This window comes from Magallana gigas, chromosome 1 (assembly GCF_963853765.1).
Source record: "Magallana gigas chromosome 1, xbMagGiga1.1, whole genome shotgun sequence".
Classification (NCBI taxonomy): Eukaryota; Metazoa; Mollusca; class Bivalvia; order Ostreida; family Ostreidae; genus Magallana; species Magallana gigas.
Genome location: NC_088853.1, coordinates 41,103,162 through 41,233,832, shown reverse-complemented (window position 1 = coordinate 41,233,832; position 130,671 = coordinate 41,103,162). Strand labels below are relative to the sequence as shown.

The 130,671-nt window shown below is 32.5% G+C and overlaps 4 protein-coding genes across 5 annotated transcripts; 2 read left to right on the top strand and 2 right to left on the bottom strand.

Moving 5' to 3' along the window:
* Positions 1-35,638: 35,638 nt before the first annotated feature.
* LOC109620674 (uncharacterized) lies at positions 35,639-42,607 on the top strand. The gene is made up of 10 exons (XM_034463153.2): positions 35,639-35,770; positions 36,010-36,150; positions 39,248-39,385; positions 39,952-40,049; positions 40,536-40,639; positions 41,190-41,242; positions 41,452-41,687; positions 41,981-42,068; positions 42,330-42,397; positions 42,525-42,607. Exons 2-10 carry the CDS (start codon positions 36,075-36,077, stop codon positions 42,543-42,545), a joined length of 882 nt encoding a protein of 293 aa, XP_034319044.2. The 5' UTR covers positions 35,639-35,770; positions 36,010-36,074; the 3' UTR covers positions 42,546-42,607.
* A 1,561-nt stretch (positions 42,608-44,168) lies between these two features.
* LOC105344097 (uncharacterized) lies at positions 44,169-60,178 on the bottom strand. 2 transcript variants are annotated; one of them, XM_066067232.1, is made up of 15 exons: positions 59,907-60,178; positions 53,401-53,502; positions 52,553-52,861; positions 51,892-52,033; positions 51,480-51,586; positions 50,415-50,723; positions 49,898-50,209; positions 49,490-49,555; positions 49,042-49,239; positions 48,481-48,681; positions 46,863-47,021; positions 46,085-46,455; positions 45,728-45,818; positions 45,211-45,290; positions 44,169-44,648 (listed from the first exon to the last, which is right to left on the bottom strand). In XM_066067232.1, exons 2-15 carry the CDS (start codon positions 53,483-53,485, stop codon positions 44,595-44,597), a joined length of 2,484 nt encoding a protein of 827 aa, XP_065923304.1. In that variant the 5' UTR covers positions 53,486-53,502; positions 59,907-60,178; the 3' UTR covers positions 44,169-44,594. The 2 variants fall into 2 exon arrangements, with proteins under 2 accessions (XP_065923304.1, XP_065923306.1); XM_066067234.1 differs by lacking the exon at positions 59,907-60,178 and adding an exon at positions 56,107-56,254.
* Positions 60,179-64,152: 3,974 nt separating this feature from the next.
* Positions 64,153-71,675, top strand: LOC105344120 (neurotrypsin). The gene is made up of 7 exons (XM_066086346.1): positions 64,153-65,417; positions 66,288-68,326; positions 69,718-70,020; positions 70,377-70,508; positions 70,658-70,825; positions 71,340-71,527; positions 71,643-71,675. Exons 2-7 carry the CDS (start codon positions 68,257-68,259, stop codon positions 71,673-71,675), a joined length of 894 nt encoding a protein of 297 aa, XP_065942418.1. The 5' UTR covers positions 64,153-65,417; positions 66,288-68,256.
* Positions 71,676-72,098: 423 nt separating this feature from the next.
* Positions 72,099-126,508, bottom strand: LOC109620684 (uncharacterized). Its single transcript, XM_066086340.1, has 12 exons — positions 126,190-126,508; positions 125,300-125,349; positions 123,463-123,568; positions 122,957-123,083; positions 122,100-122,215; positions 118,393-118,501; positions 110,614-110,729; positions 108,100-108,149; positions 76,734-76,839; positions 75,826-75,967; positions 72,944-73,056; positions 72,099-72,186 (listed from the first exon to the last, which is right to left on the bottom strand). Exons 1-12 carry the CDS (start codon positions 126,369-126,371, stop codon positions 72,120-72,122), a joined length of 1,284 nt encoding a protein of 427 aa, XP_065942412.1. The 5' UTR covers positions 126,372-126,508; the 3' UTR covers positions 72,099-72,119.
* Between the last annotated feature and the right edge of the window lie 4,163 nt (positions 126,509-130,671).

Below are 130,671 nucleotides of genomic sequence, written 5' to 3'. Positions count from 1 at the left end.
AAATTAAATTTTCAGACTATTATAGTTTCCTGAATTTCATTATTGGTACAGATGATTTTTTCTTGATTATTGACCATTTACTTACAGAATATTAATTTTGATACGTATCAATATATATATATATCATGTATTAAATAATGTTTAATAGATTTTTTCTCAATTTGGGGCTTTTTTTCCTATCAAATTTCACTTTTTAAGTGAAAATTATGATAGTAAATGGTTATTTTGGGTTTTTTTCCTGATATGATTGATATGGAATACAAATGTTAGTCGTATTGATCACACACTGTCAGCATTCGGAACGGTTTTTTTTTTCTTTTCCTTTTTTTGGTGGTGATTTTATTTCTTTGTTTCTTCCTCTTTGAAAACTTTTAAGTAATGAGAATCCAACTAGCTTAGACATATTTTCAGATTTGGAACTGGAATTAAGCATTTTGTATTTAACTTTTGTATTTATATTTATTTCGATAGAATTTTCCAGATTAAATATTTAACACATCATTGTAATGGTTAATAAATGAATAATGTATTTTTTCGTTGAAACATTTCAAATACCTGAATGAGATGTTTCTTTGCTGATAATGTATGCGCAAGACATCAATAACGGAAAGTGATTGACTGCCCAGACTTTGTTTTAAACTTTGCTATTAAACAGTCCTTAACATGTGGATGAATCTACAATTTGTCCAACATTTAAATTTGTCACTGGAAGAAAAACAAAATTTTATTTGTAAACTTTCTGATTTAAAAAAAAAATATTTTAGATTCTACGTTGATATATTTCTAATATCTCATTTAGATATCTCTTTTTTTCTTTTTTTTTTAGTAATCGCCATGTTTTAATTGAATTGTCAGCGAGGACAAAAAATCTTTAATACTTCATATTGCTTTTTGGTTGTCTATATAAAACGGAGTATCATGGGTTTTTTTTTTAATAATGGTCTTCCGCTTTGCAATTGCAATTTATTGTCTAGTGACAGTTTTCGTTATATATATTTCAGAGTTTTATAATTATTTTAAATTGTAAAATATCATTTCAAAATCGACGAACGATCTAGCATCTAGTTATTTCCTTTTTGACATCTATATTTTCACACACGGATATATGGTATAATATTACCGGTTTAATAATAGTAGTTGATAATTTGTGGACACTACATCGAGTAATGTGTTTTAAAGAAAACGGTTTTGAATGCTAATTAATTTTAGGCAGTAGCGTCCTCAATACCTAATTTATACATTATGCAAACAAAACATATTTTGTCCTCTTCGTTGGCCATTGGCTACTTAGCCGTTTGAGTCAGTCTAGTTTAAGATTGATAAATATAAATGTACAAGATACGTTATCTAACTTCCTGGTTTCTTTCAAACTATTTGTTTATGCAGCAATACACTGCTGGTATTTTACGTTTTTAACTTAACGTGAATGATCATTATGAAAATAAATATCTCTCAAGGTAGCGTATTATTTGCTTCTCTTAACTTTTTTATAAATTTTTGAAAATCATTTCAATACATGTAATTATCATAAACTTTTTTTTTATATTCAAAATTTAGTTCTAATGATTCATTGTTACAATAAGTATGCTGTTAAAGTTAAGACAGGTAAAAAAAAGAGAAAAAAAAACTTTGCATTTCAAAAAGCTATGGGGGTATTCGAGTAATATTGTATTCACTGTGCAAACTCTAGAAAAAAAGTGTTTTCTACATTTAAATATCTCTGCATTCAGACTTTTCGTTAGAAAGCAGGAACATGTTGAACTTTTTTATATCTTTAATTGCAGATACTAGTAATTGATCACTGTATATTTCTTCATGTTAATGATTTATTCGTTTTTGTTCGCTCGACCATGGATAACTTTCGCTTACGGTATGTCTTTTAAAGCCTTTTTGGTATTATACCTGAATATTTTGGGCTTTTTATTTTCCTTTTCTTTTTAATTACAGATAACTAAACACAGAACATTTCCTTATACACCATGTTAAAGCGTGTGTTATTGTTAGCACTCCCATGGCTAGCATTTGCTTACGGTATGTTCTTTAATAAACGGTTTTTTTAATGCCGTGTAACGATACATTATTATCAAATTTATTGATAAGAATATCCACTGAACTTGAACTCTAGATAATTTTTTTTAAACGAAGAATATATTTCGCAGTAAATAAACCATAAACTGTCCCCAAGTTATGTTTTTTCGTGTAACGTAGGTGTAAATTCATTTAAGGATGGTGTTTACTCAGGGTTTAAGTTATCGAATTCGGATTGCTATAAAACTCAATATCATGAGAGTAATTTGTTCTAAATCCTAGCAGTGTTAAAATAGGCGTCGGAACTGGGAGGCTAGGAGGGGGCTTACCCCCCCCCCCTCACACTTTTTTTGCAAAATTAGACCTAACCATTAAGCACATAGCATTAGAGAGGGTTCAGCCCCCACACCTTTTGTCGCAGCAAACAGAATTGTTTTTACATTTACCTTGAAAACATTGAAATATTGAGAAGTTGGAATCATAGGTATACTAGCCCCCCCCCCCCCCCCCCCCCCACGGAAAAGGAATTTCATGATTTGGAAAGAAAATGTTTTGGTGGGTAAGAATTTGTTTTGAACTATAGGCAACTCCCCCCCCCCCCACCCCGCCCCCCACCCCACGGATTAGGATTTTCATGATTTTGGGAATTGGGTTTTGTTTTTGCTTGTTAAGACTTGTGAGGATTAGTCTAATAAGTCTAGCCCCCCCCCCCCCCCCGACTTTCAAATTGCTTCCGACGCCAGTGGTTAAAGAAATAAAATTATATTTAAACTAACATTCAGAATTTAAACTGTATCATGAAATCAGGCTTAATCAAATTAAACTTTTAGAAAAACAGAGAAATATTGGTTTAAATTTATAGGATATCATTTTTCACTTAAAAACTTTTGGCAGTGCAAAAATAAAAGTTAAGATTTTGTAATCAGTGATTCAGTTTTCATAAGTATTGTTTTGCGTTTTTTCTGCTGGTTTTATCTCACTTAGTGATCGATGAACGTAATTCAAACAAGTTAAAAACTTAAAAAAAAACATAAACGACATCATATCACAAAAATGTAATCACTGACCTTATACACATTGTATGCGAGCAGAATAAAGTCTTTAGACGAAATTTAATAATATAAATGTCGAAGTATTTTCATCTTTCATGTTTTTTTTTGGTTATATTGAAACAAAATTTGGTAGTTATTTTATAACTGATAGAGGAAATTCAAACTGAAATATATATATATATATATATATATATATATATATATATATATATATATATATATATATATATATATATATATATATATATATATATTAAATTTTTACTGAAAACTTATTGATATGTATCTTTTTAGCTACACAGCCAACAATTAGTGTATTTTATTTTTAAAGAGTTAAATAATTAGTAATATTTTCAAAATTGAGATAAAACCAATCATAGTATAAACTCTTGAGGGATTTTTTCTATATTTTTCAACAAAATATTCAATGACCCTTTATTCAAACAGTAGAACATCAAAATAAAATTAATACAACAATCAAAGGTCTTTAACAATATTGATATGGTTTTGCATTATCATCAGTGAAATCCTATTTTATTGTTTTGGGTAAAACGTCTAACTTAGTTCCTTTAAATTTAAGCGGGTTGCATTAGTAACCGGGAGATACAACAGTTTTAAATACTGATGATGGACATTTAAACATTTTTAAACTTGATTCCTTTACGCTTGTTGAAATCTTATACTTTTATAAAAGACTTTTCAAAAAACATTCAATGCATAAATGAACTTTGCTACTTTTGACGCGATTAACTAGATACAATGAGTTTTTTGCAATGTTCTTCGCACTTGCTAATGTGTTTGTCATTTGCTTTCATTTCATGTGATTTCCATTAAAATAGCAGGAAATGGTGCCTTGATATGTAAAGCTTGTTATTTATATTCGGGGTATTTCTAATGTAAAAAATGGAATGTGTGTAGAATATAGTTTGTTATTTTAAACCTTCGAATATGTTTCCTATTTAATACACGTGATTTAGTTCAACATTCGTAATGCATTTATCCATTTATCCAATAGAAAAATTAATGTTATTTTGCTACTAGTTTATACATCGTTGTGGGCGTTGTCCCTCTGTATTGTATACAACTCTGGAGTACAGAGTTAGCAACCCCGTGTATGATACCACACAGTACATAATTATATACATCCGTGGGGTCTGAAAAAAGATGGAGAAATAAAGCCCTTTGCTTAAGTAGTGTACTTGTAGGACACCCTTGTATACATTAAGTTTATCATGAACAACCGACCGGGAATTAGTTAATGTTGAAATAACGGTAAATCATTATTTATAGCTGCTCATTTGCCTATCGTGAAATAAAAAGCTCGTTAAAATGATAACAAAATGATAAAATGATGCTTAAAACCGGTTACATGTTAATATAAAGTCTTAATTAAGCAACCGGTGTTTTTTTTCCTTTATAATTTCTTATAGTACTACTGCTACTGCTATAACATATTCAGTATTACTTTAAGGTGGCTCACTACACCGTAAAACATTTTCTAAAATCAGCTGAAAATTACTTGATTATGATAGATATCATAATAGATAAGAAGTATTTAAGCTTAAGTGGCAAAAAATGTGCAATTTTGGATGAAAAATTACATTTTTAGAAATTAAATTAAGTAAACATGAACACCGAACATCTTGGCGGATTGGAACTCATGATCTGCGGTTCAGAAGCCCAATACTTTAATCACTGAGTTTCGTTGATATACAACCCAATTGAACAAAACAAACAGTTTAACAAAACATTTAAAAAGCCATCGTCTGACATAGTGTCTTAAAAAGTAAAAGGGTAGGTGTAGTGAGGTACCTTAACCGTATTACGCACTTTTTTTTTCTTTTTAAATTCTATGATTTGTTATTAATTTTAATGCACATTAAAAAAAATTCAAAGTGCGATATATTTTAGAAGTGCATTTTAAAAAAATACATAAACGTCGGTCTCGTATAGAAGCAAGTTCTGTTAACTTTCGTTGTAATCGTTCTGGACGTCCTACATATTAAAGCTGAACACCGCTTGTAAATAGACACCATCAACTCACACACTGGTATATAAACCCTTCGATTTCGTTACATCCGAATGCACACCTGTAACATGTGGCTGAGGTGTAGTATTCTTTTCGTGGTCTTTGGAGTTTGTGCATTTATTTTTTATTCTACGTGCGTATTTTGTTTGTAAAAAATGCATTGACCAATTGATTTGATGTTAGTATTCTCCTGGCTTGAACAAAAAAGTGTAAAATTTGATAATTTCATCGCGACCGAGTAACAAGGCGAGGCAAGATGTACCTCCACACAGGTGAAACCTCTAGAGCAATGTACTTTGAACTGTTTAGAGGCCTTAGCCTTATATACAATATAGGAGTTGTATGGACAGCAGTAATGGAAGAGAAATATGGCGGACAGTGCCTATTTAGGAGCGGTGTTCAGCTTAAAGGAACAATGAAGACTTTGTTCATAACGCATTTGTAACTGCGTCATATGATGAAGAACATTGCTATTTCGTTTTAAAGGTCATAACAGTTTCTGTGATTTTATTCGGTTTTAGAAAACATTGCTTTGCACAAGAATGCCTGGCAATTACATCCTTACGACAGTCCACACTTTATAATTAGAGACTCTGTGAACGCGTCCAAGGCTGTTGATGGACGGAAAACAAATCTGTCATTTTCCGGATACCAATGCACTGAATCTGCAAATAATAAATATGAGGCTCTGTGGTGGGTTGACCTTGGAACCGTTCTGGGAATACATCACATCACTATTTATTATAGAACAGACAACGTATATTGGGGTTAGTAGTAATCTCTCTCTCTCTCTCTCTCTCTCTCTCTCTCTCTCTCTCTCTCTCTCTCTCTCTCTCTCTCTCTCTGTCTCTCTCTCTCTCTCTCGTTTTAAAGTTATAATAATTTTCGTCGGTTCTGGTTTTTTATTCTATAGTATCATTGAATCAGTTCATGGTTTAAACTCTACAATCATGTTATTAATTTTAGCGTTGGTGAAGAAATTTCTGCTTGTGAAAAGTATTTCTTTGGAAATAGTTTTTAAATTTAATTGTGCATGCAGGTTTATAACTCGTAATGTCTTTGGGTTTTTTCCAACATGAAAACAAACACACACAAATGCTTTTCATTAGCTTATACATGTATCACAACCCATTCTTTTTAGTTACAAAATGAAGAAAGAATCTAAAACAAATTGCTGATGATAAAAATAATTTCTATGTGATTTTCTAAGCTCCGTTATAATTACTCAAATATGCATATGCTAATAGATTATTTTTAAATTTTAAGGTCCAAACCATGGATATATTGGTAGATTCCTAGGGTTCGCTGTGTACATATCAAATACAACGGACAAAGAGGACGGGGTTCTCTGTTTTAAGGACGACAAGTTTACTAGGTATACAATACCAGCTGTGATAACATTGAACTGTACTCACCACGGTAGATACGTCATCTACTACAACAACAGGACACCAAACAGTAAACCTAAACCACCTGACTACTCAGAATATGCTTACAATGAACTGTGTGAATTTGAAGTATATGGTGAGTTTTGCCTATCAATCCTAGAATTAACCTATTCAATGTATCAATTAAACAACCGAGATAGAAACTTAAAAGCGTATTGCTTTCAAAAATCTGTATTACACTTGTGTAAGCAGCACGATGATTTTTTTTCGTGTAAATTTTTATGTTGATAATTTAGATACTTTTTGTAGCTTTTAAGTTTAAAAATACATTTTAAAATACATGTTTCAAAATTAAAATACTTGTTTCAAAATATATAATATACATCTATAGGTTGTCCTTCTGACCACTTCGGCGTTGACTGTTCCGAAACGTGCCCAGCTCGTTGTAAAAACAGTCGCTGTCACATAGATACTGGTTATTGTTTCGAATGTGAAGATGGATATCAGGGCCTGACATGTGAACAACGTACGTAATTTTTTGATCAATCATGAACACTTAATTTGTAGGATTAAGTTCTTTAAATTAGCAAAATATGTAAAAAAAAAAAAAAAAAAATTTACATATAGAGAGAAAGTTTTAGGTATATGATAAAAAGTTGATTGAATTTGGAGGATGTTCAAGTTAAAAAAAAAAGATCAATAGTAAGCCAAACAAAAAGAGATGTTAAGTTTATTCTTTTTTGTCAAATTTGTTCTTAATATCAATATGTATTTTGAAACAATACCATGCTGTTTTCCACATAGTTTTTGTTTGCTTTGTTTTGTGCACTAGTTTGTCAAAACAAGACGTATGGTGCCGATTGTTCAGAAGAATGTGGACATTGCTTAGGTGGACAGCAGTGTAACCATGTAATCGGGACTTGTCACATTGGATGTGATGCTGGCTATTACAATTATCTCTGTAAAGGAGGTATATTGACGTGGAAAAAAAAATTACCTTATGCACATCAGAGTATTTTAAAAAAAGATCTAATGTATACAGGGAAATGATACACCCCCCCCCCCTCTGTTTTATTTTCACCTATTTCGTCCTGGTTGTCAGCACAAATTTAAGACTGGGCAATTTCTAATGTCACATTTGAACTCTCTTTAAAATCAACTGTATTTTGGCAAATTCTAGACTAGGCAAAACTGTTTGCAAGTGTAGAAAGACAAAAAGTACACGAGGAAAAATTAACCCTGTTTACAGTAATCTAGCGCTCGCATTTTGCAATCATTATTATAGAATTATAATGCAAATAACCTAGTTGAAAAAAGAACACTTTTTAGAGAAAAAGTTTGATTTAAGTAATGAAATGTAGCAAAACTTTAATTTTGAATTAATTTAGAATGTCCTGATGGCCTGTATGGAAGAAACTGTTTTCAGACCTGCAACAAAAATTGTTTTTTCAAGACATGTGACAAAAAATACGGTGCCTGTCAAGCAGGTTGTGTTGCAGGATGGAAACCGCCTTTGTGTAATGAAGGTACATGTACTTTGTTATAATATACACATTAACTACATGTATTCGTAACTATGATATGCAACATTCATTAAAGTATATATGTTTTCACCTAATTGTATACTTTAGTTTTTGCAATGCTTGTTTCACTGTTCTACTCTGATTTTTCTGATTCATTATTCATAGAAAATGTTTGTACTTTTTGATAGCGTACGTAATTGATAACAAAAACTAAAGTAAATTGCCAGTTAACGATTTTGAATGAAAACTAAGTGTTACTAATTGATCAGTCGTTGATTCATTATTCATAGAAAATGTTTGTACTTTTTGATAGCGTACGTAATTGATAACAAAAACTAAAGTAAATTGCCAGTTAACGATTTTGAATGAAAACTAAGTGTTACCAATTGATCAGTCGTTGGGCGAAAAACATTGTAAAGTAATGCATTAAATTACCATTGCTTCATGAATTTGGGCATTACATTACCATTACTTAATTTTCTTAAAGCAATGCATCACATTAATATTACATGAGTAAAGTTATGCATTACCATTACCACTAAAAAAGTAATTTTAAACCTGAATTTTTTTCTCCAAATGTTTCATTTATAAAACACACGTAGGCTTATATATATTAACAGGTTCATGTTCACTATCAGGTTCAAATTTAATGACTTGGAAACTAAATGATCATCAACATTTCAAAGGTTTCATCTGCATCCTGTCGGGTTTGAAAATCAAATCTAAGATATGTGTTCAGGCAATAATAGAAAAAATACATGAATCTTGAATTTTCTATCAGTCCAAAATCTTGTACTAAGATGTAATATACAACACAGATATTGAGAGAGGGAGATAGCGTGAGAGAGAAGGAGAGAGAGAATATTTAAAAATATGAATGGGTTATAATACTGGAAGTAATTTTGAGTGCCCAGAGATCATGGTTGGACAGTGCATTTTTAGTGCATTCTTTTTTGCATTTAAGGATGTATGTCTGTTCTCTATTCTAATGAAACATGGTTAAGAGAAGGTGGGGGTCGGGGTGTTAAGCATCCTTAAAACATATATTGTTTTGATACTTAAATTATTCTGGGGGAGGGGTGTTGTTGACACACTATTCACTGTAAAGAATTCATTGAATGCACAACTAATTGGAGTAAATTGTTAAACATTCTTAATAACAACACTCTTAAAATACTTTGAAATCGTATTGTTATAGCTAGTTATACACAATGACCTTTTAAAAATGGATTTTTATAATTTCTAATCATTCAACTTTAATATATTCATCTTAAGAATTATTTTTCTTCTTCTTTATTCTTTAAAAAACAATTTTAAATCAAATACTGTACATACAATTTCAGTTATTCAATTCATCACAATTTAAAAAATGATATTAAATAGAAAAGCATAGTAATGCAAAGTACTGCCGTGTAATGCCAGCGTTACACTACATTTGGGAAAGTAATTCATTACATTACCATTACTTGTGTTGCTAAATTTCCGGCATTGCACATTACTAGCATTACTTTAAAAACATGTAATGCATTGCATTACCATTACATTTTGCATTACCCCAAGCCTGCAACTGAAGGACTTTTGTTTTAATAAAATTAAGCTCCATATTGAACGAAATTGTAATAAAAAATAATGAAGATAAACTTTATTACGTTATGGAAAGGAAACAAAACAATAAGAATATTCCAATAACCTTATTGAATCAAAAGAGAGTATGATATTATTTTTATAGAATGTGGGAACGGAACATTTGGAACAAACTGCAGTGGTACTTGTGGTCAATGCTATAAAGGCCAGTCATGTGACAAGAAGACGGGGGCGTGTTGTACGGGATGTGACTCAGGATACGAGGGGACCTACTGCAATAAATGTAAAATATCTTTTAGCTTCGATTCAGCTTTTGCTTCTCATAGGTATAAATGAAACATTTAATATGATAATATATTTGCACGACATATAAGCAATTATGTATGCAAAATTAAAAGTAATTTCATTCCGTAAAAACCACCTTTGGATCAAAAGTTAAATAGAAATTTTGAACCAATGTTAGATAAAAATGTTTGTAAAGCTTTCATTTCTCTATTTTAATTCTATATGTAGCATGTGCTCAAAGATACCATGGGCCGAATTGCAACTTGACATGTAGTACGTTCTGTTTTAATCAAACTTGTGATTCTAGAAGTGGAGTGTGTCTTACGGTACATATGTTTTATTCTAACAATAATATTTTAACCTTAATGCCAAATGCACAGTCAAATAGACAAATCTTGCCATTTCATATATCCTTTAACCAATTAAAACGATAGACGGACATTTCAATGAGTTCTTGCTGATTCATTATATTATAAATGAAATCTAAAAATGGTACAATTCAAATTGGGTTTTGAGTAATATCTTTTTAGGTCAATAGTAAGGTACATGTGACAAGTAGAACTACTAGAAAAAATATTTTTTCAGCTATTTTTGCCGGACTGGTCTTCGATGATCGAATGTAAATAAACGACAGGTAACACATAAGTCGTGTACAAAAGAACAGATAAAAAATAAGAGGATTATTTGGGGGGTTTTAAGTTTGTACTTATACATGTATGTACTAAGAAAACTGATCAACGGTTCTTTGATTAAGATAATGATAATATACGTTTATCCTAAAATGCCTAAATGATTTAACAGGCAAGCGAACAAAACGAAAATACGGAAGAAACATCCATAGGGCGTGCTGTTGGAGGATTTATAGGAGTTGTATTTATCATAGTGACAGTTGTCATTATTATTATATGTAGAAGGTTAGTTTATTTATTGATTTTCTTGAAATTAAAGCGCAAACAATACATCAAATTCATCACAATACATAATATTTGTCAGTACATTTTTTAATAGACTTAATAGATTGTTTAAAAATCAGGACAGCCGATTCAATTTGCCGTATATGTGAAAGAAGTCAAGAATATATGTGAACTACATGTTACAAAATAAATGTTTACTTATGTAAAAATAAACATGTAACAATTTTGTTTGAGACGTCCTCTGAAATTTTTCAGCTATTAATCAATTTATTTCTAAAATTTTAAAAACTTTGCAAAAACTAGTTATTTTTTTCTGCTCAAAATTGACGGGGAGCCCACGGCTTTGTCATGAAAATAATATTTTATAATCAATGGCTTTACTGAATATCGATGTACAGAATTATAGGATTTCACCATTTAATGTTAAATTCATTTATCTAAGTGAACAGACAACATTTTTCCTATCCTATGCAAATTGTGAACCTCTCTGAACTTTAATGACTGCGATATTTAGTAAGAACATTATAAATTGCTGACGTCAATATAGTAGGCATCTGCATCATCAGTCAAAGCAGAAGAAGGGTTTGCATACCTTCTTTTAAAATACATCCTGTAAGTTATTTCGTCTTATTTTATTTATTGGGTATCCTGGCAGTCCCTTATTTTAACTTTCATCTTTGATTATCTTTTTTTATATTTATTTTTACTCCAAAACGCATTTATGTTACCATACCGATATTGATTATATCGCATTTATGTTATCATTTATTCATCATCCTTCGTAGTGCTTTGTTTTTGATCAATTGAGCTTTGGTGATTTTTTTTAAATTTTAATCACAGTTTTTTTATAGTGAAAAAGAATATGATGCTTTTTTTAACACAGGAACAATATCAATGCCTGTCAATGCAAGATACCAAAGAACCTCGCTTTTAAAAGTGAGTTCAAACTCTTAGACTTTTTCAAAGATTTAAGAACATTGTTTATACATTTACGATTGTTTGTATTTCTGTTGCAGGTGTTCACTTGTCTTGATTACGTTACTTCTCTATATTTTACTTCAATGAAAAATAAATTGCATAAGTAATTCTAATTATTACATTTCAGGTTTTAACAGTTCGTCGGACAGCACTTCACATCTGCCTAAAACATACGCGGACCTGATTGAATCTCAGTTTAATGAAGTTGATGAAAATGCATACAACACAATTGAAAACGAACTTCCATCCAAAGATATAGACACTTACGAGCAATTGTTAACTGACATTTCTTTAAATGAACTTGGATATGTTATTATTGAAAAGGGAAAAGAAAATGACCATTGGTTTAAAAAAGAGCTAACAGTACGTGATTTTGTAATGTTATTGAATTAATTAATATATGTATTATTCTTATTATCATTTTAGCTAAAAAGATGAACATTGAAGTTTACATAGATAAAAAAAAAAGTCCACAAACTTGAATCAGCAACCAAAATATATATCTTAAAGACCGATAGTTTCAACGTTTTTGTTCACTTCCATATAACTATGTCAATGATCAGTTTTCCAGCTAGTTGTATCTTTTATCAGAAATATTCTTGAAAGTACACTATGACCAATATTTTCTTATTGTGAAAATACCACAAGTACATGAAAGCATCGAAAAGGAAATGCATTTACACACGGATTGCATTACTTACTTTACAAAATTACTGCATGTAAGGCCTGTATCAGTAAACTTTCATGTTTTTCTTAGATTGGGTTACTTGATTGTTCTATTTATTTCTGTTTTCGGATTCTTCCGATTACATGTAACCAAATCATCTGAACTGATATGTACGTTTTAACAAACACATAATTTTAAAAGTAAAACAGAAGGATATTTTTAAATTCACTTTTGTGATCGAATTTACATACTTACATTATTTGTTTCTTCATTTTTACGATCAGTTTCATCGTGTCAATAAAAATAAATCAAACATGAACACAAAAGTCCATAACCTAGTTTTTATGATTATACATCACATGAAAAACATGTATGTGTCTTTGAAAGGTGAACATTATCTTTTCTTCTTCTGTTTTAAGTCCCTACCACGTGGTGAACAATTTCAATGCGACACAGGAAAGCTGTCTGTGAATAGTGAAAAGAATAGAGTTTATTCTACTCTTCCATGTAGGTTATACGTATTTTTTATCTTTTATATCACGGATATGTCAGATTTGAATCTTGGTTAAATTACAAATGTAAACCATTTGTGATATGTTTCCCTTCATTTGTACATATTTACTTAAAAATAATATCCCACCTGAGCAAAAGTTAGCAAGTTTTCAGTTTAAAAGAATTACACACTAGCAGTTATATCAATACTTTATTTTCAAAGACGATCACTCAAGAGTAATTCTCAGAAGGAACATAGGAACAAGTGATGATTACATCAACGCTAACTATATCATTGTAAGTGAAACTAGCATTTTAGTTAAAATAAATACATTTTACAATTATGTTATTTGATATAAGTTGCACTAATGCTATGGTATAGTTATATTTATACATTAAATACATTTTGTTTCTTTTAATCTAAGGGCGCAGAGAGGAAAAATGAATAATTTAATTCTGGTTGTAACACGCTTTCTGATTGGTTGAAAAATTTATTTTATATCGTATAAAGAATGTTGCCTACGTCATAGTAAGACAAACGTCAAAAACGTATCAATACGCCTGACGTTACGTTTGAATTTTGTACAATTTGATGTCATTTTATAGATCAAATGACCGTTTTTATCAACAATTGATAGCAAATAAATTAAATTATAAGGAATGAATTCAATATTTTTTAGTTTTATACGATATAAAATGGTTTGGAACAGTTTACGCTTTTTTATAAACCGCTTCGCGGTTTATAAAGCGTAAACTGCCCCAAACCATTTTATATCGTATAAAACTAAAAAATATTGAATTCATTCCTTAAGTATATTGCCACACAAGGTAATATTAAACATCCGTGGCGTGTTGTAAAATGTAACATGACTGATTTGTTATCCAATTAAGAACTTATTCTTATGCCCTTAAGAAACTTGAATGTTTCTCATCTGTCCCTTTCTCTCATCTCTCTCTCTCTCTCTCTCTTTCTCTCATTTTCTCTCAGCTTTGTTAAGACTTATGCAATTAATTTAATAAGATTAATTTTAATCAAATTTAAAAGTTTCTTTCACAGGGCCCTTGAATACAACAATTATGGAGTTTTGGGAGATGGTGTGTCAGGATCAAATACAACAGATAATTATGTTGACAAATCTCACGGAACAAGGGCAGGTATCACATTTCGAAATAAAAAAAAAATAATGTCTAAAATCTATGAAATCAAATTTTATAATATAAAAAAACAAGCAGAGGTAATCATGTATATCTAATTTTTTTAGAATTCAATGAAAAATATCAATTGATCATCCCCATCAAGACTGACTTGTCACTTTTAAAAATGCATGTAAATGATTTTTTTATTGAATAATAATCGTGTAGCTTTGTTAGGTCTTATACTGGATAAGTAAAACCAATTTAGTATTTGAAGTTTGTAACCATAAAACACGTTAGAAAAATATAGATAGAAAAATATAAAATCCTCATTTTTAGACTATAGATTTCAATAAGTTTTTTTCGCGGTATGTAGATGTTCGTTTAATATGTTAATAGCTATGTTTAACGTTATTTGAATGTGAAATCTGTTAGTCACGTGACCACATCCTGTGACGCTTTTGATTGGTTATGTGATCTAATCCCAAAAGGTTGAAGATATTTGTCAAACGATTTAGTCATGTGCCAATTAAATTCATATACCAGTGAACTCTTTAATGCTGTTTATTAATGTTATTCATGTTTGAGAATTTCATTATGTTCTCAATTATGAACATAACCCTTTAAAAGCCAAAACATGAATCATGTGATGATTATTTTGACCTATTGAGTCGTACTAATAAATGTTTACACAGAAATGAACGTCCTAGGTCTTCTGTATATTCATATAAGGAAAGATATTTACAACTGATATCATAATTTATAAATGTGCTTAAAATGATAACGCTGAATATATATTTGCTCCAAAAAAATGGTTGATTGTCCAGTTGCTTTTTTAAAATAAGGTGAAATGTTACCAGTATTGGCCAAAGGATGGCACGACCGAGTTTTACGGAACAGTGTGTGTCAAATCTATTGAAGAAAAATCGTATGCTTTCTTTACAAAGAGAAAATTAGAAGTATCTCAGAGAGGGGTAAATTTTTAATCACACATTTCTTATTCAAAATTAAATACGTTTCGTTTGTGAAAATAATATTTAAGTTGATTTGAGTCTTAAAAAAGATAATTTTATGTTACAGATAAAAACATTCATGGTGATACAATTTCACTATACCACATGGCCTGAACACGGAACCCCAGATCCTCTTTGTTTTGTCATATTCCATCACCACGTCATCCACGAAAACACTTATAATGGAATATCACCTATTTTAGTTCATTGCAGGTAGAGAAATCATAGTCAAGTAAAGATCACATGTAAAAGTACATCACCACAAATACAGCACATCGCCACTTGTAAAGTTCACAACTACATGTCAATGTCATATTATTTTCTGTGATAAATGGCATTATAAGATTAAATACCTACTGTAAACGTTAAAGAATCATTACTTTTGTTTATTTTAAGATTCTTCATTATTTTTATGACTTTCAAAGAATGACGTTGATTATATTAAGACTGAAAAAGTACAGTCATATCTGTCTAACTTATTTTCTTCAATCTTATGAAAGCATGGCCATCCATCTACTGTTCTTATCATTATCAACTTAATTTATATTTGTTTATAGGATTCCCAACGAATAGTTTAATAATCTATTGAGCGTCAAATTTATAGACGCCCTAAAAGTGATAAATAGCTCTTGAATGAGAATTGCAATTTGTTACATAATTGGAAAGTTTTACGATTTTATTAACGATTACTTTTGATATCTCTAGTCAATACGCTTTTATATTCATAAAATATTGGAATATTTTCCATAGAAATGATTTTATATTTTTAAAATCACAGCACAGGAACTGGTCGCTCTGGCATATTCATCGCTCTGGACTATCTCTACAAAACCGGGAAATTATCTGGAAGAGTTAATGTTGCAAAGTATGTAATGTCGATGAGGAAAAACAGAATGAACATGGTTGAACACTATGTGAGTAAAAAAAACTACTACTGGTATAAATGACAAGTTTTAAGAAAAAAAAACTTGCAACAGATGTTCATGTAATATTTTATCCAACCGTGCTATATTATCTAAATGATTTATGTACTGCATTAATTGCTTCGACATAAATCTGTGAATTTGATATTCTTGTTCGTTTGTCAGTTATTACAATATTTGTTTTAAATCGTACAGTACCCTTAATCTTAATAATCGTATTCTGTTTTGTTTTTTTTTTTTTGTTTGTTTTTTTTTTTTTTTTTTTTTTGTTTTTTTTTTTTTGTTTTGTTTTTTTTTTTTTTTTTTGTTTTTTTTTTTTTTTTTATTTGTAAAAAAAGTTTAAAAAGCAATATATACTACTAGAACGAATAATAAACGTGAAAGTTTGAAAATGAAAAACATTGCGTGTAAAATACATAGACCGACGGCATCTAGTTAATTTATATCTTCAAACAAAGATGATATTGTTTTTTGACATTAAATGGCATCAAAATGTGTTTACTGTTTTTTTTTTCTTTATATTCATTTTAGGAACAATATAAGGCAATTTTTCTTGCTTTACGCGAAGCATTTAAAGCTGAACCTGTATTCTTAACCAGTAGAGAGTTCTTAGATATGGTTTCACCAATGCTGAAGAAGGCGTCTGCAATATCTTCTTACATTAAAAGAGAATTCGAGGTTTGAAATTGTTTACCTCATGTACCTAAGCTGAAAGCTTAAGTGAATGTTTCATAAATGATATTTGATATTTGTTCACACCCTGACCTCATAACCCTTTGCTAACTCCCTGAGGGGTTTTAACATAGTTCAAAGTTCGTTTTTTTAATTAATATATTCTTAATTGAGCCGAGAAACTATAGCAGGCAATCTTGACACATGGAAATGCCCAACAGGAGATCAATAAATCAATCAATCATTAAACAAATGATGAATTAATCATTGTAAAGATATGCAGTTTACAATAGAGGTGTACGTGTATACATTTAAATTATAATGATATATTCCTGACTTGAGAGGTGCAATAACACTACATTTTCAATACTTTTTTAGAGATTAAACGTCCGCCTTTTTTTCTTTAAGCTTTTAAGGCAAATATGCTACGCCTACGCTGATGAAGACTCTAAAAAATGTAAGTCAACGTTAATTAATGATGCAGTTTAACCCCTTACGTTTATATATCTGTCTGTGATAGTCGTTCAAAATGTTTTAAACTTTCGAAATGGAATTCCTAGTTTCAAGAAATTGTAAGTTATAACTATATTTTGCAACGATTACAGTGCTGCTGTCCAAAAAGTTGACAAGGATAGGATAGGAAGCAGGATGCACGATACATGATAGAAATATAAAAGTCAAGTTCTATCCTATCCTATCCTATCCTATCCTATCCTATCCTATCCTATCCTATCCTGCATCCTGTAGCCAATCAGATGCGAGTATAAATTTCAGAGTTATTTTGCGAAACGAAAATTTGCATTACAATATGTATTTTCAATGTCAATTTAATACGTTTTACAAGTTAAACCATTTAGGAATAATTATTATATTAAGAACGCGATGCATGACATTGATGCGCGCTAAAATGTCGGCGCTACATCTTTGTCAATTCGTACGCAAGTACGGAGTTACTGCGATAATTCGATGCAACATTTGACAACGTCAGAAATAGATTTCTGTATTTACTTCATTTAAAGTCTGCAAAGTAATAAAAGCTTGAATTTACAAACGACCAATTCGGCATTTTAAAAGATAAACATGTATACAAGAAACAGACATTGCTTCACGTTTCATATAATTTTCATCATAATATTTCTTCGATGCCCAATAACAGGACGCATATTTCTGTCCGATATTAACCTGAACATATCGAATTAATAAATGTTAGCTAGCTATAAATGCTTAAGAATTTATACATTAAAAATAATTCAGAGTGATTTAAACATCCTATTATTCATTTCCAGATCGTGTTTACATTTATCGCGGAACGAATCGCTCGAATAATGATAGTATGTGATAAGAAAATAATTTGATAAAAACATGTGACTAAACAGTTCCTCAATAAGTGCATCGAAGTTATTTATCTGTTTTTTATGCATAAATATAATAAAATCAAAAATGGAATCGCTTACCTGTTTGTTTCCGTTATTGTGTCCATCCCGCGTACGATTTACTTTTACCGTAGCACAGGTAAGTACGTTATCCCGCTCGAAGAATATTCGGTTTTAAGATTTATTTATTCATTTTGAGTACTACATTAATTGATAAAATTATTTAATTCTTAAATTTCGTTTCGGATAGGATGCAGGATACAGGATATAGGATAGGATAGGATAGTTTTGTCAACTTTCACGATAGCAGCACTGTAAGTGGTAAAAAAAATCATATCAGTTTTATAAATATTATAAATTTACATTTTGTGGAGGTCAATACATGGTTTTATAGACCTGACGAAAAGATGTCGACCGAAGACGAAGTCCGAGGTTACTATACTTCATCAGGTCTATAAACCATGTATTGTCCGATATCAGAAGGCTTTAACTATTTTAATATAATAAATCTAAAATTAATTATCTTTATTCTCTTCAAGCATATAATAGTAAAATATTTTTTCGCTATTATGACGTCACAATGTCGCACGTGCTAAAACTAGTATTTAATCATAAAAAAGATTATTTTTAGCATACTGAGGTATATAAATTTTCTCTTTTTAGGTCACCTGAGTTTACTTACTATTGCTATCCGTTTTCGTCCGTCGTGCGTCATGTGTGGTCCGTCGTGCGTTAACAATTTTACATTTTTAACTTCTTAAAAACTACATGGCCAATTGTTACTATTTTTATTGTGAGGCGTCTCTATGGTAAGAAGAATATAGATTGTAAAATTCATGGCCCTACCACCACCGGGGCATTACAGGAGGGGCCAAATATGCCAAAAAAAGCTAAATTTTCAAACATTCTCTTCTCTACTCCCATACATGTAAGGAAAAAAACTGGTTGAATGGTTATGATGTCCATGAAGCCATCTACCAAAATTGTGAAATTCATGGCCCCTGGGTCAGAGGTTCAGACTCTAGTGTTGGGCCAATATGGCCATACAGTTAAAATGTACTAAATCTTTAAAAATCTTCTTTACTCCCACACATGTGGGCAAAAAAACTGAATAATGGTTATGAAATCCCCTAACTCCTTTACCTAAACTGTGAAAATCATGGCCCCTGGATCAGGGGTTAAGGACATGGGGTGGGGGGGGGGCAATATAGATTATACATTGTATATATTATATGCCTATAGTTTTTAAAATTTTCTTCTCTATTCTCACACTTCTGTATGAAAAACTGACTTCATAATTAGGTTTACCAGGAAGTCCTATACTAAAATTTTTAATTTCATGTCCCCTGGAGTATGGGTTTTGACTCTAGGGCAGGGCCAAAATGGATGTATAGGTGTTAATGCTTATAATGTTTAAAAACTATCTTCTTTACTCCCACACACCTGAAAGGAAAAAGTTTTTCGCCAAAATTATAGGTTTCATAGTTTTTCTTAAAAGATTTTAGACAGGGAGGTGGTCGTCATTACAAATTTATAATTGTTCTACTCCACAATGAAACCTAATTAAATGCATATATGAGACTCCTCGACAAATTTGTGTATGCGTTATATGCTACCCAGGTGACCGTTAATGCCTCTTGTTAGTATAGTGAGGTCTGTAACAAAATTTATAGCATAGACATGTATCAGCAATCGACCAATCATGTTCTTGGGTAAAATACGATATTGTGTAGTAAAATAGTATTTATACTAAACATTGATGCATAAAATAAAAGAACATCATGATAAAATGTACTATTTAAATCGAAATGTAACAATTTTTTTTTATTTACGCCCCTGGGTCATCCTTATCTTAATTCGTATCTAATCTTTTCGACTTGCTTCATTCAATATGTTATATCATGTTTTATATTTTGTTGTTCAAAGTGGACAAATATGAAAACAACCAACCATCAATCGTTACTAGAAGAGGGGGTTTTGTCAAAGCTTTAGTTGCGTCAGTACGTATAATCGCTTACAAGATGGGTTAAAATCATTGAATTATCTTTTTATAAATTATTTTTCTGTTCATTTGTAGAGACGCAAAAAGTGCAAAATACTGAATGAATTAAACTAGGTCTAGTCAGAAATGTGATTCTAGATTTTATTTGCTTTTAAAGTAACATTTCTTTCATTTCATTAAGACACACACAAAGGTGAGTGGTTTTATAATAACACTGTATCCGCCACCTGATGAAGCTGTTGATTTTCTTCGACTTTTAATGGACCATGAATGTAGTAGAGTGATTTGCTTTCATTCATTACCCAAAACGAAATCGGTGGGTGTCATATGATATTTCTCTCAAAAAATATTCAAAGCTTTTTAATCTTTTTTAAATTAAAGCTTTTTGATTGCTTTCAAACGTTTATATGCAATTTAAAAACAATTTTTAAATTTTTGTTAAGAATCAAATAATTTGCGAGTGTCAATAAAACTTACTCTAATTTTTAAATAGACTAAATCTTGGATCCCATCTCCTTCATCTGAAAAGATATTGCCTCCATACAGAGTGGTCTGCAATTCCTGCGAAGAAACCGACCTAAAGCTATCTACAATATCTATCCAGAAAGACAAGGTAAGCACAATTTTCCGAGAACTTCATTATTTCTCAAGTTCATATGGTTAAGTGTTAATTTTGTTGAAAAATATTATACACTTACGCAGTTATGCAAGTTTTACACAAAATAGTTACAATAATATAAAAAAAAAACATCATTTACTTTTTCTTTCTACCCAATGTGTATTCATGAAAATAATGTCATTTTATCGGAGGACATGTTAATCGGGGTTTCATTAAATTTCTACAATGGATTCCTTTCTTTAATAATAGAATGAAATTTAATGTATTAATTAATTATTAATTAATTATTTTTCCCCAATTCTAAGGTGTGTTGGTTTTACAAAATATGCTAAAGATTAAGACAATCTTGAATTTATTTTCTAAAATTTCTAAAATTTACTGATATAGCTAACTTTCCCCTTGATTTGAATAATGTTCACTTTCTCTCAAACATTAAGATTTACAAGCATTGTTGTAGTATATAATGAATAGGCTTAATTTTGAAAATAAATACTCTATTATTAAGAACCCCATTGTAACAGTCAACCTTTTTCAGGGAAAACCGTTCAATGTGGTTGTTGCTGAACCCAAGTCAGACCTGGGTTCGAAAACCCAAACCGATACATCAACTCTCCTTAGCTTGGTCTCATTTGCTCTTAGTCGCCCGAGTAACAACCCGATAGCTGTTTTCAACATGTAAGAAGTCTTTGATTTCTGTATGACTTTTCATCATATGAATTTATTTTGGTGTTATTTTCTCCTTGTCGTAGATGCAATTATTTATTGATTATGTTTATAATGTAAATATATCAACATAAAAAAAGATGCACAACCAATATTGAAGAAATCCTGATGTAGTGATGTAACTTTATATCAAACAGCTTTTAAAATGACTTATGTTTCATATTTTTTTTCAAGAAACTAAGCATTTGTGATAGTATTGCTACCAAAACTTTTCATTAAAAAATGAAATTGTCCGAGGATTTGATGTTTTCCCATATATCAAACTTTATCGTTTTTCAATCCATACAAAAACATAAATAAGATGTGTTTTAATCATAAATTATGTTAGTTTATTTGTCTAATATACATTATTATTATGATATTGCATGTAATTGCTGTCTCATACTTTCCTTGTAACAGAGATGTTGATTCGCTATTCGGTGTGTTCTGTGCTGTGTTTAACTCCATACAACAAATCACTATTGATGACAACATTGACGTGTTTACAACAGTTCGCCTACTAATGAACAGGAGACCGGAACTGTGTTCAACAGAGGTGGGTTATCATATTTATTTATGTTTAAAATACAAATTTTAAACTGTATAACACAAAATGTTATAAATTTGTGCCTATAAGAACTTACCAAAATAAAAACAAGAAAACTTCCATCATTGGTTTTTATTAAAAAGTTCAATGCAGGATTAAATTTTTTGTTTTGTGTTTTGTCATGTTTAAAACGTCTACCTAATAATTTGTTGTAAAGCTATTGAACAAAAGCATTTATTTGAGAAGCATTTGTTAGGAACATCCTCTTAAATAGCTTAAAATAGACCAATGAATTACTCCCCTTTTGCTTAAATTGTAATTTATTTATTTTATTTTTTTGAACAATATGAAAAAACATAATCACATTGCATTTCTGTATTTTTTTTCTTGTAAACAAATGTGATTACACATTACTTATAGGATGAGTATAGGATGATTTATCAGATCATATACGATTACCTACAGCAACCATTAGAGAATGTGTACTATAACCAATGAAGATCAGGATATGATTCAAATATTGAAGTTGAAGATGACGACGGTGATAAGATTTAAACCATTTCAGAATCAATTTCTTTACTTTGAGTTTATTATACGTACTATTTAAACAATGATATAGACTATTCGGTGTACAATAATAGAGCTTATATTCCAACACCTTTTTTCGTGCATATATATATATGTATAAAATCATAATTATTATATTATTTTTTTCTTGCGGGAACACTCATTTTGCATGAATTTATCAAAATTTAAAAGGATAATAGTTTATCCTTAGAATGTTTGTTTTGTATAAATATGACAAGACATATGTGTGGTTTCTTATGCTTATGAAATTTGAAATTAATTTATCTTTGCAATAATAAGAATCTAAGCAGTGCATTCATAAAAGATTATAATTCAAATGTATTCACATCGTTTAGCCATTTTTCTTGTTGTTAGAAGTATCTTTTCACGTGAAGGGATGAATAGAATGCGTAGTCTGTTAAATGCAGTTATCTATTATCAATATATAGTATGTAGAAAAACGTTCTGTCTTTCATTTTTTTTAAAAGTTGAGAAATTTAGCTTGATTATATGTATGTATTTTGCATTATACGTTATAAATTAACACCAACATGTAATTCACGTGACTACAGTAACTGTAATTTCTTTGCATTTTTGCCATTATTGTAACTATAACAAAATGCAAGTATTTTTTCGCATCAGTTTTAAACAAATACAATTATCATGAAAATGATTTGCAAATAAATTTCAAATTAAAAATTAAAGAGATTTTAATAGAAGAACAGATGGTGTTATGTCTTGTTTCAAAGATCCTAAATACCATTATATCACAAGTTACTGAAAGTCAATTAAAGCTCTGTTGTATTTAAGAAGGTTATGTCAGGTTTTTATTATCATTTGTTCGTCCTTAAGTTTAATGTTTGCCACATTTCTGGTGGCGCTTGCCGCCAAATCAGCTTTGTAATAAGTACAAAGTAATACATGTAGCACATTATTTTCCTATTCCTTATTTGTGAAAAAAAAATGTTGTTTGATTGCCCAACTTGATAGAAATAATTTACCGTATACCTTGATGGTTTTGGGACTTTTTAATGTGGCTCACAACATGTTTTTAGCTCACCTGAACCGAAGGTTCAAGTGAGCTTTTCTGATCACCCGTTGTCCGTCGTCCGTCCGTCCGTCCGTCCGTCTGTCTGTCCGTCCGTCTGTAAACTTTTCACATTTTCAACTTCTTCTCAAAAACCACTGGGCCAAATTTAACCAAATTTGGTACAAAGCATCCTTATGGAAAGGGGATTATAAATTGTTAAAATAAAGGGCACAGCCCTTTTCAAAAGGGAGATAATTGCAAAACAGTGAGTATAGGGTGCATGTCTTTAAAAATCTTCTTCTCAAGAACCACTGCACCAGAAATGCCAATATTTACACAAAAGCTTGTATATATAGTGAAGATTCTAAATTGTAAAAATCGTGACCCTCGGACCAAAACTGGGGCCCCAGGCGGGGTTCAAAGTTTAAAATAGAAATACATAGGAAAATGTTTAAAAAATCTTCTTCTCAAGAACCACTGCACCAGAAATGCCAATATTTACACAAAAGCTTGTATATATAGTGAAGATTCTAAATTGTAAAAATCGTGACCCTCGGACCAAAACTGGGGCCCCAGGCGGGGTTCAAAGTTTAACATATATAGAAATACATAGAAAAATGTTTAAAAAATCTTCTTCTCAAGAAACACTGCACCAAAAATGCCAATATTTACACAAAAGCTTGTATGTATAGTGAAGATTCTAAATTGTAAAAATCGTGACCCTCGGACCAAAACTAGGGCCCCAGGCGGGGTTCAAAGTTTAACATAGAAATACATAGGAAAATGTTTTAAAAATCTTCTTCTCAAGAAACACTGCACCAAAAATGCCAATATTTACACAAAAGCTTGTATACAAAGTGAAGATTCTAAATTGTAAAAATCATGACCCTAGGACCAAAACTGGGGCCCCAGGCGGGGTTCAAAGTTTAACATAGAAATACATAGGAAAATGTTTAAAAAATCTTCTTCTCAAGAACCACTGCACCAGAAATGCCAATATTTACACAAAAGCTTGTATATATAGTGAAGATTCTAAATTGTAAAAATCGTGACTCTCGGACCAAAACTGGGGCCCCAGGCGGGGTTCAAAGTTTAACATAGAAATACATAGGAAAATGTTTAAAAAATCTTCTTCTAAAGAACCACTGCACCAGGAATGCCAATATTTACACAAAAGCTTGTATATATAGTGAAGATTCTAAATTGTAAAAATCGTGACCCTCGGACCAAAACTGGGGCCCAGGCGGGGATCAAAATTTAACATAGAACTACATATGAAAAATGTTTAAAAATTTTCTTCTCAAGAACCACTTCACCAAAAATGCCAATATTTACACAAAAGGTTGTATATATAGTGAAGATTGAAAAAATCGTGACCCCCGAACAAAAGTGGGGCCCCAGGAGGGGTTTAAATTTTAACATAGATAGGAAAATGTTTTAAAATCTTCTCAAGAACCATCGTGCAACTGTTTGGGATATTACTATGCATACATGTACATCCTTAAATAATGTAGATTCAAAAAATTGTAACTCCCGGACAATTGATGGGCAGCAAGAGGGGTTCAAAATTTAAACATTTTAAAAAACAAAGGAAAAGTTAAAAAATTTTCTTCTCAAGAACTACAATGTTTTAGTTAGTGGAATATCTATGCATGCATCCTTCGCTTATGTAGATTCATAATTCGTAAAATCGTGACCCCCGGACCAATAATGTGGCCCCAAGATGGGGTCAAAGTTTATTATAGAAATATAAAGGTAACAGGTTAAAAAATCTTCTTCTCGAGAACTACAATGCTTCAATTTGTGAGATTACTATCATGCATACAACCTTGGATAATGAAGGTTCGACAGTTTTAAATTAGTGACCCCTGGACTATTACTAGGGACCCAAGATGGGTTTAAAGTTAAATGTAGAAGTACCGGTATATATGGAAAATGTTTAAAAATCTTCTTTTCGAGAACTACAATGCATCAATTTGTCTGATAACTACGTAAGCACCCTCAGATAGTGTAGATTCGAAATTATAAAAGCCGTGACCTCAATCTAATACTGGGGCCCCAAGAGGTGTTCAAAGTTTAGCGTAGAAATATAGAGGGAAAATGTTGAAAAATCTTTTTCTAGGGAACTATAATGCTTCAGCTTGTGAGATAACTATGCAAGCATCCTTAAAAAATGTAGATTCCAAATAATTAAAACTTTAGCACTGGACTAATACTGTGGCCCCAAAAGGGGTTCAAAGTTTAACATAGAAAGATATATTGAAAATGTTTTTAAAAAGTTCTTCTCGAGAACTATAATGCTACAGTTTGTGAGATTACTATGCAAGGATCCTCAAATTGTGTAAACTCTAATGTAGTGGAACCAAGAGTTATCTTTCTTAATGTTCTGTACAGTCTGAGAGTTATTCCTCTTGAAGTGGAACTCTTCTACGTTCAGTTTTTCAGGTTGTGTACGTGCGGTCCCACCGCAGTGCTACACATTTTCATTCCTATGTTACTATTTATGTTGTTCAAGCCAACCATAAACCTCGGACCATTACTGGGTCCCCAGAAAGGGGTTCAATGTTTAAAATAGAAAAAGCATATGCTACGAAATGTAATGTTACAAGGAACTGCTGTTCAGGTGAGCGATGTGGCCCATGGGCCTCTTGTTTTTAAATAACATCTTACAATGGTGCAAACTGAAACTTTTGATAAAAAGAAATGCTTTGTGACTTAGTTGACAAAAAATTTGCAATTTGAAATTTAGACTGAACAAAATCTTGCAAGTATTAACATACGAACAAAAATATTTGTTTTCTAATAAATTCTATTTCTCTTTAATTTGTCACAAACCATAACCACACAATTCTATACTCAGATAAAAATGAAACAGGGACATCTTGTTTGGTGTTTGCAGTTGTATCAGTTTACGTTTTTGTGCAACAAAATAAGACAAGACTATCTTTTGATTTAAGCTTCTCTTAAAACATTTATTCACCAAAATTTAATAATTTGGTTTCTTGACCAAAAAATTGTCAAACTGTTGACAAGTATTATTCATGTGTCTTATCTTTACACATAACGTAAAGAATGAATATAGATTGATTTGTCAAGTCATTCACTACTATTTAGTAGGCACGCCAGAGTATGTCTAACTTGGTAAAAATTTAGACGTGGTGACGAGGAGATTGTAAAAATGAGGTACTTTACGGATTGTTTGATAAATATTGTTTATTGCGTAGGAACCTTTCATTATAATTAATTTGATTCTTTGAGCATCTGTATCGTTCGTTAACATTCTTGTTCATTTCCCAAAATGTCTTTTTAATACGCACTTATTTCTTTTTTGTTCATGTTGAATCTTAGCTTTACAATTAGTTACTTCAATATACTTTTTACTGATTTCATGGTTGCAACAATTGTATGTCTTAATTAAATGAAAATTATTTCTGTGTGCTATTAATTGTATACGTGCGACTTTTGTGGTAACTAAATAGCCAGTGAGGTACTTCAAAGATATATTGATCGCTTTGAATACGCCGTAGAAGTTGATGCATTAATCATAGAGTTGCTTTACGATGCTTAGTCTGATGACCGATCCTGTGCGTGTATTTCAAAATTCATCGTTACCAAATTTTAACAGCAGTGTTACCGTTGAAACGTATAGCGTTACGTATGTTCGCTATAATTATTCCTGGAATTGGAAATGCCACCTTTACCGTAAATGTTGATTGTTGATCTCAAACAGACAGACGAAATCGTGCGAAGACGCATATTTTTTTCAGTTAAGTGAAATAAGTAATGTTTTTTTCTATTTTTTTTTTTTGTTTTAAGTTGGAATTTTTATCTTTAATATTAATATTTTAAGCTGTATTTTGATTGCTGAAAATTAAACAAACACAACTTTAAATTTTGTTTACAGCGTTCATATTTTAAATCCATGTTCTCCAAATAGTGTTAAATCAGAACAGATGAGAAAAACTAGTCCGGTAAAAGATTTGTTGATACAGGAATCAAACAATTTTTCGACAAATCAGAAGCGCCAATATATTATCAAACTAATAAATATTAACTGTTACCTTATACCGTGTAAAGGTTAGTATAATGAGAAAGTTATTTCGTGTTTAAAGCAGGAAATTTAAAAGGGTAAGGTTCATATCTTGAAAAGAATCCCTGCAAAATGCAAACATATTAGTGTGTCCATAAACGTATTACATTTTACCAATAGACATTTGCTTCCTGGTCTAGATAAAAACTGTATTTCTTTTCAGTTCAGATGTCATTTCTTTAAAGTAGAGCAGTAGGAAAATAATTAGCAGGTAGGAATATTCTTGTTTCAAATTGCCAATTTTTCAGTTTTTGAAAATTACTGGAGAATTTTAAAGTTCATTAGCATCAGTTAATTACATTGTCTGTATGTAAATGTACCAAACAATGTTATATTGTAGATATGTACATTCATAAACAAGAATGTGTGTTGTGTGCACTTATGTATCATCCAGACACTTTGTTTATTTACAAGTTGTTTTAAAATGCTGACAGGAATTCAAAGATAGTTAAGTTGCCAAATATCTAATAACCGTGCAGTTACAGCTTTTCGGGTTAACGCCTTAAGAATGATAGAGTCGGTTGTTCTCTGATTAAAACAGGCAACCAGAAGTTAGAACGTATATTTTTTTCTTTTCAAAAAAATAAATATTCTGCAGTCAGTTCACTATTCAAATTCCCGTAATATTTCTAATAAGAGAAAAAGAGTAAAATTTTCGTTTGCAGAAATGACCTGACCATTGACATATTTAGTTGGCCTGAAAGCAAGGGACATATCTTTAACAATTAATTGTAAAAAGGTACATATTCAAGATGTTGGCGAAATTAATGATCTGCCACTTGTCATTTGTTAGAACACTGTGCCGGATAATTATGCCAGTGCCAAGGTGGCATTTTTGCACCTGTTTAAGCTGCATATATCGAAAAATTCAAATATGCCATATGATAGACCATTGCATAAAGAGTTAACAACCAACTTTATTATCATTGTATCTCACTTGTCAGTTGAGATATTTACCCTTCAAAAATAAATTCCTATAGGAAAATAATTTTTCCCATAGGAAAAACAATATTCCTATAGGTAATTTAAAATTTCCTATTGGAATACAAGAAATTCCTATAGGAATTTCAATTCCGATAGGATTTGACAAAATCCGATAGGAAAACTTAATATCCTACAGAAAATCTACATGTCTGAATCAAATTCCTACAGGAAATACCATTCTTCTATAGGAAATATAATTCTTATAGGACTTTTTATCATCCTATAGGATTGTCAATATTTCCTGTAGGAGAATCAATTTTCCTATAGGAGTTATCATTTTCAGATGGGATATTATTTTTTAAATGTAAATATCTCACCTGTCAGGTGAAACACACTAAAAACAAAAGTAGTTATATACTCTCTTGACAATGGACTATCATTTGGTATATATGGATTTTTCCGAAACTGCATCTTAAGTGGGTGCAAAAATGTCACCTTGTCAATGGCATAATTATCCGCCTCAGTGTTTAAGACTCTATATTCGGGACGTACGACCTATAGAAATTAGGTCTACACGACCAATAAAATTAATATATATCCCCATGAGTCTAACAAATGTTAGATAATACCGTGATAACCGGTAAAATACTTAAAGATAATGGCTTACATCAGGGATCCGATATTTAAACCTTAATCAATCTATCAATAAAAAGAATATGGAGGCGAACGGGGAGGACGGCCTTGAACGGTATTGAGTTTACATGTTAATTAACATGTAAAACTATTGCGCAATTTCCTAAAAAAGCTTAGGGACTTACTAATATACAGTATCTCATAATTAAACACTCATCTTTCGTCGAAATAGGATTCCAAAGCACACTAGTGGACCCCAAAAGGAAATGGGGTTTACAAGATTATTAAAGGGTAAAGCAAATTTCCTCAGCCACATGGCGTTATATATTTTTCTCATATTAAAAGATACACCCAATTTGCACCTGTTGCCTTCGGTTTGCGATAAATTGCTCAAGAGAGGGCGGAAGGTATCATAAATACGCCATGTTTCGGGTATTCCCATCCAAATATAGCACTGATACACATATTCAGAAGGCGTTGATTTTGAATTCTATCAACATATAAGTTAACGTCAGTTTAGAATGCCGCGCCTATTGTGCAGTGTATTGTGCATTACTTAAAGAAAATGCAAATGCATAGTAAAAAGTTCAAATAAACAGGATATGATAAAATAGTTCTATGCAAAATAAATTAACATTTCATAATTTTCTTTAACTTAAATGAATTCTTAAGATAATAAATAGGAATATTTTATTTATAATATCGCCGCTATTTAAAAATCGATGTTTACTTTTACGTTACCCTTTCCTTTATATAAATCAAATGAAAATCGTATATTTTTATTTTTTACATTAGAAATTCAAAAGAATAACCCTCTGTTTCCTTATTGATCAATAAAATGGCGGGGATAATACCGACAAATGACCAAATCTGAACACGGTAAAGAGACAAACTATCCGGTTAATTTGCTTTATACTTGGCATACAGTTTACTCATCAGTTGTCCTTTCATTTGGAAAAATTTAAAGGAAATGGTATGTTTAAAACAACCTTACTCGACACTTCTTAATATGAAGGAAGCTGATGTATTATACTGTGAGTTACACAGAGTTTATGTCAACATGTTTATAGATGCATATATTTTGAAATAAATAACACAAATATACGTTGAAGGGTATTTTCATTTACATAAATGTGTAAAATTACGTCCTCTTTTCGTATATTTCAGGCAGCAGTAGATGTAGATTTAGGAAAGGTTTTATTATGGACAGGTTTGATGCGCTGTTTTGGATATATTAATTGTAAGATTATAGGTTGAAGGACTAATCGGATATCGGAGAGGATTGCAAAATATTTTTATAAGTTAACTTTATGCAAAGATTCCAGTGTTGTAAAAGTTTTAAATAAAATCAAGATGGCGGCGATTGTACTTTTAGTGTCATTAGGTAGGGGGATATATTTTTTTTAATGACAAAAAAGCCTGGGCGAATTTACTGCGTATTAACCATAATCTTTGGCCAGTTTCCGGGATATGGTCTTGAAGACTCTTAAGACATGGGGTTCCAGGACTATTTAAATACATGTAATAAGCAAGCCGGCTGAAATTAGCATATTGCCTAATGTAATAACGGGAACTTTATTCAAGGACTGTCTAACATCTAGTATGTCATTTTTAGTAAAAATGGGTTAGGGTACCAGGGCTTACCAAGTAACCCGAACAGAAAATAGGTTTACACGATAATTAACTTAAATATTCTTAATTTCCAAGTTGAGAAACAGTTAAAGTCTCCAAAGTATTTCTTGTAAGTTTGAATTGTGTAGAAAAAAAAAGGGTTGCAAATTTAAGCTGTTAAAAGATACAAATTATAGTAATCTATATATGAAAAACATGTTTAAGAAATTAAAACAAAGTTATCGAATGGAAAAAAAAACTTTCAAAAAATAAGTATAAGAAAAAAGTCAGAAAAAAAATGATCAAGAAAACATTAAAAAAAAATTCGATCCGAAGCTTGAAGATTTTTTTTTAATAAATGCATAAATGATGTGACATTTTTATTTCTGTTTCAGAATTTCAAAGATCGTGAAAAAGAAAAGATTCTACAAATATCATGTTCCAAACATTAGTTTTGCTCACCATACCATTAAGTACATTTGCTTACGGTACGTTTAATCTTAGGTTTAAACGACACGTGAAGATATCAAGAGGTACTGGCAGGATAAAGATCATTCCTTCTTAAAAGATTTTATCCCAATTATATGCCAAAATACATGTATATTATCATTTTACTGAAAACTAGAAAACGGATTCACCTAAATTATGATACTAAGATTATAAGTGTAAATCAAATTAGTTAATTTTAGTAAAAAAAAAATAGAAATTTAATTGGTTGCTTTACATTTTTACAAGTGTATAGAAGTTTAAGTCAGTGATTTTTTTCTTGTATTTGTGTAATGAATGTTTTAGCATTAACAATGTCAATTGAGTGGTGTACTAGTGTATAGCATTGCTTGTTTGTTTTAAATTGTAAATACTTTTTTTTCGGATCTTAGAAAACATTGCTTTACACAAGAGTGCTTGGCAGTTATATCCCTACAACCATTATGAACTTGGATACTCTCTTAACGCCTCCAAGGCTGTTGATGGACTGAAAACAAATCTGTCATATCTCGGAATTCAGTGCACTGAATCCTCAAATTATAAAGATGAAGCTATGTGGCGTGTTGATCTTGGTTCCGTTCTGGGAATCCACCACATCACTATATATTATAGAACAGACAACGCACCGTGGGGTAAGCATCGCAAGAGTATATGTTTACATTTAGCATCAGAATGTGCTCTCTCTCTCTCTCTCTCTCTCTCTCTCTCTCTCTCTCTCTCTCTCTTGTGTCATAAAAGCACATTTTTTTTTACTATTGTTGAGTGTTTTTATTCAACGGCTTTGTGCGACTGAAAACAAATCATTTAAACCAGTTTTTAAATATATTGATATGTTTTGATAAATATTAATTTAAATTCTCTCAACTGACACGTTTTTGGTGCGTACAAACTCCTTCAAATGCATATCGAAAACTTCTTGGTCTCCTGTTTCTTATTTGAACTTTTTCAAGGCGCAGCTTTTGAAGTTTTTGTGTAAATTGTGTTATTTTTTTGCGTAAAATCTGTATTTAAATCTTGTAGGTCCTTCAAATGAGCTTGTCAAAAGATTTCTAGGTTTCTCGGTCTTTATATCAAATACAACGGATAGAAAAGACGGAGTCCTCTGTTTCAAGGACGACTATTTTACCAAGTACACCATTCCATCTGTGATAATATTGAACTGTACTCACCACGGTAGATACGTCATATATTACAACAACAGGACATCAAGCAGTAAACCAGCTGATTATTCAGAATATGCTTACAATGAATTGTGTGAATTTGAAGTATATGGTGAGTTTTGTCAATCACTTATAGAATTTTTAGTCTTGGTGCATATCAATATCAACATTTGATAAAAAACAAATTAAAAAGTGTTTAAAAACGTTAATAAATGCCTTGCAATTGCAAAAGCAGCGCCTAATTTTATTACATAATCAAAGGGATCTTGTTGTTTCATTACAAATTAAATATTTGCGTCTATTTCGAACTGCCGGTCAATAGACTGCAATCTATTAGACCGCTGGTCAATAGACTGCGATCTATTGGACCGCCGGTCAATACACTGCGATCTGTTTGGACCGCCGGTCCATAGACTGCGATCTACTGGACAGAAAACGTATTTCAGAACGCGGGTATGTTAATTTTACATCCTTTCGATAGTTCTCATGGAATTTTCCTTTACATGACGCTGTTTTATAGTACTTTGTGAAGCCAAATTGAATGTTATCAAAATGGAGTATCAAATAATCAACACATTTAAATCATTATATAAGGTAAAAGACTATTTAAAATCTAATGGGTTGAAGACTCCCCCTTCTTTGTGTAAACTAATATTAAATTGAGATATTGTAATGCATGCAACAGGTTTTGTGATTGTAAAAGATGAATGCATAATTCACGAAAACCATCTGCAATATGCAAATGGTAAACCCCGAAAACTAAAAAAGGAATTATGTAATAAAACAATTATTTAATGCTTGAACAGTCAATAGACCATAATTTCTTTCCCTTGGTGCAGGGAACACCTCTGGAAAAATATTCTTGTCTATTGACTGCTCACGCATTAAATAATTGCGTATAAGGGTGACTTTTGGTGCTAGGACCATTATGACGTCATAAATGATACATAAATATGCATTCTAGATACATTTTGCTAGTCAATAATGTCATAGCACCGAGATTTTTTACTCATTACATTTATACTACATAGAAAAGATCAGTTTAAAAAATGTTTGGTTTTTTTTTAATTATCTTTACAAAATATTCAGCTCCGATACACCTTATCAAACAAAACTATTGTAATGAAGTATCATTGAAATCAATCATATTTTTATTTTTATAAATATATTGGCACCGTTCATAAACCATATCTTGACCATAATCATTTCTTTTTGCTGCATAGTCTTGTATTTTGATGTTTAGTTTATTGCAATGAGCTTTTAAGATAAGACCTGTTTTCCAGATCAGTTATTTTATTATCAAGATGTTCATATTACTTTGAATTTCAATTTTGATAAAATTTGAGAAAAATACCAGCTATTGAACTTAATCACTTTTTTAAATGTTGCATATATCTAGAGTACACTATTACCCTATTTGTCCGGAAAACTTCCCTTACAGTTTTTAAGATATAAAGTGATTGTCAGTTCAATTGTACAGATATTCACAACAAAGATAATCATACTCTTAGTTTTTGACAATTATGAAAAAGAACTAAAACGAAATTTTGACCATATAATTATTTTTTGGGGTCGGAATCAGCCTAGGTAGTGTTTATCAATTCAGGATTGACAAATTGCAATATTGATGCTGTTTCCACGAAATAATGCGGATTTAAGTTGTCTATAGGCATTTGAAAATCCTCATTTGTTAAAGATATATACTATATATGACTATATATGGTTTAATTCTAAAATGGCCCCCTTAAATGAACATTGTCATGTTACTGTAATTCTTTCCTTTATTTGTACAAATATACATTTGAAGTTTTTTCAAAATGTACTTTTGGATTTTTGTGCCCACAATTTAAAAATATGACATCATAAAGTTTACCTTTTCCCGCCATTTTCTAATTTTTACCATAAAACGGCTTGTTTTGAAGCAGTCTTCTTTTAAGAAACATTGAGCGATCCGCGACTGCTTGAACAAACAAAATGTTTTCACCAAAGATGTACATGTATCTCTCCAATACTTATAAATGACAAAAAAATCGTTCCTGTTCAAAGAGTCCCTCTATATTTCCTATTCGAAAAAAGATAAGAAAAATGTCAATTTTTGACTTATTCTGGTTGAATTATAAGAATGGCGTCACTTCTGACGTCATATACTTCTAGTGAGTGCATATAAATTGAATAAATAGGTGAAAAACATAATTATGTCAACTCTTTTATAAAATAACACAACAAATTAATCTACATGAATCATTTTAAAAATAGCATATTATGGGGGCTAAATTTGACTAATATCATATATTTGAAGTTAAGAATGCATTTAAATCAGAGGTATCCACCAGTGCTTAAATGTTACGGGAAAAGCAATGTGTTAATATCCTCTACATAAAAATGGGAATGAAAAAGGTCTGATCTCTATAGCTTAAATGCACTCGTTGTCTTGTGCGTTTCCGCCCGCGTCAGACGCTGAATTCTATATGAGATGAAAAACCGTATGCTAGATGTTTGACGGTCCCTCTTTTACCTTTGACTTATAATGTTTGCATTTCGTTTTCGATTATGGCATAAATGTTCGAATAGTCACAACAATATTTTGAAACAAAATGTGATTAAATTAATGAGAAATTTAGTTTCATTCATATGCATGTGTGTGCGTGCCAATTGAGTATGACTTTCTGACAAGAAGAATTTTACTTCTTATTAAATGTAACATATTGCTTTTCCAATAGAATATAAACATTTTAATGTTGCTGCACTACATCAAGTATGTTCATAGGTTGTCCTACTTCTTACTACTTCGGAGAGAATTGTTCCCAGATGTGTTCATCTATTTGTAAATACCGTCGCTGCCACATAGAGACTGGCCATTGTTTTGGGTGTATAGCTGGGTATCAGGGACCGTTGTGTGAACAACGTATGTATTTTAGCTATCATACATGAACATTTAAATTTAAAACTTCTATGCTTTATTAATAATGAAAAGTGAAAAGTAAAATTAAAAATGTATTACAAAAAATAAGATTATTTTAATATTGCTTTGATTCAAAGTAATGTCATGTTTTAGATAAGCCAGATAAGTTAGATAATCCGAAAATTTACGTTTATTTCTCTCTGTTTAATTGTCAATTTATAATCTACATGTATTTTATTTTTTACAAAAAGCACCACCATGTGGGTTTTTCCAATAACTTTACTCAAATTGTTTTGTTCAACAGCTTGTCAGAACAACATATATGGCGCTGACTGTTCAGAGAAATGTGGACATTGTCGGAATGGAGAACAGTGTCACCATGTCAACGGGGCTTGTCCCAATGGATGTAAGGCTGGGTATTTCTCAGCCAGCTGTAAAACAGGTATATTGTCGAGAAAATAAACATAGACAAAATTTACTACCTTTCTTCACATTAAAGTATTTTTAAAGCAAGAAATGAACATTCACTCGCACTCTGTTATAAAAAGCTTACGCAATTAACCTAGTTAGTTAAAAATTAGTTTCTTGAGGATAAGATTTGGTGTATAAACAGGTTTGAAATGGTGTTCAGTCGATAGAGGCATTTTTTTTTTTTTTTTTTTTGGGGGGGAATTCATTTAGAATGTCCTCCAGCGTCATACGGAAGAAACTGTTTGCAAACCTGCAGTAAAAATTGTTACATATCTATGACCTGTGACAGAGAGACTGGTGTGTGTATTGGGGGTTGTTTAGAGGGGTGGAAGCCCCCTATGTGTAATGAACGTACGTGCACTTTATTTAAAACACTTACTATCTGTCATTCTGATTTTCAAATTGTTTTTATTAGCTCACCTGAACCGAAGGTTCAAGTGAGCTTTTCTGATCACCCGTTGTCCGTCGTCCGTCCGTCCGTCCGTCTGTCTGTCTGGCTGTCTGTCTGTCTGTCTGCTCGTCCGTCCGTCTGTAAACTTTTCACATTTTCAACTTCTTCTCAAAAACCACTGGGCCAAATTTAACCAAATTTGGTACAAAGCATCCTTATGGAAAGGGGATTATAAATTGTTAAAATAAAGGGCACAGCCCTTTTCAAAAGGGAGATAATTGCGAAACAGTAAGTATAGGGTGCATGTCTTTAAAAATCTTCTTCTCAAGAACCACTGCACCAGAAATGCCAATATTTACACAAAAGCTTGTATATATAGTGAAGATTCTAAATTGTAAAAATTGTGACCCTCAGACCAAAACTGGGGCCCCAGGCGGGGTTCAAAGTTTAACATAGAAATACATAGGAAAATGTTTAAAAAATCTTCTTCTCAAGAACCACTGCACCAGAAATGCCAATATTTACACAAAAGCTTGTATATATAGTGAAGATTCTAAATTGTTAAAATCGTGACCCTCGGACCAAAACTGGGGCCCCAGGCGGGGTTCAAAGTTTAACATAGAACTACATATGGAAAATGTTTAAAAAATTTTCTTCTCAAGAACCACTGCACCAGAAATGCCAATATTTACACAAAAACTTGTATATATAGTGAAGATTCTAAATTGTAAAAATTGTGACCCTCAGACTAAAACTGGGGCCCCAGGCGGGGTTCAAAGTTTAACATAGAAATACATAGGAAAATGTTTAAAAAACCTTCTTCTCAAGAACCACTGCACCAGAAATGCCAATATTTACACAAAAAACTTGTATATATAGTGAAGATTCTAAATTGTAAAAATCGTGACCCTCGGACCAAAACTGGGGCCCCAGGCGGGGTTCAAAGTTTAACATAGAAATACATAGGAAAATGTTTAAAAAATCTTCTTCTCAAGAACCACTGCACCAGAAATGCCAATATTTACACAAAAGCTTGTATATATAGTGAAGATTCTAAATTGTAAAAATCGTGACCCTTGGACCAAAACTGGGGCCCCAGGCGGGGTTCAAAGTTTAACATAGAAATACATAGGAAAATGTTTAAAAAATCTTTTTCTCAAGAACCACTGCTCCAGAAATGCCAATATTTACACAAAAGCTTGAATGTATAATGAAGATTCTAAATTGTAAAAATCGTGACCCTCAGACCAAAACTGGGGCCCCAGGCGGGGTTCAAAGTTTAACATAGAACTACATATGAAAAATGTTTAAAAAAATTTCTTCTCAAGAACCACTTCACCAAAAATGCCAATACATACACAAAAGGTTGTATATATAGTGAAGATTGTAAAAATCGTGACCCCCGAACAAAAATTGGGGCCCCAGTAGGGGTTTAGATTTTAACATGTATAGGAAAATGTTTTAAAATCTTCTTCTCAAGAACTATAGTGCAACTGTTTTGGATATTACTATGCATACATGTACATCCTTAAATAATGTAGATTCAAAAAATTGTAACTCCCGGACAATTGATGGGCACCAAGAGGGGTTCAAAATTTAAACATTTTAAAAAACATAAAGGAAAAGTTTCAAAATTTTCTTCTCAAGAACTACAATGTTTTAGTTTGTGGAATTTCTATGCATGCATCCTTCGCTTATGTAGATTCCTAATTGGTAAAATCGTGACCCCAGACCAATACTGGGGCCCCAAGATGGGGTCAAAGTTTATTATAGAAATATAAAGGTAACATGTTAAAAAATTTTCTTCTCGAGAACTACAATGCTTCAATTTGTGAGATTACTATCATGCATACAACCTTGGATAATGAAGGTTCGACAGTTTTAAAATAGTGACCCTTGGACTAATACTAGGGACCCAAGATGAGTTTAAAGTTAAATGTAGAAGTACCGGTATATATGGAAAATGTTTAAAAATCTTCTTTTCGAGAACTACAATGCATCAATTTGTCAGATAACTACGTAAGCACCCTCAAATAGTGTAGATTCGAAATTAAAAAAGCCGTGACCTCAATCTAATACTGGGGCCCCAAGAGGTGTTCAAAGTTTAAATTAGCATAGAAATATAGAGGGAAAATGTTGAAAAATCTTTTTCTAGGGAACTATAATGCTTCAGCTTGTGAGATAACTATGCAAGCATCCTTAAATAATGTAGATTCCAAATAATTAAAACTTTAGCACTGGACTAATACTGTGGCCCCAAGAGGGGTTCAAAGTTTAACATAGAAAAATATATTGAAAATGTTTTTAAAAAGTTTTTCTCGAGAACTATAATGCTACAGTTTGTGAGATTACTTTGCAAGGATCCTCAAATTGTGTAAACTCTAATGTAGTGGAACCAAGAGTTATCTTTCTTGATGTTCTGTATAGTCTGAGAGTTATTCCTCTTGAAGTGGAACTCTTCTCTTCTTTTTCAGGTTGTGTACGTGCGGTCCCACCGCAGTGCTACACATTTTAATTCCTATGTTACTATTTATGTTGTTAAAGCCAACCATAAACCTCGGACCATAACTGGGTCCCCAGAAAGGGGTTCAATGTTTAAAATAGAAAAAGCATATGCTACGAAATGTAATGTTACAAGGAACTGCTGTTCAGGTGAGCGATGTGGCCCATGGGCCTATTGTTAATTATCAATTCAATCGATAGAACGCTTAAGTTTCTTGAATTTTCTGCATTTGATTGAGAAGGTTTCAAGATGATTCTTATTTAAATAAATGTGTTACGCCTTTTGAAATTATTAATGATAATTGAAAATGTGCAAATTGATATTGACAAGTAAGACATTGATGTTCAATGGCTTCTTTCTATAAGAAAAAAAAATTAAAAAAAAAATAAAAAAATAAAGATATTTTCAGCGAAATGATGCTCTTAGATAGGTAAATTTAATTTTTAAAAAAATATTTATTTAGTTATATTATTTTTTTATTATTGGTAAAAATGATATAAAAAGTTTTTTAACTTTTCCTAACTGATAAAAGAGTATGATTTACATTTTGGTAGGATGTGATGACGGAACATTTGGAACAAATTGTAGTAGTACTTGTGGTCACTGCCATAAAGGGAAGCCATGTGACAAGAAGACGGGGGCGTGTCCTAAGGAATGTGACCCTGGATACGAGGGACTCTACTGTAACAAAAGTGAAATAACTATTGACTTCGATTCGAGTTTTATTCCATATAGATTTCAATAGAATATTTAAGCATGATATTCAAATAATTTCTTTAATGTCAATTTACGTAAAATTTCTTTTTATCAAAACTACTGTAGAATCATTAGATTTCGTGGGGGTCAATTTTCGTTGATTATTTTACAGGTTCGTGGGGACGTTATTTCGTGTATTCTCTAAAACCTACAAAGGAAATATTACTTTATTACCCTAATTCATTACTTCGTGGAGGATGTTTATTCGTGGGTGAGAGGTACAAACGAAATCCACGAAAATTCTAATGATTCCACAGTATTTCTGGATAATAGTTTGAATGAAAACAAGAAATCAATAACATCAAAACTCTTCATTTTTTTTCAATTTTATTATTCTGTTTTAAATTTTATTTGCGAAAATTATAAAATCCGCCATATGTTAACAATCATTCTAAAAAGCTATCAATGACCGAACAAGACTGAATCCATTGTAAATAAGAGTTGTAAAAAAATGCTGATATTTAAATAATTGAGCTTATTTTTGTTTTTATTTATTTTGTAGCTTGTGCTCGAACTAACTATGGACCTAATTGCAACTTGACGTGTAGTACTTATTGTTTCAACCAAGCATGTGATTCAAGAAATGGAGCGTGTCTAACAGTATGATATTGAGCATCTTAATGCTTATTTTTGATAATAAAACATTGAACTAAAAGACAAATGAACAACTATAAAGAGAAGCCTTTTTTCAACTCGTTCTTATGTCTAACTTTATTTCTCTCTTGAAACATATTGGAGCGGTACAATGACATCCTAATGATGTCTTGTTGATTAAAAAGTCAGAGCAACTTGAATATATTAAATAAAATCATACAATCTTAAAATAAAATATTGTAGTTAGATTTTAAAAATTCATTTACTTCAGTCAACTGCATTGGTATCATAAAATATTTCTAGAGGGAACATATTTGTTCAATCATCTTTAGCTGATATATAAACAGATGTACTACATGTAAACGTATGGATAAAGCAACTTGTTTAAATTTAATATCGTCCAGTTGTTTGCATTAAATCAAATTGTTATAGAAGAAAGTACATGTATATCCTGATATATTTTAGTCCTAAAAGATTTGAAATATTTAACAGAACATTGAAGAAATAATTGAGGGAACCTCCACTGCTATTGGAGTGACAATTGGAGTGTTCCTCGTAATAGCAATAATAACTGTTGTTGCCATTATATATAAAAGGTTAGTATATGCATTGGTATTCTCGTAAAGCACGCAACCATTTTCAATGATACATTTGATTAGTAATTGCGAATTTTCTGTCCGATTTTACAATATCAAAACATCCGTTGGAAACTGCAATCCGATGGTCTAGATTAGATTCCATTAGATTAATGGAATAACACTTTGTTATTTGATGTCCTCTTTTATAGATGTATAGAATTTAAATAATTTAAATAATCTGTGTGAGTTTATATCACAGTAGCGTATTATAATTTTACTATAATGTGTGGCAACTAAAAAGGGAGCGTATTTCTAAAATTTCAATTTTTTTTTAAACCAACTTTTTAATTCCTGGTTTTTAAAATCAACAGAAGAAGTACTGCTTTATATTGCAAATGTTGCTCATATCGTTCAAATGTAAGCATTATTGTATCACCCCTGCTTGTGTCCTGTTCTTGATCAATTGAGTTTGATGATTTTTTAAATCAAAGATCTTATTGTGTAGCACAGAATTCACAATAGTATTTTACTATGTTTGATGTAGTATTATTTTCAACAATTAACATAGGAACAACATCACCATTTGTCGATGCATAACACCAGGAAGATCTGCTTCAAAAGGTGAATTTACATTCTTTAACAATCTGATTTTTGTTATAACATCCTTTTATAATGGTCGGTAATTTTTATATTGATTGTATTTAAACATTTTTCTAATAAGTAAACAAATAATTATAAAATTTACTTTACTGAAAGGTTAAATGATGAAAAAAAGGTTTTATAAATCTAATTACTTTTTTTAACATTACCTTAACATTACTATATTTAAGGTTCTAACACTTCGTCGGAAAACACATCACATATGCCTAAAACATACATGGACCTGAAGAAATCTCAATATAATGAGATTGATGAAAATGTCTATGAAAAAATAAAAAAGGAACTTCCTATGGAAAACAGAAATGTCTATGAGCAATTTCTAGCTGATATTCTGCTAAATGACATTGGATCTGTTAAAATTGACAAGGGAAATGACAATTCTGATAGACTTAAAAAAGATCTTGCAGTAAGTGCAAATGAAAAAAAAGTTATTTCGAGCCTTTGATTATGAAATTTTCGCAGACTACAGAATCCCTCGTCATCATTCATTCTGAAAGAAAAATTGCCTGTTGTATATTTCATATCAATTTCTGTAATGCATTCATTTTCATGTTTCCTTCATATAACTATTTCGTTTATCAGTTATCATGCAAGTAGCATCTTTATTCGTTAAACAAAGAAATCCCTCAAAATTGCAGACTCTGATTAACAAATGCTTAATTGTACGAAATATTCAAGTTTATTTTTTCTCTTTTTAAGTCCCTTCCTCGTGGAGAACATTTTCCATGCGACACAGGAAAGCTGTCTATGAGTTCTGAGAAGAACAGGGTTCAATCTATTCTTCCATGTAAGTTATAGGTATTTTTTGTATTGAAGATGTATATTGCGGTCTTGTCAGATCTGAATCTTAATAGAAAGCACATATTTTAAATATGTACTCGATTTGTTAGTATATAGCTGTTCTACTTAAACAAGGGGAAACGTATTGTCAAACCTTTAGTTTGAAAGAGTTTCTACTTCCTGCTTTGCTTAAGAATATTTGTTTTCCATAACTACATGTAATAAATATTTTCAGTTATTTTGATATTTTGCGGGTTTCTTTCCTCAGATGATCTTTCAAAAATGATATTCAGCCGGGAAGTTGGGACAAGTGATGACTACGTGAACGTTAAGTGTGTAAGTAATGACTAGTATTTGAGTAAAAATATATACAACGATATTATTTCACGTCAAATAAGTGACAAAAATGATATGGTATAGCAAAATCTTCAAATTTATAACAGTTCATTTTTTTTCAATCTAGGGTGCCGAGCGGAAAAATTAGTAATTGCCAAACTAGGAAATCAACTATACGTGGCTGCACATGCAATTGCTAAATGGGTGATATTGTTTTCAAATAGAAAATAAATTGTATTTCTGAACCATTTGAAACAAGAGTATTATTGTATAGCAGAGGTTTTCATATTTTCTGAAGAAACGTGCACTTATTTGCTAATTTAATTCAAAAAAAAAAATGATTAGTGAGTAAGTGAAAACATGAACCATGATTCTGTCCGTTTCTGGGTTGGGGGGTTGGTTGGTGTTTGTTTATTTGTTTGTTTTGGTTTTTTTTACAATATTACAATATGACATAATTAAATGCCAACGAAATTTGATTTGGTTTAAAAACAGCGGAATTTTGATGTGCTTCTACAGTAATAAAGAAAAAAAATTGCTTTACTTCAAGTTCATTACACGTAGTATTTGTACAATGATATAGACTATCCGTTGTACAATAATGTAACATATTCCAGTCCCTGGGTTTTTTATTTATTATATATATGTATGTCGATCCTTCAATATATTGCAAAGTTTGAACTTTCCAAGACATGACTTTAGTAGTATGATATATACATTTTTCTCGCGGGAACATTCATCTTGCAAATCTTTATCATAATGCAAATGGATAATTTCCATCCTTAGGTTTGTAGTTCGTATAAATATATGATAGTATATATGTTTGGTTTCTAATGCCTATGAATTTTTGAACGAATTAATATTTACATTAATGAAAAAAAATAGTAAGAAGCGCTTTCATAAAGGATTATGTCTATTGCCCTCATAACATTCAGCCATTTTTCGTTTTATTACGAAAACATCTTTTTGCGGAAAGGGATAAATAGAATGCAAAGTCAGTAAAATTCAATTATATTGCATCAATTTATGCAGGGCAATTTTCTATATTTAAACTTTTAAAAACATGAAAACTGTCGCTGTATTGTGTATTTTTCATGATAGGCTATCAATTTAAACCAATACGTAATACACGTGATCACTGTGATTGCTTTTAAATTAAATTTTTACATGATTGTAAGTATAATATTTTGCAGTTATTCGAATCAGTGTTAAAAGATTATACAATTATCAAAAAAATGCTTTGCAAATAAATGTCAAACTAATTAAACATTAAAAGCGTTTTAATAAAAGAACAGACGGTATTTTGTTTTATTTTAAAGAGCCTAAATACCTTTATATCACAATTTACTGAACATCGAATAAAGCTCTGTTGTATATAGGCAGGTTATGTCAGGTTTTTATTATCATTTAATCGTCCTTAGATGTAATGTTTGCCACGTTTCTAGTGGTGCTTGCCGCCAAATCAGTTTAGTAATAAGAACGAGGTAATATATGTAACACGTTATTTTCTTTTTTTCCTCATATATGACAAAAAACATTGGGCTTGATTGGTTGACTTGACTGAAATAAATTATCGTACACTTTAATTGTATTGGGACGTTTTTAATGTGACGCTACAGCTTAATTTCTTAAATAACATCTTACAATGGTGAAAACTTAAACTTTTGATAAAAAAGTTGCTATTACACATATTTGAAAAGAGTTTTGCAATTGAAATTTAGACTAAACAACATCTTGCAAGTATTAATATACCAACAAAAATATTTGTTTTCTAATAGACTTTATTTCTAACAAGAGAGATGATATGTAATTTTTAATTTGTTGTCACATAGCTGAATAACACATTTTTTAAAAGAAATATTATACACATATAATAAAAAAAAACAGGGACACAAAGTCCTTTTTTAAAAAGAAATTATTCATAAGAGTACCGTACTTATTTCGATACAATCTACCAATTAAAACAACAAAGTACAAAAGACATAAATCCAAAGTAAATATTGAGACTGAAAGCTCGCATTAATATGCTTACTTTGTAGTGTCATATACATGTGGGTTTTTTGGATTTACAAAAACAGATTCTCGTCCTTATAAGAGGCAATACAATGACGTCATAGGTAATTCTTAACACAAACACAATGACGTTATCTTCTAGAACACTTTCCTTATACTGCATCTAATATATAATAGGAGCTAGTCAGTTCTGAAGATATTGCTCAACTTCGGTTGGAAGACACATAAACAGCTCAAACTGAAAGCAAAAGAAAAAAGTTCTTTTATTACATGATTTTCAAGATGTTACATTACGTAATTTGCATTTTAAATGATGCTTGGAATTACGGACTTATAATAGTGCAGATTTTGGGAAAAATGTTTTGACTTCTTATTTAATAAAATAGTTAATAATTCATTAAGCTTCTTTTTAAAATTAAAAGAGCAATTTAAATGACAGCATAAACAAGATCAAATTAATAAAATAAAATATTTTTGTTTATGTTTTTATTCATATACTTGTTTTTTAAAATGAAAAAAATAACTCTTATGAAGACATTTCATTCCCATTTCAGAGCGGTTAAAGTACTATGGAATTATCAGAATTCGTAGTGGCTCAGTTTACGTGATATTCTTGGATGCCCTCAACATATATCTGCATCCTTCACGAAGAAAAATTTTGAAAGAATAAGTTTTTATACCGAAAATGAAAACCGACGCATCCACGAAAAAAAATCCCAACGAAAAGCAAAATCCAACAATCAACGAAAATAGTCCCCACGAATTTAAATGATATTACAGTATATAGAATAAGTACTTACATTGTCCACATAACCATTGAAGTGGCCGAGCTGACTTCCTGCTCCAATTACAATACCACTCTGTCTACGGAGGATCTTTCCTGTAAAAAAATAAGCACACGTTAAAGTACCCTTCCATTATTTGTACGAAGTGTATACATTTTATAACCACTTCTCTTAAGGATTTTGTCACACGATTTTCTTTTTCGTTCCAATCAAACTATATTAATTATTTCTTACTGCTCACCAAGAAACAAATATGATATACCATTGTTTTTAGTTTGCCACGCTTTGGAATCAATTGCAATCTAATTCGGTTTGTTGCCTTTATAAAAGATTTGTTAATGCCATAAAAATCGTTATGTTTAAAAGGTGATATTACAAAATTTGAAAGCCCTTCAGGTGCCACAGGACTTGTATCACCTGCCAACAAAGTCAAACAATTTGATCACCTGACCAAAAAAGTTCAATTCCCGGTGAACTTTGTAACACCGTTGTTTATTTCCGGAATGTATCACCCGTAGTTTTAATGCCTTACCTGTAAGTCCTACATTTGCTTTGACGTTGTTGATGACCGCCACTGCTTGCTCTCCGTTATATACGAAGATTACCTTATTCACAGCACCTTTCTGTTTGAGAAATAACATTGTTAAAGGTTTTGACATGAATTATACCTTTTATTGAATTTTAAGGATTGCACTCCATGACATTAGATATATACTTTTTTTGAAATTTATAATGATGTATCTTTGTTTTGTTTTTTGTTTTTTTTTTATATAAAGTGTATCAAAATCTGTTGAAAAAAAATAAATTTGAAGGGAAAAACATTTAACTACTTGCTGGTATTTAGGCAAATAAGATAAAGGTTCATATCGCCGGTAAAGCTTACACCTACCGTGTAGGGAACAATGAACTCGGCCTTAGCGTCTGTGGTTTCCAGGCCGAAAATAACAGCGCTGATCTTTTTATCGACGATCATAGAAATGGTGGCCTCTTCTTGGTAGGAGAAGATACAGTTTGTCACCAACGCCTGCTGTTCAGCGCCACCTGGCTGATCCTGAAACTCAAGCCTGATAACGAGGCTCTGTTGGAAATCGGCGTTGGAGAACCGGTACAGGTTGATCATTCCGGATCCATTGAATCTGGCCATTTTTAGAGACGGGTCGACGTCGACGTATTCGTACGTGACGGTAATGTGGTTGGTGGAAGAATCCTTGTACGGGCTGGCCGGATCGTCGAAGGTCATGATGACTTCCGGTTTACATTCTAAATGACATTTCAAATAAACAAAATTGAAATTGTAACAAAATATTCCAGTTTTATCAATAATAACACAATACAAAATTCAGAAAACTGATCGGTTTGCTGAGAGTATTTTTCATCACTTTAGTACATTAAATATCAGTTTCAATTTCATTTTTGATAATATAAAATGTTTTCTTATTTAATAATAACGTTGCAATACAAAATATAAAGAACGCAAGAAATGGGTAAATCATATCATTATTTTAATAAGGTTTCTTTGAAAACACAGAAAGTTATTTTAAACTAGTTTTTTTTAGATGGATAAGGCTCTTTCGTAAGGGTTTTGCGCCCTGTAGAGACGTTGCACATCTTTGTTTGCAATAATACATTCTCTAAATGAAAAAATAACAAATGTCAATATTTCTTACCGTCAAGGTTTGAGGATGGCAGAATTTCAATGAGTTTTGTACAACCACAGTCCGCCGCCACGAAGGCCGTTCCCAATGGACAGTGCATAGAGACATTGCCAGCGGGCGCCATCTGAATAAACTTCTTTTCGTCAGTCAAATCGGCGAAGTTGGTGCAAACTAAACAGAAAATGAACCATTATACATTTATATTTTTCTACCGATGTATTTGTTTTATGATCAGCTGATGTACTTCGATTATTATTTTTCAAAAACAGATCGAAAGAATAGTAAAACGATTTTTTTATTATTTGATTTATTGTGGTTTCTATTAATTGAAATGTGAAACTAGAGGAACATTGATATCGTTTTTCATTCGCAAAAGAAATACTGTAGTATTTTACTGCTGAAGAACAATAAGCATATTTCTACCTGCTAGAATTTGTCATCATTACAATATGATATATGCCAATCACATACTTTACTCATATGATCAAAACTGTATAACGCAAAAAACTTGAGCCCCTACACAACTAAAGAAACACATGTATGCCAATCAAGGATCAAAACTGATTAACGTCAAAAAGAGAGATCCCCTTACGGAATTAGCATAATATTGTTCTATATTTGTAAAAGAAGCATATACATAATATTCTAGTCCTACAAACGAGTTTAGCTTGACAATAAATATATCGGTGGTCTTTTATCCATAATGACCGTGCTATGTGTGTCTGTCTGCAGTAAATCACGTGATATGGCTTGTTGCGGCCATATTTATTGAGGAAATGCCAAATACACGTACGTGTCATTTATGTAAGTGCAGATAGGTCCGACAAAACAAGACTGTACACTATTTTGTTTTAAGGAAATCGCTTGATACATGTATATTGAAGTTACAGTGTATTTTGAACGTTATACGATGAAGGAAGCTAAAAATAGTTATTAAAAAAACAAATATAAAGCATTAATTTTAAAACAGTGTTACATATCTTTTTTCAATGTTTATTAGAACACCAAAAACCAGTTTATTTGAATTTTACTCGAAAAATAAAAAAAAAACAAATAAAATAAAATCATGATACGTGAACTCTTTATTTTCTACGAATGGCTACATTTTATTACTTCAGTCAGAGATTATAGATACATATATATATGATTTGTTTTCACTTAATTAATAAACACTTTTTCTTTAAACGACCGATTTATTACTCCCCATCAACTCAATACGTCTATTGTAGATACTGCAAACGATATGCAATGTCACGTGAAAAAATAATGGCGAAAGACTCACTGGATTTCACACGTTCACATTTATTTTAATTATATAATTTGTTTCTTAGTTTACGCTCTAACTGAACGCTCAAACACTAGCTCGTTTTCAAAATCGAAAAGCAGTAACAATACTTATGCGCTTTTCGTGATGCTGATTTATAGCTAATTTAAAGTCCTGCTGGTATTATTTTTTAATATTAAACATTCCACCAATAAAATATGGGACTCCAAATGCACAAATCCATAATTTTGCTAATAAAACCTACATTTTGCATATAATGGGAGTTTGATCTTAATTATGTAATTTGGCACATTTGAAAACAAAAAGGGAAGAAAAAAAATAAAGAACTAAAAGAAAGATACTTACCGGTTGGAGACACAATCCTGTTATCTTTCGGGGGACACTCCGACAGACAGGAGGGGTCAGTGGTGCAGCCTACCCCCTGGACGTAAGCTCTGCTGTTTGTGGGACAACAGGAAGCTACAGCAGTTCCGTTCAGGCATGCCCAGAAGGCGCTGCAGAATCCGGTCATGGCTAAAGTTCCAGCGAGTTTTCCAGCGCAAGGATCTATAAAATATGAATTGAAAAATATGAAAATGCAAAAAATTGACTTTTCAGGTCTTAAAGTGTTTTAGTTATTCTTGTTTTAAAGTTTTTTTTTTTCAAAATGCGTTTTATTCGTTTGAAGTACGAATGTTTGTTGAGTTTAGAATTCTTAAAATACTTTAAATATATAACAAATCGCGGGAAAAAAATCCTAAAACATTAAAGAAGATATTTTAAAATATTTATAGCCCCTTATTATCAATAGATTTCAATTTTATTCTTCACATAGTGTCCATGTATCTTGGTGAAGTTATTCAAAATGCTTGGTGATTATTCATAATCATTTTTAATTTGAAATCCATATTTCAGCATTTTACTCACTATCTGCACAGTAGACTTCGTGGGAAGGCTGGCAGGTCAGGTGATTCAAATTCCAGAACTGACCCCAGGGGCACACATGTGTGAACTCAAGAGCATTTCCGTCGGCGTCGGGCAACATTTGAACAAACTTGGTACAATCTCCAGGAACGGATTTGTAGCCCCAGTTTCGGCCGATGATACAATTAGGGCACAGCTCGGCTAATAAAACGATTCCAACAAGTAAAATATGTGAAATGGAACAATTTTTTTGACATTTTATCTTTAATTTTTAAATGTTTTTGCTATTCATAATTTTTCAACTGAAAAAAAATTGCCTTGTAATTATTATTCTCTGAATTTTTTCTGTATTTATCCTGATAGGTCTAGCATAAGGGGTTTTCTTCGACGTTTTTTGTATAAGAAAAATTTTAGAACGCGATTTTGAAAATGGAACAAAAACAATACATACGAGGAATTGAGTTGATTCTGTCCGTTGTGAGTGGCAAACCAGGGGTTGTGGGTGCATTTGTGGGCCCTGGAACAATACAGAAGCAGATCGTTTATATTAATAAAAAATATATAACCTAATGCATGTATTCCAAAAAATTACATATTGTATTTTTGAAATCATTGTTAATTAAAAAGGAAAAAGCATTAAAAAAAGTGTAACTAGCAATTGTTAAATTGTGTAATTGTGGTTTCAAAATGAAAAGTTTAATTTATAATTTTCTATATATTAGACATATAAACATCTTTTGGCATCATATTTCTTTCGTTGTAAATCAATGCATTGTTAAAATGCAGCATATCAGCACTCAAATAACCGCACATTATAGACATCTATATGGAATTTTTTTTTAAAGGCAAAAAATTATACCTCCTGTCACTATGAGGTTTATCTGGTTGCTAGTCACTTCTCCGAGAGGCGTAGTCACTACTAACTGGTAATTAGTCTCATCCGTGAAATCGACGCCATTAATCACCAACACTGGATTTGTGATAGAGTTGGAACTTCCGGTGTATTTGCCGGAAGTGCCGACGACGTTGATGTCGTAAGCGGCGCCATTGCTGTACACCTTCTGCCATCTGACAGAGGAAATTTGGATTGTGCTGGAGATAATGGCGGAAAGGCTGACCCTGCTTCCGAATCCCACGATGGAATTTCCGCTGATCGTAATGCTTGGGAGTTCTTGCAAAATAATTTATAATACGTAAATTGTGAAGTTCTAACTGTTTTCCAATGCATTTTTTTTTAATTTTATGACAAAATAAAGATAGACTATAGACATTTTCTTGAAGCCTTAAAGTGAAAATGAATTATAATAGAGGAACCTGTACATCTTAAATAATTTAATTTTAACAAATAATGGTATGTATTTAGTTTTTTTATTTACCAACTATGCTAAGACTGAGTCCATTGCTGGTTGTCTCCCCTGCTGCATTTGAAACAACAAGCCGATAGACGGCGCCATCGTTATAGTTAGCGTTGTTGATAACGAGCCTGGGGTTTAGAGTTGACACAGTACTTCCGCTGTATTTCCCGGACGCCGAGGAAATGTCTATATCAGTAGCGACCCCGTTAACGGACAACTTCTGCCATTTCATGGATGTGACGGCGGAGGTGGTGCTAATGGTGGCTGTTAGGACTATACTTCCGCCCAGAAGAACGGTGGAGCCGCCAGATAAAATAATCACGGGGGGCGCTGCAAGACAAATTAAAAAATAATATGTTAAAAGGTGTGACCGTTTCGAGCTAAAGGCCATCAACTACAATCGAATTTTCACTGATAGTTTGCATCAAGAAATTTGTGCACAGTTAAGTTCGCTTAAGAAACCTATTTATTCGTTACGCTGATGGTAATGCTCTCAGTCCACATAATAACGTGAATTTAGTAAATAAACATTTATGTTTTAAATGGAATCTTCATTATGTTTTTCGATTTAAAATGTTTTGTTTCTTATCAAATCTGAAAACCTCTTTAAAGACGAGATTTCGGTGCAAGATTTATATTGGGTAAGAAAATAGACCGTTATCTTGAACCACAATCTTCTAGTTGATATGTTAATTTCAAATTGTAATTTCTGAAATAACCATTATTCCCCCAAATACATGTATATATGATTGAATTTTTTCCGGGTTTAAAATTATTTTGATAAAGTCTATAGAACAAATCATAATAACTTATATTTAGATACCATCTGTATTTGCAAATACATGTGTACCTTATTGAATACTTATTTTAAAATAATTTTTCACAGGATATACATGTACATGTATACATATTGTTCGCGAGTCTCTGATCAGAATCAGAACAAAATAGTTTAAAAGCGAGGCCTGCGTGAAGGCGACTAGTGAGTTTCCTCTTTCGTGTATATCAAATCATCTAGCATAAAAATAATTAGAAGATGATTTAATAGATTTGATTGTCATATGATCACGATAAACAACTGATATTTACCATCACAAACCAAGGGACGTAATGCGTTGTCCACCTCTAACAGGGAGTCGTTGAAAGAATTCGACATGAAGACATTGGAGGCCGTGGCAATAGTCTCCAACTCAGCTCTGTAATCATATAATGAAACAAATATAAATTATGCATGTGTTCAGAGGATGAAAAATCGGTATGATGAGAGAGAGAGAGAGAGAGAGAGAGAGAGAGAGAGAGAGAGAGAGAGAGAGAGAGAGAGAGAGAGAGAGAGAGAGAGGGGGAACAAACTCCATACTGTCATTCATTCATACTAATGATTAAATTTTGATAACATACAATTGTGCATAAGAATAGAACATTAGACTGGTGGGTTTTTTTGGCCACAGTAAAGTAACTGATAAACATAACCCCCTCCCCCTCCTTATACAATTGGACCTACTGGAAGATGTTGGATCCGAATCCGATCGCCATTAGAGTAATGCCCTCCGCCCGGGCTAGCTCCGCCTGGGCCTTGGTCTGCTCTGGTGAAGCGGAACGGCCGTCCGTAATGACCACACCCACCCGATGGACGAATGGACGCGCTGAAAAACACAGTTGAAAAGAGTGATAACTGTGGTCAAATAAAAGTAATCTAAATATTCTAGATCTACTGCGCCTTCTCTAGCATACCTCATTCATACCATCAAATTGTGATACGCATGAGGATATCGAAATATATTTTTTTTTTTAATCAAATTTTTGACAACAAAAATTCTTGTATAACAGTATTTCAAATATTAATATGGCAGTATTAAATTCTTGATATCGTTTTACTTGCATCATCTGGCGTGTGGAACGGTTTATGATGAAAAAAAAAAACATTTCAAAAAAAAAACTAACTTTCAAGTCATGATTGGCATATGTTTTGGAATAATCAGGAACGAGCATTTGAGTTAAAAAAGATTAATTTGGAAATTATTCAATTTAAAAAATACCAATATTAGGATAAAGAATTCCCTGCTAGAGAGAAATAATTTAAGAAACAAATTTATGAATTTAACGAAAAATAAGGAGATATCACTAGTTACAACTAGCAACTAAAAGATTAAACAGTTACTTACAACTCTCTGTTTGGAACATCTGTCGCATAGCCTCTAAAGCTCGAGCAGTTCCGGTTCCGGATTTCGGATGCGCAAGATTCTCGATTCTTGCCGCCAAAAGATATTTGTTGTAGGTGGATCCAAGCCTAATGGTGTCTGCTGGGTATGTCCCGAAAACAATGACACCGATTCTTGTAAAGTTTTCCTCCACGGGGTAACTTAACAGGAGATTGTTCACAAACTTTTTCATGCTTTTAAAGTCTTCATCTTTGAGGCTCTCAGAGCCGTCCAGAACGAACACTATATCGGATGGGACTCTACAGTTTAGTTCTGAAAAAATGATAAAAAATATATATATATATATATATATATATATATATATATATATATATATATATATATATATATATATATATATATATATATATATATGGATGGATTGCGGTTAAATAAAAAAAAAATATGAAAATTGTATGAACTAACATTCTAAAGAAGTTTTTAGTAACATTATTTCAACCTCTCGAATTTTTTTTCTCTATAGCATTTTTTTTTCATTTTGTTAAGAACCATATTAAAAAGAAAGGAGAAAAAGATTAATAATTATGCCCTTCACTTCTCTCTCTCTTTCGCTCTTTCTCTCTCTCTTTCTCTCTCTCTCTCTCTCTCTCTCTCTCTCTCTCTCTCTCTCTCTCTCTCTCTCTCTCTCTCTCTCTCTCTCTCTTTCAAAATTTTTAACTCTCTAGTAAAATAGGCATTCGTGATTTTGAAGAGAAAAGTAGAGAATGAGAGAGTGGGCGATAGAGAAAGAGTGGATAAAAGAAATGTCAATATGAAACTCATTTATTCGGTACTTCTAACACAATACTTACGTTGGGATGATGATAAATAGATGATCTGTATGAAGACGAACAGACTGCCAAGAGTCTGGAGCCATGAGGACCGCCACTGGACCATGATGAAGACGGGCGGATCTAAATAACAAAAATAATGCACAGATATAATGGATAAAGACGGGCGGACCTAAGCAACAAAATGAATGCAAACATATAATGGATAAAAACGGGCGGATCTAAACAGCAAAATAGTAAAATGTATGCACACATATAATGGATAAAGAAGGGCGGATCTAAACAGCAAAATGAATGCAGCAATATAATTATGGATAACGAAGGGCGGATCTCATCGATAAAAAAATCAAAAAGCAATATAAGATTTTTTTTTAAAATGGAAATAGAAAACAAATAAAGTTTCATAATATTGTGTTTGAAATGCTCCTTCTTTTGTAAACTGGCAATTTTTCTAGATATGTAAATAATTAGATAGTCGAATAATATGATGAATGAACTTAAATATAGATCATTTTTGAAACAACTGAAATGATGCAATATCATCAGATTTGTGTTGCAATATCAATCCAAAACATTATATTTAACTGTGTGAACTTCGTGTATAAACATGTTTGCGCTATTGTTTTATTTAGAATTCAAAATACCTTAAAAGAAGATAACAAAACTAGTTAAACACAAAAATAAAGTCATGTATAAAAAGTCAACTCAAAATCAGCAAATCAACAATCTTATTTCTAAAGATGTGATCTCCCGTTTTTAAATAATCCATATAAGAATAGAAAAAAATATAACGTGATAATTTCAGACCAATTTTAATTAATGAGTTAATTAACTTAGTGTAGTTCTTTCGTACGTGAATTCTAATTTGTTTAAATTACTCAGTACAGTGGTTTCATTTTTAAAGTTATTGAAAGCAAAAAAACAAAAAACAAAACCAGGAGCTCAGAAAAATGGGAGGGAAGGAGTTTGAAAATAATCATTGACATTTTACGAAATATCTGTTTACTGAGGTGAATAGATCTATCATTTATCTATATCTGTTTTGCCACAGGCGAGATCTATAGGTTCTCAAAAGTAAGATAAAAATACGCTCGCGACCGCTCCTAATCAGATATTCCTATATAGAAAAAAAAGCCAGAAGGTAAAACTTAAAGTTCACACAATGCATGATGGGTAGTTACGCGTGAGTTCGGTGGTTAGACGACAAGTCTCTCGAGACTTCGGAGCTAGGTACATCTGGTTCACCAATGCGTTTTATGTCACGGTCAAATGAATGCGGTTGCAATATCGATGGGTATAGCGCTATTTTGTGCAAACATAAAACAGATTGCATGCGTAAGTCGTCGACATTTAAAGGCCATCTAGCTTTGACCACTAGGGTAATACAGATTAAGGTGTAAGTTCTCTGTATAGTGATTTCCATGGTTTTGTGGGAATAAATTATTTACTTATGAGCAAATATTGTCAGACCCCATAACAACATATCGTTCATTATGATTATATACATGACCAAGTACCCATAAATTATTCTTTATGTTCAGAATAAAACTATTGACATTTGTTATTAAAAAGGATGACATTGACAAACTTTAGTTTTTCAAATGGTTGGCATTCTGGGTGGGGAAGAAGGTTTGGTGGAGGAGGTTGTTTTTATTTTTTTATTTAATTTTTTTTTTTTTTTTTTTTTTTTTTGGGGGGGGGGGGTTGCTGGTGGAGAGCAGGGTTGTTGGGTTTTAAGGGTTATGTTTTGGTTCAGAAATTATGTGTAAAAAATCATACTCTACCTTATTAAAGTAATGAAATCATGTCAATAAAATTACTAGTAATCAATTTAGCCACACAACCTTTAACAAGCAAAAATCTATGAAACACGGACGATATGATAAACAATGTACTATCGTTGTCCAATATGGTGGCTGTAAATACATAAAACAACACTGCTTATAACCTAAGTGACAACAAAAACAACTATAAACCATTTGTAAGAAAAAAAATAACTCAATGAAAAATGCAACAAAATTTACAACAAGAAAAACAAAATGGAAATGCTACCAAGTATCCCTCATTGTCTTAAAGTGTTAATTCTAATGTATAATATATACCAAAAAAATTAAAAAGATATTGAAAGTGCAAGCATCTGTTCCTGTGAAGTCAGATCTTCCAAGAGTAAAATCTGTACACATCATGTTAACGCTTTATTTTAATAAATATCTAAAAATAAAACTGTTGAATAATGTTAGATAAACAAAATTAAATCACATATTAAAATCTCATTACTGTACTATTTTACCACTAAATAAGTTGTCAATTTTTTTTATACACTACTTTAATGATTCTGACTTACTAAAAAGGTAAACATTTATAATCAACATAATTGAGTAAAACATTGCCTTAGTTGATGTCAAATCATTTCAAATACATCTGAAATACGTTTGATATATGTTCTTATGTTCAGAAATCTTTTTAAGAAGTTGTCATTTTAAGCAACTATATCAAAATGACACCATTACAGTGGCACTATTTAAAAGTAAAAAGTGAAAGTGAAAATAATTGGAAACTCGGAAATAGTAGATGTAACCAACTAAAGCAATGACCACCATTTATCCATTGACTTACATGACAGACGAACATGTGTTTACACACCTATTAATCAATGTATTGATCATTTGATAAAAACCAATGAATGAAAAAGCAAACCTTCAATCAAAAGAAGAAATAAAAACTTACGGATTAAAATATCAACGTTTGGCCTTGAATGAAAAATCCATTAATTTCCGTTCCATAATGTTTGAAAGTAAGCAATCTTTCTTCGGGACAAAGCGGTTATTAATATGAATATGATTTGGTCAAAACATCAAAACTCATAAATCGCAGAAAGTCGATACGGATCATTAACCCTGACATACAGGTTTAATCAAGCGTGACTGAAAAATCTGACTGACCCCTCCATTTGACCGTGGACTATAATTAATTATGCAACGAGATACAACTATTCGTGTAACTTGACGCGATAAGTGATGGCAGAACAATTATTAAATATGGATGGAATGCAGGTCGTATATTTTAAGCAATGTCAGTCATCAATGCTTTACATGTATTATGTCTGATATGTTCGGGCTCGAGAAAAACCATTATGATCGGGCTCGAAATAATATCTATGTAATGCATATTTTATCAAAACATTTTCCGCTTAGTTTTTTTTTTTTTTAAATGCTATTGAAGAGAAACTACATCTCCGTAAACACACAATAATTAGCTAAATGTTTAAGCACTTAGATACATGTATATTATCTTTAAAAGATTGAAATCTATAAACCGACCACCTGAAATATGTTTTAATATTTTTCGATAGAATTATGAAAGAAAGTGTCATATACAAATGCAAAAATTCCCATACAGGACATTGGCGGCAAAAAAGATAAAAGCCATCTTTAGCTTGACAGCTAACTTGATGATTTCCTTTGTCTTTTCTTTTTTATATTGCAGAGAATCACATTGGTTAGGTATGAACACTAATGACGGACGTGAGATTTCAGGTTTTTACAGGTGCTAGGTACATGATTGGACACACAATTAACTACCTACATCAAACAAACACCCACGCCGTATACAGAAGACTACCAGACAACCCCCACCACCCATCCAGACCCCTCTCGACCATGCTCCCTGTCCCCTGTCCCGTGAATTCGCTCGGTTCCCCCCTTGTCTATATTTACAATGTTTGTGTATATTGAGCATGGTCAATAACACACATCTTCCGTAAAATATGCAAGCTTGCTTCGTAATGTCAAAAAAGAAACATTGGTCGTTTAAATAAATTGATTTTTTCCTGTACATTTTATTTACATTTTGCTTTAAAATTTTATAATTATGGTGCATTGTAAACTTTTTTATAAAATCTATTTATTTAAAAAATTAACCTTAACAATATATAATTATATACTCATTGTAGCTTGAAGTTTTAGCACCTCGTAATAGATAAACTTTTAATACAACACCAAAATATTCATTTTTTTTAGAGTCTAACCTAAATTTTCTTTTATTAAAATCACAATTTATGTTTACACTAGCCTATGGCAAACAGAACTGTTGAGTTTCTCTGCGCAAGAGAAATCATTACAGGTTGAGGGAAAGCTTTAAGGGGGCTGAACAGTCGTGGTCATTTTTAGACTGTTTTTGTCTTCTTTATAATAAGAGCTCTGAATAAAGATATAGGAAAATTCTCAAAATATAAATCTAAAACAGGTTTTTATTTTTTATAACAATAGTTTATTACTTTAGAAAAAAAACATCTCTAAATACTTCAAGGAAAGTCTTATGAATAATTTGGTGACCATCAAACCTCCTTAAATTTGAATTCTAGGTCAAACATCGTACTAAACATAGCGTGTTTCTTGTTCAATGAGGATACACATTTTCACATTCGTAAATCATGGAGTTAATAAACTTGATGAAACATATAGGTCAAACAAGCTCAAACAAATTGCGACTTCATAAACTCTGAATGTTTTTTATGCTTGATACCGTACGAGTCCCGACATTTTGCTATAAATGTCTTTGGCGGCCATGACTGATATAGTCCAGACCGAACGAGATTTGTTACGGAATCGGTGATGGGACAGTATGGTGAATGACGTCACAGTGGTTGGAATTATGAAATCTCTAGACGGAATAAATATTGTTAAAGGCCTATAGTTTGTTCACTAAGAAATGATTTCAGACAACTCATTTGGAAGTGAACCAAGCTTTATTTAAATCTTTAAAAAAAATTAGGATAAGATATTATAAAAATTATTAAAATTTGAAATGCATTTTTTATTATTTGTCGCGCATTTTACGATAAGACGAACATTAATGAAATTAAAAAAAGGAATAATGGTGTTTTAGTGGGTTTTTTTATATATAAAAATACAATGCATCTTTGTTATTTTTGTTTTTCCCGAATGCCTAACGTGATTCTCTCGCTTTGAACTTTTAATTTAGAAAGATGACTCTAAACGTATAGAACTAAATAATGATTATAAACCGACACTCCTCCAAAACATTAAAATTAGTAGCCACTTTTTGAGCAGATGGCTTAACACTCTTCAGCAATCTTCAGACAAGAAAGACATAATTTGGATTGCCAACTCAACTGATAACGGATTCAGATTACACAACTATTGTATCTCGAGATGAAAACACATTCATGTAACAACTTTCAAGACTTTTTAAAACCAGACAGGGTAAAACGCCGAAGGGTGTGGGTTAATGTCCGAGATATTCCGATAGGTGTTCACGGGGTAGCGTAATCTTGCGAGATCTGAATCGCCTGAATCGTTTCGGTATTATCTCTGCCTTTTTTCACGGTTCATTAGAAAATGCTTAGTTAACGGAATATTAACTTTCGCAGTTTTCATTTTACGCAACATTATTTCATGGAATTAGAATAAAGGCGTCTTTTATATTTTGTGTGAAGAAAAATTCGGTAAAAAGCCTCAACTGAATATTTTAGGAAAACAAAACTGGCCTGAAATAAATCACTAAGATTTAAATTATTTCTTTATATTATTATCTAACAATTTTATGAAAAATGTAAAAAAAAAAAAGAAAAAAATCCAATGGATATTACATAAAGTCTGATTAAGATTAATCGTTCAATCTCTGTCGTATAAGTTCATAGTTATCATATTTGTGGAATACACCAGAACAAGCAAACTAAAGAAAATTGACCTCAGATCCCCAATTCTTTTACCACGATGCGATAAAAAGTATAGCATTATTTCGCCCAAAGTATAAAATCTGCTTCGTTATGTGTTCTTTACATGTGTGTTACACTACGCCAGTCATAAAACGTATAAAAGATGTCAATATTAACAGTCGCATAATCACCGGCCATCATGTTCTATTCTGTTCTTGTCACATTCGGGATTTGTCATTCCCCGTGTCAGGTTTTAGATATTACAAGGCGGCAGAAAACATGATGGAATACACAAATGGAGACAATAATAGATTTGTACACTGCGAGTCTGTGTGAATTGTTACTAATATATTTCAGGGGAATGAAGAATTCGTTTTCTTGCTATAAATAAGCCTTGAAGCTATTAAAATATCTAGCAATTATTTACATAAAAATATTGATTAAAGGCCATCCATCACTTGTTTTTAAAGTATTTCCCCCTGCTTAAAGATTTCCAAAATACATGTACAGCTTTAGATAAGAAAAAAATAGCTGTTTAGTGCAAATCATTCTTACAATTACGCGTTGTTCTGCCTCCTATAAAAATACATTTTCATATTAAAAATTAAAAAAAAAGTTTTTGCAACACTAAAATTACATCACTGAACCTGTTACATCCACATGTGATAAAAAAAAATTATTATTATTAAAATACGAGTTTTTCTTTTAACTCGTTTAAGGTTCCAAAATAAAATTGTTGATGATGCACGCACCTTCAGTAAGAATATGAACAGAATTTGTTAAAGGAAATTTTATAACATTTTTTTTTATCTTTCTCTATACTGTTATATTCTTTAAAATATCTTACCTTTGAAACACTTCAAAAGGGAACAAAAAAAAATCACAAGTATATACTGTCCACTAGTTGCTTCAAAGTTTACACCCGTAATGAATGCTCAAATGCCCTGTGAATTCTAACTGACCAAATCATTTTTGTCTCGAAGTTATTCAATTTTGTCCGCACCACAGGTTTACACCCTTTTGTAATCTTATCCGACATCAGTTGCTTCAAGCATCAGATGGAAGTGCTCAGAGCGACATCACACGAGCGTTTGACCACATGGCTTATACACAAGTGACCGTTGCTGATGGCTATCGCTTGCGAACTGTCATTATCGGTTTAATCATCTCTGTGTCTGACATTCCAAGTTTAGCGGACTGAGTCAGAGCGAGCCACTGTGTATAAGGCTTTATATTTTATCTGTAGATATATTTTAGGGCAGGAGGGGTCAATACAATACTATTATAGATGAATGTTCATACACATGAATTTACCAATTTCATTAATAGTTGTCGGGTTTTCCTTTAATCATAGTAAACTTAAAACGTTTATATTGTCGATTATTCCAACAAAAAATCGAGATGATAATATACTCGAGCACAGTACTTCATCTATTTCACGCCATATCTACATTTTTAATGGATAGGGATGGCATTTTTTAAAATCAAGTTTTGGATTTAAAAAAAATTAAATATATTCCATAAGGCGGCGTGAAAAGGCAAGATAAAGAATTAAATAAATCATATTTGTTCGAACAAATTGGCTATTTCCTCGGACGATTTGTTCATTTGTTCCGGCGAATTAAGATTTGTTCGAGTGAAATTGCTATTTGTTCGGACAAATGAGCTATTTGTTTGAACGAATTAGCTATTTGTTTGGCATAATTTTGAAACTTACTAGGGCTTTTGCATGCACTATTTTTGCCTCGGTTATTATTCTATTATCGTAAAATATTGTGCAATTCAAAATATTTGAAGACTTTCAAGGAAGGATATTTTGACCTTTTAAAATATGACTAATTCAGGGGACTCCAGCCCACCCCAACCCCCCAACCCCCCCCCCCCCCCCCCCCCTCGTCCCCGTTATACATGTATCCCTGCAATTGTTAAAATAAATGATTGAACACATCGTTTTCTTCCCATCGTCCGTACAGTTTCAAATTTCAGATATTTTAACATCCTTTAAAAACATAATTATCTAAATTTATTAAAGTAAATTTTGTTTAATGGACATATTTTATACATCGCGATCGATCAAATTCTTTGAAATATTGCTTACATTATCAGCCGTAAAACTACTGAATTTCTTACTACTGTATTTATGAGTAATAGTATGTATTTTACAGGGCGCATAAAATGGTACATACAATCGGATCACCAAACACTTGAAAGGATACAAAAATGTTTCGTGGAATCACGGATCTATAAAAAGATGCAACATGTTAAGGTTTTTTCAAAATTATCCTTTATTTCACTAGTACTTAAACAACAATGCCCATTTAAAAAAGCCAGATTTCCCAGGTATTAGGAAAGCTGGCATCATGAAAATTATGAAAATAACAGAACAAAATTAATTTATAACAGGTTTGTCAAACGCTTAACCGTATTTCTAAACATAGATTTTGTTGATTAATTTGACTTTCATTTTTTGGCTTTATCAATGCAATATTCATTATCAAAACAATTCTTAATTCTTTGTCATTATGATTTAAATTTCATATCAAATATTTGACAACGCATGGTCTTTGTAGGTAAGAGACATCTATGATTCTATACCCATGGACTCCATATTTTTTAAAATTTGTATCAATACCGGTTAATCACGGTAGAATTGTCCTTTGAATTATTCATGATAAATATTGTACCTAACTTATTTTTTTTCATTAGTAACTTGTTTTTTTTTTTCATAAGCGTTAATTAATCAATTATCAAGCAGGTATAAGTATTCAAAATCCGGATTTTGAATAGGAATAAGTTTCAATTTTGTAATGTATGCATTCCCCCCCCCCCCCCCCCCAAAAAAAAATCATTTTTAAATAAAAGCAAAATGTGAGGTAAATAACCATGTTGAGTTTATAATTGTCACTTAAAAACGACTAGACAATTCTAGTTTTTAATTGATTGTATTTTAAAAGCAAAATTCATGTTACTATTAATACTAAACAAGATTCCCTTCGCACTATAAGCTCAAAGATTTTAGCTCACACAACAACAAAAACTATAATCCGTCTAATGTAAAGAGATCGACGTGGAATATTTTTCAAGATTTACAGCGATTAGCTGCGACAAAAAAGACCGATCTTGTTTTTATTGGGTGTGGGAGTCGTAAGGAAATAATTTACTGAATACGGCACATGATGGATATTGGCCGTTTGGAGGCGCTTTTTGTGTCACGTGGCCCGGATAATGGTGATTGATGGCCGACGGTGGAAAGAAGTGCCGATCATTCATGTAATTTCTAGACTGTTATCTCTATGTCATTTATTTTGTTAGCACTGTGGATGTTTTCTGTATGTTATCCTACAGACAGTTATGTAAATATAATGCGAGTTCTCGGTCTCTGTCCTTTTGTCGCATTATCTTTTCTTTCTTTCTTTCTTTCTTTCTTTCTTTCTTTCTTTCTTTCTTTCTTTTTTTTCTTTCTTTCTTTCTTTTTTTCTTTCTTTCTTTCTTTCTCTTCTTTTCTTTTTCTTTCTTTTTCTTTCTTTTTCTTTCTTTCTTTCTTTCTTTCTTTCTTTCTTTCTTTCTTTCTTTCTTTTTTCTTTCTTTCTTTCTTTCCTTTCTTTCTCGTCGTCAAACTTATATTAATTTACAATAAAATGATAATATTTTAAAAGAATTCAATTTTCAATCTGTCGGTTTTGTAAGAACCGTATAATATATTTATATACTGTGTTTTGATAAATATTCAATGGTATCAATTTTGTTGGATAATGTGAAAGTCACAGTTTCAAGGATACGTAAATTCGTAGCCAATGACCCTATCAATACAAAATATTAGTAAAAATTGCAGTTCAATGAATATTTAATTACAAGGATAAACTTAACAACGAAATCAACGAAAAGTGGTATTGAACGAATATTGATGAAACCACAGTATTCATACTACAGAAAGTCAGACGTTCTTCGTAAAATATTTGATACAATATATACATATTGATTTTTCAAACGGTAGTTACATGGTCCAAAGAAGTAAAATGGTTGCTATAACATGGCCTTCATCAAGCATAAATTAAGAGGACATTTATGATTGATAACAAATCGTGTAGCGTCCCGAACATAGAGATTCACTTTCATGTTAATTCACAGTTCCGTAGTTCAGGTGGAATAAGACACATAGAAAAAGCCACTCAAATTAACAGTAAATTATTTTATTATGAAAGAAATAATGATAAATAAACTGTACACATGTCAAATAAGTGAAAAATCTGCAGTTTGGGGATAGACTTCTGAACATTTCAATTCAGTAAGTAACAACAAAAGCCCCTGCGGAAATCGAAATCTGGATATACGGATCAAAAGCCACTTTATCCACTCGGCTATGGAGTAATTTGCTGCTGATTAAATCCTTTTAATAAAACGAAATGTCGTTTCGATCAGAGGTCTTTCATGCTGTGATGATGTGTTATTCAACCTTCATTATTGCGTGAAAGGAGATGTGTTCAGTTGAACCCTGCAGGCATATATATGTGTTATTTAAACCAAGGTCAACTCAAATGGAGAAAATTTACAGTATATGGAAGACTGTTTTATTTCCTGTCTTATCATTTGTTAATTTTTGCTCCGAGCCAATTGTCCAGTTTGAATTTACTGGTGAGAATGAGATGAGATGAGATGAGAATAATTAATGGACCAAGCGAAGGGGACTGAATGATATTACATTGTTAAATAAATGTGTTGTGGTTTTCCTTTTTATTGATACACAGCTGTTACCATACATATCGGTAAATATATGTGTTAAACAAGAATCTCCTTATCTATATAAAAAGAATGTACATTACAAAGATTACTAACATTGAATAAGAATGTTAAAATTTCAGACCTAAATTGTAGCTCACTACAAGAAGACATCGACAATAGTGTTAAATTTCAATATGTCACGAGGAAATTCATCTGAATTACGACAAATTACATCCTTGTCGTTTTCTCGTTTACGTCCGCTTATCCTTCGATCAAGAGTACACATGACTAATATGCACGAAACCTGGTCTCAAGGATGCTTCAGTTTTGTTGCGGAAGAGGCCACTTATACAGATGAAAAAATCATTTGTTTTTATATATGTTCACTTCCATCCTGACCCTCGTTTATTGAGAGTAACTAAAAGTTGTAGTGTACACACGAAGTGTGATCGTCACAAGAGAACATGTGATGGTGAGGCCGCCATGATAAACTTCTAAACATCAGGCGGTTTGTATGCCATTTTACCGGATATGTGATTTATTTCAAATTGGAGACTAGTTGATTGATCATGCAGTTTTAAGTCACAGGGATATACGGATATGACATATACGGGTTACTATATAAATACTATACAAAGACGTTTTGATGTTTCATCTTTTTGTCGTTAAGATCGAGATAATGCCATTACTGCTTTCTCAGTATAACCATCGAAATATATCTCATGTGTAGCTGATACAGTGTGAAAATAGATTGATTGACGATCTATTTATTATAAACTTAACAATTTGTGATGACTTACTTTGTAAAAAAAAAGTCTCGCTGAAAGGGCTATATAAACGTGAATGAAACCTCTTTGCATCATTTAAAAAGGTCGAAATGTCGAATGTTTCGAATTATTGTGACAAAAATTTCACACACACGATACCAAACTTTACTGTGTCCTTTGGATTTTACATCGGGCTCGGAGTTCTTGGAAATCTTTTCGCATTTATCCTTCTGCTGAAACAATCAAAATTTCACAAATGGAAAGTGTTCTACCGCCTCGTTTTAATGCTTGTCTGTGTCGACCTTGCGGGAATTGTTATCTTCAGCTGTATCGCCATCATAGAAAGCCCCCTGACTAAATGGGCGGATTCAAATTCTCTGTGCAAAGTGGAATCCATCCTCATTAGTTTTATCTCACTGACAAATTTATTCGTCGTTACCTTCATCGCTATTGAAAGATTTCTAGCTCTATGGCATCCGTACTTTTACTCCTCGGTCAAGGGTCATCCGTTGGCAATGCTGTCGCCCGTCGCCATTGTTATTGTCACTGCCGTCCTGGCGTCGTTGGCGCTGACCCAGAGCGATTTCGTCAAGATATACCCTTGCAACTTCTGTTTCATTAACATTTACAGCAAAAACTATGCAGACTATATATTTGCTTTCGTGTACATAATTATTGGTCTAGTTTTGGTTGCCGTTGCAATTGTTATGAACATATTGGTGGCGATTGCGCTATCTCGCGGGCAACGAGGTTATTCGAGACAACGCGAGAGTCGAATATATATAACCAACGACAAGAGAGATTACTGCGGGATGCTGTTTCAAATAGGAGCCGCCATTGCTGAGGTGGCTGTGTGCTGGATACCGATAATGGTAAACAGTAATGTCTTATACTGTTGCATTATTTATAGAGAGTGTGTGACGCACACATCATTTGATTATAAGTCGAATTTTTACGATTTCCACATATATTTCATTTGTCGTATAAAAAATGTAAATTTTTGAAAAATTACAATGTTTTAAAATAAATAAAATTTGTTCCAAGTGGAAAAAAAATGAAAAAAAAAATTACTCTTTGGCCGAACACAAAAATATTGATTATTTTCTTCCGCTTTATGGTCATGCAAACCTAGAAGATGTAAATGCTGTAGCATGAAAATGCGGTCTCTCAGTAAACCTCGATTTCCCTATGAACTAACAAGGAAATCGAGGATGCACTTCATATATAAATGCGACTTCTATCAACAGTCAATAGATCACAATGAATTTCAATTCCAAACCCTGTACGTTTAATGCATTAAAACGGTGTTTTAAATGACATTCGGAAATACCTTAAAGAAGTTAAAAGAAATAAAATTATAAAAATGTTCAGCCTAAATCTTGATCATGTCCTTTAATTAACTAAAGATAACTTTGCGCAAGTATTAAAACCAGGAAGAGTTGAAAGAAATTTAATGAGGAAATGTGTAATATAAATATCCAGTATGAATCATTTAGAGCAAATAATTTCTCTTCATATGTGATATATGCAATTAATTAAACATGTTAACAGAATACTTTTATTAATTTGGCCTTATACATGTACTGAGTATGTACTACTTATTTTTAGAAGATTAAATAGTACTAAAAATTTAATAGTTTATAAGAATACCTACTTAAAATACACATATGAATGTACATGCAGAACCCTGAATTACCAGTTATTTTTGATTTTAAAATTATTGGTGTTTTTTTTTTTTTTAGATTAGAATGCTTATAACAATGACTTGGGACGAAACCAGCGAAAAAGACATAAAGAACAGTTATCTGTTTTTCCGGTTCGCTAGCTGGGCTCTCGTCGTGGATCCCTGGATTTATGTTCTGTTACGGCGGGAAATCATAATGAACATCTGCATCTTCTTTCAACGACAGCAGCGCCCTCGTCTGACGTCATCGGGTGACGCAGTAGAACGGAAGTCTAATGACGAAAGGAAATCTTTAGCCAACGACGAGAAAAGAGCAAGCTATGGAACCATTTAGAGACAATTTCGCTTGTACGAAAACAGTGACGATCTATGGTTTTCTCATATCATCCTGGGTTTTGTTCATGTTTTGTGCCATATATTTATATATATATATATATATATATATATATATATATATATATATATATATATATATATATATATATATATATATATATATATCTTACAAATTTGATACATAATCCATTTATCAAGAAACAGAGAGAGAGAGAGAGAGAGAGAGAGAGAGAGAGAGAGAGAGAGAGAGAGAGAGGTATGAATCACAAAAAGTTATGCAAAACGAGCCACAATTTTCGAATATACTTGAATAAAACCTGTTTTTTCTGTAAATAGTATGTTGTTGCTGAACATCACTTTTAATTTATTCAATGTTGAGCCATCTGATACCAAACGTTTTGACTTATTAACAGACACTCAACTGAATTACTTTGTACAAGAAAACATAAATCTGGACAATTGAAAACACACTGTCCTTTGTCGCTTTTTTCAACCTTTCAAAATGGAATAAATGTACTAAGGAAATCGCTTCCTGAAAATGTGAAGGAGCCAACCAGCATATAACACGAGAAAAATTAGTGAGTTGCCCTACGTCCAGTGAGCATACGCTAGATTGGCCATGAATTTCCGACGATGGAAACAATCTTGTTCAGATTATAAAGACGGTTGAAGATGTTGTTTTGTCGATGCTGTTGCTGCTGAAGATGGTGATTATGATGATGATGATGATGATGATGATGATGATGATGTTTGTGATGATGATGATGATGATGATGATTATGATGATGATGATGATGATGATGATGATGTTGGTGATGACAGAAATGATTAAGATTATGTGTATGATGGGTTTTCATGCGTACTCAATAGCAATTTAGATCTATTGTTTATGTTAGGATGAGAATATTAGTACCTTTTTACCGTTCTGTTGATGCTTTGTATTTTACACTTAGGTACCATCGGCAATAAACAAGTACGTGGCTTCCATGCCAATGGAATAACTGTTTTTAAACTGTGATCATCAAGTATTCTTAATAAATGTAAGCATCTCAAATACTCTTTGTCCTTTAGTTGCGTGTTTTGCTTTATGAACGCTATTGATTCGATCAAATTTTACAAACAATGAAGTAAATGTACACGTATATTTCGGAAGTGAACAACATTTTTTCAGTGCCGATCATGGCATTATTAACGGAATTTTACTTATAAGTAAATTTAACGCTAAATTGTGGGCGTTGAAAATACATCTATATAGGAACTGCACTGAGACGAATCATTCTAATAAAACCAAAATACTTTTTAAAAGTCACGTTAAGTTTTGTTTTGTTTTCTTTTTTATATACGCTGTATTTTCAATCTTGCCAATCTGTCATAAAAAAGGGCTTCGTAGACCAACCATCATGTAACAAAACAGACGATACATCAACCATGCAGTTCTGGAGATTCAAGTTATATCAACTAGGCACGTGCTTTTTTTTTTTAAGAATGTGCTTTGCATAAATGTTATGTACAGTCAGTTTAGATCTTTCACTGAAAGAATTTTAAAAGAAACGCATTTTGCATAAATGTTAGTTTTGATACGTTTCATTGGGAAAAAAAATTGAAGAGAAACGCATATCAAAAAGTAAACAAAATTCGTCACCTTTTATATATAAAGGACAGTGTATAATGATAGCCACAAACTAACCACAATGGCGGTAGATTTATGTGTAATACTCGGACTTCTGGTTTCGGTTTTCCAGGCAGGAGATGGATTACAAGGTCTGTAAGTATGTGTATATGTCTGTATATTATAAACTACTAGAACTTATCTCTGTATTTGTATTCTACTGCAATGCTGAATTATAGGTTAACATACTTTATCATCACGTTCTGACTTAAAAATAATAAGAATAAAGAAAAGGGGAGGGGGGGGGGGGGTGATTGATTTTCTAAAGAAAAAAAAACGCGGATTAGGGTGGGGTGCTCAAGCATTTATAATTTATCTGATGTAATTGACAATTGAATCCTATATATAATTTTTAACATTCCAGTAGTTTTTCCATTACATGTAAAATTACCCCCCCCCCCCCTCTCCCGGTAATGTTGCTAATAACACTAGTAGAGATGATGCAAGACAGCAATGGTTTACTAGTATATATCTGTAATACACATCTGTTGTTTCAATTTTTGACATGCATGGATATATATTATGGATACTAAATAATCAAGTAGTAGCATTATAGTTTGTATACCTAAATACTAGTAACTGTTTAGATCGATATCATTCCACGTTTTGTTTGAATATGACAAACTTTGCTTGCTGACTGTCGTAGTTCATCAAGAACGTTCGCTGCAGGTTAATGCAAATAGTAGTAAGAATGATGCATTGTATCGAAGTATGCGTTGTATTAATTTAGCTCACTATTTTTAAAAATCAGCTATGTACATATGGATTTTTGAAATAAAAAAAAACACCTTAACAAATAAAAAAATAAATGCAAAGGTTTTTCTCTCAAATTGGTGATATAATTTTAAAATGTTTTAACTAGTACATATACCCAACAATGCATATAAAACAAACATTACAAGAATTTATTTAAAATCTTAGATATATTGTACAGATGGTCTATTCTTTAAACGCTAAAGTGAATATATGCTGTATATAGCTTAAAGTACAATTGAATCTTTAAAAGCGCTTGGGTTTGTTTTTTTTTTGACGAAACGTAGATTCATTAATTAAATACAAATGAACTTGTCCTTGAAATAACAAAATGAAAAACAAGAAAAGACACAATTGACTGGTTTTACTGTTTATTTTTTTTTTTAATTAATGACATTGCGCCACCAAGCGTCATTGATGCGTTTTTAATATTTAAATCTGTGATAAAATTCAAACGTAAAGAATTCATATAATAATATAATATACATATTCTCCAGCATTTTTTTTCAACGCTGCAATTGTAGGACATAGTTTACAGAAATACTGTAACTCTTCTGTTCTGAAAACGTCATTGACAATGCTATTTAGCTTGAAGTGTCAGCATATGCAATCATACCGCGTTTCCATGATGTTTGAAATGTCTAGCCATTAAAAATGAAATAAAAGGAAGAGCTAAAATTGTGTTTTAACAAATGAAATACTGATTATGTGAATAATTTTTTTTGTTTAGTATCCATTTCAAATCAGTATTACGGAAACGTTCAAATTGACGGAAGTCTGGTGTGTGGGGGAGAAGCGTTCTCGTTCAACGAAGCCGCCATGATTTGCCGCCATCTTGGATTTTCCGGCGGATTGCCATTACCCTCTGCAAAACTGGAAATAACTTTCATGATAGGAATAAAATGCTCCGGATCAGAAGAATCCATTTCTGAATGTAATACCTCCAGCTCGCTTTGTCCGTCTGTCAGTCGGTGGGAGGAGAAGAAAATTGGAATAGCGAGGGTTCTCTGTTACAACAAAAGCGAAGGAAGTGGTAGATACAGAACTTTGATTTTACGTCATGAAATGAGATTTAATAGGTTTTTTTCTTCTAAAATGCAAAGAATTATATCCGTTATGTACATGTATTTAATTTAATTTGTTGTTGCTTAATGCAAGACTCTTAAAAATCAGACAATGCAAATTAACAGCTGAGAGAGAGAGAGCGAGAGAGAGAGAGAGAGAGAGAGAGAGAGAGAGAGAGAGAGAGAGAGAGAGAGAGAGAGAGAGAGAGAGAGAGAGAAAACATACAGAGAAAGAGACAAAAAATGTATAGGAAGAGAGATATGGGGACGGTGATTATAGTGAAAGTTGACAATTACTTAATAGGATTATTTTTCTCTTTAACAGCAAGCAGAGTAATTTTAAAATATGGTTACGGTCGAGTGGTCGTCAGTCAGTACGGACTGTATGCATCTGTGTGCGCCGACGCCTGGACAGATGTGGAAGCAGAAATCACGTGTAAAATGTATGGGTTCAAAGGTAAAGCAGTTTTCTCATATTAATTATGGTCATTAACATTCGTTAATGTCTTATTCTTAACCTCACTATATTTGGTTGCTGTGCAAAAGTAAAAGCATAATCAAATTCTTTTTCAATTTACCAATATTCTTTTTCTCTTTGTATTACAGCTGGAGTTGCTTTTGACATCAGTAAGAGCTCACGGGATGAGTTTGTCTTGTTTGGTAAAGTCACGTGTTTCGGGAACGAGACGACTTTTCTGGATTGTTACTCGCTTGGTACAGAGTGTAGAGAATCGTACGCCGTCAACGCCGGGGTACTGTGTTACAACCATTACGGTAACTAGTTACTTCATTTATCTATACACATTTACTGTTACAACTATTAATGTAATTAGTTACCTCATTTATTTATCTTTTGGAACCATTACGGTAATTAGTTACTTCATTTATTTACACAATTCATGATCATCTTTACTTTATATTGCGCATATGAAGAATAATCAGTGAGGTGTAATTTTGAAGAGTAAAGAATACTCAATATTTAGGGGAAATACCCATTCATGTATACCTATAAGATGGTGATTTTAATGGAGAAATCAGTCGGCCACATATACTGCAAGATTTTTTTAAAAATTAAGTTTCACTAAAAAATAAACTTATATAATTTTACTAGACATTCGCAAACGGATGGTTTGTGGTCGGTTGCTGCTTTATTTCTGGGCTGTTTTACTTCTTGATTTTATAAATATTTGCTATTATGCTATTGGGATGTAACTTTATTCATAAATATTAACATCATTCATTTCATTTTCTAACGATCAACTATTTTCATTTCTCTATATCATTTTAGTGCCGCATATTCAGTTTAACGGTCGACTCGGTCTCTATGACGTAGTAGTTGACAACTATACCGTCATGCACTGCTCACAGACCCACTTCTATCCACCCAACGTGGATGCCCCCAAAACAGAAAATCCAGCCAACACGATTGCTTGCAAAAATCTTTTTATATTGGATCAGAAGATAAAGAAGACGCAAGTATTTTTTTTTGTTAGGGGAGGGGGGGGGGGGGGTGAATTCGACAAAGCTGTTTAATTTTTCAAATTTGCATAAATTTGGTAGAAATTTAAGTTATGATTTCATTCTATTGAAGGAACGACAATACAGGCATATCATTCCCGGTTAGAAATCTCTGCAAATCTCGCGAGACTGCAAACTACAATTGTAATGGCGGTTGGAGCTATAGTTCCGAATGGAAAGCGAAACATCCCGAAAGTTTCATGTGCCGGTCACCTTTGGTCTCATCCGGGACTTTGTACACTTGCTGATATCGTATTTCAATGTACTACACGAACTTCCTGATGCATGTATATGGCTTACAATAATATTGGTAGTGTTTTGGATTATTATTTATTTTGTTGATATCTTATGCGTTGTATGATTACACAATTCTTGAATAAAATGCAAACATTTCTATCTAGCTCTAATACATTCCATGTAAACAAGAAAGATGTAAAATTAAACGTAACGTAACGTAAATTAACGTAATTTAGACCTAATATAATGTAAACATCAATGAAAGGAATCAAATCCTCGAGTATTAAAAAAACGAAAACATTGTTTTTTTATACTATTTTATTCGCTCATAAATCTTGTATATAAATTTTGTTCCTTTACTTTCTTGCACAGCAGAACGGCTGAAAAAAAGAGACAGGAGATACATGTAAATACATGCACAACCGTGAAAGGGTTTATTTTCTCTTCGATTAATTTGCAGAAATCAATATATAGTTATGAAATTCAAATGAACCTAAATTAGAGCTCTAACGGTTTTAATAGTTATTAGAACCATTTTAACAAGAGCTTGGACTTTCGGTTAGACGTAGCTATCTGTTTCCTGCGTCAAAACAAGTTAAAAATGACGCCGTTACAAGCGAAATATGCACCGTTTGCGTAGTCTTATCTCAAAAGCCAGACAAATCTTGTTGATTTCAAAGAGCCTCAAAGAGCCATGGTTGAGTGGCCAGCAATGAAATATAGAGAGGCCTACGTTACATTGCTGTTTGACACAACTACCCAAAGTCCAAGCTCTTGTAAAAATGGTTCTATTAGTTATTCAAAATTTCCCATTGTTGAAGTTTTTGTTTTCATTTTTTTTCCTTTAATTTTTAGGGCTTTTACTTATCACATTCTGATATTGTGTGGTTTCATCAGTATTCGCTGAAGACTGATCATTTTAATGAATTTTGTTGCCGAGCAGTTTCACGAAATACAGTGCTCATGTATATTGTATAGTTGATATTAAATATCATTGATATGACCATTGTCGACGAATTTAAAAATCCTCGAAACTGTTAATTTAACTTCATCAACCGACGAAAATTGACACTTTCGAATATTAATAAAACAAAGGTATTAATTTTGAATTTTTTCAAAAAGAAAATTATTGTTTACCTGACTTCCTTATACGTTTCTTCATCAATTGGCGGAAAAAAGGTGTCTGCAGGGAAATGTTGGAGAATCTCGGTCAAATAGATTCTTTTACAAAGAGGGTGTCGTAACGACTCCTATGTAATAGACAAAAATGAAATTATGTAATTAAAATTATTTTAAAAAAATAAAGGAATATACTTGATAAGAGTGCTCTCCAAACAGGTAACACTAGACATGTTTGATATGAGTTAAGTCTAAAAAAGTACGCCATTGCAATATATTGTGATTAAGTTATCCAGTAAATTAATTTTGATAAATTTACAGAAAAGAATTTAAAGGGAAAAATTTGCCCCCCCCCCCCCAATTTTTATTGTTTAAATAAATAAATAATAATACTAAAAAAATATAATATGAAAAAAAGAAAAATAACCCAATCCTTTTGTGTAATATATAATTTACACAATAAAATATGTTTAAATCAAATCACTACATGAATGTTGTGTATAATCTATTTCAAATTGAAATCATTTTTTAAAGTATATATGAATGACTTAACTAGCTAGAAAAATACTCGTATGTACTACATATATAAATTAAAAACTATGAAGAACAAAATCGTTTGATTAAAAATTTGTAGGAAATAAAAAAAAGATCACACCAAAACGAACTAGCAACATACAAGCATGTACTACAGAACCCATATCTATACTAGTACTAGTATATACTTACTAATCAGAACAGTTGAGGTGACTTTTTCCAGATAGCGTCACGTTCGATTCTGTCAATTACGTCATGCATAAACAATACCCGCCCATTAACCACAAACTTTCTTATTGGCGAATTCAGCTTATCGCAAAATCCTTTCTGCATGTGCAGTCTTAATTATTTACAGACAACGAACAACAATTTATCAAACTGAAAAATTCACGGGACAAACGGAATCAGGGTGTTTTTTCGAATATACAGTTATACGGTATAAATAGCTGCATGTAGCTCTACGGAGGAAATTTTCGTTAAAGCTATACACGCTATAATTTGCGTCAATTTTGAATAAAGGGGAAAATGTATGTGTTTGATTACTAATAAAAGTTACCTTTATTCTGTTAATTATAATGCTCAATTCGATCACGTAACAAATGTATCAAATATTAAACAATAAAAAATATTTATTTTCCTGCCAGGAAAGTAATGCCTCCTCGTGAATATCAATCTATCACGTGATATCGACAGCTAAATTTAGCCTATCATACCAAAACTGGTGAAGGGTCAACATCTTCATAATTGTGATAGTTTCACAAAGGAAAGGATATTTTCAGTAAAGCGTAAATTTGTCCGATATACGAGTACAAACAAAAGAAAAAAATACAAGCCTGTGAGTAGATATGAATACTTCCTTTAAAAAAATGACGTAGACCTGTGTTTTTCCCCTATGTGCTATTTATAGATCCTATAAATGTTAATGCAGAAGTAAGGGTATCATGAATGACAAGCGTATTTTACTCATTATACATGTATGTATTTCAATTTAACAACTGTTAAGCATTTAACAAATCAAGTTGGATATTTAATTAGGCAAACAATAACGACCACCTAGTTCTCCGCGGACATGCGCAATCAGGTCGGTTTGCTCTTCCTTCATCAATATTCATGAAAATGTATATTTTCCTGGCAGGAAAATAAACAATTAAAAATCTATATCTTTGTAACGAGATGGAATTCACCCTTGTAATTTACAGATTAAGGATAACTTTTATAAGTAGACAACACATGCGTTTTCACTGTCATTCAAAATTGACGCAAATTATAGCGTGTATAGCTTTAAACTACAGCTACATAGCTACAGTGCATACGATACTTACGAAAAACTTACGGTGCACAAAAAATACGCTAGTTTTGAACAGATTAACAATACAAGTGTATATATCATGCTAGCCTACAATCTTTGCAAATTTTCCGTCAAAAAAATATTTATTCAATTTACTACTGTTAATAGGTGGAACTTTACCTGTCCCAAACTTTCTCCTAATAAACAAGCTAAGGTCAACCGAACCCCCAGAAAGCGGATCACGAGTTGGCATTTTCAGATGTAAACAAACCACGCCACTGTAAATGGGGCTGATGATGGAGTTTAAAAGAATATCAGAGACAAGCGAAGCAATGTAAACGGCAATGAAATTTATGAGGATAACTTAGTAATTAGATTATTTAAACAGAATGTGGTAGTGTAAAAGGGAAAAAAATGAATCGGAAACTCGCAAAGCGAAGATGGCTTAGTTCATTTGTACAAGTACACACACCCTTGCACTATAATTTAGCTCTTTTAAATATTTATATGTCTGACAAGAAGATCATGGTTAATTTGTAATAGCTAATTATCGTTAGAGTGTCAAGTCCATCAACAGGGTAAAGTTGATTTCTGATATAATCTGTTCATTCATTGACTGCCTCATGCCATTTCTCTTTCCAATCGTGCATGCGCAATACTGTCAATAGCGCGATGTTGCGATGAAATGATGACGCCAGCGCGATAAAGACTAAACGATGACCCGCAATGAGCATCGCGTCTTCGCTATCGCACCATTGCGTCATCGTGCTATCGCTTCGTCGTGCCATCGCACAATCGTCATCGTATCGTCGCGCCATCACATCATCGTTATGTTATTATCGCATCAACACTACCGGCGTGTATTTTTTGAGGTTGACGAAGCTGACATAATTTATTGTGACATTATCGGGAAAAAACCCATCAAAAACGTTCTGATAATAAAACAAACAAGAATAGCACATCGATTAATAAACAAAGTCGTATACAATTTACATGTACTTGTTATATAATAGGATTAGAAACATAGTAACTGTTGTAAACTTGAACTAGAAAAATATTTAAAAAAATATCCACACACCTCAAAGAACACTTGGCCCCCCATAACCCAAACAGATTCGAATTGGTCACGATTCTCCAAAGCGAGACTGAATTCAATAGCGTCATCAAGTGACGTCATCACGTTGTGTACATCCGGGTCTTTTAATAGCTCTTCCCTGCGTCTACAGTATAACATGGAATTAACTGAAAGGAATTTATCTTCCCATATCTAGGATCATGCATGCAAACATTTTCCCCCATATTAAAACTGCTGAATGAAAACCTTTAATTTTTTTGGAAACTAGATCATAAAATTGTTGATGCCCAAAATCTTGTATATTTATCAGTTTGATGAGATATAGATCTACTGCATCTAATTAATGTTATTAACGTTTTTCTTTATCTCAAAAAGAAAAAATAAGAAGTGTTTCTAAATGCAGTGTAGAATAGAGGGTTGTTGTTGTCGCTGTTGTTGTCATTGATGTTATTATTGCTGTTGTTGTTATTATTGTGGTTGTTATTGTGGTTGTTATAGTTGTTATTGTAGTTTATTGTGTTTGCTATTGTTATAATTGTTGTTGTCATTGATGTTATTATTGCTGTTGTTATCATTGTGGTTGTTATTGTGGTTATTGTATTTTATTGTGTTTGTTATTGTTATAATTGTTGTTGTTATTATTGTTGTCATTGATGTTATTATTGCTGTTGTTGTTATTGTTGTTGTTGTTATTGTTGTTGTTGTGGTTGTCATTGATGTTAATTTTGCTGTTGTTATTGTTGTTGTTATTGTTATTGATGTTATTATTGCTGTTGTTGTTATTGTTGTTGTTTTTATTGTGGTTGTCATTATTGTTGATGTTATTATTCTGGTAGTTATTTTAGTTGATATAACTGTTGCTATACTTGTTTGTTGTTAGTGTTTCTGTTGTTGTTAAGGTAAGATATTACCCTTCATCTCTCGTTATAACTATGTTGTACACAGACTTCCGTTGTTTTTGCTGTGAGCCTGTTCCTTCCCATGTTTTTCTCCCTTGAATATTCACACACTTTTTGTCTGGTAAAAAAATAACAGTAAAAATAACTAGACACTTGTTGCAAAAGCAACAAAAAGGTCTTCCGTTTTGATATAAATGTATCAATTTAACTGTAAGACATTGCTTCTCTTACATGCAAAAAAAGTTGATATGATAATTATTGTGAATGATATATCCAGACGTTACTTACATGTAAAACAACGAGAATGAAAAAGAAATCAATTTTTTAAGTACTTTCTGTGACGACCAGAAGTAACGCCGATCTAAACAAAAATGTTAACCATTTGTACAATCATAAGTCAATCTTGCCTCAAAGTTTGGTTGTTCACGACTCTGCCAAATCTAAGATCTCTTTGAAACAATATTTTTTGTCTCGGGACCGAAACGGACGAACGAAAGTGATTAATAAAAACAAAAGCTGGTATTTCTCGTACATTTGCTTAATGTACATCACTGTTTATCAGGCTAGATGAAATTCCAAAAAAGTCAGCTAAACTTGTTAAAAACAGGATTTGTTTGAACCCTTCCGGTAAGAACCGGAAGTGACAGTTGACAAAATTAAACCCGTTAAACACATCCCCAATCAAAATTCTATCAAACAATCTATGAAAGATTCGTGTCTCAATCACTTACAATGACGAAAATATTGCGGACATCAAATTTGTAAAAAGAAAAGCTACATAGAGATATTTGAGATATCTCACCGGAAGTAAAATTTATTTGCTAATTTAAAATTATATAGATGACATATGTAAGATTGTATACTGATATTTTCATTTTATGTAAAATGAATAAAACAAATTTTTGAAGTGCTTCCGGTGACGACCGGAAGCTACGCCGAACAAAACAAAATAGTGTAAACACATGTACATACATAGGTCTATCAACTCACAAAGTTTGATCGTTCAAGTCGTTACCGTTTTTGAGATCTCCAGGAATCAAGGTTTTTTTGTCTCGGGACAGGAAACGGACAAACGGAAGTGCTCAATGTAAATTGTAATTAATATTTTTTTTGTACTTGCCCTTTCTACTTAATTGTTCATCGACTTCACTTCAAATATCAAAGGAAAACAGTTAAACTGATAAACAGCTCGATTTGTTTGAACTCTTCCTGTGTGGACCGGAAGTGACGGAAGACAAAATGAAACCGGTTAAACACATCTTCAATCAAATGTCTATCATCCATGAAAGTTTTGTGCTTTGATCGCTTATAGTTTCTGAGATCTCGTTTGTACAAAATGTGTTTCAAAAAAGCTACCTGAGATATTTGAGATATCTCACCGGAAGTAGAATTTTTTTGTTGAGTTAACATCGCATAGACAATCTATGCATAGATTTATACTTATATATTTATTCTATGGAAAAAGAATTTTATGCTAAAAAGTAGTTATTTTTGAAGTGCTTCCGGTGACGACCGGAAGTTACGACGAACAAAACAAAATAGTGTGAACACATCTACAGCTATGGGTCTATCATCCCACAAAGTTTGGATGTTCAAGTCTTTACCGTTTTTGAGATCTCGTTGATACAAGCTTTTCCAACGCGGGACAGCAAACGGACAAACGGAAGTGCTCAATCTAAATTGTATTTAATATATCTTGTAAACTTGCCCTTTGTACTTCATTTCTCATTCAGCACACTACAAATATCAATGGAAATAAGTTAAACTGATAAACAGCTCGATTTGTTTGAACTCTTCCTGTGTGGACCGGAAGTGACGGAAGACAAAACGAAACCGGTTAAACACATCTTCAATCAAATGTCTATCATCCATGAAAGTTTTGTGCTTTGATCACTTATAGTTTCTGAGATCTCGTTTGTACAAAATGTGTTTCAAAAAAGCTACCTGAGATATTTGAGATATCTCACCGGAAGTCAAAATTTTTTGTTGAGTTAACATCGCATAGATAACCTATGCATAGAATTATACTTATATATTTATTTTATCGAAAATGAATTTTATGCGAAAAAATAGTTATTTTTGAAGTGCTTCCGGTGACGACCGGAAGTTACGACGAACAAAACAAAAATGTTTAAACACATCTACAACTATAGGTCTATCATCCCTCAAAGTTTGGAGGTTCAAGTCTTTATCGTTTCTGAGATCTCATTGTCCATAGCTTTTTGTCGCGGGACAGGAAACGGACGACAGGAAGTGAATTTTGACAAAATGAAAAAAACGCCTAGAGATATTATCATTTTCTATCAGTCCTGAAAATTTCAAGAAAATCTATCCAGCCATCTCTGAGAAATCTTGTGGACAAAAAACGGACAAAAAAAAATAATAATAACTAGACTCTTGTTGCAAAAGCAACAAAAAGGTCTTCCGTTTTGATATACATGTATCAATTTAACTGTAAGACATTGCTTCTCTCAGTATTTCATAACCATTAGACAACAGGACTTAATTGACTATCAATTTGTCTTACTTTGTCAAACAGAAGCAGTAAATCTCTTAAACAACATGAATTGTTTGAACTCTTCCGGTGTGAACCGGAAGTGACGGTCAACAAAATAAAAATTGTTAAACACATCTTCTATCAAATGTCTATCATCCGTGTAAGTTTTGTGTCTTGGTCACTTACAGTTTATGAGACTTCGCTGTCATAATATTTGTTTTAAAAAGACTACCTGAGATATTTGAGATATCTCACCGGAAGTAATTTTTTTTGTTTATTAATCATCGGATAGATGACATATGAAAGCGTTTATACCTTTATATCATTTCAGTGTTAAACAAATAAAATGCGTAAAAACATAATTTTTGAAGAGCTTCCGGTGACGACCGGAAGTTACGACGAACAAAACAAAATAGTTTAAACACATCTACAGCTATAGGTCTATCATCCCTCAAAGTTTGGATGTTCAAGTCTTTATGGTTTCTGAGATCTCATTGTCCATAGCTTTTTATCGCGGGACAGGAAACGGACGACAGGAACGGAATTTTGAAAAAATGAAAAAAATGCCTAGAGATATTTTCGTTCTCTATCAGTCCTATAAATTTCAAGAAAATCCATCCATGCATCTCTGAAAAATCGAGTTAAACTTTAAAAAAACTTGATTTGTTTGAACTCTTCCTGTGTGGACCGGAAGTGACGGTCGACCAAGTAAAAACGGTTAAACACATCTTCTATCAAATGTCTATCATCCCTGTAAGTTTCGTGTTTTGATCACTTACAGTTTCTGAGATCTCGGGTTCAAACATTTACTTTAAAAAAGGCTTCATGAGATATTTGAGATATCTCACCGGAAGTAGAATTTTTATGTTTATTAATCATCGGATAGATGACATATGTAAGCATTTATACTTATATTTCAATTCTCCGAGAAATATATTAAATGCGTAAAAACATAATTTTTGAAGAGCTTCCGGTGACGACCGGAAGTTACGACGAACAAAACAAAATAGTTTAAACACATCTACAACTATAGGTCTATCATCCCTCAAAGTTTGGATGTTCAAGTCTTTATCGTTTCTGAGATCTCATTGTCCATAGCTCTTTGTCTCGGGACAGGAAACGGACGACAGGAAGGGAATTTTGAAAAAATGAAAAAAATGCCTAGAGATATTTTCGTTCTCTATCAGTCCTATAAATTTCAAGAAAATCCATCAATGCATCTCTGAAAAATCGAGTTAACTTTTTAAAAAACTTGATTTGTTTGAACTCTTCCTGTGTGGACCGGAAGTGACGGCCGACAAAATAAAAACGCTTAAACACATCTTCTATCAAATGTCTATCATCCCTGTAAGTTTCGTGTTTTGATCACTTACAGTTTCTGAGATCTCGGGGTTCAAACATTTACTTTAAAAAAGGCTTCATGAGATATTTGAGGTATCTCACCGGAAGTAGAATTTTCATGTTTATTAATCATCGGATAGATGACATATGTAAGCATTTATACTTATATTTCAATTCTCCGAGAAATATATTAAATGCGTAAAAGCATAATTTTTGAAGAGCTTCCGGTGACGACCGGAAGTTACGACGAACAAAACAAAATAGTTTAAACACATCTACAACTATAGGTCTATCATCCCTCAAAGTTTGGATGTTCAAGTCTTTATCGTTTCTGAGATCTCATTGTCCATAGCTTTTTGTCGCGGGACAGGAAACGGACGACAGGAAGTGAATTTTGAAAAAATGAAAAAAACGCCTGGAGATATTATAATTTTCTGTCAGTCCTAAAAATTTCAAGAAAATCCATTTAGCCATCTCTGAGAAATCTTGTGGACAAAAAACGGACAAAAAAAAAAAATAATAATAATAATAACTAGACACTTGTTGCAAAAGCAACAAAAAGGTCTTCCGTTTTGATATACATGTATCAATTTAACTGTAAGACATTGCTTCTCTCACATAGAAAAAGAAGTGGATATGATAATTATTGTGAATGATATATCCAGACGTTACTTACATGTAAAACAACGAGAATGAAAAAAAAAAATCAATTTTTGAAGTACTTTCTGTGACGACCGGAAGCAACGCCGATCTAAACAAAAATGTTAACCATTTGTACAATCATAAGTTAATCCTTCCTCAGAGTTTGGTTGTTCACGTCTCTGCCAAATCTAAGATCTCTTTGAAACAATACTTTTTGTCTCGGGACCGGAAACAGACAAACGGAAGTGTTTAATAAAAACAAAAGCTGGTATTTCTCGTACATTTGCTTAGCGTACATCACTGTTTATCAGGCTAGATGAAACACCCAATAAAATCAGTTAAACTTGTTAAAAACATGATTTGTTTGAACCCTTCCGGTTAGAACCGGTTCTTAAAGTTGACTGAATTAAACCCATTAAACACATCCCCAATCAAATTTCTATTAATCAAGAGAGCTTCGTGTCTGAATCACTTACAGTGACAAAAATCTCGCAGACATCAAATTTGTAAAGATGAAAGTTACACAGATATATTTGAGATTTCTCACCGGAAGTAAAATTTATTTGCTAATTTAACATTATATAGATGACATATGTAAGATTATATACTGATATTTTCTTTTTATGTAAAATGAATAATATTTGAAAAAAAACCCAAATTTTTTAAGTGCTTCCGGTGACGACCGGAAGTTACGCCGAACAATACATTATAGTGTAAACACATGTACATACATACTTCTATCACCCCACAAAGTTTGATTATTCAAGTCATCACCGTTTTTAAGATCTCTAGGAATCAAGGTTTTTTGTTTCGGGACAGGAAAACGGACAAACGGTAGTGTTTGATGAAAATGAAAATTAGTATTTCTTAACCATTACACAGCAGGACTTTATTGGCTATCAATTTGTCTTACATTGTCAAACAAAAACAGTTAAACTCTTAACCAAATTGAATTGTTTGAACTCTTCCGGTGTGGACCGGAAGTGACGGTTGACAAAATGAAAGCGGTTAAACACATCTTCTATCAAATGTCTACCAGCCATGTAAGTTTTGTGTCTTGGTCACTTACAGTTTATGAGATCTTGCTGTAATAATAGTTGTTTTAAAAAGAGTACCTGAGATATTTGAGATATCTCACCGGAAGTATTTTTTTCTGGTTTATTAATCATCGGATAGATGACATATGAAAGCGCTTATACTTATATTTCAATTTTGTGTTAAAGAAATAAAATGTGTAAAAACATAATTTTTGAAGTGCTTCCGGTGTCGACCGGAAGTTACGACGAACAAAACAAAATAGTTTAAACACATCTACAACTATAGGTCTATCATCCCTCAAAGTTTGGATGTTCAAGTCTTTATCGTTTCTGAGATCTCATTGTCCATAGCTATTTGTCGCGGGACAGGAAACGGACGACAGGAAGTGAATTTTGAAAAAATGAAAAAAAAAACTCCTCTAGATTTTATTGTTTCCTATTAGTCCTAAAAATTTCAAGAAAATCCATCCATGCATCTCTGAGAAATCGGGTTAAACTTTTAAAAAACTTCATTTGTTTGAACTCTTCCTGTGTGGACCGGAAGTGACGGTCGACAAAATAAAAACGGTTAAACACATCTTCTATCAAATGTCTATCATCCCTGTAAGTTTCGTGTCTTGATCACTTACAGTTTCTGAGATCTCGGGGTTCAAACATTTATTTTAAAAAAGGCTTCATGAGATATTTGAGATATCTCACCGGAAGTAGAATTTTTATGTTTATTAATCAACGGATAGATGACATATGTAAGCATGTATACTTATACTTCAATTCTCCGAGAAATACATTAAATGCGTAAAAGCATAATTTTTGAAGAGCTTCCGGTGACGACCGGAAGTTACGACGAACAAAACAAAATAGTTTAAACACATCTACAACTATAGGTCTATCATCCCTCAAAGTTTGGAGGTTCAAGTCTTTATCGTTTCTGAGATCTCATTGTCCAAAGCTTTTTGTCGCGGGACAGGAAACGGACGACAGGAAGTGAATTTTGACAAAATGAAAAAAACACCTAGAGATATTATCATTTTCTAACAGTCCTGAAAATTTCAAGAAAATCTATCCAGCAATCTCTGAGAAATCTTGTGGACAAAAAACGGACAAAAAAAAATAATAATAATAATAAGACTAGACTCTTGTTGCTATAGCAACAAAAAGGTCTTCCGTTCCTTATGTATTAATCTGTACAAAAAGTCCATTTCTCTTGTAAACAGAAAATGGATATAACATATACTGTAAAGGAATTCCAAAGAAATAAAAAAAAACAAAAGACAAAATGTCAATTTTTGAGTACTTTCTGTGACGACCGGAAGTTACGCCGGATCATTTAGAACATAGTGAACATATGTTCATATATTGTTTTGTCCTTTCTCGAAGTTTTGATGTTCAAGTTTTTGTAAGTTATAATATCTCTTTGAAAAAAGGTTTTTAGTCTCGGTACCGGAAACGAACAAACGGAAGTGATTTAAGAAAATAAAAGAAGATGTTTTAGTACATTTACCTACGGTAAGTTTATATTAAAACAATATTAAAACATTAAAAAATAATAAAACAATATTAAAACAAATCTAAAGTTAAAAAAAAACTTATATTCTTTGAACGCTTCAAGTGAGAACCGGAAATGACGTACGACCAAATGAAACCCGTTAAACACATGTTCAATCAAATGTTAATTATACATATAAATTTTGTCTCTTGATCTCTCGCAGTTTCTGAGATCTTGTGGGTACTTTGTTTTTTAAAAAGAAGGCTACCTGAGATATTTGAGATGTCTCACCGGAAGTAGAACTTTTTGTTGTTTATTTATAATGTGTATATGACCTTTTGTATTTCTATAGCTTAAATGTTACTTCCATGCTTATTAACCAAATATATTTCAAAAAAATCAAATTTGGGTGTACTTCCTGTGACGACCGGAAGTTACGCCGGATAAAACAAACTAATGTGAACCTATGTACATACATAGATCTATCATCCCACACTGTTCGGTTGTTCAAATTGATACCGTTTTTAAGATCTCGACGAAATAAGGTTTTTTGTCTCGGGACAGGAAACGGACAGACGGAAGTGCTCAGTGTAAATTGTATTGAATATTTCTTGTATACTTGCCTTTTGTACGTAATTAATAATTAAAAATACTTAAAATATCTAAGGAAAACAGTTAAACTGATAAAAAGCTCGATTTGTTTGAACTCTTCCTGTGTGGACCGGAAGTGACGGAAGACCAAATGAAACCGGTTAAACACATCTTCAATCAAATGTCTATCATTCATGAAAGTTTCATGATTTGATCATTTATAGTTTTTGAGATCTCGCGGGTACAAAATGTGTTTTGAAATAGCTACCTGAGATAATTGAGATATCTCACCGGAAGTAGAATTTTTTTGTTGATATAACATCGCATAGGTAACTTATGTATAGAATTATAGTTTTATGTTTATTCTATGGAAAAGAAATTTAATGCGTAGAAACATAATTTTTGAAGTGCTTCCGGTGACGACCGGAAGTTACGACGAACAAAAAAAAATAGTTTAAACACATCTACAGCTATAGGTCCATCATCCATTAAAGTTTGGGTGTTCAAAACTTTACCGTTTTTGAGATCTTGAGGTGACAAGCTTTTTCAACGCGGGACAGGAAACGCACGACCGGAAATGAATTTTGACAAAATGAAAAAAACGCCTAGAGATATTATCATTTTCTTTCATTCCAGAAAATTTCAAAAATATCTATCCAGCCATCTCCGAGAAATCTTGTGGACAAAAAAAGGAAAAAAAAAAAATAATAATAATAAAAAACCTTACAATCACTATAAGGTCTTCCGTTGGAAACGGAAGACCTTAAAGAAACATTACAATCACTATAAGGTCTTCCGTTGGAAACGGAAGACCTTAATAAGAAACATTACAATCACTATAAGGTCTTCCGTTGGAAACGGAAGACCTTAACTAGACTCTTGTTGCAAAAGCAACAAAAAGGTCTTCCGTTTTGATATACATGTATCAATTTAACTGTAAGACATTGCTTCTCTCAGTATTTCATAACCATTAGACAACAGGACTTAATTGACTATCAATTTGTCTTACTTTGTCAAACAGAAGCAGTAAATCTCTGAAACAACATGAATTGTTTGAACTCTTCCGGTGTGGACCGGAAGTGACGGTCGACAAAATAAAAACGGTTAAACACATCTTCTATCAAATGTCTATCATCCGTGTAAGTTTTGTGTCTTGGTCACTTACAGTTTATGAGACTTCGCTGTCATAATATTTGTTTTAAAAAGACTACCTGAGATATTTGAGATATCTCACCGGAAGTGATTTTTTTTGTTTATTTATCATCGGATAGATGACATATGAAAGCGTTTATACCTTTATATCATTTCAGTGTTAAACAAATAAAATGCGTAAAAACATAATTTTTGAAGTGCCTCCGGTGACGACCGGAAGTTACGACGAACAAAACAAAATAGTTTAAACACATCTACAGCTATAGGTCTATCATCCCTCAAAGTTTGGATGTTCAAGTCTTTATCGTTTCTGAGATCTCATTGTCCATAGCTTTTTATCGCGGGACAGGAAACGGACGACAGGAAGGGAATTTTGAAAAAATGCCAAGAGATATTTTCGTTCTCTATCAGTCCTATAAATTTCAAGAAAATCTATCCATGCATCTCTGAAAAATCGAGTTAAACTTTTAAAAAACTTGATTTGTTTGAACTCTTCCTGTGTGGACCGGAAGTGACGGTCGACCAAGTAAAAACGGTTAAACACATCTTCTATCAAATGTATATCATCCCTGTAAGTTTCGTGTTTTGATCACTTACAGTTTCTGAGATCTCGGGGTTCAAACATTTACTTTAAAAAAGGCTTCATGAGATATTTGACATATCTCACCGGAAGTAGAATTTTTATGTTTATTAATCATCGGATAGATGACATATGTAAGCATTTATACTTATATTTCAATTCTCCGAGAAATATATTAAATGCGTAAAAACATAATTTTTGAAGAGCTTCCGGTGACGACCGGAAGTTACGACGAACAAAACAAAATAGTTTAAACACATCTACAGCTATAGGTCTATCATCCCTCAAAGTTTGGATGTTCAAGTCTTTATAGTTTCTGAGATCTCATTGTCCATAGCTTTTTGTCTCGGGACAGGAAACGGACGACAGGAAGGGAATTTTGAAAAAATGAAAAAAATGCCTATAGATATTTTCGTTCTCTATCAGTCCTATAAATTTCAAGAAAATCCATCCATGCATCTCTGAAAAATCGAGTTAACTTTTTAAAAAACTTGATTTGTTTGAACTCTTCCTGTGTGGACCGGAAGTGACGGTCGACAAAATAAAAACGGTTAAACACATCTTCTATCAAATGTCTATCATCCCTGTAAGTTTCGTGTTTTGATCACTTACAGTTTCTGAGATCTCGGGGTTCAAACATTTACTTTAAAAAAGGCTTCATGAGATATTTGAGATATCTCACCGGAAGTAGAATTTTTATGTTTATTTATCATCGGATAGATGACATATGTAAGCATTTATACTTATATTTCAATTCTCCGAGAAATATATTAAATGCGTAAAAGCATAATTTTTGAAGAGCTTCCGGTGACGACCGGAAGTTACGACGAACAAAACAAAATAGTTTAAACACATCTACAACTATAGGTCTATCATCCCTCAAAGTTTGGAGGTTCAAGTCTTTATCGTTTCTGAGATCTTATTGTCCATAGCTTTTTGTCGCGGGACAGGAAACGGACGACAGGAAGTGAATTTTGACAAAATGAAAAAAACGCCTGGAGATATTATAATTTTCTGTCAGTCCTGAAAATTTCAAGAAAATCCATCCAGCCATCTCTGAGAAATCTTTTGGACAAAAAACGGACAAAAAAAAATAATAATAACTAGACTCTTGTTGCAAAAGCAACAAAAAGGTCTTCCGTTTTGATATACATGTATCAATTTAACTGTAAGACATTGCTTCTCTCACATAGAAAAAAAACTGGATATGATAATTTTTGTGAATGCTATATCCAGACGTTACTTGCATGTAAAACAACGAGAATGAAAAAGAAATCAATTTCTGAAGTACTATTTGTGACGACCGGAAGTAACGCCGAACTAAACAAAAATGTTAACCATTTGTACAATCATAAGTCAATCTTTCCTAAGAGTTTGGTTGTTCACGTCTCTGCCAAATCTAAGATCTCTTTGAAACAATATTGTTTGTCTCGGGACCGGAAACAGACAAACGGAAGTAATTAAAAAAAAGAAGCTGGTATTTCTCGTACATTTGCTTAACGTACATCACTGTTTATCAGGCTAGATGGAACACCCAAGAAAGTCAGTTAAACTTGTTAAAAACATGATTTGTTTGAACCCTTCCGGTAAGAACCGGAAGTGACAGTTGACAAAATAAAACCCGTTAAACACATTGCCAATCAAATTTCTATAAATCATGAAAGCTTTGTGTCTCAATCACTTACAGAGACAAAAATATCGCGGACATCAAATTTGTAAAATGAAAAGCTGCATAGAGATATTTGAGATATCTTACCGGAAGTAAAATTTATTTGCTAATTTAACATTATATAGATGACATATGTAAGATTGTATACTGATATTTTCATTTTATGTAAAATGAATAATATATGGAAAAAAAACAAATTTTTGAAGTGCTTCCGGTGACGACCGGAAGTTACGCCGAACAAAACAAAATAGTGTAAACACATGAACATTCATTGGTCTATTATCCTACAAAGTTTGATAGTTCAAGTTGTCACCGTTTTTGAGATTTCGTCGGTATAAATTTTGTTGTCTCGGGACAGGAAACGGACAAACGGAAGTGCTCAATGTGAATTAAATTAATTTTTTTTATTGTATTTGCCCTTTCTACTTAATTGTTCATCGACTTCACTACAAATATCAAAGGAAAACAGTTGAACTGATGAACAGCTCGATTTGTTTGAACTCTTCCTGTGTGGACCGGAAGTGACGGACGACAAAACGAAACCCGTTAAACACATCTTCAATCAAATGTCTCTCTTTCATGAAAGTTTTGTGCTTTGATCACTTATAGTTTCTGAGATCTCGTTTGTACAAAATGTGTTTGAAAAAAAGCTATCTGAGATATTTGAGATAGCTCACCGGAAGTAGAATTTTTTGTTGATATAACATCGCATAGATAACCTATGCATAGATTTATACTTATATATTTTTTGTGTAAAAGGAAAGGAAACAAAGTAGAAGTTATTTTTAAAGTGCTTCCGGTTACGACCGGAAGGTACGACGAACAAAACAAAATAGTTTAAACACATCTACAACTATAGGTCTATCATCCCTTAAAGTTTGGAGGTTCAAGTCATTATCGTTTCAGAGATCTCATTGTCAATAGCTTTTTGACGCGGGACAGGAAACGGACGACCGGAAATGAAATTTGAAAAAATGAAAAAAACGCCTGGAGATATTATCGTTCTTTATCAGTCCTAAAAATTTCAAGAAAATCCATCCATGCATCTCTGAGAAATCGGGTTAAAATTTTTAGAAAACTTGATTTGTTTGAACTCTTCCTGTGTGGACCGGAAGTGACGGTCGACAAAATAAAAACGGTTAAACACATCTTCTATTAAATGTCTATCATCCCTGTAAGTTTCGTGTCTTGATCACTTACAGTTTTTGAGATCTCGGGGTTCAAACATTTATTTTAAAATAGTCTTCATGAGATATTTGAGATATCTCACCGGAAGTAGAATTTTTATGTTAATTGATCATCGGATAGATGACATATGTAAGCATGTATACTTATACTTCAATTTTCCGAGAAATATATTAAATGCGTAAAAGCATAATTTTTGAAGAGCTTCCGGTGACGACCGGAAGTTACGACGAACAAAACAAAATAGTTTAAACACATCTACAACTATAGGTCTATCATCCCTCAAAGTTTGGAAGTTCTAGTCTTTATCGTTTCTGAGATCTCATTGTCCATAGCTTTTTGTCGCGGGACAGGAAACGGACGACAGGAAGTGAATTTTAAAAAAATGAAAAAAACGCCTAGAGATATTATCAGTTTCTATCAGTCCTGAAAATTTCAAGAGAATCTATTCAGCCATCTCTGAGAAATCGTGTGGACAAAAAACGGACAAAAAAAAATAATAATAAGAAACATTACAATCACTATAAGGTCTTCCGTTGGAAACGGAAGACCTTAACTAGACTCTTGTTGCAAAAGCAACAAAAAGGTCTTCCGTTTTGATATACATGTATCAATTTAACTGTAAGACATTGCTTCTCTCAGTATTTCATAACCATTAGACAACAGGACTTAATTGACTATCAATTTGTCTTACTTTGTCAAACAGAAGCAGTAAATCTCTTAAACAACATGAATTGTTTGAACGCTTCCGGTGTGGACCGGAAGTGACGGTTGACAAAATAAAAACGGTTAAACACATCTTCTATCAAATGTCTATCATCCGTGTAAGTTTTGTGTCTTGGTCACTTACAGTTTATGAGACTTCGCTGTCATAATATTTGTTTTAAAAAGACTACCTGAGATATTTGAGATATCTCACCGGAAGTGATTTTTTTTGTTTATTAATCATCGGATAGATGACATATGAAAGCGTTTATACCTTTATATCATTTCAGTGTTAAACAAATAAAATGCGTAAAAACATAATTTTTGAAGTGCTTCCGGTGACGACCGGAAGTTACGACGAACAAAACAAAATAGTTTAAACACATCTACAGCAATAGGTCTATCATCCCTCAAAGTTTGGATGTTCAAGTCTTTATCGTTTCTGAGATCTCATTGTCCATAGCTTTTTATCGCGGGACAGGAAACGGACGACAGGAAGGGAATTTTGAAAAAATGAAAAAAATGCCAAGAGATATTTTCGTTCTCTATCAGTCCTTTAAATTTCAAAAAAATCCATCCATGCATCTCTGAAAAATCGAGTTAAACTTTTAAAAAACTTGATTTGTTTGAACTCTTCCTGTGTGGACCGGAAGTGACGGTCGACCAAATAAAAACGGTTAAACACATCTTCTATCAAATGTCTATCATCCCTGTAAGTTTCGTGTCTTGATCACTTACAGTTTCTGAGATCTCGGGGTTCAAACATTTACTTTAAAAAAGGCTTCATGAGATATTTGAGATATCTCAACGGAAGTAGAATTTTTATGTTTATTAATCATCGGATAGATGACATATGTAAGCATTTATACTTATATTTCAATTCTCCGAGAAATATATTAAATGCGTAAAAGCATAATTTTTGAAAAGCTTCCGGTGACGACCGGAAGTTACGACGAACAAAACAAAATAGTTTAAACACATCTACAACTATAGGTCTACCATCCCTCAAAGTTTGGAGGTTCAAGTCTTTATCGTTTCTGAGATCTCATTGTCCATAGCTTTTTGTCGCGGGACAGGAAACGGACGACAGGAAGTGAATTTTGAAAAAAAGAAAAAAACGCCTAGAGATATTATCATTTTCTATCAGTCTTGAAAATTTCAAGAAAATCCATCCCGCCATCTCTGAGAAATCTTGTGGACAAAAAAAGGAAAAAAAAAATAATAATAAGAAACATTACAATCACTATAAGGTCTTCCGTTGGAAACGGAAGACCTTAAAAAACACTAGACTCTTGTTGCAAAAGCAACAAAAAGGTCTTCCGTTTTGATATAGAAGTATCAATTTAACTGTAAGACATTGCTTCTCTAACATAAATAAAAAATGGATACGAAAATTATTGTGAATGATAAAAATATCAAAATTGGGTGTACTTCCTGTGACGACCGGAAGTTACGCCGGATAAAACAAAGTAGTGTTAACACATGTACATACATAGGTCTATCATCCCACAAAGTTTGGTTGTTCAAGTCGTTACTGTTTTTGAGATCTCGTCGAAATCAGGTTTTTGGTCTCTGGACAGGAAACGGGCAAACGGAAGTGTTCAATTTAAATTGTATTCAATATTTCTTGTATACTTGCCTTTTGTACATTATTTTTCATTTATCTAACTAAAATATATCAAAGGAAAACAGTTAAACTGATAGACAACTCTTTTTTTTTAACTCTTCCGGTATGGACCGGAAGTGACGGAAGACAAAATGAAACCGGTTAAACACATCTTCAATCAAATGTCTATCATCTATGAAAGTTTCGTGTCTTGATCGCTTATAGTTTCTGATATCTCGCGGGTACAAAATGTGTTTTAAAAAAGCTACCTGAGATAATTGAGATATCTCACCGGAAGTAGAAATTTTTTGTTGATATTACATCGCAGAGATTTCCTATGAATAGATTTATTCTTATATATTTATTCTATTGACAAAAAAATTGATGCGTAAAAAAAATATTTTTTAAGTGCTTCCGGTGACGACCGGAAGTTATGACGAACAAAACAAAAGTGTTTAAACACATCTACAGCTATAGGTCTATCATCCCACAAAGTTTGAATGTTTAAGTCTTTACCGTTTCTTAGATCTCGAGGTGACAAGCTTTTTGTCGCGGGACAGGAAATGGACGACCGGAAGTGAATTTAGAACATTTTTAATTAAAATCCTCTAAATCTTTTTATTTTTTGTCATTCCTGAAAATTTTATAAAAATCCATCAAGACATCTCTGAGAAATTCACGAGAGAAAAAGGGGAAAAAAATAATAATAATAACTAGACACGATCTCGTTGCGAGCAACGAGGAGGTCTTCCGTCCGATTTTTAGAAGAGGAAATGACCTTGCCTTTTATCTTCATCAACGAAACATATCAGGAAATGCAGATGTGATCTAAAAGTGCGATGGATGAAGGATTATACACCCCGTTGGATCCCTTATTTAAAGAACCAGCCCCATATATTTCATATTAAATAAGAAGTCTTTTGACCTAATAACAGATCTAATGACCTGTAATAAAAAGAAACCGAAGAAAAAAAAGATGGTCTGCCTTTGTAAACGGAAGACCCTAATAACAATAAGAATAGAAGGGTCGACGGAAGACCCTAATAATAAAAGACTGTTTTTGTCTAAATCTTAATTGAAGAGTGTTTTTCAACTTGAACTACAGTCCAACAACCCTTTTATGCTGATTATTTTAGTTAGAAAATTAAATAAAAAGGAGAGAAAGAAATAGAGAGAAAGAAGAAATCTTGGCTCCGGCGAGATAAGAACACACAGCCTTTGCAGGTGTTTCAAAACATGTTTGACGCGAAATAATTCCCGAATTTGTCTTTGAATTTGGGGCGTTTCCGCCCGGGAGAGGAGCTGAGTTTTTGTATGAGATGAAAAACAACGTGTAAGATGTCTGACTATTCAGGTTTGGTAACAGTGCGAGGTCATTTGAAATATTGATGCGTGTTTGTGTCTGGAGGGGGTTGAAAAGACCCGAGCTTGATTTTCGTCTTAAATAAATCGAAAATAGAATTTTGAGGTGTGGATCTCGGATTCGGTTAACAACAATTAGGGGAAGTCCAAAAACAATGACTGATGCATTTTACCCATGTATTTCAGTTTTGAGAATGTTTTTTCGTGTCGTTTACTATTATGTTTGACTGTTTTATTTCAGCAGGATTGATAAAGTCTTTATAAATGTAGAAATAACGAAATCAGTAACACGTAAATTTATTCGGTAAAAATTTGATGACAGTAATTTCCACAGTTCTAACATTCATATGTAGTTCACATGCTATCGTAGATACAGACTAAACGGAAATATAAACTTTGGAGGTTTTTCTTAATCCCAGACAGGCAGCAGATTTGTATCAGTATATAGACATGCACAAAAAAGAAAAAAGTACACAATCTTTAATAAAAATGACTTTTAATCAGTAAAAAGACAATCATTAAACAATGAATTTCAAATTATTTTAATCCATAGACATTATCCCGTAACTTGAAATAATTACATGTATAATTTTTGGACGCCAATGTACATTTAGCCTCTATCTAATTTACTGCATGTTACCTGTACTAAGTTCTTATGTACTTTAGAGAGAGAGAGAGAGAGAGAGAGAGAGAGAGAGAGAGAGAGAGAGAGAGAGAGAGAGAGAGAGAGAGAGAGAAATTTTCTAGTTTTTTGTAGTGTTTAGGGAATCAGTATATCAGCAACGTATGTCAATAAACGCATGCATACATGCAAGCGTGTATCTATATATGTGAACAAATACTAATCAGTTCTCCTTTTAAAGCCATGTAAAATAACGATGGTGCATTGCTAAATGTTGTGTGCATACAGTCACTGAGATGGCGGCATTTCTTTGATGCCGGCAAGGCGACCCAGTGAACTCTAATGCGGTCGTACTGCAGGGGCGCTTCGGCGGCATGTCTTTGATGGCGGCGATGCGAACTGCTGACAAAAACGAGCTCTATATTTGTACTAAAACATAGGTAATCACAGATTACAAAGCTCACCGAGACGAGACATCACCTTTATGAGGCATCACCATTATGAGACCACCTTTATCATATGATATGAAAATCATAGTTAATGATCTTGGATATTCATGGAAACTGTTTTGACACAATATCGTATATCATATGTTAAAAAAATTGTATGAAAATCATATGCTCAATTCGTACGATATTATAAGATACAATGTTTATCAATACAATAATATATAATACGATATTGCATCCTATGATACTTACAATATAGTATCATATAATACAATATAATACTGTAATAAATAATTATGCAATATAATATTGTAACATATAATATGACATTGTATCTTGCTATACATTATTGTATATGATCACATAATACAATATCATTATGCAATATATGATACAATATAGTATTACATGTTACAATATCATATCACATAAAACATCACAATATTGTAACATATGATATTATATTGTATAATATAGTATGATATTGTATTGTATGTTATTGTATCATATTTGATACATAATATGATATTATATCATATGATTTGATACAACATTGCATCATATCATATGATAAAATATCATGTGATATAGTAATATATTATATAATACAATATCATATTATACAATATCGTATCATATAATACAATATAATATATTACATATAATATAATACAATTCATGTGATATAATAATATAATATATAAACAAAATATCATATTATACAATATCATATTATACGATATTATACGATATCATATTATATGATACAATATTACATATTGCAATATCATATGAAACAATATCATGTGATAAAATATTAAATATATAATACAATATCATATTATACAATATTGTATCATAATACACAACACTATACATAACAATTACATGACACAATATCATATCATAATGTACAAAAAAATTGATACAATATCATATCGTATCATATAAACAATATGATATAACATTGTATCATATAAAACAATAGTGTATCATATCATATACATGTAATACTATATCATAGGAATCATGTTATATCATTTAACAACAAACACATCTATCAAGCAGGTTTAAGTGAGGTAGGAGATTTTTTTAGCATCCTTGATAATGGAGATCAGGCTCTGCATCTGAAGCTACCTCTGCGATTCGTTTATATTAAAGTTAAATCAACTATGCAAGTTTGAAATAGTACTATTATCTATTAAACATGTGACCTGTTCCAAAAAACTAAACCTCATTCAGCATCCGAAACCAATGGCTCAGATTCAGCATCAGGTGCATCAGTATCATAAGATGCACCATCCATGCAAGTTTGGTGAAGTTAGGACCAGTAATAACTAAGATATAATCATCAGAGGGCACCTGCTCCAAAAACTTTAACCAGCTCTAAAAACCTTAACCTCCTTCAGCATCCGAAACCTATGGCTCAGATTCAGCATTCATGCCTGTCATGTGCATCAGTATCATAAGACGCACCATCCATGCAAGTTTGGTGAAGTTAGGACTAGTAATAACTAAGATATAATCATCAGAGGGCAACTGCTCCAAAAACCTTAACCTCCTCCAGCATCCGAAACCTATGGCTCAGATTCAGCATTCATGCCTGTCATGTGCATCAGTATCATAAGATGCACCATCCATGCAAGTTTGGTGAAGTTAGGACTAGTAATAACTAAGATATAATCATCAGAGGGCACCTGCTCCAAAAACTTTAACCAGCTCTAAAAACCTTAACCTCCTCCAGCATCCGAAACCTATGGCTCAGATTCAGCATTCAAGCCTGTCTGGTGCATCAGTATCATAAGATGCACCATCCATGCAAGTTTGGTGAACTTAGGACCAGTAATAACTTAGAAATTGCTATCAAAGGGCACCTGCAACAAAAACTTTAACCTGCTCGAAAAACCTAACTTCATCTAGCATCCGAAACCTTCGGCTCAGATTCAGCATTCAAGCCTGTCAGGTGCAAAAGTATCATAAGACACACCATCCATGCAAGTTTGGTGAAGTAAGGACCAGTAGTAAGTAAGATATAATCATCAGAGGGCACCTGCTCCAAAAACTTTAACCAGCTCTAAAAACCTTAACCTCATCCAGCATCCGAAACCTATGGCTCAGATTCAGCATTCAAGCCTGTCAGGTGCATCAGTATCATAAGACGCACCATCTATGCAAGTTTGGTGAAGTTTGGACCAGTAGTAACTTAGAAATGGCTATCAAAGGGCACCTGCAACAAAAACTTTAACCTGCTCCAAACACCTTAACCTCCTCCAGCATCTGAAATTCATGGCCCAGATTCAGCATCCAAGTCTCTCAAGTCCATAAGTAGGTCCAGATGCATCATTCATGCAAGTTTGGTGAAGATAGGACAAGTAATAAGTTAGATACAGGACCTGCAACAAAAACTTTAACCAGGTCCGGACGCCGACGCCGACGCCGACGCCGACGCCGACGCCGACGCCGAGGGTATAGCATAAGCTCCCCCCGACTTCGTCTCGGTGAGCTAAAAAGCTGTTATTATTTTTATTTATGATAAAAATAAAACGCAAAACAATAAAAACCATCATTTTAAAGGTAAAATCGTTAAACAAAACAAAATTAGGGAAGAAAAAATAATCGGCACTCGGGGATGGAACCCGGGTCGCCTGGGCACAAGTCCAACACTCTAACGACTGAGCTACGCGGACTCTCGCTTCATAACTTTTGATCTCAAAATTTCGGGAATGCCTGGATCGATTTTAACACGAATTTCATATTCTGAAGTGTTTTAAGCGTCTCTATCGAGTAAAAACATAAATAAAATTCAAATCTAAAAATTTGAAAAATTAAGGTTTTTCATTTCCTTCCGGTGACGACCGGAAGTGACGGCGGACGTTCGGATATGCGAAGGGCACTGCGGCCGTTCATTCTCTACCTTCTCTGAAAATTTGAAGGTTCTATCGTAAATACTTTTTGAGAAAAATCGTGAACAAGCAAAAACGTAAAATCTTCAATTTCTCGGTACCGGAAGTGACGACCAAAAAAACCCCGTGTACTTTTCTTACAAATTTTGTCATGAATAAGATCTGAAAATTTCATGAAAATTGGCTGAAGCATTTTTGAGAAAACGTGACAGAAAAAAAAAAACAATAAAAATGATAGTGAAAAAGAAACAAAGCAATAACAAGAAGGTCTTCCGTTGGAAACGGAAGACCTTAACTAGACTCTTGTTGCTATAGCAACAAAAAGGTCTTCCGTTCCTTATGTATAAATCTGTGTAAAAGATCCATTTCTCTTGTAAACAGAAAATGGATATAATTTATACTGTAAAGGAATTCCCAAGAAATAAACAAAACAAAAAGACAAAACGTCATTTTTTGAGTACTTTCTGTGACGACTGGAAGTCACGCTGGATCATACAAAACATAGTAAACATATCTTCATACATTGCCTTGTCTTTCCTCAAAGTTTAATTTGGATGTTCAAGTTTTTGTTAGTTACAATATCTCGTTGAGAAAAGGTTTTTGTCTCGGTACCGGAAACGATCAAACGGAAGTGATTAAGAAATTGAAAATACGTATTTTAGTACATTTACCTATGATACGTTATTGTTCATCACATTGAATAAAATGTTTAAAAAATTCAAAAGAAAAAAAACTTTTTATTGCTTGAACGCTTCGAGTGAAAACCGGAAGTGACGTACGACCAATGGAACCCGTTAAACATATGTTCATTCAAATGTCCATTATCCATACAAGTTTTGTGTCTTGATCTCTCACAGTTTCTGAGATCTTGGGGGTAGTTTGTTTTTTAAAAAGAAGGCTACTTGAGATATTTGAGGTGTCTCACCGGAAGTAGAACTTTTTTTGTTTTTTAACCATGTGTAGATGACCTCTTGTATTTTTATAACCAAAATGTTACTTCCCTGCTAAATAACCAACATATTTTTAAAAAATCAAAATTTTGCGTACTTCCTGTGATGACCGGAAGTTACGCCGGATAAAACATAATAGTGTTAACACATGTCCATACACAGGTCTATCATCCTATAAAGTTTGGTTGTTGAAGTCGTTACCGTTTTAGAGATCTCGTCGATATAAGGTTTTTTGTCTCGGGACAGGAAACAGACAAACGGAAGTGCATAATGAAACTTAATTTTTTTATATATTGTTTACTTTCCTATTTTACATTATTAGTCATCGAAATAGCTAAAACTATCCAATAAAAACAGTTTAACGGATAAACAGTTTGATTTGTTTGAACTCTTCCGCTGTGGACCGGAAGTGACAGAGGACAAAATGAAACTGTTTAAACACATCTTCAATCAAATGTCTATGATTGTTGAAAATTGTGTTCCTTGATCAAGTACAGTACCTGAGAACTTGCGGGTACAAAATATGTTTTAAAAAAGCTTCCCGAGATAACCAAGATATCTCACCGGAAGTAGATTTTTTTTCTTTCTTTAACATCGCAAAGATGACATATAAGTAGATCTATACTAATACCGTTATTCTACTGAAAATAAATTAAATACGTAAAAACAAAAAAAATTGAAATGCTTCCGGTGACGACCGGAAGTTACGCCGAACAAAACAAAATAGTTTAAACACATGTACAACTATAGGTCTATCATCCCACAAAGTGTGGATGTTCAAGTCTTTACCGATTTTGAGATCTGGATGTGACAAGCTTTTTGTTGCGGGACAGGAAACGGACAACAGGAAATGAATTTTCAAAAAATGAAAAAAACGCCTAGAGATATGATCATTTTCTATCAGTCCTGAAAATTTCAAGTAAATCTATTCAGCCATCTCTGAGAAATCTTGTGGACAAAAACTGGGAAAAAAATAATAATAAAAAACCTTACAATCACTATAAGGTCTTCCGTTGGAAACGGAAGACCTTAAATAACTAGACTCTTGTTGCAAAAGCAACAAAAAGGTCTTCCGTTTTGATATACATGTATCAATTTAACTGTAAGACATTGCTTCTCTCAGTATTTCATAACCATTAGACAACAGGACTTAATTGACTATCAATTTGTCTTACTTTGTCAAACAGAAGCAGTAAATCTCTTAAACAACATGAATTGTTTGAACTCTTCCGGTGTGGACCGGAAGTGACGGTCGACAAAATAAAAACGGTTAAACACATCTTCTATCAAATGTCTATCATCCGTGTAAGTTTTGTGTCTTGGTCACTTACGGTTTATGAGACTTCGCTGTCATAATATTTGTTTTAAAAAGACTACCTGAGATATTTGAGATATCTCACCGGAAGTAATTTTTTTTGTTTATTAATCATCGGATAGATGACATATGAAAGCGTTTTTACCTTTATATCATTTCAGTGTTAAACAAATAAAATGCGTAAAAACATAATTTTTGAAGTGCTTCCGGTGACGACCGGAAGTTACGACGAACAAAACAAAATAGTTTAAACACATCTACAGCTATAGGTCTATCATCCTTCAAAGTTTGGATGTTCAAGTCTTTATCGTTTCTGAGATCTCATTGTCCATAGCTTTTTATTGCGGGACAGGAAACGGACGACAGGAAGGGAATTTTGAAAAAATGAAAAAAATCCCTAGAGATATTTTTGTTCTCTATCAGTCCTATAAATTTCAAGAAAATCCATCCATGCATCTCTGAAAAATCGAGTTAAACTTTTAAAAAACTTGATTTGTTTGAACTCTTCCTGTGTGGACCGGAAGTGACGGTCGACCAAGTAAAAACGGTTAAACACATCTTCTATCAAATGTCTATCATCCCTGTAAGTTTCGTGTTTTGATCACTTACAGTTTCTGAGATCTCGGAGTTCAAACATTTACTTTAAAAAAGGCTTCATGAGATATTTGAGATATCTCACCGGAAGCAGAATTTTTATGTTTATTAATCATCGGATAGATCACATATGTAAGCATTTATACTTATATTTCAATTCTCCGAGAAATATATTAAATGCGTGAAAACATAATTTTTGAAGAGCTTCCGGTGACGACCGGAAGTTACGCCGAACAAAACAAAATAGTTTAAACACATCTACAACTATAGGTCTATCATCCCTCAAAGTTTGGATGTTCAAGTCTTTATCGTTTCTGAGATCTCATTGTCCATAGCTTTTTGTCTCGGGACAGGAAACGGACGACAGGAAGGGAATTTTGAAAAAATGAAAAAGATGCCTAGAGATATTTTCGTTCTCTATCAGTCCTATAAATTTCAGGAAAATCCATCCAGCCATCTCTGAAAAATCGAGTTAACTTTTTAAAAAACTTGATTTGTTTGAACTCTTCCTGTGTGGACCGGAAGTGACGGTCGACAAAATAAAAACGGTTAAACACATCTTCTATCAAATGTCTATCATCCCTGTAAGTTTCGTGTTTTGATCACTTACAGTTTCTGAGATTTCGGGGTTCAAACATTTACTTTATAAAAGGTTTCAGGAGATATTTGAGATATCTCACCGGAAGTAGAATTTTTATGTTTATGAATCATCGGATAGATGACATATGTAAGCATTTATACTTATATTTCAATTCTCCGAGAAATATATTAAATGCGTAAAAGCATAATTTTTGAAGAGCTTCCAGTGACGACCGGAAGTTACGACGAACAAAACAAAATAGTTTAAACACATCTACAACTATAGGTCTATCATCCCTCAAAGTTTGGATGTTCAAGTCTTTATCGTTTCTGAGATCTCATTGTCCATAGCTTTTTGTCGCGGGACAGGAAACGGACGACAGGAAGTGAATTTTGAAAAAATGAAAAAAACGCCTGGAGATATTATAATTTTCTGTCAGTCCTGAAAATTTCAAGAAAATCCATCTAGCCATCTCTGAGAAATCTTGTGGACAAAAAACGGACAAAAAAAAATAATAATAATAATAATAACTAGACACTTGTTGCAAAAGCAACAAAAAGGTCTTCCGTTCTGATATACATGTATCAATTTAACTGTAAGACATTGCTTCTCTTACATGCAAAAAAAAAGTTGATATGATAATTATTGTGAATGATATATCCAGACGTTACTTACATGTAAAACAACGAGAATGAAAAAGAAATCAATTTTTTAAGTACTTTCTGTGACGACCAGAAGTAACGCCGATCTAAACAAAAATGTTAACCATTTGTACAATCATAAGTCAATCCTTCCTCAAAGTTTGGTTGTTCACGACTCTGCCAAATCTAAGATCTCTTTGAAACAATATTTTTTGTCTCGGGACCGAAACGGACGAACGAAAGTGATTCATAAAAACAAAAGCTGGTATTTCTCGTACATTTGCTTAATGTACATCACTGTTTATCAGGCTAGATGAAATTCCAAGAAAGTCAGCTAAACTTGTTAAAAACAGGATTTGTTTGAACCCTTCCGGTAAGAACCGGAAGTGACAGTTTACAAAATTAAACCCGTTAAACACATCCCCAATCAAAATTCTATCAAACAATCTATGAAAGATTCGTGTCTCAATCACTTACAATGACGAAAATATTGCGGACATCAAATTTGTAAAAAGAAAAGCTACATAGAGATATTTGAGATATCTCACCGGAAGTAAAATTTATTTGCCAATTTAAAATTATATAGATGACATATGTAAGATTGTATACTGATATTTTCATTTTATGTAAAATGAATAAAACAAATTTTTGAAGTGCTTCCGGTGACGACCGGAAGCTAAGCCGAACAAAACAAAATAGTGTATACACATGTACATACATAGGTCTATCATCCCACAAAGTTTGATCATTCAAGTCGTTACCGTTTTTGAGATCTCCAGGAATCAAGGTTTTTTGTCTCGGGACAGGAAACGGACAAACGGAAGTGCTCAATGTAAATTGTAATTAAATTTTTTTTTTGCACTTGCCCTTTCTACTTAATTGTTCATCGACTTCACAACAAATATCAAAGGAAAACAGTTAAACTGATAAACAGCTCGATTTGTTTGAACTCTTCCTGTGTGGACCGGAAGTGACGGAAGACAAAACGAAACCGGTTAAACACATCTCCAATCAAATGTCTATCATCCATGAAAGTTTTGTGCTTTGATCGCTTATAGTTTCTGAGATCTCGTTTGTACAAAATGTGTTTCAAAAAAGCTACCTGAGATATTTGAGATATCTCACCGGAAGTAGAATTTTTTTGTTGAGTTAACATCGCATAGACAATTTATGCATAGATTTATACTTATATATTTATTTTATGGAAAAAGAATCTTATGCGAAAAAGTAGTTATTTTTGAAGTGCTTCCGGTGACGACCGGAAGTTACGACGAACAAAACAAAATAGTGTGAACACATCTACAGCTATGGGTCTATCATCCCACTAAGTTTGGATGTTCAAATCTTTACCGTTTTTGAGATCTCGTTGATACAAGCTTTTTCAACGCGGGACAGGAAACGGACAAATGGAAGTGCTCAATCTAAATTGTATTTAATATATCTTGTAATCTTGCCCTTTGTACTTCATTTCTCATCCAGCACACTACAAATATCAATGGAAATAAGTTAAACTGATAAACAGCTCGATTTGTTTGAACTCTTCCTGTGTGGACCGGAAGTGACGGAAGACAAAACGAAACCGGTTAAACACAACTTCAATCAAATGTCTATCATCCATGAAAGTTTTGTGCTTTGATCACTAATAGTTTCTGAGATCTCGTTTGTACAAAATGTGTTTCAAAAAAGCTACCTGAGATATTTGAGATATCTCACCTGAAGTAGAATTTTTTTGTTGAGTTAACATCGCATAGATAACCTATGCATAGATTTATACTTATATATTTATTTCATCGAAAATGAATTTTATGCGAAAAAATAGTTATTTTTGAAGTGCTTCCGGTGACGACCGGAAGTTACGACGAACAAAACAAAATAGTGTCAACACATCTACAACTATAGGTCTATCATCCCTCAAAGTTTGGAGGTTCAAGTCTTTATCGTTTTTGAGATCTCGTTGATACAAGCTTTTTCAACGCGGGACAGGAAACGGACGACAGGAAGTGAATTTTGAAAAAATGAAAAAAAAGCCTAGAGATATTATCATTTTCTATCAGTCCTGAAAATTTCAAGAAAATCCATCCCGCCATCTCTGAGAAATCTTGTGGACAAAAAAAGGAAAAAAAAAAATAATAATAATAATAAGAAACATTACAATCACTATAAGGTCTTCCGTTGGAAACGGAAGACCTTAATAAGAAACATTACAATCACTATAAGGTCTTCCGTTGGAAACGGAAGACCTTAATAACTAGACTCTTGTTGCAAAAGCAACAAAAAGGTCTTCCGTTTTGATATAGAAGTATCAATTTAACTGTAAGACATTGCTTCTCTAACATAAATAAAAAATGGATACGAAAATTATTGTGAATGATAAAAATATCAAAATTGGGTGTACTTCCTGTGACGACCGGAAGTTACGCCGGATAAAACAAAATAGTGTTAACACATGTACATACATAGGTCTATCATCCCACAAAGTTTGGTTGTTCAAGTCGTTACTGTTTTTGAGATCTCGTCGAAATCAGGGTTTTGGTCTCTGGACAGGAAACGGGCAAACGGAAGTGTTCAATTTAAATTGTATTCAATATTTCTTGTATACTTGCCTTTTGTACATTATTTTTCATTTATCTAACTAAAATATATCAAAGGAAAACAGTTAAACTGATAGACAGCTCTTTTTTTTTAACTCTACCAGTATGGACCGGAAGTGACGGAAGACAAAATGAAACCGGTTAAACACATCTTCAATCAAATATCTATCATCTATGAAAGTTTCGTGTCTTGATCGCTTATAGTTTCTGATATCTCGCGGGTACAAAATGTGTTTTAAAAAAGCTACCTGAGATAATTGAGATATCTCACCGGAAGTAGAAATTTTTTGTTGATATTACATCGCAGAGATTTCCTATGAATAGATTTATTCTTATATATTTATTCTATTGACAAAAAAAATTGATGCGTAAAAAAAATTATTTTTTAAGTGCTTCCGGTGACGACCGGAAGTTATGACGAACAAAACAAAAGTGTTTAAACACATCTACAGCTATAGGTCTATCATCCCACAAAGTTTGAATGTTTAAGTCTTTACCGTTTCTTAGATCTCGAGGTGACAAGCTTTTTGTCGCGGGACAGGAAACGGACGACCGGAAGTGAATTTAGAACATTTTTAATTAAAATCCTCTAGATCTTTTTATTTTCTGTCATTCCTGAAAATTTTATAAAAATCCATCAAGACATCTCTGAGAAATTCACGAGAGAAAAAGGGGAAAAAAATAATAATAATAATAACTAGACTCTTGTTGCTATAGCAACAAAAAGGTCTTCCGTTCCTCATGTATTAATCTGCACAAAAAATCCAGTTATCTTGTAAACAGAATAGGAATATAATATATACATTTTGCCTTTTCTCAAAGTTTGGATGTTCAAGTTTTTGTTAGTTATAATATCTCGTTGAAAAAAAGGTCTTTGTATCGGGACCGGAAACAAACGGAAGTGATTTAAGAAATGGAGAGTAGATATATAAGTACATTTACATACAGTACGTTACTGTTCATCACATTGAGTAAAATGTTTTAAAAAAATTAAAAGTTTAAAAAAGTGATGTTGCTTGAACGTTTCGAGTAATAACCGGAAGTGACGTAGGACCAAATGAAACCCGTTAAACACATGTTCAATCAATGTCCATTATCTATATAAGTTTTCTGTCTTGATATCTCACAGTTTCTGAGATCTTTCGGGTACTTTGTTTTTAAAAAAGAAGGCTACTTAAGATATTTGAGATGTCTCACCGGAAGTATATATTTTTTTACCCTGTGTAGATGACCTTTTGTATTTCAATAGCTAAAATGTTACTTCAATGCTAAATAACCAAAACATTTTAAAAAAAAATCAAAATTCGGTGTACTTCCTGTGACGACCGGAAGTTACGCCGGATAAAACAAAATAGTGTTAACACTTGTACATACATCGGTCTATCATCCCACAAAGTTTGGTTGTTCAAGTCGTTTTCGTTTTTGAGATCTCGTCGAATTAACTTATTTGGTCTCTGGACAGGAAACGGGCAAACGGAAGTGTTCAATGTAAATTGTATTAAACATTTCTTGTATACTTGCCTTTTGTACATTATTTTTCATTAATCTAACTAAAAATATCAATTGAAAACAGTTAAACTGAAAAATAGCTCGATTTTTTTTAACTCTTCCGGTATGGACCGGAAGTGACGGAAGACAAAATGAAACCGTTAAACACATCTTCAATCAAATGTCTATCATCCATGAAAGTTTCGTGTCTTGATCACTTATAGTTTCTGAGATCTTGCGGGTACAAAATGCATTTTAAAAAAGTACCTGAGATGATTGAGATATCTCACCGGAAGTAGAATTTCTTTGTTTATTTAACATTGCATAGATAACTTATGTATAGATTTATACTTATAAAATTAATTTATGGAAAATGAATTAAATGCGTGAAATAACTATTTTTGAAGTGCTTCCGGTGACGACCGGAAGTCACGACGAACAAAACAAAATAATTTAAACACATCTACATACACTGGTGTATCATCGTACAAAGTTTAGTCATTCAAGTTTTTACCGTTTTTGAGATCTCGAGGTGACAAGCTTTTTCGTTGCGGGACAGGAAATGGACGACCGGAAATGAATTTTGAAAAAATGAAAAAAACGTCCCTAGCGTTTATCATTTCCTATTATTCCTGAAAGTTTCAAGGAAATATATCCAGTCATCTCTGAGAAAATCGGGGAAAAAAATAAGAATAATAATAATAAAAAGAAACATTACAATCACTATAAGGTCTTCCGTTGTAACGGAAGACCTTAACTAGACTCTTGTTGCTATAGCAACAAAAAGGTCTTCCGTTCCTAATGTATTAATCTGCACAAAAAATCCAGTTATCTTGTAAACAGAAAATGGATATAATATATATAAGCTTTGTGTCTTGATCTATCACAGTTTCTGAGATCTTATTTATACTTTGTTTTTAAAAAAGAAGGCTATCTGAGATATATGAGATGTCTCACCGGAAGTAGAACTTTTTTTTACCATGTGTAGGTGACTTTTTGTATTTCTATAGCTAAATGTTACTTCAATGCTAAATAACCAAAATATTTTTAAAAAATCAAAATTGGGTGTACTTCCTGTGACGACCGGAAGTTACGCCGGATAAAACAAAATAGTGTTAACACATGTACATACATAGGTCTATCATCCCACAAAGTTTTGTTGTTCAAGTCGTTACTGTTTCTGAGATCTCGTCGAAATAAGGTTTATGGTTTCTGGACAGGAAACGGGCAAACGGAAGTGTTCAATCTGAATTGTATTCAATATTTCTTGTATACTTGCCATTTGTACATTATTTTTTATTTATCTAACTAAAAAATATCAAAGGAAAACAGTTAAACTGATAGACAGCTCGATTTTTTTAACTCTTCCGGTATGGACCGGAAGTGACGGAAGACAAAATGAAACCGGTTAAACACATCTTCAATCAAATGTCTATCATCCATGAAAGTTTCGTGTCTTGATCGCTTATAGTTTTCGAGATCTCGCGGGTACAAATTGTGTTTTTAAAAAGCTACCTGAGATAATTGAGATATCTCACCGGAAGTAGAATTTTTTTGTTGATATAACATCGCATAGGTAACTTATGTATAATATTATAGTTTTATGTTTATTCTATGGAAAAGAAATTTAATGCGTATAAATAATAATTTTTAAAGTGCTTCCGGTGACGACCGGAAGTTACTACGAACAAAAAAAAATAGTTTAAACACATCTACAGCTATAGGTCTATCATCCCACAAAGTTTGGGTGTTCAAAACTTTACCGTTTTTGAGATCTCGAGGTGACAAGCTTTTTCAACGCGGGACAGGAAACGGACGACCGGAAATGAATTTTGAAAAAATGAAAAAAACGCCTAGAGATATTATCATTGTCTTTCATTCCAGAAAATTTCAAAAATATCTATCCAGCCATCTCCGAGAAATCTTGTGGACAAAAAAAAGGAAAAAAAAAATAATAATAAAAAACCTTACAATCACTATAAGGTCTTCCGTTGGAAACGGAAGACCTTAAAAAGAAACATTACAATCACTATAAGGTCTTCCGTTGGAAACGGAAGACCTTAATTATAAGAAACATTACAATCACTATAAGGTCTTCCGTTGGAAACGGAAGACCTTAATAATAATAAGAAACATTACAATCACTATAAGGTCTTCCGTTGGAAACGGAAGACCTTAACAATAACAATAACAGTATTTAGAAAAAAGAAGAAGAATATATCGAGGATAAGGTTTTTGAAAGTGCCTGTCTAATTTTCTCATTATACGTCTAGCTTATGTATACGTATCGAAAGCACTGTAAAACTAAAAAATCACGTGAACACATATTTAAGATAACTAGCAGTGCCGATTTATCAGCTGATAAATAGAATTCTTTTAACACTTAATAAAATCAGATGTCAACGAACTGCTTTTTGGGAGTTGATTTTAATCAACTCTCCTATACAGTTACTCTGGAAAATCCAAAGTGAACCAGTGTTTGGACCTAAGCATAAATCATCACCGCTGACAAGACTAAGTTCTTGAAAATAATAGAAAAAAATTCGATGTAATGTATGCTGAAGCATTGTTTTGTTTTTCAAGGAAACTTATCTATAAACACTTTGAAAATAGTCAAATGTTATATACTACGAACAATTTAGAAATTTTTGTATTCTCATGTATTCCTACGCCAGAGTTAATATAGTCTCGTTCAACCAGACGCTCGGCTGTCTCCATAAATCTGCGACAAGCAGAGAGGGGACTCTCTTGCTTGTCGGATATTAACGGAGACAGATGAGCGTCTAGTTAAACGAGACTAGAGTTCGATATCAATAGCGCTTGGATCCATACAATTTTTAGAATTGTTTCGATAACTAATACACACTAGTAATTGAAATTTATCTTTAAATATTAAACAACATGATTCATATGGGGTTTCTCAAAATTCTTGTCTGAAAAGTCTAAAAATTCATTAAAAAAGTGCGACATTCAAATACAAACTAGAAACTAATTGTCATGCAAGATAAATTGATTTTAAGATAAATGATAATCGATAAAATCAACTCCCATCAGTACTTCAGTACTTTGATTGATTTATAGGATCACTCGGTCTTTTTTTTGTGCTAGCGGTTTGAAGAGAAGTAATGGTGTAATTGCTATACTCAATCTTTATATATCTAATCACGTTGTTCAATTGTTTGTTTTGTTTTCTAAGAAAAAATCAAACTTTTTTTTTTAAAGAATCATTTACTTACAGACTAACCGTCATTTGAATTGGGTTCACATTTGCCATTTAAATGCACAACTTTGAAAGGACGTCAAGTTTTGGCCAAATAGTTTAAATAATTTAATATTAAATCAAATAAAGTACTATAAGGTTAAAGAGAATACTCAGTCTTATCATTATTTACCTGGTGCTGTCACTCGTGATGTCAGTTCCATATAATAGTAATAGTCCTCTCTAAAAACAAAAAAAATCTTAATAATATGTTTTTTAAACAACATTTTATTTCAATTTAAGGTAATGGTCCATACCCAACTGGATAAATAAAATGCGTACAGAATTTTTTCATATTTTTAAAACGTGTATCTGAGGATATGTTCTTATCAAATTTTACCCTGTTGGCTGGTCCATCGGTATTATAAAAGCTAGGGCCGTTGCTAAAAATAGAACCGATTGCGGAAAAAGGCGCTTTTCTCATACATAAAGAATATAAGCCTAAGCCTGAAATTTGACTTTCACAAAATCATTTTTTGATTTATATCCTATGTAAAATAAAGGAATTATTATTTAAAAACAAAAATTTTTATGTTACACTTGCTTATTTATCAAAAAATAGATAAATCTGCTTACAAATTAGATAAAATGAATAAATTTTCAAAGAGAATTTAAGCTCTTATAATTTTATTTACGTACAGAATTATCTAAAATTTTGATATTCTTTAAACCTTAACGCCCTTAATCAATTGGAAATAAAATTACCCTAGGGACCGGCCTTTTCAGGATCACAATTGGCTTATTTTTGGTAAAATCATTAAAATATATATATTGAAAAAAGATCCGTAAAAATAAAAACTGTGCATTGGTTTATTATTTCATAACTCTAGAAAATATGTTTTGATTATTGTTAAATAGGAAACATGATTTAAACAAACTGTTGATTAATCTGTATTATTTAAATCGCAAAAGATGGTTTCTTTGGATATCGGTAAGTAATATGGATCGAGATCGGTATTTAGAAATTGCAGTCACATGCGTGGATAATGCTAACTACCTGATATATGCCTACAAGACAAAACCTCTATTCAAACTTTTTTTTACTGGTTTTAAAGACTGTCCTTATAATGAAATAACTCCTCTTCAGCGCATTATTTTAATTTTAAAAACATTTTTTTTGTGGAAAATAAATCTATGCTCGTTGCTAAGCGAAAAGGATAAAGATGATATAGGTCAAATTATTTCCCCTTGTGTTTTTATCTCCCTTATGCACTGGAATATAGATCTCGGTCAGGATTTCATTTTGGATGTTTAAGGACTTTCAGGAATGAATGTTCAAAGAATTGAATTAAATTCAACCTTATAATGGATTGATGTTTATGCAGGACAAAAGTAAGCGGTCTAACGTGTTATATTTTCAAAACGAGAACGCAATCGACAGAACCCAGTCATGTTATAGTCCAATCCACACTTTGCAAAAGTTGTTCCCCTTTGCGGGGTCAACCCAAAGGTCAAAAGGGAAATATTTGGGCGTCCTGTGAAGAAATCTCTTGGAATTTAATTTATTCCTTCGATGTGTGGGTTGCCCCAATTTGGGGCAATAAAATTCACAGCGGAAACGGATTTCTAATGTCAAATGACGAAGTTACAGCCCTCTAAACTACAAAGGCTACTGTGAGAAATAAATGGGTTTTTCCCCAAAGATGGCGGCCAAGGGACATAACTTTTGTAAAGTGTGGATTGGTCTATTTCGCTGATTAATACCCCGGTAGGCCTAATTGATTGCAGTTGTCAGGATTTTTGATATATTTGTTTTTTTATCAATTTCTATGTCAGCTTGATTTCTTTGTTTTGAAATACACCTTTTAACGTTAGGTCTCAATTAGATCGGGCACGGATAAGACGTAATAAAGCGTGAATTACGTCAGACGTTGTTTTGTGACGTATGGATAATTACCTTAAATGATGTATCTAGAATCGGACAGCAGGCATAGCCTATTTCTGTCCTCTCCTTACAAACAGGGTTATAATAGCATTGTGTTATTAGGTTAATGATATGCAATAGGATTACTAAAAATACAAGCATGGTGCTTGAAAATAAATGATGTACAAACAGAAGATGTTAAGACAACATGAATTAATGAATGGAAAAGGAAAAACACAAAATAAGAGAAATATAAATGAAGAAACAAAATAGACTACCCCCCCCCCCCCAAAAAAAAAAAAAAACAAACCAAAACAAAACAAAACAAAACAAAAACGAACAAACAAACAAAAAACTTACAGAAGTAATAAAATAAAATAATAAAATTGCAATACAATATTTTGTTATGCTAAATATGAATAAATACAGTTAAATATTAATACATGTATTAAACTGTTGTAAAAAATGATATGTTTCAATCTTAAGTATTTTTTTTGGCGTTATTTGATTTCATTAAAAAAAAATAGAGGGTAGACATTTAACAGTCGTGAATTTAATTCTCTTTGGGGGGTTCGTGCAGATACAAAGGGAGCAAGCAGAAAAATATTATCATATCAAAATCATTAACTGCTGAAAAAATGAAACATTTTGTATTGTAATAGCATTGTTTTTAGTTTAGTTCGTATTTAGTCTAGTTATTTACATATGTAATTTAGTTCTCTCAGAGAGAGAGAGAGAGAGAGAGAGAGAGAGAGAGAGAGAGAGAGAGAGAGAGAGGCTTACTTTATCGGTGGCCACGGTATATGGCTCTTGTATCCCATACCGCGTCCTTGGCACATTGCGGCCATCACATAAAATCCCGGATGATCCCCCTTGTCCATCCGTGTTTGGTTCCGTAATTAGTAAAATAAAAATCATTCACATCCTGTATCGTTATTTTATACACTCGCGTATTTACACATGCGCACTACATATCTTCAAACACACGTATGGCTATCTGCAAATAACAATAAGAATAACTTTTTGTGTAAAGCAATTAATCAATAGGCTCTTGAGGGGAGCTCTGGTATAAATTATTCATTTACACCTGCCTGGGCAATGCAGGTGTCACAGCAGCAGTTCATGATCACTGAAGGATCAAGTCATGGCTGAGGCAAAAAAAATGCAGATGAATAATAACGTGTAAGATATCTGACCATCCCAGTTTTGTAACAGTGCGAAGTCATTTGAATTGTTGATGCGTGTTGTTTCCAGAAAGGGGGGGGGGGTGTGAAAAGGCCTTAGGCCCGGGCTTGGTTTTCAAACACATGATGATTGTGTAACTTCGACGTAAACAAAATTTCATGCCCTGTTAGATCCACTTGTTTTTTGTTTTTGTTTTTTTGCTACTAGTAGATTGTAAGGAAAGTGTTGTTTAAAAGGTTGTCAAGGGGCATTTTTTCCAGAAATTCGTATTGAATTTTTAATCTGTATCTATATATATAACGTTGCACAAATTTGGAAAGAATATATTGTGAAAAAAAAAATATTTAGCGGCACCTGAAATGCTATATAATTAAGTATATCTATCATAAATCAAAGAAAGATTTAACTTTGTAGTATATTACACTTAAGAAATAATACGAATATATATTTATCACATGTTTATCCCTTTATGCTGTGAATATCACTTATGTAATAATTTTTTTTCATATTCCACTGTGTGTTCTTGCGCCAGTTGACGTAATAATTTAACATTATAAATGTCCATTAACATGTAGCTTCAAGCAGATGATTTACGCAAAATGGAAAAAGTAACAACATAATTAATTTTTAAAAAAAAGAAAGTTATAAATGTGAATATTATACGGTTAATTTTTTTGACATGGATTAAAAAAAAATATTTTAGAAAATATAATGATAAATGATAAATATAATCGCCCGAGGGTTTATAGGATATGCTGAACACATTTCACAGATATACTGATGAATTGAACTTATCTGCTAATGTACAAAAAACCAAAATTGTAATTTTTAGAAACGGAAAATGTGTTCAAGATAATGAAAAATGGGAATACAATAGCAAATACGTAGAAGTAGTGAATCAATTTAACTATCTTTTGTATGTTGTTTAACTACAATGGTAAAATTTTATCTTCACAAAAGCACTGTGCAGCACAGGGAAATAAAGCAATGTTCAGCATATTTAGTAAAATGAAAGAATTGAATTTTAATGTTGAAAGTCAATTAAATGTTTTTGATATTTATGTAAAAAGTGTACTTAGTTATGGTGCTAAAATTTGGGGATTCCATAAAGGTCAATATGTAGAAAAAGTGCATATAAAATTTTGTAAGAAGGTTTTAAGTGTCAGAAAAAATACTTGCAACAGTGCAGTTTATTATGAAGTAGGTAGATTTCCACTAGAGATTTTCAGGAAACGAAAAAATTTTAAATACTGGTTTAAATTAAGAAACAGTAAAAACTGTATTTTAAAAGCATGCTACGAAGACATGGTGAAAAATAATGACATATGAATTTCAAATATTAGGAAAGAATTGTCCACCTTAGGCTTAGCCGATTTATATCGAAGTACTATGAAAGAATTTGTTATTTTAGATATTATATTTAATAGAATGTGTGATGTCTTTAAACAAAAAGTTGTTAACGATATAAGCATTGCATCAAAATGTATATTATATAAACATGTTGTTGATCATTTTTGTTTACAAGTTTACCTAAAGAAACCAATTCATGTAAAATATCGTAAATTAATTACACGCTTCCGGTTGTCCTCACATGACTTAAAGATTGAAACAGGGAGGTATGATAATTTAACACGTGATTGTCGAAAATGTGAATCTTGCAACTTAATGTAATTGATGATGAGTTCCATTTTTTACTTACTTGTCCATCACTTCGTATAGTTTAAGAGATAAGCATATTGAAAAATACTACTCCCGAAAACAAAGTGTCTATAAAGTTATACAGTTATTATCTACCTCTAATACTAAAAAACTGTGTAATTCAGGTAAATATTTATATTATGCAAACAAGCAACGGACTCTTCATGTGAATTATCCAAGTTGCTTATGTACACTTTGTTTTAACATGCCTTTAGCTTCTCAAAAGTGTCTTTATTTTCACTACTATTTATTACATGCTCCCGGGAGACCCATTTTCCTTATATGATCAACAAATTTTTTTATACGCAAATTTGATTTTTTTTTTAAACGGGGGAGGGGGGGACTCTGTGATAAGTCAATTTTAATATGTAAGTTTAAGTAAAATGTCTGCTGCAAGAAAAGAGGAAATTAAATGCTATGTACATTATGTTAAAATCTTTATTATTCAACAACATTTTATCTGAGATAAATTCTATACTGGCTTGCGACCAGTCTATAAATAAATAAAAAAATCATATGAATTATAAATAATGAAAATTTACTGGAAAAAATGGGTATGTTTATTTTATTTTGCATTCAAATTCACTCATTCATTGATTTATCATAATTCATTTTTTGATCACTTGATGCGCTCGCCCGAACGGTTGCACCGTAATACATATTAATTAATTTAAAACTTAGAAATTCTTATGAATCAAAATATGAATTCCTTACGAGACCTTAAATTTCCAATTAGAAAAAATTGTATTTATGATATCAGATTTAGAGAAGCAAGTTGGAGATTCTCTTTCAACGCTGGAAATCAAAGACATGCATTAAAATATTTTGGCCAGTTGGGGGGGGGGGGGGGGGGGGGGTTAACCATCTTGGCATCCCTTATTACCCCTCACACACACCCACACATTTACTCACAGATATGCATTAGGTTAAAATAAAATTAAAATCATTATGCACTTTAATTAAATAAGATTACGACCAAAACAAAATTAAATTACAGAATACCACCCATCCTAGATCCACGCCTGCTTAAAGAAAATTAAAGTCCATATTCAGGATCGACTAGGGCGCGCGCACTCGTAGTATATATCAACAGAGGACTATTTTATTGTAGTAAAGTTAAGTGTCCAATTCAAAGGGTGTAAAAAAAAGCCCAACAATCTTAATTGGAATATTTAAAAGGCCTATAATTCACCTAAGTATGACAAGGTAAAGACACTTACGCTAAGCATGCAGAATACGGTCCAATCATGCATCTTGCAAACTTGAGGCGTATCGATCGGTGGGGTATTGGATTTCTACGGAAGAGAATTAGGGCCATAATGGCAACGTTTTTTCTTATGTATAATACGCTTCTCTGAAGGTGAAAGTTTAAGGAAAGGGGAAATCTCGCAACTATCGAGAGCTTATTTCGTCTTTGAAACTTATGGCTTCCTTTGAATATCATCATATGTATGAACATGATATTTATTCCACGCCTTACATTTAAGTCCTGTTAAATTATCTAATTCAAATTACCTAGAAAGATTTTATCTATTACATTGTGTAAGTATTAGGTGTACTTTATTTACTCTTAATACCAAGGTAAATCAAAAATACATTAAAAAACAAGAGGCCCACATGCCACATTGCTCACCTGAGCAACGACAGACATAATAAAGCTTTATAATAGTCAAAATATCTGAATAATGCCATATAATAGATCCTGTATAAAAAAAAATCCCCTGCATATTCCTTTGTTTATCATTGAGCCCCTTTGTAACAGGATGATTTTACAGTTTTTATTATCACACATTGAGATTGTAGTTCTAGAGAAGATCTTAAACAACTGTTAAAACATGGATTGTAAATTTACTTTCATCAAATTATATTTACATTTTGCTGTGTTTTCAATTAAATTCTGTGATCTACCCTACCTGAGCTGAGGATGCTTCTATATGGGTAACAACTTTTCTGTCTGATCGATTTCTGAAAAGAAGATTTTTCTCTATACATATGTACATTCCTAAGTGAAAATTTGCCACCCTCCCCCTCTCGTTGTGGCCCAACCCTACCCCTGCAGCTAGATGATTTGAAAAGTTATGGAAAGTTATTTTAATAATTAATAACATCTTTGAACGTACTAGTATTTGAACGATCTTCAATGTACATTGTATCGCCGGTACGTGACATTTGCGAGGCTTGTTATATATACGGAGACAGTTTCATGTGTCGTACTTTGCTTGTTGCTGGCGATAGATCTATCTTTTGTGAAAAATTGTCCTTTTGTAACGGAATGATTACAAGAACATCGTGTATATAATAAACATGCCAATGTATAAATGCAATGAAATTTTCTTGGATTTTTTTTTTCTGGCCACAAAAACAATAACATCTGTGACATTACTTTTGAATCAACCCTCGTAATTAAGGTCACAAAGCACTTTTAGCAATGTCCTATATATATATATGAACTTTGAACAAATTCCAGTGGTCTGTATAAATTGATTCCTATCTTGCATCTGTATGCATGTGCAGTGTTATTCTCGCCATGTGTATAAGTTTCGCAATTCTTTGCTTGTAAACAGGTTCCATCCATTGACTTGAATTCTCTTAGACACATTTGTGTTTACAGAAAAATAATTTGAGACATTGGAATTCGCTTAGTCTTAATTTTGAGGGCGAAAGGGGGTGTAAATGAAACGAGGGCAAATATTTCTCTCTATATATATTTAGCATTCTTTCAAACGCTTCAAATGTTAAGTATAAGGATTTTCATAAAGCATTCATCGGCCATTGAATTTGTTCATCTCATTTTCTGTAAGAAAATATTTTAGATGTATAATTAGAAGAACTAACAAATAGAATCGGGTGTATAGAAAACTTGGTAGATTTTCTCTATTCATTAAGGTCAAGATCTAGTAAATGGTTCCAGAGTGTCTTTTTGGTGCTAGAACCATTGTGACGTCATAATTGATTTGATGAATCTTTCCCCGTATTTTACGGGTTTAGAGGAATTATGTATTTTGACATTCTATATTTATTCATGGGAAAAGTAATCCCGATACCTATATTCAATGTGACATCATTTTAAAGAGTAGGTCAAGAGCTTGTTTAATGTCGTTTTTGAAGGGACTGTAGGCAATCTAGAGATATTTCATTAGTTAAAAATGGACAAAACTCCGAGATCTGTTACTTTTATCCTTCATATTTCATAGAAAATGGTTGTTTAAAACATGATTTTTCATTGTGTTTACCAAATATTTAAGTCCCAGAACACCCTATGAAACACAGATATTGTTATGCAGAATCATTAAAAGAATTTATATCTTGAATATCACAAACCTGTAGGCACCTTTCATTTACTAGATCTTGACCTTAAGGTAGAGTAACACACCTGGAAAAGGTCAATCAAATTAACATTAATCTATTTGATTATGAAAGATTTAATGATCATATAGATAAACTTTACATATGTCAAATAAGCGAAAATTTTCCAGTTTGGGGATAAAAAAAAATGAATTATTATATCTAAAAAATTCAATTCAGAAAGTAACAACTGAAGTCCCTGCGTTATTCGAATTCGGGATGTATACGGATCACAAGCCCGGTACTTTATACACTCGGCTATGGAGTAAGTAACATGTTGCTGTTGATAAAATCCTTTTAATAAAACGAAATGTCGTTTCGATCAGAGGTCAGCCATTTTGTGATGATGTGTTACTCCACCTTAAAAGGAAATTGAGAAATTTTGAATACTATTTGAAGACTATTTATAATGTCTAGTTCGGGGGGGGGGGGGGGGGGGTGTTGTAACAGTTAATAAAAATTTGTTTATCTCTCTTATGCGAGAAAAGAAATGGGTACGTTAAGCAGCTCTATTTTGGAAGGAGTACACAATCAAAATGCTGCTTGTTTCAAGTGAAATGTGCAGATTGCGTAATCTTTGCTAAAAGTCAGACAAATCGCGTTTTGACATTTTTGACTTGTTTTGATGCAAGAAAAATATAGTTATACTAGACTTTGACCCGTGCGTGCACGGGTTGACATTACGTTTTATGTCAGGCATTTACGAAATAGATACATCAAATTTGCACATTCAGAACTCACGGAATTGTTCATATTAAACGCACTGAGTTAGAGTTATCTCCCGTATTTTCTTTCATGAACAGAATACAGATAGCAAATTTTTAATGTAAATTTATACGCATTTGTATCATCGTTTTTGAGTTTATCCATGCAAATGTGATTGTGGAAACATAAACTAAAAAGAGCAACCCGTGATTTAGCGTGAATGTAATGAGCATGCGTAAGGTTGTAAAATCCGAAAAATTCAGAATATTTCCGGATTTTTTAATGGAATTTCCGTCGATTATTAATAAGCGAAGCCTGATTGAAAAAAACAAAAACAAATTGGTCATCTCAAAGTACCAATGATGTTAAAAATATATAAAACAAAAGACAGTACTCTTCCGATTTCTCAGCATTAAAGCCAAAAAATTCGAGTCTGTTATTTTAATATAGTAGTATAGAAGATAGTATAGATAGATACATGTACATCCTACATTGTACCGGAAGTCCTACGCGTCTTGTTAAAATGGTTCTCAGTGCAGGATGTGTACATCTTAAATCAGACTGGTTGACTCATGTCAATAATTAAAGAAGAATAAGAATTTTTATTAAAAAGCAACTCTCAATCTTTTTATAAACTTTTACAAAAGTAACAGTTTGAATGGTGTACGCTTTCCAAAATGCCTGAAATAGAGCTGCATAAAGTGAAATAGACAGGCTACGTCACAGTTACGTTTGACAAAACAATTATATAAAAGTCCAAGCTCCTGTTAAATGAATCTACAGTGTATGTACTATTTTGGTGCAATGTACATGTACCGATTCTGAAACAGGAAAGAGTTAGGAATATATATTTCACTAGATCATGGATCTTAATTTTCATATAATTATATCCGATTATTAACATGACGGTATCATCCAACTTTATGATAAAAAAATAAATAAATTGTATTTCTAATAGAATTATTTAATTCATAATAATACAATACATTCATCATGTTTATGTACATAAAATAAATATACAACATATCATCACAGGTCGGTTTTTCGACACAGAATACACAAGAGCAGACTATGCATAAGTTCCCGTGCAAGTTTTGTCTTTAATCGACAAAGGGTCTGTAAATGCTTTCAATTGGCATAATCAATAACCTGTACGCAAAAAAAGCTACCGATTTCCAATGACACTATTCAGAGGAAAAAACTTCTCCAATCAAAACTTCTCGCGACTTTTAGGCAGAACTCGAAAATTTCGCTCGTTGATGGAAAGAAGTTTCCGACGAAATTCGGAACATTTTTCCGTTTGTCACAAAAGTCAGAAGTTGTGATTGTAACTCTCCCTTTAAAAGCAGCGAAGAAGCATTTTTTTTTGGAAATCAGTAAAGAGTGAGCCAATGAAACGGTTCCGTGCATCAAATTTATAATATTTGTAACAGAGGCGCATTTCACAAAACGCAGGCAAAGGCGGTGGCATAAATAGAGAAAAAAAAAATACTGTTATTAAATGTAATTTCGCACAAGCAAAATTTTCGCGTATAGCCTGAGGCGTTGGACTGTTTTTCAGTTTTAATTCGCGTGCGTGATATTTTTGCGTATGTACAACGGATGAATGTATTAATGTTACAGTTTCTAGGCAGCGTTGGGCTCTGCTATGGTATTATGTCCAGGAATCTTTTCATACACTTCAAACACAAAGTCTATGTCATTTTCCGTCACTGTTCCTTTTGGCACTTCTTTACAGCTGTAAAAATAAAAAAAAAATGAAATCAATTCCAATACTAAATCAATCTTGTTGACATTACTGAAGCAATCATACATCTATACAAAAATAACTATTGATTAAAAAAATTAATGCAAGCACTATAAATCCCCAGGTATTTGTATATATTCATTCAATTTTGTTTCAACAGAAATCGTTAGAAACTTTCAACATATTCCAAGAAATATCATAATGTCAGAATCAACAAATAGAGAGTGATGAACTATTAAAAGAAGCGGAAATCGTGAACATGCAGGTGTCTTAACAGTATTTCACCGCAGGTTCAAAACATGGCCAAAGATAATTGATTCTCGAGTTCCCCTTTGAATTTGGGACGTTTCCGCCCGCGACAGGGGCTGATTTTTTTATGAGATGAAAAAATAATGTGTAAGATGTCTGACTATCTCAGTTTTGTAATAATGCGAGGTGATTTGTTTATTTAATGCGTATTGTTTCCGGGGGGGGGGGGGGGGGGGTGAAAAGGCTTTCAAGCACATTGTGTAACGTAGACAAAGTCTCACTTCTTGCTGGATGCACGTGTGTTTTTGCTAGAAAATTGCAAGTTTTTTTTTTTAAAATACGGGGTTTTCCCAAGAAGTTCTTTTTAAATTTTATTATGTATTTAAACTTCCGCAATTTTGATATAATACAAAGAGCAGAACCACGTGACCTTTACATAGCAACTGTATTGTATTTCCAATGTAAACAATGTTGCTATCTTGTGTACTTGCGTATTGAGTTGTTTCTTCAGGGGTCTCTTACAGAAAAACTTATACCTAAACCTACTTCCGTGGAAGGAGGAACTTGACCAAATTATTTGAAACAGGAAAAAAGGTTGGTAAAACTGAGCTTCGGTTGACAAAAAAAAAAACCCAATACATTAACAGGAAATAATCTGACAATAATCTGACAAAGACCAGGCTATATCAAAACGAAAGTAGGTTGTCCATTTTATCGAAAAAAGAATCTGACCAAGTTTGTAGAGATATGGATTATCTAAAAATCAGTTGGGTAGCACGACTCCTGACGTAAAGAAACCATTGATGTTATTTGTTCAACAAGAATGCAAAGTAGTTTTTTGATTATGATACTTGTAGTAACTGGGCGTTCATTCAACTGATTTAATCGCAGGGTAAGGGTCAAACGTATATATATCTACATACATGTAACACGATACTGTACATGTAGCAAGGCAGATATGAGGAAATAAACCACAGGAAAAGAGGGGGACAGAAAAGTTAAATTTTCTATGGAAAAGAAATTCAGGATCTAAAACGAAGAGGAAGACATGGAGAAAATTTGTCGAGCACAACAGATGTCCAAGTGTCTAAGTATTAAGGGGGCTCAATGGACGTGGCTATTTTAGACTGTACTGATCTCCTGAAGAAGAAGAGCTCTATATACGTCAAAAAATACAGGAAAACATCCGAACGTTAAACGGTAAACTATACCATAATGGACTTTTCTTTTACTAAACAGTAACTTTTAGCTAAACAAATCATATCTTAAAAATTTTAGTTAGATCTGATGGTTAATTTCTTTAAAATCCAGCCTCTTTAAAAGTTCCGTTAGTATACTTGTGAAAATAACATCACAAAAATGGCCTTGAATCAATATGTTACATTTGTGTCTGTTTTTAGAAACCTACTTTTATTATTGATTGTTGAGTGGAAGCTAAGTGGAGTCATAATTGCAACATGTGAGTAGAATCATACATTGATCATTCATATAGTCAACATTCCAAAACAACATATTTAGATTATTGCTTTTTGTCACATTCCTTTCTCATCGAACATGAGACCACTGAGCCAAGAAATAAAATACAGAGGATGGAAATTCATATCCTCAGAAAAAACCAAAACAACGATTGTAGCATACCCCTCTTTCCTGAACACCCGGGGGCAGAGGAAAGAGAGGAAGACTCAAAACAAAATGGAGAAGAACAGTCGAGAAGGAGAGAGAGGAAAGTGGATGGGGATCCTGGGCTGAGGCGAGGGTTGCAGCTGCGGACAGAGATGGATGGAGACATTCTGTTGGTGCCTTATGCGCCACAACATGCACAAGGCACGAAGCGGTTAGGTAACAGGAAACTCATGAACATGAACATAAATAAAATCAGTGAAGTACAATAGATGAAAACATATGAACATCAGTATGAAGGTTTTTTTCCCTATTAGTACCGATAATATAGTATAGGCTGAATCGGTAGCCATATATTAATGAGGTAAGACTCTTTTTTTCTGTTGATGAAGAATAAATTATTTTTTTCAAATACATGTCTGTTTTTGTTTCATCTCATCTTGACGGGAAAGGCAACTTGTAATTTGCTTAAAAGATATCAAAATTATTTATTGCGGGTAAATTTGAATATATTTCAATAAATCATAACGTTAAGAAATTGCAAGTTGCCCAGGTATGGTATAGCATGTACGGATACCTGACGGTGACAACTAAGTACATGTCTTTATTTACTTTCACATGTATATACACCTCCTTTCGTATCTGTGTCTGAGTCCCTTCGGGGGCTTCTGGGAGGAGATAATGCGGGACATTCGGGGTCGACTGCAATATAACTGTATATGTTATATGAAGTCTTCACCCATTGCACATGTGTCCTAACTCCCAGCCGGGTATTACAAAGAAAGGAGACTAACATGTTAGGGCCATATACTAACCTATAGAAGTACTCTCTCATAAAGAACATCATAAGTGTATCCCCCCTCCCCCTTAAAAAAAAATCTGTGAATGTTTCATTAACACTACTCAGATCTCATCCAATCCCCTTACGAATTATTCCATATATCTTGGCTAAATTACCATTAATAAAATATTCAGATATTAGTTTAATATGTTTGTAAGACTGCAAGATAACATAGTGGCATAAAAAATCAAGCCATAAAAGGATCAAACCCTGGGCCTCTGGAATAAAGTGCATGTATGCTAATCACTGAGCTACTGACAGCAACACATCTTTCACACAGGTGACATCCACCCCCACCCCCCCCCCCCCCCCATTATGTAGAAATTCATCCCTAAAGTCAAATATTCTTGGAGTGAAGGAAATAATACTCTGACATGTTCCTAGGGAAGGATCAGGTCAGACAGATTGTGTTTTGGATTAATAATGTGATAATGTAAAACTAGGTGAAACCTTGAGTATTAACCTAGATTCAAACCCTGGGCCTCTCATGTATATGCAAGTGATTATCACCACTGAATAATTGAAATTCATATGATAAATGATGATCAGATATTCATACTTTTCAACCCGTTTAAACATGCTATCATTAATGATGGAGTGCCAATCTAATATAGTCTTCCAAGAAAGCATATTAATAAACTGAGAAAGACTCCATTATTAGACCATGTTTCACAATTTTCCTATGCATATTCTGGTATATGTACATGTATGAAACTAGTGAAATGTTTTAGTTCAAGTTAATGAATGGACGTAGCACAAGTATTGACTGTAAAGCTACATGTATGCATTTAAAGATGATTTCTTTTGAGGAGAAATAATCTCTCAACACAACTGAAACTCGTGTATTTTCCCACGATAACAATGGAGCAATAAACTTACTTGTCAATCTTTTCAAATACGCTTGGGTCTATCTGTGGTAAAAATGTGTCGCAGTCAAAATCCGCCAAGACTCTTGTCAGGTAGATCCGACAGGGAAAATCCGATTCCATGGCCGCCTGAATAAAATATCAGCAATGAAGTGAATGCAATCTCAAGGGGCAGATCCATGCCATTATTTCCTGGGAAAAGGAGGGTCAAACAAAACATAACATCAGTCTTTGGCTGTCTTTCTATGGTATAAATTATTTAAGTTGACTTTCTAAGGTATAAATTATTTTAGTTGACCCTATTTAAAATTGCAAGAGGGTACGGCCTTTGATAAGAACCCCTAACCCCATTTAAACTGGATCCAGTACTAATGGAATGAAAAGCCAGTACTAATTGAATGAATAGGAAATGGGTTTAGCATGATTTTTAGCCCAAAATAATGTACAAACATCTGTTACAAGAGTTGTCTCTCTTTACATGTACATACTTACGTAAACCAGTACATGTATGTAGCTAAATCTTGAATATTTTAACTATTATCATCAATGTTTAAAAAGGGGGGGGGGGGGTCTGAAGGATAATTGTGTTTGCATTTGGGGGTCTGAGTAATAAGTGTGAATTTTTCAAGGGGAGAGGGGTTGGAAGGGGGGGGGGGTTAGGAACACATTCCATTTCCTTTGTATCAAGGTCTTTTCAGGCTTTAATCTTAGCTAGCCTACCTCAATTTGTTATATCTGTGTCAACATTGTTGTGCTCACTTGTAAATTTTTTTTATTTTAAGTTACACTACAAAAATCATTTGACCTTTATATGCAGCAATTCACTACAACCAATGAATTTAAATTTTGTTGGCCTTACTCTATACTGACCTTATAGACAGAGCTTCCTCCAATGATGTGTACCCCCTCCACCTTGTCTGCTAGGTCACCTTTGTCGGTTACCATGGAAATGGCCTCCTCCAAACTCTTGGCCAGGTAGGCCCCTGTAGGTGCATGACTGTTGGACACATGATATACACATAAATTACATGACAGAGAATATAAAAAATTATGCATTATTTAATAATTTTTAGCAATCAATTGTATATATATCTATTTCATCGAAGTTTTCCAACTATAGGTGTGGACGTTATTATGTGGGTGTCTACCTATATCACCCACAGAGCCACCTTTTTTTGGAGAAAAAAAAAATAATAGTTTTCCCTCTCCTCATCAACTAAAAAATCAATACCCTATCAGCTGTCTAAGAAAATCATTAAATCAGTTTATCTAGTTGCTCTTCGGTCCTTTCATTTTTTTTCAAACATTTGCAGCCTAAAATCACCTCAGCTGATATGTAGTACTGAGGCTTGTGCTTGGGTTTTCTTAAGACTTACGTCATGGTTTTGCTAAGAATAATGTTGATTCTCTTTGGGAGGGGACGGAATTTCTCCGGAATGGAATTCCATGTTTTTCGTCCCATTATGAGTACATTCTTTTTGTCTGTAACAAAAATATGAAGTTTTATAAAACATTCACACATAATGAATTACCAGGATGGGGAGGTAAATCTGACAGCAAGTATGATGGATTTATAAGGATTCATTTCATTGGTCATCTTCCTACACGACAAGTTGTGCCCCAAAACATTTAGAAGGTAACTTAACAGGAATCTCGGATCATACATGTACCGGTACATTTCTATCAAATAAAATTAGAACCTATTTCAACATTATTACACTGCATCTTTTCAATCCCCCCCCCCAAAAAAAAACCAAAACTATCAATATCCTCTAAATCTCTTTCTCCTTCACAGTTCTGTTACTTCAGTAACCATGGTAACCTGCTACTATGACTCTTTTATTTTGGATTTGGGAAAATTAAAATGACCAATAAGCTGAAACAGACCTGGCAGCTGACAGTGAACTGTGACTGCCCAAGACTGATGAGGTCTGCTTGAAGCTTTACTTAATTAACTTAAAGAAGTAGAACTGCTTTGGCTGCCTCATCTGAACTAAATCAGCGTCTCGGGCGTCACTGTTCATGGTAACATGCCAGACTTTATCAACAAGAGGTTTTAACTGTATGTGTAGCTTCATGATTAAATTCCAAATCATGCAAAAACACCTGTGTTCTTCTTTATAGATCATTAAAACTACTGGTTATGTACACCACAAATACTTTTTCATTGAAGAGCCCATTTGCTTGTTACATGAATAAGTTCAAGATTCAATTTTTCTTACCAAATACATAGATCCCCACATCAAATTATATCAATCAAATAATACCATTCCTCATTTCCTACCATAAAACATATTAAAATCAAGTTGGCATACTTTCAATTAATTTGAATTTAAAACGATAGATTCCAGAAATTTTTTAACACAGATCAAATATGATAAACACAAAAATATAAATTACCGGTATTCAAATTGATCAGTAACATGCCATGAAATGAACAGACAAAGAGAAATAACTCATTTTAGTTTTAGAAAATATTTAAATCTGAGATTATCATGAATTGTTGGAAACATTGAAACATGCTCAGTAATATAGAACCATTTTAACAAGAGCTTGGACTTTGGGTAGTTGTGTTAAACAGCAATATGACGTAGGCCTTTCTATTTCATTGCTGGTCACTCAGCCATGGCTCCTTGAAATTAACAAGATCTGTCTGGCTTTTGAGCTAAGACTATGCAATTGGTGAACATTTTGCTTGAAACCTCGTCATTTTTAACTTGTTTTGATGCAAGAAATAGATACTAGTTACGTCCTACTGAAAGTCCAAGGTCTTGTTTTTAAAATGGGCTTTTTGGTTCTAGGATATCTGCAGCACGTGTAGTCTGTGGGATTAAATTTACATTTTACATGGGTACTGTGGAATCATTACAATGCGTGGTGGCTCAATTTTCGTGGTATTCGTGGGAAGCCCCTCCCCACGAATTTACATCCTCAACAAAAACAAATTTAGAAAGAGTTATCTTTGAAACTGAAACTGAAAACCTGCGCATCCACGAAAATTACATACCAACGAATAAGCCAAAAACCCACAATCCACAAAAATTGGCTCCCACAAATTTAAATGATTCCACGGTATTACAGAAGCTATTTGACTGTGACCTGGTTTACATAATAGGGGCAAGCCCAAAAAACATTAATTTTTGAATTATATATCGATCCATCTGTGTATCACTGAAAACTTTTCACTTTTAAGTGTTTGTTTCCAATACAAACCTGGATTGTCTGTCTGTGTTGTCATTTTCTTGAAAAATTCCATGTCTTTTCTGACAAAAATAAATTTTAATTATTGAAATATGAAGAGAAGATACATACTGTATGTGAAATCAACTAGACAAGACTGTCAAAACTAATTTTAAGTATGAGATAGCTCATTACATCAACATGATCAGGGCTATATTCTTTAAATGACAAAACGCCACAGGATGGCGATTTTAAATGGTTTGTAAAGTTGTCTGTATTGATCAATTTAATTACATTAAATCATGGCTCAGTGTTGTCTTTGTGAACCGCGGATCACTAGTTCAGGAGACTTTTGTTCTGATCCTATTCATGATATTTACTGATCTAAATTCTATACAATGATTGACTTATAACCCTATAAAGTCCATACCTCTTATGCATCATGTTATTCTTCATTAGGCCTATCAGTTAAATTAAATCACCTTTGCTGGTTTAAGAAAGTATTTTAATGGTTTGCCATTTTCAATTAAGAGGCTTTTAAAAATGGAAAAATTATAATACAATATGTGCATTGCGTTTGTAACATTTGGTACCAATTCAATTTTAATTTCTTTATTTACCAATTAAGGGCCCTCATGGGGCAACATGAAGATTGTACATACAACATCCAATGTACACATAAAACATTCAATAAACATATACAAGAGGGACAGAGTTGGATGTCCCTTGTACCTGCTAATTTCTTCAATTGTAGATTAATTGATGATTTGGAAACTGTTTGGAGTTTGCATAACTCTTTCAAAAGCATAGATTATGTTACACATGGGATATAGATCACATCATTTTAAATCTGACATCTAATCACCATTTACTCTCTCTAATTTCCGCAAAAAGGGACCCCAATGAACATTGTAAATATTTACTTCAATCTCCAAGGTAGCTGTCCATCTTTCCCGATCCCCCAGTCATTGCAAGCAGCTACAACTAAGTTCAGCTTTGTTGTCATTTTCAAGTTTTTGGCGGAAATCTGTAAACACCGGAAGAGAGAGAGGCCTAAATACCAGTGGCACTGTGATTTTCCTAAAAAAATTGCGCTGCACTTCATTTAATACCTATTTTTCCACATTTTCAATAAATGGCGTTAGATGACATCGTATCGAAACTTTTTATAAGAAATGTTTGTCTAATCGGGCATCGGAAGAATTGTTTACATATGTACGACCTTGACCTTTTTTTTTAGTGGTCCGTCGGTTTACCCAAAAGGACCATAGAGAAGAAATAAGATTATGAAAACTGCTGTACATTGCATTTTGGACTGTTGAATTGAATATTTATGGTTTATTATTATTTTATTAAAAATAATATTTTTTAAATAGTAATTAATTGACGTACGCCTACACAACGATGCAGGGCTATTTGACGCAATTTTTTAATCGATTGGTCCAAATAGGACTCGAAAATCATACAAGATCTCTTTTTATCTCATTTTGAAAAAATAGGGGGGGGGGGGGTGAATATTTTTGTATCTTCTCCATTCAAGGCATAAAAATGTTTTCCCGTCTTGATCTTCATAATTTTTTTTTCATCTTTAATGGATTGATAAATATTAATTTATGTGACTCTCTTTCACTTTAATAACTTTATGAAGATAAAATTACGTTCATTGCATATTTCATATTCCTTTTATTATAGGCTATATGTGTAAGAATTAAATACAATCTCTTATTTCTCACACCAACATTCAATTTCTTCATATATTGCATTATATGTAATGATATATAATTCATTCGAAAGACCATGTATTCATTAAAAAAAATAGGGAAAACAATCAACACCATCTGCTACAATTAGAGGGGGAAAATGAGGGCGTAAAACAGAGACCCGTGTTCATATAAAATGAATAAAATTGGGTTAAATAGTTCACCCTGAATTAAACCCAATAGGCATATTCGATAACAATTTTAAAAAAGTCATGAACATGTAGCCATGCACTTAAATCTGACTCAAATACTTTCACCGATACAAGACATGACCTGTTAAAGTTATTTTAGCTATCATAATGATCTTTTAATAAATTTACATTTATTTTCACTTTTTTAGCGTATAGAATGCTGCCAATTTTGATAAAATGTAAGGCGAAAATATTACCTAATGAACTAAGTTTACGGTATGGTTTTAAAAAGAACAAAGTTAGTTTAAGAAGTATTTTATTCAGAAAAATACACGGAAGTATATAAACGAACAGTGTTAACCACCAACCTTTGATTAAATCATACCTGTATCATAGACACTTTATTTAAAATCATTCCACTATAGGAGTCTGTTGACAAAATGTAAGTGACATTTAGTACGCCAATACAAGTTTCCTGGAGTGATTGCCGTGCCCCGTTCATTTATATACAATCAAAGTAAATAGAAATCAACAATGGTAATTCCTATATTGGAAGAAAACACAATTTAAGTTACTTTGTGAAAACTATAACTGAACAAGTATAAAGGCAAGAGTTACCATTGGCTATCATTATGGTATATTGTATCATCTGATTCACTGAAGATCCTGGTTTTGGTTCATACTGTATCACCGTGTATCAATGTAGTTTACAATTGAAGTGCACTGTGTATCATTGTGGTTAACTGCATGAAGTTCACTTTGTATCATTGTAATTTAAAATGGTTTCATCACTGTGATTCACAATGATATTATATCATTATTGTTCAAAATGAAATCGTAATGGTTTACTGAGTTTCTGTGCGTATCATTGTGGTTCACTGAGGTTGATTGCGTATTTTTGTGGTTTACTGAGGTTGATTGCGTATTATTGTTGTTTACTGGGGTTGACTTTGTATCATTGTGGTTCACTGAGGTTGATTGCGTATCATTGTGGTTCACTGAGGTTGATTGCATATTATTGTGATTTACTGAGGTTGATTGCGTATTTTTGTGGTTTACTGAGGTTGATTGCGTATTATTGTGGTTTACTGAGGTTGACTTCGTATCATTGTGGTTCACTGAGGTTGATTGCGTATCATTGTGGTTCACTGAGATCGATTGCGTATTAATGTTATTTACTGAGGTTGATTGCGTATTTTTGTGGTTTACTAAGGTTGATTGCATATTATTGTGGTTTACTGAGGTTGACTTCGTATCATTGTGGTTCACTGGGGTTGATTGCGTATTATTGGGGTTCACAACGATAGTATATCTTTATGGTTCACGATGGAGTCAATGTTGTCCACCGAGCCTATGTGTTTATAATTTTGTTCACTGAGGTTAATAGCATATCATTGTGGTTCACTGAGGTTCGATGTGTGTCTTGTGTTCACCATTATATCACTGTTTTTCGTTGAGGTTAACTGTAAATCATTAGTTTAGTTTATGAGGTTGATTGCATATCATTGTTGTTCACAATGGTAACATTGTGGTTCATAGATGTTTTTGTTTAAAATTATATCACAATGATTATCATTGTGGCTCACAGAGGTTCACCGTGCATCATTTCAATTTAATCGGTTCATTGTGTATCATTGTATTTCACCATGATAACGTTGTTAACTGAGGTTTTCTTTATGCCACTGTTGCTAACAATGATGTCATTGCGGTTCAGGTCCACTTATTTCAGTGTGCATCATTGTTGTTTATGAGTTCCACTGTGTATCATTGTGGTTGACTGATATTATTGTGGTTCCTGAGGTTCACTTTGTATTTCATGTTGGTTCACTTAGGTAAATTGTGTATCATTTTGGTTCACATTTATATAATTGTGGTTCACAGTGGTTCACTTAGGTAAATTGTGTAAGAGTTTTGTTCACAGTTATATCATTGTGGTTCACTGATGTTTTCTGTAGTTTATCATTGTGGTTTGCAAAGATATTATTTTTGTTCCTCGGGTTCACTTTGTGTATCATTCTGGTTCACTTAGGTTAATTGTGTATCAGTTTTGTTCACAGTTATATCATTGTGGTTCACTGTGTATCATTGTGTATCACAGTGATGTTTTTGTGGTTCACAAATGTTCACGGTTTGTGGTTCACACATGTTCACTGTTGATTATTGTTATTATCGCGTTCATTGATGTCTTCTGTGGTAAGTGTAGTTCACTGATGTATCAGAGACGTAATCGGAGTCGTATTTTAACATTATTGTGGTTTAAAACTGTGATTTATTAGCTTTCTTTGCATCATGGTTTTGAGGGGTTTCTAATGAACAACAGTTAAATAAGTGTAAGAACTTCATCAAAAGTGCAAGGTTCAGATTGCGTACATTCACATATTCGTAATGATAAAAAATCGATCCTTGATAATAGGACTAGAATGTCTCGGTTCTTATCTTTTTTTGTACTTATCACTAAGTATAACGGTGAAACAAAATGTCAAAATATAGACCTTATACATGCAGTACTTATCTTCTTTTGTCCGATTCTTTGTCCATTAATACTAGTCGATGAAATAGTCTTCTGAGCCTTGTTACTAAAATGTACAGTTCTATTCTGAAAAATTGACTCATAGTTTTTATAAAGGACAGTTGACAGTTGACAGTCGAAAACATATTTGGTCGAACTAGATTAATATTATATAATCATTGTATTATACTTAAACATCCGACTATAGTCTACCCAAGTTACTGTAAATTACACGTATAGTACTTGTAACCTGATATTTTTATATTCAGAAATACCTTTATTGCCAAACATCATTATTTCACTAGCAAAAGTCAAGGATTTCTGTTTTGAGACGCTTCCCCTATCGTTTTATGTTATAAAAGATAAAGTTTACGGGAATTTGCATTGGTAACGACACGAATGCAAAGGGTAGATAGTGATAAAAAAAATGAGCGAGGTGTTTGGAGAACTGTTTACTAAAAGCTCTCAGAATATAATGAGTGTTAAAGGTAAGCAATGTCCACGTGTTTTATAAACACATGTAATTAATTTGTCTATATATAAACGATGACTTAAAAGCCCCCCATACACACATACAGAAAGAACTGCCAAACAGTCTTCAACTGAAGTTCGTGCATGTACTGTAAATCAACTTTTATTCGAGTGCAAAAATTCTCGCGAATATTTCTTGTCGCGAAAACTAGTAATTGCCATATGTTTGTAATAAAAAAGAAGGTGTGGATAAGGCTTGGTAGCAAAAATTAGTCGCCGCGAACATGTTCATATCAGGCAAATCGCGAAATAAAGTCGTCGCAAATAATAGTTGGTTTACAGTATGTGCATCGACGTTGCTTTTGCTTTCAAAGTTCTGCAACAGGTTACCGCCGAAAGGTATATGACATGGTCTTTTCTTGTTCGGCTCATAGTAAAAAAAAAAAAAAAGGAAAAAAATCAAAACAGGGCGATAACACTGTTATTAAAAAGATGATGTGCATTAGGTTAACGGTGTGCCGTACATTTATTAGT

Bases quoted from the DNA above. Each gene is read 5' to 3' on its own strand.
- LOC105344120 (XM_066086346.1), top strand. From the start codon at position 68,257: ATGGCGGTAGATTTATGTGTAATACTCGGACTTCTGGTTTCGGTTTTC. The intron at 70,509-70,657 runs GTAAAGCAGTTT...TTTGTATTACAG, and splicing joins TAAAATGTATGGGTTCAAAG to CTGGAGTTGCTTTTGACATC. The intron at 71,528-71,642 runs GTATTTTTTTTT...ATTCTATTGAAG, and splicing joins AGAAGATAAAGAAGACGCAA to GAACGACAATACAGGCATAT.
- LOC109620684 (XM_066086340.1), bottom strand. From the start codon at position 126,371: ATGAAGTGCAGCGCAATTTTTTTAGGAAAATCACAGTGCCACTGGTAT. The intron at 123,569-125,299 runs GTTTGTATTGGA...TTTTTGTTACAG, and splicing joins AACACAGACAGACAATCCAG to ACAAAAAGAATGTACTCATA. The intron at 108,150-110,613 runs GTAAGCCTCTCT...TTTTGTTTTTAG, and splicing joins ATACCGTGGCCACCGATAAA to AGAGGACTATTACTATTATA.
- LOC105344097 (XM_066067232.1), bottom strand. From the start codon at position 53,485: ATGGTCCAGTGGCGGTCCTCATGGCTCCAGACTCTTGGCAGTCTGTTC. The intron at 50,724-51,479 runs GTAAATATCAGT...TTTGTCTTGCAG, and splicing joins ACGTCCCTTGGTTTGTGATG to CGCCCCCCGTGATTATTTTA. The intron at 45,819-46,084 runs GTAGGTGTAAGC...TTTCTCAAACAG, and splicing joins AGTTCATTGTTCCCTACACG to AAAGGTGCTGTGAATAAGGT.
- LOC109620674 (XM_034463153.2), top strand. From the start codon at position 36,075: ATGACCTGTGACAGAGAGACTGGTGTGTGTATTGGGGGTTGTTTAGAG. The intron at 39,386-39,951 runs GTGAAATAACTA...TTTATTTTGTAG, and splicing joins GGGACTCTACTGTAACAAAA to CTTGTGCTCGAACTAACTAT. The intron at 41,688-41,980 runs GTAAGTGCAAAT...TCTCTTTTTAAG, and splicing joins GACTTAAAAAAGATCTTGCA to TCCCTTCCTCGTGGAGAACA.